At 38.7% G+C, this 144,179-nt stretch overlaps 2 protein-coding genes across 3 annotated transcripts; one reads left to right on the forward strand and one right to left on the reverse strand.

Annotated features, from left to right (window-relative positions):
• Positions 1 to 11,631: 11,631 nt before the first annotated feature.
• On the forward strand, positions 11,632 to 33,331 carry ORC4 (origin recognition complex subunit 4). The gene is made up of 14 exons (XM_059820369.1): positions 11,632 to 11,649; positions 13,195 to 13,266; positions 15,609 to 15,685; positions 18,511 to 18,601; positions 20,944 to 21,019; positions 21,419 to 21,504; positions 23,474 to 23,522; positions 24,050 to 24,201; positions 26,049 to 26,222; positions 26,553 to 26,639; positions 30,310 to 30,418; positions 31,756 to 31,851; positions 31,933 to 32,000; positions 33,082 to 33,331. The coding sequence occupies exons 2-14, from the start codon at positions 13,195 to 13,197 to the stop codon at positions 33,268 to 33,270; spliced, it is 1,326 nt and encodes a 441-aa protein (XP_059676352.1). The 5' UTR covers positions 11,632 to 11,649; the 3' UTR covers positions 33,271 to 33,331.
• A 5,265-nt stretch (positions 33,332 to 38,596) lies between these two features.
• Positions 38,597 to 105,436, reverse strand: ACVR2A (activin A receptor type 2A). 2 transcript variants are annotated; one of them, XM_059820064.1, is made up of 12 exons: positions 105,148 to 105,436; positions 67,297 to 67,504; positions 64,884 to 64,993; positions 63,365 to 63,501; positions 57,274 to 57,300; positions 48,251 to 48,394; positions 46,804 to 46,947; positions 44,953 to 45,098; positions 43,817 to 43,931; positions 42,432 to 42,570; positions 39,875 to 40,005; positions 38,597 to 39,131 (listed from the first exon to the last, which is right to left on the reverse strand). In XM_059820064.1, the coding sequence occupies exons 1-12, from the start codon at positions 105,200 to 105,202 to the stop codon at positions 38,937 to 38,939; spliced, it is 1,551 nt and encodes a 516-aa protein (XP_059676047.1). In that variant the 5' UTR covers positions 105,203 to 105,436; the 3' UTR covers positions 38,597 to 38,936. The 2 variants fall into 2 exon arrangements, with proteins under 2 accessions (XP_059676047.1, XP_059676046.1); XM_059820063.1 differs by lacking the exon at positions 57,274 to 57,300 and having other exon boundaries at positions 63,347 to 63,501.
• Between the last annotated feature and the right edge of the window lie 38,743 nt (positions 105,437 to 144,179).

The following is a 144,179-nucleotide window of genomic DNA, read 5'->3' on the forward strand; positions in this document are numbered from 1 at the left end:
GGGCTCCAGTTATGATTGACAAATACACAGAAAAACGCTGTCCAGAAGAGGCACATAAAATAATTTAGTCAGTCATTGAATTCAAAGGGACCAGTGAATAATTCTTGTAATGCAGACTGTTTAATGCCTACAAAATCAACACATCTGGTTCCTACCTCTGCTCAGGTTCCTCAAAAAATTTTGTTCCCATTTCTGTTGAAATACTTAAGCACTCAAAATACACAGAAACTGATGTTATTCCAGAGATACTCCTTTCCTCACTAAGGTATACTGAATTTATTTCCTATGGCACAAGCCATACTTCAGACCACTATCTCGAACTAGAAAATGCTAAATCATATTAAAGCTCCTGTTCAAAAAAAACTTTTCTGGCTGTATTCAACCGAAGAATGTTTGTCCCTGTATATGTAAGTCTAGAAATATTAATCCAAAAAGGAAGATGCAAGCAATAATTAAAAATAATTTTCATATTTTTATTAATTGTAAAAACACAGGCTATGAATTTATTCCACAAAAACAGAAGCCTTAAAACTCTAAAGATAAGAGTGGAAAAAAAAAAAAAAGTTAAATTCTCTACCAGAATGCATTTGCTCATGTGTAAAACTAACAAATGCTAAAATTTTTGGCAACACTTCTGCATTTCTGAATCATTAGGTAGTCAAACTATTTTTTGATTTTGCTTGCATGATGTTGGATTAGAATAATCCATATAAATCAGTGGTTTCCCCTCACTAGGAATACTGTGTTTACTTCTGGTCATCCGCTGTCAAAAGGATGCATAAAAAAATAGGAAGGTTCAGAAATAAATAACAAAAATGACTTGCATGTACAGCAGTGGATTAGAATTGTTTACTCAAGAGATGAGTAAGAAAGAATATAGTCAAAGTAAACAAAATAATAGCGAGCCAGAGAAGGCATGCTGAGCATTTCAGTCACCCTTTTCAGAATACAATGATGGGATGCTTTTCCTAATGAAAACTTAAACATGTAGGTCTTTGACAAAGAGAGCTGTTTATGCTACGGGAATGGCAGAATTCTCTGATGCTTTACTCCAACCAAGACATGGAGTTCACAGCCACAAGACAGAACTGAAGTAGGACGAAAAAGAAAACACTGAACTCAAGTCATGTATTTAGTTGCTCAGAGACTTAACTCATGGAAACCTAAACATCTAGGCCAAAGTCCTCAAAGATATTTAAGCACTTCTTTTCTACTTATACCAATTAGAATTTGAAAACAATGGGGCTTGGTGTCCAAATATGCCTGATGTTCTAGACTGTAACAACTTTAAGGTCTTCCAAGTTTAGGCAGCAACAGTGGCAACATTATGAAATTATGAGTATGCCTGATAGTAGTCAGATGCCTATTTATTCCCCTTTTCAAACCATCCTGAGACTCTGTTGTGTGTAAAGACTGTGATGAAGCAGCACTTTCTAGTTGATACCGTGTGTGAAAATATAAGCCGTGGGGCTTCATACTTATGTCTTCGGTAAGGCCACTAGGTTTTTTTCCATCTCCCGCTCCCATCACTGCCTGTTACCGGATCTCCTTCCCTCTGCCGAGGCAAATACTTTTACGCACAGCCACATGGCCCCTGTTCCCCAAACGCCTCCCAATTTTTGTTACAGCCCTGACTACCTCCGCAGCAACCCCCCCAGCCTTCAACTCTTCTCCAAATGCTTGCTTTGCCTCCATCCGCTTCCCTCCCCGCCGCATCCCCCTTCTCTCCCCATTGCCGTTCACACCCCCGCCACGCTGCTTCGCTCCCGACCACCAACCCCTCTCCCCAAAGTCTGCTACTTCCTAACGTCTCACTATTCACTTCCTTCCTATGCCCACACCACAAGGCCTCTCCAGAAGCTTTCAGTTACAATCCTCCGTTTTCTTACGGAGAGCAGAACACCATCTTCCCTTAAAATAAGTGTACCTAATGTCAAATACCACAGTGAATAGCAGGAAGACTTATCCACAGGCAGCACCTTGCAGCTTCAGGGAGCTCACCTCTCCAGTGAAGCGGGCTTCACCATCCTTTGTTTGCACAAAAATACAAATATTTCTACCTAGTGATGTGTTCTCTGAAGTTTCTAGTTTATTTATGCATTCCAAACTCACTGCACTACTGAGACACAGAAGAATGCCAAACGTTACTTCTTAGACCAACTAACAGTTAGTAAGTTCTTAGGTATTTCTATTAGGGCAAAATAAAGTGCGTGAGTAAAGCAAAAGTAAACACGAGAGTCTATGCAAACTGAGGACAGAACAATTACGGATTACACTGGACAGGATTAATGCAGAGATTAAAGAAGTAATTAATTGCAAGTTTTTGATGAACATTTGAGGAACCAAATCCAAAAATATCACTTGTCTGTGGAGACCTCTAGTACACTTGCTAGCTGACTTTTTTCAGACCCTACATTAGGACATTAAATAGAAGTCTCTACAAAGAGCTTTCTTTCAAGGCAACAGGAACTGGAGATGCTTTAAGACATCTTCAATTTAAGGGTCACCAGTCATCAGCGATGAATTAGTTTACATTCACCACCATTATAATGAACATTTTCATATATTACATATGAATTTTCACTACTATCTACCAAAACAGAAGCTAAAAAGTATTTAATTTTTTTCTATAACAGAAGCTCAGAAACATTCTAGACATACAAAAACTATAAATAAACACACAAAGTATTATAATTATTTGCAATGATTAGCAAAAGCTGAATATTAACACTTTTTTTACTGTTTTGTTAAATGCAATAATATTAAAAATCGGATTAATATACTCCCAAAAGTTCCACTATGGGATAAGTATGTCTCAGGTGGTTGAATCAAACCCACAACTTCAAAAAAAAAAAAACCCAAATAAAGTTAAACTTATTTGTATTCAACACAGATCAATATTTGGAGAAAGTCAATTAACTGTTTTCAAATAAAAGAAAAAAATTGTAAACCACAGGTTCTACAAAGCTTATATATTCATTCTCTGACAAAACAAGTTATTGCTCTGATAGTTATTGCTTAAAAAAAACAATGTAGTTGCTACACACAGGAATACCTTTACTGGCATAAAGTATTTATAAGTTCCTTTTACAGAAAAAAAGACTTAAAAACTGTTATCTTTTAATTTGCTGTTTCATTTTTAGTTCCAGGGATATGCTCATTAAGTTCTACCTCACCATGTGTCTGCAGATTCTTAGCAGAACTCTTACATCAGATAATGACTTGAGTTACAAAAAATGATTAAGACTGATTCATAACTGTGAAGTTTTTCAGAAAAGGAGCATGGGAAAGAGACCAGCAAAAACCACAAGCACAGGAAGAAAGCTAAATATGTAAGGTGATCCACTCGGAATCCACATACCAGCTGATTAAGAAGCTGCCTAACGACCAGCTTTTGGGATCAGTACATGGTTAGAACTGCTCATTCCCCAATACCTTTGTGAAGTTAGAACTCATGAAGCATTCAGGTTTCGGGCTTGATCCAGCACCCAAGGAAGTTAGTAAATATTTTAGCACTGACATCAGTGAAAACAGAATAGACCCTTTATTTTTTTCCCTAGTGTAAAGATTTCTTATATAGATTTTTAATAACAAAACATCAAGAGTACAGATATTTTATCAATATTTAAAAAAATTAAAACCACCTTACACAGCAATATGATAATAAAACAAAATTACATGCCTAATACCAACCTATTTATCAAAGAATAACAACTTGGCCAAAGTGCGATACAACAAAGATGTTACAAGAGTAATGCAACTTTCAGAAAAAACATCAACACTACCAGAGCGAGCACTGCAACTTTATAGCTAGTACGCTCTGCACAGATGGACAAGTAATTTTTAGAAATGAATCACGCTGCAAATGATTTTACTAATTTTAAAACAGAGGTGAGGAACCAATAGCCTACAGGCCAGATATGGTTTACTTCTTCAGTTCAGATGGCCTACAGACACATACGTGTTTTATTACTTAATAACACCAAGGCAGACTTCAAGAAAAACCACGCGTGTTTTAAAAGGCTCCAACAATTCACATATTTTAAAATACAGAATCCTTAAACCCAAACGTCAGCCTAAAGTATTAAATGAAATCTATGTTATTAGTTTGTATTTTTTTTTTTAAAACACAAAAATTGTAGAGTTATTGTCCATTAAATATAGCACATTCTTGCTACCCTGAGAGATGCGACTTGACTGCCCTCAACGTTTAAATTATCTTAGTAGAGAAAAGTCAATGGTACTTTGAGTTTGGACAACAGCCTATGCAACGGCTGTGGTAGAAGAATTTTGATACCTGCTCCAATACAGAAACATACTCTACAGCCCTTATTTAGGGCAAAACTTCCACAGGAATCAATGAATGTTTTGCCTTGAAAAGATACAGTCCCAAATATAGATCTCTATCTTTCATAGACAGCTTCTTTCAAAGTGCAAAGCATTTCTGAATCTGAAAGCATATGCAGGATTCTAAATATGAAAAGAACAAGTGAAAAAGAATTTATTGAGAAAGAGAGAAATCACAGGCCACCACTCTGCTTTCATCCTTTCTGCAATTATTTGCAGCTGCCATGAACATATTGATATTTAGTAAACTGAAGGCTGCAGCTTTAATTGAAGTTTGACTGCTATAAACAGTTAGCTGCCTGGCTCTGGCCCGCACTCTAATACCATCAGCAGAACAGAGATGGGAAGCATAAACAAACCTTTTAACTAGATTACAGTTTCCAAAACGGCCAAGAATCCCTTCGGCAAGAACTCCTGTGTAACAGAATGTTAAAGGAGGAAAAGCATTTTGAAAAAGTATCTTAAAAAAGCCTAACCTTTCCTAAGACGGTATGAATGGGAGTCTTCTGAGGCAAATGACTAAGTTTTCAAAGGGGGCCATCCTTGAGAAACATGGTCTGATCCTTCAAGAGAAAAAAAAAAAGCCAGAAAACTTTAAAACAAATGGTTGCAAAACAGAACGGTATTTTCCAAAGGCTTTTTTTCTCTTAAGACTTCAAAATGCATCAAGAAAAGTTACTGAACTCTGAAATACCAGCAGATCTCATAGTATCATTTCCCATTTCAGGTAGCCATGCTCAAGACCAACATAACAAAACGATGTTGCATCACCTATTTATACCAACATGTCTACTTCTTAAATCTGATCCATCTCATAATTTGCTTTAGCCGAGCTTCTTCCCCACAAAGATTATGAGGGGATAACGTATCCCGCCTTCTGCCCCCAAGCCCATAAAAGACAAAAGGAAGTTCTGTTCTAAAAAAAAAAAAAAAAAAAATCAGCTCGCTACAGATTTCTGACTACTTTGGTTTTTTTAATCAATGATGTCATTTGTCCACTTTTGCAGTGTTTCCTTACAAAAATAGCAGATACTAAAAAATTCTTCCTCTCCTCTATGGGTTGGATGAGAGGATCCAGCAAGAACATTTTTTTGTGCTTGTCTTCTACATACATACAAAATAAATAAAATTTACCTCAAGTCGACAGTATGCTTATATAAAAAAATTACCCAGATGCGTAAATCTTCATTGCATCAGTCTTAAAAGTAATAAATTTATTTAAAATATATATTAGGTGCAAACACAGTCAAAATATAAAGCCAGTGCCAGCTGTTTGTTATTGTCAATGCTACAGCTTGAGTCCTACCAAAACACATGAAATTTGTACTCATTCTAGTGGGGCTAATCATATATATGCACGTGCAGGTGTGTATAAATATGCGTGCATGTGTATACATATGGGTATAAAAATATACTTGAGATCTACAGGTAAAAGCTCAAAGGAATGAGACAAACCCAAATGTTTTATACATTTTTATAAGGATTTTAGTTTGTCACAACAGATAATGCTAAATAATGTGCTGGCAATGACCTACTAGAGCTTAAAAATAAAGTCTAAAATAGGCAAATTGAAAGATAATTTACATATTTTTGAAACATCAGGCAGTATGAATGGAAAAATTAGACTATCTATATTCATGATATGTAGGCCTACCTCCTATTTAGCCGACTTTTACTTTTCTCCTAACTTAGACTGCATTTGTTTCCTTTGGCAGCGGGGTACAAGGCAACATTATTGCAAGCCTCTCTTTATCTAAATGTTGAGAATATCACCATTTGATCCAACAGGATTTGTTGTGCAAACAATTGACAACTGTTCTGGTTCCCTCACTTGGGGATTTTTCTTAGCGAGGCCACGCTACTGATGCTGCAAACCAAGGGCCCTAATATTTAAGATGCTATTTACATTTCAGATTACTACTCCTTCAGTAAGTCACAAAAAAATTTTGGATGTAATGTCACTGAAAATGTAGACTAACCAAAAATTATGAGAATACATATATTTTTTTAATCCTGGGCTTCAGTTTTACCTCATGTAGGCATAATGTAATCAACATATTGCTTCTATAGGTCTTAGCTACCAGATATTGTGACAAGAATTTTTAAAATGCTGTTTGCTTACTTTATTTTAAAATATTTCCTGGAGACGAAATTAAAAAAAAAAAAAAAAAAAAAGAAGAAAACAGCACATTGAAGAATTTAACCAGAGTAATAAATTCTTTCTTTGATAAAGTTATTAGAAACCTCAAAAAGAATTTCCAGACATTCTACCATTTCATTTTTTAAGTAAATTTAAAGCTCCTGAAACAGAAGATTTAAACAAAACCAAAAAAGCCCCAACAAACAATAAAGTGACAAATGTATCTTGTGCATCCCCATCTCTTTGTATTGCCCTCTACAATGTTCCTCGTCTCCAACCCCATGAACCAACACTCAGAACCACTCTCCAGGGTTTGTTCCTTAGTCATTCCCATGGGAAGGACAGGAGGCAATGGAGATTTTTCTGATGGGAACACCTGTCAAGCTGCAGATCAACTGAGATGATCAACTCATTTCACAAAGGCCTATGAATAGCCATCTCACGGTAACGACTGATTCCTGCTGCCATGTGCCAGATCGAGACAACAACTTAGAGGCAAAAGGCTCGAAATACCGATCTTTGGAGCCACACAGTCGCTTTAATTACCATTTTAAAGTGTCTATTTTTTACACCTCTTTTATATACTCCTGTTTGTATATACACACACGTGCATTTGTGTACGTAGCTAAACTCATATGCATATGAGCTCATACACTTTATAACTTTGTAGTCTAAGTGGTTTTGACCACTTAGATTTAAAAATAGTGCAAAGTCTGAACTCCTTTCTAGACGATTAATCAAAAAAAAAAAGGTATTGCTATAATAAAGAACTTGGAATTTGAAAAGAGGAAAGGAGTCAGCACTTCTTAATTTCTTAACTGCTGCTTTTTATTAGCATCCCACTTGGTTCAACTCTAGCTACACAGCTTTCAGGATGCTTTAGTTTTTATCTGTCTCCAATGCTCTTCCAAAATTTTATTCCTAATACAGGCCTTGGTTCCTGTGCAGGCCTATTTGAAACAGATTCAACAGTATTATTCCATCTAATAGCTCCAAAAATAATTACAAAGAAAAGCCAGTGAAAGCCTGTGGTTTCAAACATTCAAATAACTCTTTAAAAAGAATAAGCAGGTCCTTAATGACATAAGAGCATTCAAAAATGTGTCCTGTATCTTTTTATTGTTGAAATCAATGGTAACTTTGATGCTCACTTCTACTGGGTTAAAACAGAAACCAATACAGGGTCCTTAAAAAACAAGCAAACAAAACCAAGCCCACAAACAACCGAACAAGCCTAAAAGAAAAGACAGGATTCCCCACTTCTCAGAAGTTTTAGCAGTATTTTTGAAAAGGAAGCTCAGTCACTTTCAAAATTTGTGTCCCAAGCCATTAATAAATGAGATTCTTCTCTTGCAAGCTGCTTTGTGCATGTGGTCTCTTAAACCCACTGAAAGACACGCTGACATCAGTGGGGCTCCAGATGGGCACGAGGGGCCACCCACCTGGTCTACTGCTTTCCAGAAGGAACATCCACGATAAGCACTCGCTGCTGATTCAGAAACTAATTTTGTAGTTATGGACCGCATTCAAGTTACTGATCTTCCAGATGCAAGGAATTGCCACAAATAACAGTAGGGAAAAAAGATAACCTATGGATAAACTGAATTAAATAACCCAGCTGAAACCCAAGGCATTCCATTTTTGAGTAGACTGTTACTTATGCCAAGATCCTCAGTGCTTTTTAACAAGGAGAAAGACTGATCCCTCCACAGTCAAAGGACTGCAAGTGAAGAAAAGTTAAATTATTGAAAGTATTGCATCATAAAGATTCTCTTCAAACAGTCGCTTACCTAGTCTAAATAGAAACTAACACATTCATCTACAAAGAAAGGTAAGACAGCAAGCTCCAAGGGAAGACTGCTAAAGGCAAACATAAGCCTGGCCTGAACAGCATCTTTACGTCTAGCACAGCCTACATTTTGCCATGGTAAGTTCCTTGCTCATTCAAAACAATCTCTCTGACCTAGAGTCTGGGAAGCCAGTAACTTGGAATACATGAAAATAATTATTAATTTTAGCTCAAAAGATAAGTAACTGAAAAATATGCACAAAGTTTTCTTAAAAGCAATTAGCAATTGTAAATACCGATTCATAATAGCAGCATAAAGAGCTTGAAAAAACCCAAACAAAACAAAACTGTATTGCCCTTTCGTTATAGCTGTTGATACCGCACAGTCTTCCTTAACACAGGTTGAGAGATTCAGTTCTTTCAGTTCTTAGAAGGTTGTTGTGACAGCAGCCAGAAGCCCCAAATTAGCCTTAGACCCCTTCGTGCTAGGCGCTGCAGAAATGCAGGAATTGCCTTCGACACAACTCAGAATCCCAGCCCTGCCAGTGGCTCCTTTGGATAGACCTTCCCTACCCAATCCCCCCAAATCAGCCTACGGAAATGAAGGTTTTGTTATAGTAATTTTATCTCTAGGATTTAAAGTAAGAGAAGCCCCTGAATTATTTTGCCCAGCTTTAGAATTCTGTTAGGGTACTTTACTGAGCAATCATATTAAATCAATTCATACCTATTTGTAACACTAAAACACAAAGAAATTAAAGTGTTAAATCCCCGTAATAAATAATACATCCCATCAGCTGTAGGCCATGAAAGTTGCAGGCAGATCTGCAGCTCTACATACATTGGGAGCATAATCCTGAAGCCGCTATAGGTTTCTACGTACAGATGAAAGTAGATCAATGGTATCTCAGGTTGAGAAAGGAAGCATTGTCATGAAAAAAAAAAAAAAAAACGGTGTTCTTTATTCCCGGTCAGCCTTTTGCTATCCAACTCTTGCCTGTAGTAAACTAAAAGGAGAGTCACACATTTAAAGAATGGAGTTTTACACGCCTATCTGCTGATTTTGACGATGATTATAGCTATTGAATTTTTCCACGTATTTAAAAGCAAAGTCATCTTGCTTTCACAAGCTAACAGAAAACTAATGGCAAACTATTAGAAAGAACTACAGTTATGACTGCTACCTTCAATTCTTCTTCATCGTACTGTTAAGTATAGGTCCAAGTATATTTTTCTCATTCTTTCCACCCCATCAAATTACGGCTCTCTCAAACTCCAGTTTGATCACAAAATTGCTGCTTCGCATGAGACGTGTATGTAAAAATCAGAAATGAGAGATACCAAGGCATTTCAGGAGACCTCTTTCTTGTGGGTATCCTTCCCGCGTGAGGCAGAAATGACACACGCTCTCTGCTGACCACCATTTAACCGTGATGCCCCATTGAAACACGTACTCATGGCCTACTTCATGGTTCAGCATGCTCCACAGCACTTAATAAACTGAGCACTCAAACCGTCTTTTTAAAATTACAGAGGACATAATTAAGCTCCAGAAATGAGCAGACAACAGCATTTTCAATATAAACATCCTACTTATGTAGAGGACTCTTATTTCAACTTGGCATTACTGCCCAAACTCTTACTTCTGGATCCTTGCGAATCTCTAGAAGGCTTCTTCCAATATTTCCTTGAGTTAGGCATTTAGTTTGCCCCCTTACATTTTACTCCGTTTCAGACATTTTGACACGTAACTTTCCTTTTAATCAGTAGAAACAATGGTCCGATCAGCCTGCTGACGGTACCTGACCTAACAAACCAGCAACATCGTAAGCATGGATGGAGACAGTTGGCCTTCCCAGCAGAAGGCCATGGAAAAACAGATCACGACGTACATACATCCGAGCAACCCATCGACCAAATATAGCCAGCCACCAAGGATAACCACGTACCGCTATCAAACGCGCAACGCCGATCCCGGTCTTGCAAACATTGACGTTCGTCGGGAGTCCAGTTCTTGGACTACCCCTGGAAGTTAAGCTCGCCAGCGGCTCTTTGTATGACCGACCGGGGCCTTAGCGACCGCAGGGGTTTAATAAGTCAAATAACGGCCTGAAACCGCCGCAGAGCGCCCGACCGGGGGAGCAAATCCCGAGGGCTCCCCAGCACCCCGGCGTTATTTCAGCCACCGAATTCCCTGCCGCGGCGAGGAAAACAACACTTTCGGGACGAGCCGGGGCTCAGCACCCGCCGGAGCCTCCCCGAACTTTCCTCACAACACCGCGCCTTCAGCTGAGGGCCGCCCCCGCCGACGTTACCCCCACAGCCCCGGCCCGGGGCGGGGTGGGGGGGTGGGGGCTGAAGGAGCAGCCCCCGGGGCGGCGGGGAGAGGAGCGCGGCCGGGGCCGGAGCATCACCCGCGCCCCGGCGACAACAAAGCTCCGGCAGGACCGTGCGGGGGGAGCCCCCGGCGCTGAGAGGGGGCAGAAAGTGACAGGCGGGCGCCCGGCGCCCCCTCCCCGCCGCCCGCGGCCCAGCGCGGCCGAGCGCCGGGCCCCCCCCTCCCGCTCCCTCCCTGAGGTAAACAAGCGGGCGGCCCCGCCGCCGCTCCCCCCGCCCCGCCGCCGCCCCGCACTCACCTCAGCGGCCCCCCGGCGCCCGGCCGGCCCCGGAGCGGCGCAGGCGGAGACGCACACAAAGGGTAATAAAGGGGGAGGAGGGGAGCGCGGGGGGTGGGGGCTGCCCAACTGCCTGCCGCTCCCCCGCCGAGGTGCCTCCCGCCGGGGCCGCCTCTCGGGCTCGCTCTCCCTCCGCCGACGGCCGCGCAGGGAGGGGGGGAGGAAGAAACTCCCCGGGCTCCTCCGGCGGGGCTGGGGGGTGGGGGGGAGAAACTCGGGGCGCCTGGCACCGGCCCCCCGCCCCCGCGCCGATGCCGAGCGGAATTAGCGCCCTGTCCCTTTAACGGTATAAATAACGGGCCCCCCCGCCCCCCCCGCGCTCCTCATCATCAGCTGCTGCTGCTGCTCCGGCTGCTGGGGCTCCGGCGCTGCCGGGGAGGAAGAGGGGAGGCAGCCACTGCGCATGCGCCCCGGGGGAGCTCGGGAGGCCGCGGGGGGGGGGGGGAGAGGGAGGGACGTGCCTTCCCACAGGGCCGCGCGCGCCGCGCGCACCCGGAAGGAGATCCGGCTGCGGGGCGGAAGGAAGTGGCGGGGAGGGACGGGGCGGAAGTGAGGGGGCGGCTGGGGGAGGGGGGGGGGGGAGCCCGCGGTCACGTGAGGGGCCGGGCGGCGCGGGGGCTGCCGGGAGCGCGGCAGCTTGGGCGGTGGCGGGGCGGGCGCGCGCGCGCGCGGCGCGAGGGCGGCGGTTGCCGCCTCAGGTGAGGGAGCGGCGGGCGCCGTGCGGGCCGGGGGGCGGCGGGCCGCTCGCCGCCTCAGCCGGGCGTCCCCGGTGCGGAGGGTGCGGGGAAGGGGAGGACGCGCCCCCCGCCCTTCCCCTGAGCTCTGGCAGCGCCGCGCGTCCCGGGGGCTTGCCTTGCGAGGGGGGTAACGGCTGCTGCGGGCCTTCTGCGGTAGGCCGGCGTCTGCGAGCCGCCCCGCCAAGGCGGGTCCGGAGGCCGCAGAGCCGCTGCCGCGGGTCCGTCCGGCGCGGGCGGGCGAGGCGGGAGCGGCGGCGCCTCCCCCTGGGAGCGCACAAGGTGCTCGGCGCGGCCGGGGGGGTTGTTCGGTTGGAAGTGGCGGCTGTGGGCGGCACTTGGCTGCGGTGCTTCGGTAGAACTTTCTGAGCCCCGGATAAAAAACGGGAACGGGCATGGTCCTCGCCCGGTGGTCTTGTTGCTATTGCACCCCGGTTTAAATAATCTAGCGGCTTCGGTTCGGCTTCTCCAGCTTGGTGTTTTCGTGCCTTGCGCTCCTTTGTATCTGCTCCCGCAGTGACTACTTTACCTGTTTTTCTAGCAGCCGGTCTCGTCCTTTGCAGACATAGTTATTGTGCCGGGGGACTGAACGATGCTGGCCTTACAATAGAAGGAGCAAAATGGGGAGAAGGGGTAAACGGCCGTGCTAAAATAAGGGTAAATTGTTGCGGAGCAAGTCTTGGAAGCTTTCTGTTAGCACAAAGAAGGAGGGTTGGTTTTTACACATGCTGCTTATCTAGAGAGGCATTCTGGTTATTGTTATAAGCTGCACCGGTATAAACATGGATAGCCAATTGTTCCTATAAAAACTTAACTGTCGTGACTTAACATGTTACCATGTGCCTGTAGCTTGTTCCAGCTGCAGAAATATAAATGTATTGTTTCAAACTATCTTAAATGCAATTAAAATGAACAAATTACACTTGGTGGTTGGTCAGAGGAGACTGTGTGCAGATGTCACTTGTTAGTACGACTTACTTGAAGGGGTTGATTTGGTTGTTCACAGTAATGTATTAGAAGTCTAAATGCATGAGCTGTGCCACTCCTGCTTCTGTGCGAGATCGCCTTGTGTGTAGCTGTGCTGTCTTAGTGGAACTCAGTGTGTCGTTCACAGACTTGTGAATGTCATCATTGCTGTGAAGAGCTTGCTAGGTAAACTTAAACCTTGAAGAAAAACTTTCATATCAGTTGCATTAGGTACTGTTTCCGTTGCACTGAAGCATCCTAAAACAAATGCTGTTCAGAAGTTGTATGTCAACGTGGATCTCATCTAATCAGAAATTAATTAAAAATGCTTAGGTTGTTTTTTTTTTTTTTACTAGTAAGGTGAACTACTACATCTTTATCAGTTAAGAAATGATGTTCATTATAACTTAAGTTCTTACGAATGAGCAACTCTTGTGTTTGCTGTACTAAATTTAGTTTGCTAACATCTAAGTACAGTTTGTGACATTATTTGGAAAAGGGAGTAATTTAATATAACTTTTATATTCTCTTTCTTATTTAAAGATGAAAACTTCTGCAATGAATAAACGTAAGCCAAAGGACAGCAGTGCAACAAATGGAGAATGCATTTCACAGGTCAGTAACATCTGTATTAGCTGACTTTGTTTTTAAGTTATGAAATTTTTCTGTCCTCTGCTATCCATGTCATTCTATAGGTTTTTTTACTAGACTGCTTAGAAAGGCACATACAGATACTTGATGTAATTTGTAGGGCTGTAAATGGTTTTTGTATTTATGTTCTGTGTTTCAGCTTCTCACCTGATGTTTGCTTGCTTTGAGTGTTATAGTAATTACCTACTTTTTGGAGTTCTAATAAAAATGGTAAAGGATGGTTTTGCACTTGTACAGCTGTTTTTGGCAACAGATTTTCAAAAATCTATTTTTATCTAATCAGATTCTTTATCTTCCAGTTTGTAGGGTGAATCAGAATCTAGGGGACTTTTTTTTTTAACAGCCCAGGTTAGACAGGACAGCAGCTGCTGAATCAGTTTTTGGGGTCGTTTTTTTTTTTTTAAGCTTTATTCTTTTGTTTTCTCAAAGTGGCTGCTTAAAAAGTGTGATGCATCTTGTAGTGAATTACCTTTGGTTCAGCGATTTCTTATATTTAATATCTTTCCTTCATTTACCCATAAAATTCCTTTATAGGAGGAAAACCTTTTCACTTGTGAATGGACAGTGCTGACTGTTCAGATAGATTGTTCATTAAAACAGAAAAAATCTGGGGATTAAATCACTAAGACTTTAATAGAAGAAAGAGTGACTGAAAAAACAGGTAGACAAGTACATACAGCTCATATTGAAAAAGAATTCCTTTCATGAAGTGGAATTATTCGCAAAATAGGTGTCTTTTGTTCTTCTATCCATTATTTAGACTTGCTAAGGAGTACTTTACAAAGATGCATCCACATGTATTTATTTTTAAGCCAAAAACACCGAGAGATGATGGTGATAAATTCATCATAAATTATAAATTAGCTAAGTGTTAGAAGAAGACATATTTTCAAGATACTAAAAGCCTGGTGGTAATGTACCCCGGGACTGGTCAGCTAAAACGGGCATAAATGAGTAACTACTACCTAAGGTGAGAGAAATACAAAACATTTGCAATACGGTATTGCCTCAGTATATGTTTACCTGGGATAGAACACTGCACCTTTTTATGGTTTCTTAGGATTCAGCAGAAATGAAAAAGGATTCAGTTAAGAGGTGCAGCTGAAGAATGTAGAGAGAAACCACATGGGGAGAAGATGAGCCAACTCTGATTAAGAGAATGGAAAAGCAATGACAGACGTGCATGATCACGATCTAGTTAGTTTTTAGGTCAAATGGACATTCACTTAGACTGACAGACAAGGTGCTTAAATATGATTTTAAAGGAAAATCACTTTGTTAACAGTTTGCAGTTTAATCTCTGAAATTCCTTGACAATAAGCACTTAAATTGGACACCAAGCGTTATAAAGGGATGGAGTGTGCAGGTATTTTAGGATAGCTTGAATGAAGGATGGGAAGAAGTAGTAGTATAGAGTCCTGTAAATTCTTAAAAATTGGGATTGTCCAATTTGCGTGCCGCTAGTCAAGCGGTAGGAAGAAATCTGCTGTGGTGCTGAAGGTTGGCTGTTTAGGAGTTGAAGATACAATTTTAAGTAACAGTTCTTAACGTGGAAAACAGAAGTCAGTGCAAACATATATCTAAAGATATCCCAAGCAATACATCCAAATTAATAGTTAAAATAACTGTATTCACTGTACAATTTGAAGGACTTCAGAACTTGATCTAAAAATCAAGCTGGATAGACTTCATTCCATCCTTTGTAAGCAATATATTAGCTTCAGTTTCATACTGCTTCCTGCCCCCCTTCCAAACTTTTAGGAACAAGGTATCTGAACTGAATCCTCAAAGAAACTGTAAATTTGATACTTTCTAATGTTTGAATGTGGTAGGCTGCAGCGTTGTTGGGAGTGGTGCAGAAAGTGTAGGATTTGGGGGAATAACTAAGTGGGTTATGTTTTATTTAAGTCAGCTGGTAAATGTTTTCTTGCCTGTATTACACAAGTTGGAACTATGAATTAGATGAACTACTGACATAATTTTGGTGACAAGTATAACATCCCTTTGGTGGTGAAGGAAAGAAACTGTAGCAGAACGGACCAAAGACACGTATTGCTATCATTTAATTGAATTTTCTCTTCTCTGTTACAAAAAAGTCTATTAAGTATTCTGCCTCCTGCAACTTTATTCTTACTTTCAAGACCCCTGTATCATTGATGACAATTAAAATTTACATTTTACAGAGTATTTGTAACACCAGAGAAACATGCATGTTTTACTATTATTTTATTGCATTAATTACGTTATTGGTACATTCTGGTGTTTGAAGCACCAAGCATTCTTTCTGTATTGTGTTGTATCCGTAGGTGCAAAAAATTTTACGTGAAAGATTCTGTCACCATAATGCTACTGGAAAGCTGTTTGGGATTGAGCATCAGTACAGGTGAGTGAGCAGACTCAAATAATAAGTAATTTCTGCTTTAACCACAGTAGAAAAATAATCAGGTGAAGTCAGAATTTTCTGCTACCTCTGTTTTTCTAAATCATACAGGCTTAAATGACTTGCAGCTCAATGCTTCTAAAAATTGTTTGCCTCAGATTTTAGGAGTTTTTATATAACTGTTGCATGCTGTTTTGTCAGGCTCTGAGTTTTGGATTTCTTGTCCTTGTTTCAAATCTGTAATTCCTGAAAAACTTTTTTGAGCCTGAAAGATACTTTTAGTGCGTATTCAAAGGCTATGTTTAATGACCTGACCAAGCAAAAAATTAAATTCTCTTGTTGTGAATCTTTATTTTTACTTCAGATTTTTTCCTGTTTATTGGTAAGCTGTGTTAAAAGTAAATCTTAAACCTTGGATGCCAACATCGTGTTTCTTGAAGTAGAGACCCGTATTTAAAACAAACCAACTTGGGGTTAAAGTTAGGAAGAAGGGAACTATTCTGACAATAACACTTTCCTAATACTAATCCTTTTACAGATGCAGGTCAAATTCTGAAAATAACAAACATGTATCTCAAGAACTTCTTTTAAACAATCAGTTTTTCCAAGAGTAACTTTATGCAAGTTGAATCTCCTGTTGTGAGCATTAGTTTCCTTTCCCTTACAGGAAGGAAAATAACATTTCTGTTATTAAAAAAGTGTGATGTAATTTACATGCAGAGCTCAGGTAGACGTGTTTATTGTTGCTGTGAGAAAATGTGTTTCTATGGTGTTAGTATTCTACAAAACAAGCCTTCCCTCCTTTATATTGGAATTCTGAAAAATAGTTTACAGACTATCTTTTACTTAATGTGCCACTGTTGATGAATTATACTGGAGAGAAAACACAGTGAACTTCCCAGCTCTTACTTCTTCTTTTCCAAGATGTATCAGCGCTCTTGGCTATAGTTAGGTCTCAAATAGTGAAGAAAACCACATGTGTTTGCTACAGCTGTTACATGACACTGTCTCCCACAGCATTCTCCTGGAGAAACTGGCAAATTGTGGCTTAGACAGGTGTACTCTTTGCTAGGTAAAAATCTGGCTGGATGGCCAAGCCCAGAGACTTGTGGTGAATGGAGTTAAATCCATTTGGTGACTGGTCACAAGCAATGTCCCCCAGGGCTCAGTTTTGGGGCCGGTCTTGTTTAATATCTTTATCGACGGTCTGGATGTTTGCAGTAAGTTTGCAGATGACACCAAGTTGGGCGGGAGCATTGATCTGCTGGAGGGCAGGAAGGCTCTGCAGAGGGATCTGGACAGGCTGGATCGATGGGCCGAGGCCAATTGTATGAGGTTCAACAAGGCCAAGTGCTGGGTCCTGCACTTGGGTCACAACAACCCCATGCAACGCTACAGGCTTGGGGACGTGTGGCTGGAAAGCTGCCCGGCGGAAAAGGACCTGGGGGTGTTGATTGACAGCCGGCTGAAGATGAGCCTGCAGTGTACCCAGGTGGCCAAGAAGGCCAACGGCATCCTGGCCTGTATCAGAAACAGTGTGGCCAGCGGGAGTAGGGAGGGGATCGTGCCCCTGTACTCGGCGCTGGTGAGGCCGCACCTCAAATCCTGTGTTCAGTTTTGGGCCCCTCACTCCAAGAAGGACATTGAGGTGCTGGAGCGTGTCCAGAGAAGGGCGACGGAGCTGGTGAGGGGTCTGGAGCACAAGTCTGATGAGGAGCGGCTGAGGGAGCTGGGGTTGTTCAGTCTGGAGAAGAGGAGGCTGAGGGGAGACCTCATCGCTCTCTACAACTGCCTGAAAGGGGGTTGTGGGGAGGTGAGTGTTGGTCTCTTCTCCCAAGTGACTAGCGACAGGACAAGGGGAAACGGCCTCAAGTTGCGCCAGGGGAGGTTTAGGCTGGATATTAGGAAAAATGTCTTTCCTGAGAGAGTGGTGAAGCACTGGAAGAGGCTGCCCAGGGAGGTGGTGGAGTCCCCATCCCTGGAGGTGTTCAAGGAACGTGTGGACGTGGCACTGTGGGACACGGTTTAATGGGCATGGTGGGGTTGGGTTGATGGTTGGACTTGATGATCTTACAGGTCTTTTCCAACCTTAGTGATTCTGTGATTCTATGATGACCCTAGCACTCCTTTAGAAGCGATTGCATGATGTCAATATTCTAAGTAAAAAAAAAAAGCAAATTAAACATATGCACTTGTAGACATTTGGGAACTGGAAGTGTCAGTGGTTTTCATAGGTACTTTAAATGTGGTACTAGGTGATAGGTCTTTCTGAAGATAATTTAGAGTTGTTCTTTGTTCCTTCTTTTGGGTGGGAATAGAATATGAACTAGAAGTTCAGTATTGCTGTTACTGTTCACAAGCTTTGAATGCCTACATTTAGCGTATAATCAGTTTTATGAAGATTGTCAAAATGAATATATTCCACTAGATTATTAGTTTTTACTGGTGTCAAGGTTTTCCTTCAATATGTTTGCCAGTCTTCCTTTTTCGTGAACTCTAGTGGTATCACAGAAAGCCATCTTTTTATTTAGAAAGAAATAATTATTGAAGTCTGTCCTTTTGTGGTGGAGAATTGTAGAACTTTATGAATTAGTGATACTCCTGACTTCTGCATGTTTTAATATTTTAAAATATTTTAAAGAGTTCTGATGATTCAGCCTTTTTTTATCTTATTGCGTTACCTTTCACGTGCCCTGAGTGTTGGCTCTGAGAGCAAGTTGAAATGTATCAAGTTTTCTCTTACGTTCTAAAGATTCTTTGAATTTTCCATAGTGTCAGTGAATGCTGCATGGTTTGAAGTTTTTAACCTATTGCTGTTGTCAACACAGACATCTGCTGGAACTGCTGAAACGAACTACAGTTCACGGAGAAAGTAATTCTGCCCTCATTATTGGACCCCGAGGATCAGGAAAGACTATGGTATAAACATACATTAAAAGTTTATACAAGGTCAAGTTTAAGTATGAGGTAGATAACCTCACTGAAGTCCTGGGAGCTTTTGGAGCTGAATTTTCATCTCTGCCTGTTTTTAAAGAGAGAATTGCTAATTGTTTACATAGAATTTCAAAACATCCTAGGACTTCTTGTGAGCTGATTATGTTGAATAACAATATGGAGAAATTAGTTTCCTGACAATCCTCTGAAATTTTTCAAATGCTGAGTTCCTAGTGATTTTGTAAAATAGAATAGTTTCATGTGCAGCTGGCAAAAACATGTACCTGTCCATCCTCACAATGACTTGCAGAAGTATGCATGGTTTTGGAATTCTTTGCTTGTCTTCACTGGGTTTCTTGATACGCTACAGGTACCTAAAATGTGTAAAATGGAAATAATTTTATCAGAACAAGATGCATTTGTTGTTCAGTGATATGACTACGTCATAGATTCTGCCTTCTTTCAGCGTTTCTCCTATTACAATTCGGTAATGGTTCTTGCCACAGAGGGGTTCATCTTTGCGACTAAAGCCACATTTTTCTTACTCTTTAGAAGTTAACCTGCTCTTGCTATTGGGCCTCCGCTGTAAAAATGACTGAAAAGGTATCCAAAAACTGTCAAAGGAGTAGACTAAGGGGTGTATTTCTACATAGCTGTTTATATGTAGAGAATGGTAAGGTATCTTAATCCTGTTTTAAACGTGTCGGAGAATATTGTTACCTAAATTGCTAGGAGGTAGAATATTGTGTGGTAGTTCTAGTTTACAAGTGTAGGTTTTGTATTTTAAAGGAACTCTTTTTAGTTGAGGCATGTGAAGGGATGACATCTAACTTAAGTGTTATATACTTGAATAGCTTGCAAGCACTTAAGTCTTTTATGTTTACATGAGTATATAATGTGATAAATAGGTTGGCTGTTACACAAAAAGTATTAAGAGATTGAAAAATTACAAAAATTACTTCAGAAGTCTTCCCAAGTGCTAAAGTAAGCGGCCTTCAAGCTTTTAAAACCAGTTGAATAGAAATAAATTAATAGATGGTAAGCATACCATGATAGGGCTGACACCAATCATTCTGCCAATTTGTTGATAGCTTTCTTGTTTTGCATTTCAAAAACAGTCAGTATTGTTACCACCTTCTGTTACCCATGATGCTTCTGAAGGATAATTGCCAAAATGCTATGGGGTGGTGGTGGGGAAAGAGTTGATAAACCAGTGGCAAATAAGGATTCCTCCACCTGCATACTTCCTGCTACTCTTGAACTGGAGTTTATTTTTCCTTTCTTAGATGTACAGATTTGTAAGTAAGCAACAAGCACTCTCATAGTGCAGAAAATAGTTTTTAGATTTTCTTGTGTTTGCAATGTGGGCTTTCAAGGTACAATTGAGATTGTTGGATAAGGGGCTAGCCAGAATGGATGGCATCTGCTTATTGGGCATAAACTTGAGAAACTAAAGAAATAAGCTTTTTTTGTTCCAAGTATCCATATAGTAAATGTTGGCACGTGTAGTAGGAGTCTAACTGTATCTGCTTCTAAATACAGTATCAATAGAAAAGTATGGATGAGCTCTATACTGCAAGCAAATTGGAGTAAATGTGAAAGTTTTTAGAAAACCCACAACAGAACGATGTCTCAAACACCACATGCCCCCCCAATCACCAAAATGCAAAATTTTTAATTAAAGTTTAAATTTCCTTCCAAAGCTTTTACATAAGGATAGTGAAGATGAAAATCTGATCTTTTCTGACAGAATATAAGTAAGCAAATCACATATGTGAAATGAGTGATTTTCTTATTCTATATCAAGTGAAAGATGTTCTCAAAAAAGACTGCTGGAGACAAGAAAATTGTATGTGTGTATATGTGTATGTATACATACACATAGATGGGAGCTGCAAATTCCTAGCTTCAAGAGGAAAAGAATAAGCATAGTGACTTTAAAGATTCTACAGCACCTAATGAAGCAATGAAGCCGAATACTATACGAACTCAAGAGAGAAATTCTCTCATATCTCATACTCGTAAAACTTTTTTTGATTAAGGCAAAAGCCCTAGATATTACCCCCCAAAATGAGTGACTAAAATGCTGGAGTTATTTTTATATTTCTTTCCCTACTAATCCAGCAGAACAAACAAATGGGATTGCTACAGTCATGATAGTGAATGCGAAGTTGTTGTTTTAGTATTTGAGTCTTGAAAATACTCAGATGTTGTTACCTAATGAAACTGCATATACTGTTTCCTATCTGATGATATCCATTTGTACACTTTTCTTACTGTTAATACATTAATCTTCTTGTAAAGAAATAATGTATTTTTTTTCCTAGTTATTAAATCATGTCTTAAAAGAGCTCTCGGAAATGAAACAAGTTACAGAGAACCTCTTGGAAGTTCATCTGAATGGCAAGTAATACAGCATTATTCAAATATTATGTTCGGTTGCTATATATTGGTACTGAACAAAAATTTTGGTTTCAGCCATTGTGATCTAGCCTCAATTATGGACACATTTGTCTGTGAGCTCCAAAATGCCTTTCTTTGTATCTCTCTGTATAAAGAGAGCTTTTGTGCTTTTAATGACTTTTCAAAATGTTAAAAATCAGTTCAGTTGTGACCGAATTGTTTTAAGTAACTTCTTATTAGGTATGGAAAATTACTGTCTAGTCTTAATTTATAAAAGGCATAGTTTTGTAAGGCTGGCAATGGAGAGAAGCTTCTGGATAAGTTTCTAGTGGCTGTAGACATGGCCTCTTGGAGTGAAGGAGAACTGCCATTTCTTCATGAAAAATCATTTTCTTTCAGGGCTTCTGCAGACTAATGATAAAGTGGCCCTGAAGGAGATCACCAGACAGTTGCACCTGGAAAATGTGGTTGGGGATAAAGTTTTTGTAAGTATCAACTTTATTATACTCTTCACTCATCTCCCTCAAAAACCCTTACTTGGAAAACTAGCTTCGTAGAATGCAGCTTGTTGAAACTGAATGGGCTTTGAGAGTTCATTAGCAAAATTGCGATTGGCTGGCTCAGTCTTCTCTTTCTCTTTTAAAATACTTAATAATTGATGGCAGTAGGGAACTGTGGCAGCCTTTACCTGTGAAGACCCTGGTTTACAAACACTTCAAGCATGCCAACAAATACTTGTGTTCTACACAGGTCACATTTTGCTAGTTGAGCAATATTAATGCATCCTGCTACTTATTCAAAAGACATCAACTTTAACTTAGAGAAGGAAGAAGAAGGGAAAGTTCTAGTTCATAGGGAAAACTGTCTAGGCTTCCTAGAGCTTTCATTTTGCATAGAATTTCTGTTAAAATATTTGTTGGTATTGACCTTTTCTCAAAGGTAAAAAACTCATTTACGTTAGTACTAAAGTCAGCAATAGAGATTAACTGAAGTGCTTCAGTTTAAATTTCACACACTTGAGTGTGAAATAACTTGGGCTAGTGATCTGAGCTACCCCGGTTGTTGCCTGTTATTCAGTGACTGTTCTTGAGAGGCCATCTTCTGGTATGACAGAAGGTCCTTCTGACCATCATTTCCTCGTTTGCTCCCAGGTAGGGCCTTTGAGATTGGCAGAGTTTATATAGTTGTGGGTCATGTGTAATACCAATCCAAGGGGCTAAAGCAGAATTATGAGAGGGGAGAAAGGTGAAATCTCAATAGATGAGGTTTATTTTCATCAGTTGCATTTGGAAAGCTTCTAAAGAGGTAAGATGTTACTATTTCAGTTAAGAAAAACCAGAGAGCTAGGTTAGAGGCAGCATGGAATACAAGATGAAGTGTAGATTGTAGTTACTTAGGCTTTATTATCTTTTGGAAATGCTTGCTTCTTGGGCTGTGCTTTGGTTTCTTACTTATCCCAAATGATTTTAGGCACAGAGAATGAAAAACCCTTTCTGGTGGTGAGCTAAAATTTTCCCAAATAATAGCTGCAGTAATAAAAGGAAATAGCAAGTATTTAATTTCAGCATAGCTGTTTGAATGAGTTTTCTTTCCAACAGAGAACTAGAACAACCTTTCAAGGTCCACAGTTCCACTACCAAAAATGCTGGCAGCAAAACTGGACTTAAATATGCTTAATTCCCCTATGATTTTCCCCATTAAGTTATTGTGGAGTATTACTTTAAACTCTTAGCTATCTAATCCCTTTGGTTGCACACAGGCATGGAAACATACTGATTTGCAGGAATGTCCTTCCTTCTGTCCATAGAAACTTTTCCTTTCTTAGCTTCTGCAACTCACATTCAGAGTAAATTGGCTTTTCTGTCTGCTTTGATAGGGATTGTGGTCTTCAGTTGTAGTTATTTCCCATCTCACAACTTGTGTGCTTCAGAGTGTGTAAATATGTGTGTAACTGAAGCAGGGTGGTCATAGCAATTCATTGTTTTCTGTTATGAATGTTTGATGCTTTTGTCTGTCTAGTAAGATTGCAAATTAAAACACTGCATGCTGATCATTCTCAGTGGAACACGTTAGGTGGCGGTTTTTGTATGTGTGTAGATGGAAAATGAGTATGCAATAGCTATTTAAGGAAAGATAAAGCTACTTGTAAATTTTGCTTATTGTAGACATTCTTCTGATCACTAATTTTTGCCCGTCTGAGGCAACTAGTTTGGGGTTTTCAGACTGGAAAAAAGTGGATGAATGTAGAGTTAACTATCAGTTCTCTTGTCCTGAAGAGGTTATGATTATACGACATGAAGTAACATTGTAAATTTTCGAATACGCACTGGTTTTGAAAGCAGAGTTTTAGAAGGAAATAGGCTTCATTACAAGCCTGAACTTGATGTAGTTACACAATTCTGAGAATGACAATGAAAAATCTATTGTGAAACTTTTTTTTTCTTTTCTGTGTAGGGCAGTTTTGCTGAAAATCTTGCATTCCTTCTTGAAGCTTTAAGGAAAGGTAAACACTAGTAGCCCCTGTTCTGAAACAGTGTGTGTGTGTGTCTTTGTCACTTGACTGAAAAGATAGCATATACATGTTTCTTCATCTACTTGTACGAGTGGTATGAAGAAATCTAGCCCCAGAATGTGTCATGGTTACAAAATAACGTAAAAAATACATAGTACTAACCAAACATATACCTAACATAATTGATGCCATAAAGGCTTGCATGTGATGGTCAGCTATGAAGGGCAGGTTCTTTTATCCAGACTATAGCTATGAACAATAGTGTTTTTTTTAAAAATTTGCCACAGAAGTCTGTTTTCCCTTGCAGCCAGAAATTATGCTTGGCAGAATACTACAAAACCTTACCAATTTTTCAGTGTATTTTTCTTTTTACTCTTGTAGCAGTACACATGTGAAAGGAAGGCTTAGTGAAGCTAAAAGAAAATACGTAAATTGTTAAAACTGGAAAATGCAAAAGCTGTAGAGATGGAAGTCTGATGATGGAGTTACAGTACTAACTTCTAAAATTGCTGTCTCAGGAGATCGAACTAGCAGTTGTCCAGTCTTGTTTATACTGGATGAATTTGACTTGTTTGTTCATCACAAGAATCAGACGCTGCTGTATAACCTCTTTGATATATCCCAGTCAGCACAGACTCCAGTAACAGTTATTGGACTTACATGTAGACAGGTAAGAAATTGTGCTTTCTCGTTCAAATTTTTTAGCTGTTTTAAAGGGACTTTTGTCTTAGTTGGAGTGTTTTCTCTTCTCCTCTCCTGGAACCTTACTTAATTTGCTAAAAGACTTTTCTCAATTACCTGTTTTTTGACTTTTGAATTGGGAAGGGAGGTGGGAAGGGATAAAAAAAAAAAAAAAAAAATTTGTGCTGAGAGCAAACTTAGATGACCAAAAAACTGTGAAGCCTTCAGTTTCACTGCTAAAGGAGCAGGTTTACATTTCTAAGGAGACACAAGGCTGTTGTCCTATATTACCGCAGAAGAGCCATATTTATCCATGTGGCTGTTTTATATTATACTGTCGTTCGCTCTTTGGAGAGGTTCCTGGGTATTTCACTTTCTTGGTCAGCAGTTGGTAAGAACAGACTTGTATTAACCTACAGTGTTTAAATCATTTTTCTGAGGACAAGGAATTTTTTTAAGCAAACACTTCAGTAGGGCGCTTTTGCTGTAATATTAGCATGTCTGAAATGGGTTTAGGATCCATGTTAAACTTGCTGTGATTTTTACAATGACATTGTAGGGAACTGTGGACAGATTATGTGTATACTGTGAAATAATTATTTTGTAACACTATGGAAGCTGATGCTTCATAAAAAATTATACTGTTTTTCTCAATAAACTGGATTGGTGGTGAAGGTAGCTGGGTTATGACAAGGGTAATAATAATTAAATCTTTCATCAAGCCTGAATCTGGGGTTGTTTGGGTTTAGGTGATATTTAACTGGGCAAATTTCTGGAAGTTGATAGAATAGTTAATAGTTGATTTAGTAAATTACAGTCTTTCCTTCATTACTGTCGTGACTCTGGTATCCTCATAACCCGTTATTTAGAAGCCCGTGTTGCTCTGCTTTTGAATGTAATTAAGGTAGAGTCTTCAGAGGCTGTATCATGGTTGTGGTGATAGCAGTTGCTTCTTAGGTTTTTTTTTTTAAATCACTGGTCCCTGTTGTATGTGACTTCTAAATCGAAAGGGGCCTTTGTATTTTGCACTGTTGGCTCCCTATTTACTCTTACCGCTCTCTTGTTGGTAAGGAATTTCAGTATTCTTAAAGACTTTTTTTAGTGCAAGTAAAAACACCAAAACCGACACACAACAAACCCTTAAAAACCAAAAAGACACACCCCCCCCCCCAAATTCCTAGAAACTAGAAGCTGTAATCATTCTGTCCCAGTATAAGGTAGGGGAATAGTACTGTGTTTCTCTAAATGGCTGAATCCCACAGCCTGTTCTGATGCCAGTCTATTGCTATGTGTTCTGAGAAAAGTAAGCTTTTCTCTATCATCTTCAAGCAACAACTTGATGGCAGACTTCCTTAGTTCTGTGTGACAATCTTAGAAGATAAATATTGGCTCTTAAGTTTTGGGTTTTTTTTTAAAAGCTGTATTCTTTCAGTATGGCAAAAGGCATATGAACCGGCAGCTGCCAACCTGCATATCTACTAAACAGACAACTTGTCTAGAGCCGTGATAGGCTGAAACATCTTGAATGCAGACTTAAGTAACTGAAATATTTACATAATCTATGGAGAAATTTTGCTGGGTATCCTAGCAACTAATTATCCTGTATGATGTAGGGCATCACATGATTTGGGTAAATGGCTAGTTGTTAGGCATTTCAAGGCATATCAGTTATAATAATTAGCAAAGGTCTTGTTAGAACATTTTAAGCCTGAGAATTTAATACTTTTTTTTTAACACGATTTTCTTTGGTGTTTTCTCTTGTAGTTTTTACTGTAGCAAAGAATGAGCTAAATGCATCTGCTTTTTTTAATTATTATATTTACTTTTTTTAACAAGGATATCCTGGAGCTCTTGGAGAAGAGAGTAAAATCAAGGTTCTCTCACCGACAGATATATTTGATGAATTCCTTTGATTTTAAACAATACATTAGGATATTCAAGGAACAGCTTTCTCTTCCTGCTGAGTTTTCTGATGAGTCTTTTGCACAAAAATGGAATAATAATGTTCAGGTATTTAAAGCTCTGTATACTTGGTTTTAGTAAAACTTCTAAAGTAAGACCACTTTATAAGTGTAAAGCCTTTACCTAAGATTCGCGTTTCCTGTCGCTATTTGAGTTTGATATGGAATAAATCAGATTGTGATAGAGAATCTTTGCTTGTTGAAGTCTGGAGATAAAATGAGAAGTGTCGCAAAAAAGATCAGAAGGTTAAGGTTAGATGTGAAGAAATTATTCTCAAGAGTAAGCTGAGCTCTTTCTGGAAGTTAGCTAACTTATTTTTTCGGGTGAGTATGAAATGATTTGCTGAGATGATTAAAGTATCACTTAAATTTTTTTTAGCATCTCTCAGAGGATAAAACTGTGCAAGACATGCTGCAGAACCTTTTTCACTACACTAAAGATCTGCGTTCACTTCATTTGCTGCTGGTATGTATTTGGATACGTATATAATAATCTGTAAACAACACTTGTATTTTTCAAGCCAGTTATTTGAGCTTTTCTTGAAACATCTTTTTCTTGACCGGGCTTTTGACCCTACTGGTTTCTTGCATGCTTTATCAGTCCATGCTTTATTAATGAATTTGAGTAGTTCCAATTTCTGTAGCAGTTACGTTGTGGGGGTGTAGTGGTTAATTAAAATGGTGGTGGGTTTTTGGTATTTAAAATAACTTTTGCCAAGTCTTTCCATTTATAAAGTAAAACTGTAGGTGAAATACTTCCAAAATATTTTTTTCTTTCTGAGAATCGTGTTGGTTGCTGGTGAATCCTGAAAACTGCTTGTACTAAAACCTGCTTTTTCTACCTTTAAGTCTGTTGTTGCAGACAAATACTCCTCCATTCCTCTTCTTTCACTAAATCTGTTACTGTACTAAACCTACTTCTCCTCATCAGTGTCTGTCTTCAAAGAGCAATAAGTTCTGATGCCATTTTTTTCTGTGGTCTCTTACTGTATTCTTGCCCTGTCTTGCGCTCTCCGCTTTGTCATCCTCCTGACACCGTTAGGGTTTGTCTGTGTTCCTGGCCAATCCTCACCTGTTTCTTGAGCTACTCTTGAATAACTCTCTGTGTCAGTAGATGCACTTTTGGCATAAAGGCGCACGGTGCTGCATTTGGAATAACTGTCACTTAGAGCTAAAATATTTGTTGTTATCACCCCTCTTTCTGCTCCTCCTTCTTCCTAAACTGTGGCTCTTGCTATGATGCTCCTGAGCACAGATTACTTGTGTTTATGGACTAGTCGCTCCTGGATACCTCTTCAGTAAGAGAGTTCCTGTATATCTACAGTCTTGTTATTCATGCAGAGGAAATGCTTTTGTTTTCTTTTATCACTTCCAATTTCTTCTTATGCAGAGTATCAGATAAAATCACTTTATGAACTGTATGATTAGGCACTGCTTTGTTTTCCAGAGCTGGTTTCATATGTGGAGCAATTCAGGTAGCCCAGATACTGTCCTGAATTCTTCTGTTACTGTGACGCTAGTCCAGGAAATGTGATCTTAATCTTTTAAATCTTGAGGTGCTAGAAGCTTGAGGCTTCTAATCCCTAGAAATACTGAGACGGAACTTATTTCTGATCTTCTGAATGACCACATTGTCTGGCATCAAGAGCTTGAGGAAGCTTTCAGAATTTTACTTGGTAGCTTCAACCTTTTCCAGTTATCTAAGGGGAGAGAAGGAAGGCCTCCTCCTCACTGTGTGGAGAAAAATTAGACTGCTGCCTCCCTGTTCATTCTGAGAGAAGGCTTCTGTGTTCAGTAAGTAGGAGGTAATGCTGACAGTGAACTTCCTCCTATCATGACAAATGAGCTGAAGCTTAACGCGTGGTCAGGCTCTCTCGGAGGGTCTTTTTTTTTTTTTAATCTGCCTCCCTCCCTCCTGTTTTTTAACACAGTTAATATGAATGCAATAACATTCATTACAGAAGATAAGTAACACTGATTTAACCACCTTAAAATATCTGTGTGCTTCTGTCAGTGTGAAAAGCCCACTAAATGTACCTGCTTATCGTGTGTTGAGCAAATACTCAGATTTTAACCTTCAGCTCTGCAGTGGGCTGTTCTTGGTCTCTTTAGTGCTGACAGCTTTTCCCAAGTCTGAGTTTATAGCACTCTGAAAACTAGATCATAGACTTCCTGCTCTAGTTCTGAAACACACGAGCATGATCAGAGTCCTCTTTTGGGTAGTTCTCTGTTGACTTGAGTTTGTTACAAGATTGTAGATTATTTCTAGTTTAGGGGCACCCAATTCTGTCTCTGTGGCTTGAATGAATGCCGGAAAAAGAGCTTGTGGCTATCTGAATAGCCTCACTTTGAGCTCCAAGGTGTGTCAGAGCTGAGGCTGATGTTCCTAATTGTTTTCTTCAGCATGTTCTGAATTTTTCCTTTAGAAAGGGGCTTTTTCACTCTGGGAAGTCATCTTGCTCATAAAAGTACATAATACAGATTGTAGTGCTTCTGTAATTCTTTTGTGTTAGCTGAAGCATGGATTAATTGCCCTGCAGGATGAATTTTTCCTTAATTTCAAAAATCTGTAGGAGTCTGCCGTTTGAGCTGGTGAGAGAAGCTTTGTGACGGGCGGTGTCGTGGTGGCGAGATTGGAGCTACTCTTGCTAATTACCTACTTTTCGCTAGCAGGGACTTGTTTTCAATGGCCAGCTATTTTTCAATTACATCTAGTGCTCCCCATCACTTTGTGGGGTCAGATGAACACATGCGTTTCCATTGAAAACTTAGTATCTGTTTCATGTTGCGGTACCCTGAATGGTATTGTGCAAAACCTTGAAAAGCTTGGAAGAATTGAACAAGTTTAAGTTTTTTAGCAAAGTAAAATAAGTAGTTTTTTACATAAGTAGAACTAGATAGCTCATAACTGAGCTGGTAAAATCTAGTTTTGCTTTTGGTAAATGCTGTTTCCCCGTGGTTTCTCTCGTGTGGGTGACTTCATGCAATCAGCTGCTTCTCTGCCTCTGAACCTGGTGAACCAGAGGATGCCCCAGTGTGCCAAGCTCTGTTCGGTGTAGCTACTTTTTACAAATCTCATAGCCCTGAAGCAGAGGGGGCAGTGACTTAGAAGAGATACTGCTGTGTTTCCTCTACTTCTTTCCCTTTTGCATGTCTGTTAATGACGTGGGGCTGTCATTTCTTCACCCCTCCCCTTCTTCTCTATCCGAATTCCCTTCAGCCACTATAGTATAAAAACTCCTTCCATAACTTTGGAAGTCTGAATGGTCATGCAGCTTTTCGAGGCTGTTCAGTTGACATCTATAAGAAGTGAAAGAGGACTGGAAGAGACTGGTGGGAGATAGCATTGGATATTCCCAGTGAAAGGCCTCAATTAAATGGATGAAATGAACAGTTCATCACACAGGCCTGCGGAAGTCAGAGGTAGTCACTGAAAGCCATTTTTTCTGTTGATGAATATTAAACTACAAAGTATCTACAAGGCAGATACTTAAAGGCCTAAAGAGCAAGTGAAGGTCGCTGCAGTGTGCCTACTGCTGTATAAAGGCTTGTGGATAATCAATAGCTTTGAAAGAGTGGTGTCAGAAGAGGTCAGTTAACTGTGTATTTATTAACTTACACTTGTTCAAAACTCACTTTCTGTGACAGGTAGTTGAAGATTGTTAAAGATTCAAATTGCAGCTACGTGAGACTGTTTAGCAAATGTTCTGAAGGGGTAACTCGTATTCGGTAAACTGAGAGGCGCCTTCAGACACTTTCTTAGCACTTTCAGTGACGTGAGTGCTCCGTAGCTTTGCGTACAAAGGTGCGTTTAAAATAGTACATCATTCTCGCAGCAATCACTGAAGTATGCTAATCCATTGAAGTTAATATAAACAAGTTAATGAGTGTTTATCTCCTCTAGTGAGGAGGCTTTAAAGTTTTAAGCCTGGAAAACCTTCCTGGCAAAACAGTAGTTGTAGCTACCAGCTATTTACAAGGTTTTCAGTATAAGCCTACTGTGTGTAGGTTTTATTCATTGATGTTTCCAGTAGGTGACTCCAGGGGAAATGTGTTCTTCTGCATTCCATCTCCAAGTAGAAAGTATGTCTGGTAATTAGTAATGAAATGAAAAATGTCTTCTGCTTTATTTTTAGATGCTTGCTGTAAGTAACGTTACTGTGCATCACCCACTTATCACTGCATCAGACCTTCATGAAGCAAGCAAGCAGTATAGAACGGACTCAAAAGCAAATATTGTACATGGTAAAGCTCAGCTGTTTTCCCCCCAGATGTTTCTTAGGAGTATGGAATGTGTCAAGTCCCTCCCTAAAATCCTTCTGATGTAAGGGACACTGTATAGTGCCATGTCCCTTGGTGGTATGAGCTGCACAGGGAATACCTCCGCCCGTGGAGTCTGCTCTCCGCTAATTTGTGTTCATACATGTGCGTGGATGTAACAATGCCAAATAAACCAGAAACCGAGTCGCAGAATAGTTGATAGAAATCCTACTATGTGGGGAGCTCGGGCAGCGCCCTGCTATGGTGCAGGCTTGCAGCTATCAGTACCGGGCAGCTTGCGTGGTGCTGCAGGACTAGCCAGGGAAGGCACGGGCAGCCTGGGCAAAGGAACCAGTCTGGGCAGCATTTGTCCTGTGTCAGAGGAAGGGAAGGTGCTGACCTCTTCCTGCCGACACTGGCAGCCGGAGGATGCTGAGGACACTTTGGCTGGGAGCTGTTGTAGTAAACCCTCTGAGAATTGCAATAGTCTGTGCTTGGATACGTACAAAATTTGAGTGCATACTTGAATTCTGTACTCGTGGAACTATGGCAGCACGCGCTTAACTGCGTTTACTTGAGCTTCTGTTAGTGCTGTACGGACTCCTCTAGCGTGTTCCGGCGTGCTACCGCTGCCTTTGCGCAGTCCAGGGGTTCTCCCTTTCTAAACCTCAGTGGATGGGATGCACTGAGCACTGTGCTTAAGTTTCCTCCGATAAGCATTTCGGAACCTGTGCAAACCCTGAGAAGAAAGAAACTTCTCCTGGTGTTGACACTAAGCCCAAATATAGTTACAGGAGGAATTGCTTCCTTGATCGGGAAAAGTTAACTTATCCTATTGCTTCTTTATGGCTTCCAGATTTTTACAGGCTTTGGTTTGGCTTGGCCCTGTGATTCTCCAAGTCTCCTTTGTACCGTGGAGCTAATGTGCTGTATCACTTCTTTAGCTTCAGATAGCGAATAACCTTTTCAAACTCTCCTTTCACAACATGCTCTACAGTAGCACGGAGATTGTGTTGGTGCTGCTAAAAGTCCTTTGTCTTGTACGATCCGCAGTGATGATTTTTCTTTATACTTAAATGTCTTGTTTTTTGATGGAAGCAGCCCATTTCTTCCATTCTTGCTTCAAATATCTGGAAAACAAATGTTCTCTTATCTAGTCTATTCAATTCTGGAACATTTACATTTACATTACATGAAGATACAGAACACAAATATGTAAGGCCTACAGCATATAAAAATAGAGGAATAAAAATAGTATGTGAACTGCTTGCGTTTCTGATATGCTTAAGAGAAATATTTAGAGCTCTTGTCTTTCCCTCTAGGTTTGTCTGTCCTGGAAATCTGCCTAATTATAGCTATGAAACACTTAAATGATGTTTATGAAGGAGAACCATTTAACTTCCAGATGGTTTACAATGGTGAGAGAAATGCATGAACTTTACATTCACTAAACCACTTACTTTCCCCTAAGTAACTTCTTTTTCTTATTACTGACACAGAATTCCAGAAGTTCATACAAAGGAAGGCGCATTGTATGTACAACTTTGAAAAGCCAGTTGTCATGAAGGTAAGCCTGAAATGTAATCTTTTTTTATTGTAAAGTATTTAGATGTTTGGTTTTTTTTCTAGTGCGCAGATTTGAGTAGTCACGTGCAGCCCTAGGCCTGAGATGGGGTGCTTCAGGGAGGTGAGAACCCCCTGCTCTTGGAGCTCGCCTCCCGCACCCCACCACCTCTCCTGGGGTGGGGGGCTGAAGGCTGTGCCGAGCTGCTGAATAGTTACACTTGGAAGAGTATAGTCCCAGGGTGAGGACTCTCTTCCAGGGGAGCTCAACTGATTTGGGACTGGGGTTCAGCAAGAATGACTGCGTCAGAAACGGCTTCCAAAGGAGAGATGTGTGTACGTGCGTAGGCATCTTCAGCTTGCTCGTTCACTTCTCTTGTTTAGAAGTGGTGTCTCCAAAATTTGAATTCCTTTTACCACATCAAAAACCTGTTTTCTTTAATCCAAGTCCCAATAGGTCTGACTGGTATATGGAACCAGTTTGTAGCCTAATACGGCTGGGTTTGCCTCAACCATCTCCAGCAAACTGAAAACGGGTATTTTGGTTACAAACCCAATGCTCATTGGCCTTCTGGGCTATTGGGCTGTCACTCAATTAAGGAAATTTTGCCAGGCTGTGTTCAGGGATCTGGTCGTGGGGCACAGTCCTCAAACAGGGCTTATGCAGGTGCTAGGTTTTCAGTTCATGAACTTCACCCAAGGACCAGCAGGTCAGCAGGCAAGGCTGTCTTCCAGTGTGGCAACTTTTGGGCTGAGCAGCCTTGGTTTCTGATTCAGCATTCTTCAGTTGCACTGAAACTGGGAATTACATAATGCTGTCTGTGCGCTTGCGATACAGACTCTTCCAGTTTGTATCCCAGAATAACGAAGTCATTCCCAGTCAGCTACACGTACACCAGGTTTCAAATACTATTTCTTTAAGAAGAAAAGCAAAGGTAAAGCAGAGCTGGCATTTAATGTCTGTCTGCTGCGATCGCACATCACAGGTTTCTGTCAAAACAGCACCTCGTAGGTCATTCAAAATGAGCAGTACAGCCCGGAATGATGTTATCTTCCATTTGCTCTTTTTTCTTCTTTTTTTTTAGGCATTTGAACACTTACTACAACTGGAATTAGTAAAACCAATAGAAAGGCCATCTGGACGTGCGCAGAGAGAGTACCTCTTAATGAAACTGCTTTTGGACAATAATCAAATCATGGACGCGTTGCAGGCGTATCCAAACTGCCCAACGGATGTGAAACAGTGGGCAGCATCATCGCTCAGTTGGCTGTGAACTTTCTGGAACTTGCAACATCACTTTCTACATCAAAACTGTTGGAGTTGACTGTAAACTCCAAAAGATGTTATGTTTACCCACAGTAGGGTGTTCACATTAATAAATTTTTGGAAGAAGCTTGCTTTGCTGATGGATTGGATTTTGTTTTTTTTTTTAAGGAGAACTATACTGCTGTTACCTTGTAAGGGCCGTAAATTTGCTTAAGTGAAACGCTCAGGCAGTTTAGCTCAGCTCAGTGCTAACGTTTCTGCTTTGTAGAAACCGAAGCGCTTTGGAGTTTCTCAGTCTCAGAGGAGGACTGCTTCAGACGCTAGCTCAGAGGCATGCTGCTACAAACGGCTGCGGATCTCATGCTGTAAGGTCTGAAGCACAGCTCCATCTCTAATGCAGTCTAAAGCTCACACTTAGTGTACTTTTTCTTCTCAAATTTGACGTGATAGAAAATTTTAGTCAATTAAACCTTTAATCATAGCTAGCTTCAGCTGGTAAGTGGTATTTTTGTGCAAAATAGCCTCACTTACTTACCCACCCTGCCCTCTGTCCAGTTCACTCGGCCGTTTTCTCCCTAGGAAGGAGCAGTGTGGCTGCACCGGCCCGGCAGACTGCAGGGCATGTGGCTCCCTGCATCGGGGTGGCCCCGGAACGCTGAGCCAGCTGCCTCGGAGCTGCAGCGTTAACTCTGCGTGGCAAGAAAGTGGGTTTACAGCTGTTGCAGTGAAAGATGTGTATGAAAGGTATGTAACATATATGTAGGTGCAAGATAGAGTATCGGAAGTAGGTTCTTTTCCAGGTAAGCAAGGAAGTGTTACCTTTGGGTGAGTACCGGATGGTTAAGGAAATGCTGGGCAAAGGTGCTGCTTTCCTGGGTAGTTTGACCCTGCGTATGACAGTCAGGTGGTGAGGGACATGCTGAACTTCAACCCTTTTTGGTCAAAGGGTCATTTTATTTGTTTTGCTCTCCTTGCTGCTTCATGAAGATCCCGTGTATACAATTGCATGTCTTCAAGAGAAGAGCAGTGCTTTGAAAAGCAGCAAAATAAGGAACAGAATTGCGAGAGCTTTACTATCTAGGGCCTGTAAGCGATGGCTTAGACAGCCTACGTGACCCTATTGGATGGGAATGCTATTGCGAACTAGAAATAAATTTTTTTGCAAGATTTTCTGCAGAAGAACGTATCCAGAAAGAAAAGCGTTTATTCAGCCAACACAAATCTTCTTGTTTCAGTGCAGCTCACATAATTCGAGGGGGTCTTTTAAAATAAATGGGAGGGAGGGGGTTACCCACCGCCAGCTGCGTGGAGGGCAGAGGTGGGAAAGAGTGATCAATAGCTGATGTCTGTGTTTCATTTGATAATTAGGTACTGGAATATTGCCCAGTTTAATGAGTCGTGTTGTGTAGAAGACAATTACAGAACCTTTCAGGACACAGCCACAGCCTGGTTTGAAGTTCAACTTCCACATTCAGAATCCCTTGCCATAAGGAGCACTCTTCAAACCATCTAGTATCTACTGTATGCTGGAAATAAGGTAAATCTCTGGGTTTACGGAAGACTTACAGCTCTGGCTTCAGTACTGTATTGCTTCTGCAAAAACAAACCGCAGCAGCAATAACGCAGGCTGGGAAAAAAACAACACACTTCTAAGGAGTGGTGGTTCCATCATACCCCCGGGTTTGTAAAGGTCTGGTTGCTGAAATTTAACAGTTTTTTAGAAGGGAGAGAGGTGACTGACTTTCAGTTCACGGCAAAGGATGGAAGCTGGGTCATTTCCAGGGCGCCTGCCTTGGCACTCACCAGCTGGTCACAGACTAGGGAGCTGCGCCGGGTCCCTCCAGGGACAGGAGGTGTCCCTTTGCGGCAGGTGAGGGTGGGGAGAGGAGAGGTTTCCAGCAGAAATGCGGGAGGTGATGCGGGTTCTGCTTTTGCTTCCCTGGCAGATTTGCATGGCAGGGTCTTCCTAGCCTCTTTTTTTTTTTTTGCCACAAAACTTGCCCTGCAGCTGGAGGAACAGCCAGGTGTCTCTTCTCCCACCACCTTACGGTTTGAAAAAAGGCATATGCAAGTCAGAGTAGTCACATTTTTTATTTTAACTTTTGGGGGGGATAGGGGAAAAAGAGTATACATTTTTATTTGTACAATATTTAACAATCACTTTATGGAGGGCGAGGGGGGGTTGGTTTGTTTTTAGTACTTGCAGAAAAACAGCAAGTACCTTTTGACAGTAGTACAACAACCTGTGCCCAAAACACTGACAAATACAAAGAGTAAAGTTAAAATAATTGCTTACCAAAATCTTGAGAGGTAACAAATAGTATATGGACTGAAACGGCATTAAAAAAATAAAAGAAAAAAAAAAAAAGTACTGCTGGTTGAGTATCTGAGGTAAATGATGTTCCATCAAGGATGCTACTTGAATCATTTTGCCCATGAAGGTCTATTGCAGCTTTCTGCGTTTTGTACCAAGTGTTCCTAATAAATGTGTTAAAAAAGGTTAAAAAAGAGAAGCTGGAAAAAGAGCAAACTGGTAACCCTATTTATTCTGTCGAATGCTAACAGGAACAGGAAGTGTCTCATGGCTCTCCGGTTACATGTTCCTTAGCACACCGGAAGTTGGTATTTGAAAACTACACCGACTTTTTAGGATCTCCAACAGAAGGTTGGAAGTGGTGGGTTTCAGCCCCCGCGGCACAGTGTCAGAATACCACTGCCAGGAACAGCGCTACTTCAACAACTCCAACGAGGATGAGGGGTGTGCTCTGCTCTGAAATGCTCACGTACGTGTTGTCATGAGTACAAAGTCAGGCGGGATGTGATACAGAAACTTCTTACCCTCCAACACAACAGAAAAAGGGGCTTAAACTTCTGGCGAGGCCAAGAACAGGCTTGTTCAGCTGTCCTGTGGCAGTTCATACCTGTGTGGCTATGGGACATAAAGGGACAACAGTCCCTGCCTGCTAGGAAATCATGCTAGAGTCTTTCCACTAGCGTCAGGCTTACTGAATCCTGCCCTCATTTACACTTGCAAAGTGCTGCTGGCTCAGGCTGCTTCCCAGCTTGCACAGTTAATGCTCTAGAAGTAAAACAAAAATATGCATCAAAATGCCCTGTGGGAACAGTTGTACCGGAACAGCTCTGGGGATGTTATTTTTACCCATTAAAAAGCATTTATACTATGAACATCCTTTTCACAGTGACACTAAATTACACTGTTAAAAATTCAGGAAAAACTCAGAGTGGTATGGTATTTAAACAAGGGGGGGATATCCAAAGGCAGCTTTAAAATACAAAGGTAAGCTATCTCAGTTTTCCTGATGCCGGGCTTAGCGAGTGCTCCGCTGTGTGAAGTGCGTGAGCCACCCCTGAGCTGCCACCGCTTTGCTGCGAGAACCTGCAGCAGCTGAACTTTAAAGGGTAATGCACAGACCATGCATGTTTTGTACAGGACCAAGTTTTGCATTGGATCTTGAGTAACAGGTTACGAAATCATCTGTATTTACTCCCATTTTTGCTAGTAAAGGGGTTAAAACTCATTGGGAGCACAGAGGTCTTCAGTGAAGTACACATGGATTCTTACTTGTTCAGAACTCAGCAGCTACGTTCATGTCCTGCTGCACATGTAAAGTCACAGCCCTGGATTAAAAATGGAAGCCAAATGAAAGTGTCAGTAGAAGAAGCGTCTACAAACTAGATTTCTTTCTTTTTACAGCCAAGCTAAAGAGCACAGAGCTGCACCCTCCAGCACCGAGGACCCTTTGGAGCAGGAGCTGCTACCTGGAACCTTTGGCACACACATGACGAATAGCACAACAGGCAGCGCTGTGTGGTACGTTAGACACGAGTGGCACTGCTACGCTTTTCTTCCCCTCCCTGCCAAGAGCATGCTGACCTTAGTCTTGTTTACCTGTAGCATTTCTTACTGTTCCCAGAGATTAAGTTCATGTAGCTTACAGCTGCACCGATCTGTTTTCAAGGTAACATTCACAGGGAGCTCCTAGTGGCAACATGAAAATCTTCATTCAAAAGACAGTGCATGCATGGTGTAAAAATGACAGAATACACAGCACAGGACTAGCTCTTGTCCCTTCTGTACGCTAGAGGTTTATAAGTTTTATTTTACTCTGAAGTTTGTGTGAAGGATCAAATCAAGGGAGAGAAACAGTACTTCTGAGAAGCACTTTGGCACCTACCTACCAGTCACTTTGTAAGTTGAATGTAAGGCCTGGCTTCCTAAACTCAAAAAGAACGTTGGAGTTGTGAAAGCAATCTCAATGTTTTTCCTCATTTTTTGTGAGTCTGTGCTACAGCTGTTGGTATTCGTTACCTCTGAATAGTCATTGCATATTTTAAGTTGTAAGTGTAACTAAATTATCCCTGAAATTTGTGAGCAGTTACAATCTGAAATCTGTGGCTAGAATTTTTCGTGTGATTCTAGGATAAAGCTACGTGTCGCAGACATTAAGTAGCACTCTGATGAGATGGCACCGAGCTTGAAGTAGCATGAAGTTGCAAATCTCAAAGCAGAGAGTAAGGAATCGGGGGTAACTGAGCTTCCTGAGGTGATCCTGAAACAGCGATACAGAACCCACTGCACACTGTTTAGTGAAACAGAAAACACGCTAGGCAGACCTTTTCACAAACATAAATAGGAAAAAGACTTCTTTAAAAAAAAGAGTAAGAATTCAGAGCTTTCCAGTGTCATAGCTCACAGAAAATTAAAAAAAAGAGTCATGCTTAAGTTTTCAAATATTCCTCAGACACAGCAAACCTAAATAGTATTCCGTTAAGTAAATGTATGAGATTCTAGGAAATGGAGGTAAGGGGGGGAAAAAACTTGAAACTAAAAGAGGAAGGAAAAATTTTGTTTCAATAAACAGCACTTTTTTTTTTTATACACAACAAGCTAGTACAAGAAAAGGCTAAAAACACTGCTTTAGGAATGGCCATTTACTGTTGGCATGAAGCATAGCTTACCCTTCTTAAATAACACAGTGAATTTGAAATACATCATTTACAAAACATGGATCGATTTATTATGCAAATTTTGTTAGTGTTGTCAATCTCATCATTTAGCAGAGGTGGAACTGAGGTATACCTTGTTGAGGGAGGTTAAGTAATACTTGGAAGCCTCTTTGCTATATCCCACTTGATTACTTTTGTTTATGTACACTGAACAGCAGCACACTAAACATTCACAAGCTGTGTCATATTGGCATTACAATAGTCATTTTTATAAACAACAGCAAATGCAATAAAAACAAGTTACCCTTTTTTTTAAATCTGAAATGAAATGTTTGATTTAAAAAAAAAATAACAGTAGTTCATTTAAGGAATTAGTCTCTCCGACAGGTATTAAGAAATCTGATGTCAGTTTTTAAAACGCTTGATTAGCCAGTTCAGGTCCGTATTCTTCATGTAAGTTCCTTAGCCGCATGTTACCGTTCCTCAGTCACATGTCCTTCAGGTGTAAGCAGGGAATGCAAAAAGTCTCATGGATCCATGTTGGGGAGGAGGAAGGGGAAATAAAGGGAAAACACCTCTTGGTGATGTTCCAGAGAGACTTACCATTCTTTTCACACAGAAAACAGTAATGACGTAAGCAGTCCCGTTAGCGTTAGCAGCTCCAGTGAAGAGTCCTGGCGGTCAGTTACATGACCAGTGCAACTATCATAGACTGGATTCTTTGGGAGGAAAGTCAACGTTTGTCACCATTGTGACCACAGTCACAATGTCCTCTGTTGTGATAATGTTAGTTAATTTTTGCATCTGAATAATCCGTTCTTCTACGCAACCCGCTGACAACCTGGCTTCCGCATCGTGATCCCAGCACTCCTCTATCGTTTCGCAAAGCATCGCCATTCCCTGTGAGGAAACGAAGCAAAGTAAAAACCAACAGCATGCAGAGGACCCAGCAAGGTGGGGTCACCTCACGGTTCTAACAGCAAAATTGCATTTTAAGGAACACCTGCCAAACGTCAACCCTTCTGCCAGCCAGGAAGCTACGCCATACTTGTTTTGAAACCCAGCGTGTCATACCAGGCCTGACATCTTACTGATTTTGCACTATTTAAAAAAGATACGCAACAGCGAGCAAATCCTTTTCAGCATACAATGTTGCTGTCTGCTGGTAAAGTCAGGGTGGTATTTTAAAAGATCTCCCACTAGAAGAGGTTGGTTACCTTCCTCAGGGATCAAATGAAACCTCAGTAAAAAAAAAAATTAAAAAAAATTAAACAGTACAAAAGGGATCTGATCCCTTTTGTTGGGATTTTTCTCATACAACACTGTTTACCCTGTGTTATTACGTTCAGTTTGTGGTGTTCCTGTAGTAAATAAAGGCTATTCTTTCTTAAATACATATTTTTAACGTGCATTCGAAGTAACTCAAGAATCTTTTCTTTCAGCAAAAAGTGAAAAAAATCACTCACTTTCAAACCACTCAAGACAAGAGATATTTTAAGATTAAGAACACATTAGTTTACAGTACATTTAAATCTTCCTAGAGTTACTAAATTCTTCCTAAAAGACAGTATTATGAACACAACACAGGATTAACAAAACCTGAAATTCAAATCGTGACAGAACTTGGTTGTGTAACTACTTACAGCATGTTTTTGCCAACACTCTCTTAACACAGGTCTCTTCTTTTTATGAACTACAACTTCCTGCATGTCTTCAAGGGAGGGATGCTGGCCAATTTCTTCTTCAAATGGCAACATGTACTCATCTACTGGGCCTACAGATAAAAAAAAGGAGGTTAAACCACCAATTTCGCTTTAAAAAAGGGGAACTACATCTTAGAGTAGTAGTCCATAATCAGAATTTTACAGAGCAGTTTACTCTCTGTTGCTGTTAGAAGCTTGTCCTCTGACAGGTTAGCAGCAAGCTGCAACTAAGATTTGAATTAAGCAGCAGTGGCATTTTCCAGAGCTACAAGCCTTTGCTCTGCCATGCACAGCAGCTTCCAGCCCAGCTCCCTCGCAACCGAAAGCGTCGGAACACATGGGCAGAGGGAGGCTTGTGGATCCACAGCTTCCCCCCCGCCTCCCCTGAGAAATCATAGCTTCGGTATCATCAAATCATCGCCCTTCTTCTGAGTCCGTGGGCTCTCTCCATGTCCGATTACCAGGCAGGTGCCCGACAGCCACCTGTGAGTGGTGCCACATACACAGCAAAAGACAAACTCGCAATAGCATCTGCTGCATCCCTCTCTGAATGTAATGCGTTTCCTCCTCCAGTCCATGTAACCCAGGACAAAAGTAACTACGTTGAAACCTAAGCATAATAGTCATCCTTAACTGAATCAGAGGGACAAGCTTTATATGCTGGACTGTATGTTATGTAGCTATAGATTACATAATTATATGTTGTAATAGATGTTTTGTGCTCTCAGATCAAAAGTCTGAAAAAAGGAGGAAGGGGAAGATAGAAGAACTGAATGGTGTGGTACAGTTGAGGCCAATGAGACTTAGTGAAATGGACCAGGTACTTTCTGGGGAAAAAAAAAGCCACCCAAAGATACTTGCAGGGAGAAAAGCCAGCAGCCATGACTGCAGAGCTCCCCACAGCTGTGGCTCAGGAAGGCTGCTTTCCTGCACTGGCATCTCCCTTACCTTCTGGAATAACACCTGCCAGAGAGACCTACGACACACTTCAATTAAGATTTAGGTACGTATGTTTTACAGTACACTGAGGCATAGAAAAATCAATACAGAACGTGGGACAGCCTCAGAGACTTGCACAAGATTATGTTGACCCTGTTAGTAAACAGCTTAACATTTTTAAAAGGGTAAAATCTCCCCAGTGGCTCCTACTCTGTGAGGAATGCCTGAAACAGGAAGCACTGCTTGGAGCAGGAGAGCACTGTGTGGCCACATGCTGACCTGCCGAGATCTCCAGTTCACCTTGGCTGTTCTGTGGATATCTGTCAGCTGCACTGGGCTCTCGTAGGAGAGCTTTATGACAAATGACACCAGTAGCCAAGTGAAACCGTCCTGTTCACTTAGCTGAATTTAGCTGCTTTAAAGACTGTACTGAAAACACAACTTTCTCCCAAACATTTTTGAGCCTTGCCTTTTGTCTTGTTCTGGATTAATCCTGACTTATTCTGGGCACCCAAAAAAGATCTCATTTACAAAACTTAAGAACAGTATTCATACTTGAAACAGGGTATCTGTTATCTTTTCTTGATAACTTGAAAATTGGATCCAACGGTTTGCTTTATGAGGAAAGCCAACTGTGACGCACCCATAGCTAAAGAAGTATCAGCTGCAAATTTCTCAGACATTACTGTGTTTTCAATCTCTAAGCTACCAAGAATTAATTCGAAATTCCTCAGAAGTTCGACATCTGTATGAGCTGAACTAATGTTACATTAGCGACAACGAAGAGAAAGAGAGGGTAGGGAGGCACTGAGCATACGTGGCGCCGTCTCACTCCTGCACCTGTGGCTAAACCAGAAACAGACTGTTCTGTGTCTCATTGCAGCCAGCTGACTTCCTGAGGCCCTGAAGAGCAGTTCCCCACGGCTCAGGCTGGGCCAAGGTGGTATCCTGCATACGCTTATGAGCAGCCCGAAAATTATTAACTGCATCAGTTTGTAGTAAAATATATGTTGACCTATGAAAATTCTTCATGTCTTTTAGCCTTGTATTCCCTTACTATATTGGGAAGGGATCTCTGACATTAATAAACGCCTACGCAAATCTTCCACAGGCAAGTCGTTGTCCCAACACTAAGGTGTACAGCAGGAGACATCGATTCCTCAGCAGGTGCTCTTTGTTACCAAGGTTAATCTAAACTGCACTTCTGTTCATGAAAAGAAGCAATACCTTTACAATAAACTGATTGGCACTGAAACTGTCAGGCTGAACCCAGAAGAAATCAAACACGGTAGGTTAGGAATTCCACAGTAATTCTCGCTCTTCCTTGCCCTGGCCAGAAGAGATGCAACAGGTATCCATGTGTCATGGCCGGGATGCCAAATACTAAAGAGACTGAATTATGAAGTGACTATGTGATGCGGGTGTTTCATTCATTTCCCCACAAGACTACCACCCTTAAAGTGTATTACGTACATATAATCTACCTTCAATTTATTGCTTTAAATACACCTCTCACAAATTACATGAAAAATTTCCAGAGATGAAGTGTGTTGCTTACCATCTGAGGCAGTACAGCGGGATGCCAGTTCCCAGAGGACTAATCCCATGGCATACATATCTATTCTCAAAAACGCATCCCTTTGGAAGTTTATAGCACCTTCTAGTACCTCAGGAGCCATATACCTTCGTGTACCAACCTGGAAAGAGAGGAAAGCATAAAGATTTGTAAGCTAAGAATCAACATGACCACAATTGCGACTCCAGCTGGTGCCGATTATAATAATCCTGTAAAACAGTACTATTTTTTGTCAAAAAGATTAAAAATAGCCATGGTTATCCTTGCTTAGGACTAAGTCTTGGAAGTTTCTTGTATTCTTATACCCAGTAGTAGGTTGAGAGGAATTAGAAACAATCGTATAGACTGGGCCCTCTAAAGGATACTTAGGAAGCAGGAAAATCTGAATATATTTTAAAATAGCACATTTGCATAACAATTCCACATATTTGTCACTGCCATTCCTTACTTTCTTCCAGATTACAGGAAGGCCATTATTCTTATTTTTTCCGTGTCAAAAGAATTATTACAGTTTCACATAAGGATGCGAAACATGCTTATGTTTGTCCCCATGACAGGAGCTGTAATAAAAATACCAAAGGAAAACCAACTACTAAAGTGCAATTTATACTGAGAAAGTTCTGTGAGATCACTTACACAAAACTGGCCAATAAGTGAAAACTTGGGGGATATCCATTCTTTTTGACCACAGTCAGTGATGAAATCATGTCATCTGAATAAATCAGAACTTGCATGATGTCTGAACAAGATCTATTCCACTTTTGAAACCTTCATGGCAATAGCTCTGTTTCTCTTTAGGCAGTGTTACTGAGGTTTTATAATCTTATTGTATGGATTTTATTTTTGTCGTTCAACCATAAACTGTGAAGTTCTGCCTAAAATTAAATATATTTAGTTTTCCATAAAGAGTAATGCTCTAAGCTTAAGCTTGTTCTTTGAAAAGTACATGGTACTAAAGCAGTCCCCTGTTGCATGACAAGCACTTGATCAGTACTGGTGTCACTTCAGGAAAGTGACTGTTGCTAGGTCAGAAAGTTAGAAACTGGCTCCTCAATTTCTGAACAGTATCTCAGAACAATTAATAAAATACAGCAAGACCACTCCTTGTCCAAATCCTCCAGTAAGAATGAAAACAAGGGGGGGAGAGAGGCCATGTAATGAGATGGGGGGAAGGCTGTGATCTGTAATTATCTGAAGAATGGTTTAATTTTTAGCCTGCGAGAAGAAAGCACAAATTGCCACCTTCCCTAAAGGTCACCAAAATAGCGTTGATATAGTATCCTGTGCATGGCAAATGCCTAAACTATCGATTTCCATTCACGTGCAGTTAACAGCTGTATCATTTATGTAAATAAATTGGTATTTACCTGTCCGTGTGTATCCCCTGCAGACTTTCCAGCCTCGAACTTTAGAGCTAGACCGAAATCAGCAATACAAGCGGTAAGGTTATTTTTCAGCAGCACATTCTTGCTTTTGATGTCCCTTTAAAGTTAAGGAAAAGAATTAGAAATCTCGAACATGAAATACCATATAAAGTTCTAAGGAAAAAGTAATATAATAGAACAAAGAACGTTATAGTATGAAAGGCAAGAAAATTATAAAGCAGCAGTCCATTTAAACAACAAAAGAATAATAATAAAACCTAGGAGTCCACTTGCACACCTTTATTCTTACGGAAATATATGAGACCACAATTGGAACTATCATTTTATGCTTAGTTTTAAAATACATACAGATTTATAAGCGTGTATGATACACAAATAGCATAGAAGTGTAGTTACTGCATACTTTAACTACAGCTACATTTTGTTTGTTTAAATAATAGGAAACAAAACACTTTGAAAAATGAATCTTGGTTGTTTCTAACGAGGAGATACATGATTTCCTGCAGAAACAAGAGATAATGGACTTGATCCAGGGATTCCCGTCTGTCCTGTGTGTACCTCTTCCCCGCCCGCATTTTACCATCAGCCAAGCAGTTTTGCTCATGAAATTCCAAACTCTACAGAATCTGTATTTCTCTTACTCTATATGCCTATCTTATTTTGGTTACCACTATCATTTCAGCCCCCTGCTTCTACTAATAGCTTTCGATACCTACCTCATTTAAAAAAAACCCAGCAATTACACTGACCAATAGGCATACCACCACTTACAGTAAATGTTTCTGTCTGAAGGCATTCAATTCAGTACAAAGTTATGTACACAAATGTTTAGGTTGTTTCAAACAGCGATAATGCTGGTTATATCATATACTGCATAGGGTACTTAAAAAGGGATTTATTTACACAGTTAATTACACATTAACCATGATCACCTCACCGACTTCTATAAACCATCAGCTAGATTTTTGCTTAGGCTGAGCTGATTTTTCTTATGAGGCTCCTGATAATTCTGGAAGGAAGATATCACAGAGTATGTACGTGAATACTTCCTATCTACCCATGTTTAGCTCAAAGTCAAACATTAACAATCACCTGAAAGTATTTTACATCTACTATACCTATGTGAGATGGCAGGTTTATGCCCGTCTTTTAGCCCTGGTATATCCTCGTGAAGGTAAGCCAAGCCTCTAGCCATAGTTTGAGCAATGTGACATAGCTCATTCCAAGAAACCACATTAGCCTTGAGAAAGTCTGTTAATGAACCCTGCAGAGCAAAAAAGAAAAACAGTTACGAGATCAGTTTCACTCTCATCTACTCAAAGAAAACTCCTAGATGGCCTCCATCATTAAAGAACGTGATTTTCCCGTCTGCCTTTCTGTTTTCTATAGGCCATGTAATTATACGTGTACATACACAATCAGCTGCTAGTTTAAACAACAAAAAATTCACTTTTGCATCATCTCTAGTCCGTGAATAGAATCAAGGTGCATTACACATCACCTCAACAACGAACTCGAGTTAAGTGGCACCCTTGCCAATGAACTACGCTTAACTGTCAGTGTCAGAAACGGGAGCTAGATTGAAGATACTTAAGTTTTTGTAAAAAGACAACTCTGCTTTTACGAGGGTGATTTATCATCTTCCAGGCACAGGAAATTACAGGTTAGATTTGCCGTCAAGAATTCTGCTGAACTGCGTACGCGCATTCTCCAAGACCTTTAATGGATAGTCTAAGTCTTTCTTGTCTTAGAGATCAGCAACAGTAAACTCCAGTTTCACAGTATCATTTCAGAGTAAAATACACACTCTGAATAAATATAAAGAGATAATGTAAAGATCTAGTCAACATAAAGCACTTCTCTTCAAACTCACTTCTACAGCCCGCTCTATACACACACTTTCATGGATTTGCATATTATCCAGCCTGCGAGATGTCAGTGTGTCACATCTTACTGTGTGAAAAGCCAACACAAACGGGACAAACGAACAAAGTGCTGTCGTCAAAGTGTAGAAGCTACACTTTAAAAACAAAATAAAAAATTTGCATTTTCCATCCGAGTCATCTCAGATGCCATCTTCCCAACAGTAACAAGTTTCTTAAAACTTAGACAAAAACCCAAAAACAAACAGCAATAACCTTTCAGAAAGGCAAATGAGTTTGATATTATCTACTTTATCGTGAAGATCTGTCAAAAATTCTAAACAGTTGGACAGTTTTAGTCTTCTAAATGACTAAAGCAGAGGCATAAGTGGGACAAAAATGCCAGAATGAAGAATGTAACATTCAATACTAGAAATATAATCTATGACCTAGCCTTAATTCCATATTATACAGATATATATTTTCTCAAATCTGCTACAGGTAACATCTTCCTAACGCCTCTCTGCCTGTGCCAGTGTTAAATTTAAGTTTGGGGCTTTTTTTGCTCTTTGTAATTACATCTGTGACACTTATATGCATTAAAGAAAAATTTAAAAAAATCCAAGTGGACAAAATAGAAAGTGAACATTTTCTTAATTACATATATTTATGTTTCTTATGGTGGTTATCTCAATACAGTTGATAAGTTGATACATATTACTCCATTCTTATAGAAACAAATCAGCTAACACAAGTAAAACGAAAATAAACCACAATCTTTGCAAGATGGAGTTTATTTAATTTAGCCAGATTTAGATGGGGGATATTCAAAACCACACATTCTAAAAAGCAAAAAGGTAGAATAAATTGTTTGTCTTCTAAAACAACTCCTCTATTAAGTGAAGACTGATGACAACTTTCTCAGCTGGCTAAAAAGAAATTTAAATAAATTCATATCCAGTGAAAAGAGACAAGCTAAAAGCAAGCAACAACTATTTTAGATTTTATTTAACTGTCTAAAGTTCACATTTGTGACAAAATTTCTAAAGCTGTTCTTCCTCTACCATAATCATAAAAAAAAGGAACAACGTTGAGAACTAAACATACCTTTTCATGAAATGCTGTAATTAACCAGAGATCGACATCAATGCTAGTGCCTCGTTTCTCTGCACCGATGAACTGCAAAATATTCTCATGCTTCATTCCAGGTAAACTGTAAATTTCATATTCGTTCTGCCATGACTGTTTGTCCTTTAAACAAAAGAACACAGCAAACCAAGTTAATACCATAATAATGAGAATAAGAGGTACTTTTCCTGACAGAAGTTTCTTCCCATGATTTACTGTGCATTTGTAAATGATCTGTCAAAATGACAAACCGTTTTGTTTTGCAAGACATGATTTACTACCTAAAGGAAAGACAGCATAGTGTACGTTATTAGCATTATGAGGCCGATTATTTAAAAATTACAGATCTTTAGACTAAGGACAATATTTGTGCTACAAACTGTTGACCTAATATACACAAAAATATGAAAAACTGCCTTTCTTCACACATATTACATATTCACATATAGTGGAGAATGGTCTGAAAAACTTAAGTTTGTTGTAAACAGCCATCAACCGTTGAAAACAACATCAACTATCACAGATGCGAACCATGGAAACAAGCTGTAGATTAGGATTGGAGTCTACATACTGCAAATCATTGCAATTACTTTAGTCTTAAGAGCATGGTTCAATTTTTATATTTTATTAATCCCCAAGAACCCCATAAATAATTAGAGAAAGGTTTTCCTTCATTAAAAATAATAAACAAAACCTCAGATTTAATTTATGTTGTGCTGATGGCTGGAACCAGCACAAATACAAGCCATTTCTCCTAGAAGAATAAGAACCTGCAGATGTATTTATTCAGCAAGTCAACACTTGGTTAATCATCAGGAAACACTAGTACATTTCACCTTAAGTAGCAGCGGGTGTTTTTCATTAATGTAAAATCTACCCTAATATCATTGTGTATGATCACTTTGTATTCTTCAACTAGACTGGATCTTAAAATTATGAGTACAATCTATTCTAAAACATGGCTTTCAGAGGGTACTTGCTGGGAAGTATTATTTCACTTAATTGAGGCATATTTAATTGGAACAATCACCTTATGGGTTTGCATTTCAGGACACTCCTTCCAAGTACAATTTAATTTGAAAAATGTTAACAAATTCTTCCCAACTGATCGAGAGATGTGTGACAGCCGCTTAAAACTATTCATGCCAAATATGTATTTTTATTACTAGAAACATATATACCAATTTCACAGAGATCATGTTTCAATAATATGGTGTTTGCTGCATTGAAATATTTGATTCATTAAAACTCTACCTGCACTTTTTTCAGCTCACGACACTTCCTGCATTTGAAGAATTTCTGCAAACTATCTAGATTTACAGGATATATTGAAAACTCTCTAAAATAAAAGCCTCTGATTGTGACTAGAAAACCTGGTTTAACATTATATTACAAGCAACACAGGACACTAAGAACAACTGCTTACCTGAATAGGGAATATTTTGACCGCAACGTACTCATTTAGTAGTTGAGCTTTCCATACGCATCCAAATCTTCCCCTAGCTTTGATCTCTAGTAACTGCAATGGCTTCAAACCCATCAACGGTGAAGGTGGTGGTGGTCCAGGATCCTGAAATCAGGTTAAAACCATTAATTAATTTTGCTATTGTACATACTATCTATGATGACAGCACTAGAAACAAAGGCTTGTAAACTGAAAGATACTTGGTGTCATACACCCAACCGCCTTGCAACAAATTCCCCCAAACAAACCAGAAACAAAACTGCAACCCTTCTCCACAAGGAAGAAAACTGAGATTGTAAAACATGCTCAGAATTCATGTGCAAGCGACAGCATAACAACAGTTACAGCATAAATCTGTCTAACCAGGTGTAAAAGCACAGCAGAAATTAAGGAATAAAGACAATCAAGCTTTACTTGTTACTTTAAGTGACAGAATTAAAATGAGCACCTTCGATATATTGAAGGAGGTTTTTTTGTTTGTTTGACAAGCGTGACCTGTTTCATGATTGAGATGATACCAGCACAGCTCTACTTCAAAAACTCCACTGCTTACTGGGGACATGAGGTTGCAAACCAGTATGTAGGCAGGCCATGCCACTACACGGTCTTCCAACTGGTATTTTTTCATTCAGACACCACTGAACCACACGCATAGTGCTGACATTTGGCACAGGAAACCAAACGTCGTCATCTCCACAGTTAGCCCTCCCAGGCACACGAACAGTGGTGTGAGGAACCACAGCACCAATGCTGATCCACTTCTACCGCTCCCAACTTTTGCTAACGGAGATAGCCAGTACGTGACTGAAATGTGAGTACTTGGCTGTACCCCAGACACAGAACTGGAATTAAATTTAAGAGATTATCTTGTCATATCTTACAGTATTTGTTCCATACTGAGGGGCTAGCCCAAAAATTCCTTTTCAAATATGACAGCACAAGCTGGGACATAAAATTGCAATTGAGATAGAGCTTCCATACAGCTATCCATATAACCACCAATCTTACTACAGATTTGAATGATTTCCCCTTCTAGGAAAGAAAATGTGACAGCTTATTGAGTATCTTATATTTTATACATTTCTTACATATTCTGTATCATATACATCACCTGAATAGAGCAAGTAGATTTTCAACTTTATTGTCAAAGCTGTGTTTCTTTCTGGGCTGTCCTGTTCTCTCCAATCTACCACGTCAGATTAGCTTGTACCTATGTAAGCGTCTTCCCTACCACGAACAAATGCATCAGACCCCATTTACATATGCCTCAGCATCAAAGAATATCACCCTATGCACAGAACCAGAGTGACATGATCTCTTCTGTCTGATCCCTGTTTTCTGCAGGAAAACAAGTCAAGTTCTGGTGTGTAATGGTCACTAAGCAGAATTACCAATATCGTCGCCAGGAGATACAGCTCTACCTTCCTTCCAAACCCCCCCCCCCAATTAGTTTAAACCACAATTTGTTCCTCAGTCCAAATTACTACAGAGAACTGCAAATGCCAGTGCCAGCGGTGATAGCGTGGGGGCAGACTGCTAGACCACAGATGGGAAGAAGGTGAACGGCTGCTTATAGTGGCACTGTAGGTCTACATAGACCACAAAATTGTTCCACAAGTTTCAATATTACATATGAAAGAAACAAACATACAAATGAAAGTCAGATATAGCTTTTAAATTATATCCACACTGCAGAATACAACAAGAAAGCCCCTAAGGTCTACTGTTCAAAAACCCCCTCCAAAACATACATTTGGCTTCTCTGTTTTTCTCCCAGTCACAGCTGTAATGCTGTTTCAAACAGAAAGAATGAACAACACTGGAGTAGTTGCTTCTAGAAAACAGATGAGAGTACTCAATAGTTAAGTATTTGAGCACTTCAGTTAGCAACATAAAAGTCTTGCGCAGGTTACAGACATTTTCTGAACAACTGTGGGTGAGAATGGAGACAAGTGCTTCTGTATCTAACACAAGTTTTGAGCAGTTTAGCACAGGAATTAATAACCATTCTCTTGTTTCTTATTAAGCAACAAATACATCCTTCAAAAAGAACAAGCTGCATAGAGAGACAGATTTATAGCAATTTAAAGAAACTGTAACCTAATTCCACAAATTAATAACCATAAAAGAAAATATAGTGTTTGAAATTCAAATTAGAGACACATCACAATAGTATCCTCAAAAAAGTATGAAATCCTGTCGCAAATATGACAGCGACAGATGCTTAAAGTTGTTATATCAAAATTGCTCGGTTTAAACTGGACAAACAACAATACAGAAAATGAAGTTTAAGAGTTAAGTTTTCCCTCCTGAGCTGCCTTTCATTCAACTCCAAAGCGCTTTATGAATATTTCAGGCATCAGGGAAATCACTGCCCTCAATCTGTAATAGTTACAGTTACAAGCAAAACTAGAAACGATGCCCAAATTTACTCACAAAAGCCTACTTCAACTTGTAAAAAAATGCTGTTAGTTTTAAGAATCCTGAGCACTGTGCAGCACCTGGGGGTTTAACATCAGGCAATCAGACAACAGTTTAAAGTTCTGAACCTAGTGACTTGCCTAAATCAAGAGAACAATTTGTGGGAAGTAAACCCACATCTCACTTTGCTTTAGTGGCTAGAACAACTCCCCTTCCTTTCCATGCCCTCCACCCAAAATATCTGTTGGTATCCTGAAGCACAGTATGTGAATTTTTTCTTGACCATTAAGCAACTGACCACTTAATACTTCTCAAAGGTTTGACGAAAAAAATTACAGCAGCTATCACATGAGAGAAGACAGTAACTCCTCAGTAAAAAGTGGCCAGCAAAAACTGGTGCTTTTTACTTTCACATTAGACCACAGTACTTTTCATATACCTGAATGTCATATTTCCTATCAAATCCTGGCATTTCAAAATATCTTCCCACTACCTTATATAGCAACCTCCTGTGGTTCCCTGCACATTTCCCTTTTGTGTTGAAACATTTCTACAAAGCCAAAACTTCCGGCATTCTTATGAAGAAGAAACACACACCCCCACGCACAAATCAAAACAAATCTGATTTAAAATGGAAAGTATAATTGCCTTCTGTTAACGTAACCATAAAGAATAGTTTTCCGGGTTTTTTTCTCTGATTTTTTTCTGAACAACTTTCTTAAAGATCAACAGGCATTTACCCTAAAACTACAGGTACTATTTTTATACAGAAACATCCCTTGACAATATTTTCAAACTTGCTCGACTTCTAAGCAAAAATGTTTAATGTGCCACAGGCATAATTGGTTTTGTATGGCTTTTTAAAGTCATCTCTGTGTCACCAAGGATGATGATATAATGTGAGTAAAGATATACTGTGGATATATTAGTCCAACAGCTTGCCACAGCTGTCAAAAAACAAGGGCCCAATTTCCCGTTCCCGAGCTTTCCCTGTCCCTTCCCTTGGGCTGATTCTGGTACTTGTTGACCACACAGCAAATCAAGGCAACACGCTATATTGCCAGAAAGCTTTATTTATTTATTTTTAAAATCAGGTTTGTTTTCTGATAGTTTAGCAAATTGAATTCAACCTGCAACAAGGTCCAGGCTAACACAAAAAGCACGGCAAGGCAGAGAGAAACACGGCTCTCTTGGGAGCGGCGAGCCACCGGCCCATGTAACTTCATCCCAAGTACTCCCAACTTCTCAAAGATATGCTCTGCCCTAAGCCTGGGGCAGTCAGCAGAGGCAGCAGGAACACTCCTGCTGCACAATTATCTACTGCCAGATAAAAGCAGAAGCAGCTATGTCAGCAAAAAGCCCTTGAATTGACTGGGTCACACGATGCATAATTCTCAGACAACTAAGCTTTACTCTTCCTATAGCTCAAGGCCATTGATCATTAAAACCGTAAGTTCGGGTTGTATGGTGATCTCAGAATCACGGACATCTAGTTACATTGTACACTGTAAGGTTCTCACATCTCAAGCACGTCTTTTTGGTTCTGATTTTTATAGCTGGGAGTTGCAGTCAGCTGTCAGGTAGTGCATACTAGTCATACCAGAAAAAGAACAGAGGGAAAAATATTCATTAAAGAATGGTAACTTCCAGAAATAGGTTTCATGAAGTGTCTTCAAGAATGGTTCTCAAGATCAGAGAGAAGCTTAACAACCATGACACTACAAATCCATTAAAAAGATGACCAGCTGAACAGATTGTTTAAGGACCTGCCCCAGCACAGCCCGTCAGCACTTGAGTTTATCTCCAGTCACATCTCTCATGGCAACTGAATCAGGAGATTCATCACATACAACAAAGGGATAAAAAGACCAATTATCCAAACGGGGTTGTACATAAACGCATTTCTCTTTCCTGACTCCAAAATATAAACAAGTTCTCAAACTTCCAAAGCACATGCAAGTTTTCCTTGTTAAATGGTGCAATATTTCCTCTTGGTTGTATTTATCTACAGCTTATATTGTGAATATGGCTGACAAGTTCTCATTCAAAGAGTCTGATGACTATCTTGGTTGTTTCCTCCCTTCCTAGTTTGGGACTGGTTCATTTTCAAACAGATGATCTGTAAAGTTAAGATCCAAATACAGTAAAAGCAGTCAGACTTCTAAAATTTTGTCATTATTCTAAAATTGACTATGATTTGTATCAAATGACATTTCTTTAAAATGGCAACAATTTTTCTCTTTTCACACCACAAAATCCTCTATTTTATTGTACATTGCAAATGTATTCCCCAAAGTAATATAAATAAAATAGTTACTTGTAGGCAGGCTACTTCAGCTTCTTCTCTAACTGAAATGTCATTTGAAGCAAAACAGTAATACAAATGGAAGGAACTCTGATAACTCTTTACAGATGCAAGACACTCAGGAAAATATTTAAATGGCACCATATTAAATTTTCTAAGTTACATTTACACAGCATTTCAGCTATTAATTAGAGACCTATAGAGACAACAGAAATTCAGCATTCATATTACAACTCAAATCTTGACTTTTCCAATACTCAATTTAAAAGCCTAGCAATAATGACAAAGTTTCTGAATAAACAGAATTCAGTTACTTATTCAGTAGTTTCACATGAAGTATGAGTAGTTTAATACAAGTAAAAATAACTTCTGTCCAGTGGGGAAAAAAAAACAATTGAAGTAGAGACTTAATAGTGAAAGAATATTTTTCTTCAGGTAATCTATTTCTCCGAGCTCCCGAATCACACAAAAACCCATCACATCACCCAGAATCACAACATGAAGCCCACACACCCTAAACAGTTACAGGCAGATGGAAGATGACAACAGATACCCAAAGACAGGACAGAAGCGGGCAGGACGTGCCGTTTACTTCCAGGGCAACCCGCAGTCCCTGCCACTGGACTGCTCCCCCAGCCAGCGACGGAGGGCCGTAGCAGCAGAGCCCTTCCCACCCCTCATACCATGCGGCACTAGGGTGGAAGTGACACAAATGAGCTAGTCTGTAGTTGAAGAACCACAAACCGACTGTGCCTGGTGTATTCCGTTATCAATCCCTGCAGATGTTTAACTCGATAGCTTGAGAAACTATAGTAAATTTTAAGCAAGCTATGACCAGCAGACTAAATCTGCATTTTTAAACCACGCATGCTTACAAATTTCTTGTCCAAAATACTGAAAAAATGTAATTCATTCCAAAACAACTTCTTACATGTCCACAGAAAGTTCCATAACCATGAACAAACATCAATGCATCTTACCTCAATCATTATATGAAAGGCGTGCTTGCAGAGAGGGGAAAAAACACAGGCAAAAGAAATTACTATTTATACCAAGAATGGGATGAAAAAACAGCTTATAAGAGACAAAATCAGTTGTTTGTGAATTAACAACAGAAATATTAATGGGGATAGCAATACTTTCTTGTACTAATAACAGACCATTTAAAATAAAGAAGTCCATCACTACTAACTTCAGCAAAGTGGGAAAAATAAAGATTATTATACAGACCTTCAGCTGAATTGTCCATTATAGGTGTATACACAGTCACGTTACTACAGAACAGCATATAAACACATGCAGAAAATTAAACCCACTACGACAAGTAATGCGAAGCTGTTTCTGGTTACGCTGACAGCTGCACAGCAGAGGGCAGCGTTGTATTCCTTAACATTCACTGTCGGTAGTAGCTGTGGCAAAGGCAAACTTCCTAACGCCTAAGTTAGAACTAAACCTCATAACCAAACAAGTCATCATATATTAGGTCTATATCACTAAATTTAATCAATAAATCTGGCATGCTAGAGGTGTAACTACAACAAGCGAACTTGAAAACACTATATCCAGCATATATATAAAAAGGGAGATGACAATATTAAAGATTCTTTTGAATAAGTCACATAAATTCACAGACTGTGGAATGAAATGCACTCTAAAAACCTAAGTCCCAGAGCACTGTTACTGAAACTTAAAGCACATTTTAATGACGCACACTTCTTTGTGCTACTTTCATCTCTTCTTTATCGAAGAATCTCATTGCCACTCAAGCAGAGAAGTGCTGAGACACCTTCATTCCTCCTCCTGTACTTTTGCCTCAGCCGTTTTCTTTGTCCTTTATAATTTGATCAGATAGATGTTGCAAGAGCATGAAATTCAAACACTTGAAGTATTCAGCTGCCACGTAACAGCAACCATCCTTTTCTTCACCCTTTGTCTTCACATTCTTAGGATGCTACAGAGTGCAGGGCCAACAAGCTTTGCTCTGGGCTCAAAAACTGTCTCACACACACTTAGCATTATCTAAATAATTAATAATAGAAGGGCTGAAGTATTTCTTGAAGGCTAGGTTAGTTGGGAGTCAGATTTATAAATGCCATAGTAGAACTTGCTGCCACTGACAGAGCACTAAAGAACACCGGAGCCTAGCAGGATCACTCCTCCTCCTCTCGCCATCGGTCAGCAGAACACCGGAGATGAGGATAACACCCACCCCAAGAGCCCGAAGCAGATTCCTGCAGGACCTGTACAGCCTGCAAATCTTTTTGGGCACTTCATAAGGGGGGGGGAAGGCCCCCACAAGAAACCCCACCACCTTAAAGGGGTTGTCAGCGTAACTGACCATCTTCACCTTCAAATCGCCGCGAGCTGGCGGTTCCAGTAGAATGACAGCTATTCCACGTGTACTTAGAAAAACTGCAAGTAAGGTTCTGCAGCACAGACTCCACAAACCACAAGGACGGTTACCAAAAGGAGTTCCTGCTCCAAGCCCCCCATATTCCTTTGCCAGAAACAGCAGCCAAGCAAAATAAAAGTATTACTCAATCTGCGAATCTGATAGAGAACAGCTTCTGAACAGAGTAATAGAAATATCTGTGTCCTCATATTTCTACTAACTCGAGTAGTCAAAGAGCAGACAATAACTGTGAAAAAAATAAATCAAGCAGCATTGCTTGTATGAAATAGTTATTCAACAAATGTCTTTCCTGTGGCTGTAAAAAACGTATTAGTAATTTTTTCAGGCCTATTTGCTATTAAAGTTCTCCAGCTCCTACGAATTATGTAAATTCCTCAGAAATAAGGAAAAAGATACACAAATCCAACCTTTTTGCTCTTACCATAATGAGAAACTGCAAACACGAAACTCTGAGAAGTAAGAGTCCTCTCTCATGCCTCTCACTACTCAGGGGGATCAGCTTCCCCCAAACACTAATAAATTAGACATGCATGAAAATTTTCAAAGAGGGATTTATGCACATCACAGACCTTCTGATTTTAGAAATATCGCCCTTCCCCTTCAGACTACAGACCACTACCTCAGTCAGAATTTTCATTTGAAATGCAAGTATCACCAGTCTAAGCAGCATCAGGCCATTACAGAAATGCAAATATGTGCTTTCTTATTTCAGATATTAATACAACTCAAATAAAAATTGGAAGCAATTAACACCCTCCCCCCAATAGCTATCGTCTACACAAATGTATATAAAACACACTAACTTTCTATTTATGCCACCTGAAAACTACTTCTGAAGGTTTTAACAGGGATTAGGGAAATGATTGTGATTTTTGTAACCAATGAAGCCAAAAACCAAGCAGTGGGGTCTTTTCCGAAATTTGGGCTATCCACAACCGTATTCTGAACTTCAAACATGTCACAAAAACTTTATAAACATGGTGTTCAAAATAATGCAAATTATTGTATTACAAATTTATTGTGCTGATTCCTTCATTTGTTCCTAAACTAGTACCCTAAATATGACGCTTGTGTATTCACCCACAGTCCCTCAATCTCTTTGGAAAATGTAAGGTAAAATGACTTACTTTTGTATACCTTGCAAAATGTGTAATTCTTATTCATTTAGTGATGTAAAAGATTACCTGAAATACATCAATCTAAAACATTCAGGAGAACACATCTGAGGATATGCAAACTGCATTTTATTATGGAAAATTGTTAAAAAGCTCCTGAAGGTAGAGTACTTGACTGCAGACTTCACCGAGATCAGTATTTCAGCCTCTATGGCTGTTCCAAAGCACTGTCTAAGACTCTAATCTAAATGTGGTCTTGATAATGTAGATTATTTTGACTATTACTGTTTACAATGAATGAACAACACCGAGAAATTCAAGGTAAATTAAATACAGTGCTGTAAAAGCCTTCAGTGTCTTGTCAGTTGTTAGATGTGTGTATGCCAAGTCAACATTTATGAGAACAAGACACAAAGTGCTGCCTACATCCCGCCTTATCAGACAGATACACGTCTTGCCCCCACCTCTCAGACCCACTCTGTACAGGTCTACTCTCCTAAAACTAAATCAACTTTTTAAGAAGCCAGGAATAAGGTACAGTATTGGAAGCATTTATGGAAGCATTTATAAGACAATGCTCTACTTGAATCAAAGCAAAAGCACAAAGTAACTTGAAGTTCACTATAGAAATACATTTGAAACTTTTTAAGTTGTACTTTAATTATAAAAAGTTCCCTTCAGGTTGCCATTCAGGATAACATACCGTAAGTCTGGATTTGTATTTTCTTACCTCTTGAAGATTTAAAAAAAAATATGGCTGCATTTATGGTTTATTTAAATGGAGATAGCTCATTCTGAAAGTAAATTGAGAAATCAAGAAAGTACTCTAAAAGAAATTTTTTTTTAAAAGCTATCAAGATTTAGAACCAAAGTTTTGGTCTGGTTGTATACTGAGCGTTGAAAAAGTATGCATCACTATGTACTTGGTTTTCAATTATCTGTCATACAAATTCTTCCCTCTGTTAAAGATTTTAAGGAACTACCTGTATTGTAATAGCCCATGAATTCTAAAAAAAAAAAAAAGAAAACAGACACAGTTAAAAGCTATTTACCTACTACACATTAAGGACTCCTTATCTATAGTAACTTTCCTCCTACATTCTCACAGTATCCCTATATTTGTGTGGTTTTGGTTTTTTTTTTCCTTCCTTTAAACAACTGTATCATGGTTGTGCCTCACAGTACCACAAAGGATAGCACCAGATCTTTCTCCTGTGTCATTTCAGCTATTGAATGGAATCAATTATAGAAGAAATTATTATTAGTCCTGAAGACATGAAATGCAGTATTAGAGAATGTGAAATCATGACACATCTAGCAGTCCAAATCTTCAGATCATTCAGCTATTCCTTCTTAATACCAACATTGCCACTCATATGTTATTCATTCATTAATCAGTGATATGTAGCCAACCTTAACTCCTTCCTAGCTAGCCACAAGCTCTAACTCAGTCTTCATTATTTTATTTTTTTTTAATTCTTCCTCTTTCTGAGCTCCAGCTTTTCTTTGTTGATCAACCTCTCTTCCCATTTCGTATAAGCACCTGGCTTCTCCTCCACTTATTTTTCAAGTAGCTATTAATCTTTGCAATAAGTCCTTGTAAAAACACCTCTCCCTTTCTTATTCTTAATTTTTCAGGTGTTATAATATTTCTATTGAAATGTCTATAACAACAAGAAGAAAAAACGATGCTGGTGGAATACAAAACCAGAAAAAACCCGAACACCTGATTCAATTTCTTCATTCTTCTTCAGCAGCCAACTGTAATTTTCCTAGTGTGGCAAAGAGATAAAGATTATCCCAGAAATTCTAAGTGCACCAGGTAGACTATTTCATGTGCTAAAAGTTAATTTAGAGAATAAAAATAACAAATGAAAACCTTTTCCACTGCCAACCATAAAAGTTTTCCCATTACTAACTACTTTTTGAAAACAAACCATCCAAGTTACACACACACACTGACCGAACTCCTTGGCATAGGTCTGGTGGCCTAGACCAGATGTCTGAGGTCAAAAACTGCAAAGAGCAGTGCTTGTTTTGTTATGTGTTCTTTTCCTATTAGTTTCCAACACAGAATTTGTTTTTCCACTGCTACACATTCAGTCAGTAGTTCAGAATGTGTCTTGCATCTGTCACTGCTAGAGATTTTTCTCCATCATTACTCACCTCACATTACTTGATGCCATTTTCAATTCTAATTTCTTACAAAGGAAACTGAAATATCAAAACCATGACATAGCTATTCATCTACTCATACTTGGGTGACTTCAAGATACACTGAAGACAGACTATCATGCTATGGTAGTGAAGGTAGCCATAGCAAAATTGCCATCAACCAAAATCAGAGAGTGTTTTTTGAGGCTCAAAAAACTTTTGAGACCAGAGAGATGATCAGATCAATCTCTCTTTATATTTGATGTATGTGCCTTGATTATTCTAAACTCTTGGTTCACATAGCACATGGCTTTGAAGACATGGGACGCTCTCCATATATATATATGGGATCAGTGAGGATCATCCATATGGGGTAAAATCAACCCCAACAATGGCACGCACAAAAAAATATTGTGCTCAATAAAGGGAATACTGGGTGAAAACCTTAAATGAGATGATATATAGGACGTTAAAAGCAGAAGATGTAGTCGTATTTTTCAACTATATAATCCTCCTCTCTGAGGAGAGAAAGAAATGGTAATTCCTAGCAACTAAGCTTGCTTCTACGGCCACTCTAATAGACAGGATCTGTTCATTCCAAGTTTTTAAATTTCTGGTAACACCAAACAGGCCTAGGTCAGGGCTTTCTTGTGCTTAGTGATTAAAAATATGAAGCATCTTTGACCCAAGTAAATTTCAGACATTTCAGAAGAAAGCATGAAAATAGGTTATGAAGAAAAACGACATTATGTGAATCTGTAAAGCTTTTCAACCCTCTCAACATATGACTCTTATTTTAAAAACAACACAAAACAAGAAAAGCAACTCTGTGATCCAATAAGATATTCATAACTTGGGCACTCAACAAAAAGTACAAGAGGTTAATCTCTCTTTGCACAGTATGGATGCAAAACGTTAGGAGCCACAGCTCTGTGAACTTATAAAAAACAAAAGTGTTACTTGTGTCAGTTATGCTATAAAATAGGTTATGGTCCTATCTGTGACAGAGTGGTAACACCACGGTTGTAATTAGCATTGACTGACAACTCTGGCCCAAGCTCAAGAGATGTAAAAAAATAAATGAGCATAACATTATCAACTGCTTGCCATCCGCATTCCTATTTCTACCAGGAATATTAGCAGGATGCTATGGGGAAATCTAAACGACACCTAATTTAGGAGTGAAAACCTTGGTCCGCAAAGACAGAAGTGTTTCGTTTTCAGTGTACCTGGTGCTCATGACTGAAAATTAACCGGGTGAGAGCAACTTTTGCTGTATAAAAAGACACAGCTTCAAGTATTTAAAACACTAATCCATTTTTTGGTAAATTTGATCAGACATATGAATGTATGTTTGCTGCATGATTAAATCAAATATAAATAAGAAAATAGAATTATAGAATAGAAAATAATCAGAAAATAATTAGAAAATAAATAAGAAAATGAAATATTTCTTTCAAAGCTTTTTACATATATGTGTACGTATTTAGCAAACTTTCATTTGTTAATAACTCATTTAAGTATTTAAGAGTGACAGATTTTATAAAATTGGGCAGCTTTAACTAGATAGCACCCCACACAATAAAGTGAGGCATTCAGCTAACTCACAAGAGTAAGCACAACCAAGAGACAAAGAAGTATGTAAGGCAAGACTAATGGGAGCAGCAGGAGCAACGCCAGGTCCCTGCACTGGCAGTAGCACCTCCGCGCACACAGCTCTGCCGTGGCTGTCCCGGGGACACGCCTTGGGACCCGCTGAGCACTCCCGACTCAGATCCCGGCAAGGAGCGTCTCAGCAGTTACCTACTCTAGTAACCCCCTTGACCTCTCTATCCAAATACCTGAAAGAAAGCAAGAATGGAACATGTAAGGAGCAAACAAAAATGTCTACTGCTTTCCAATCTTAAACCAAACATATAAACTAATTCTACTACAAGAAATTTAGAAATCATTAACTTTATATCCCCTTTGAATGTCCAGATAAATTAATCCACAGAGTTGTGAACTGAGCTCAGTTTGTGTAGGAACTGCCTGCCTGATATGTGCACGTACTGTGAAACAATTTTACTTTCAAAAGAAAATGAAGTTGTTTGCATTTTCTCAGATGTTTGTCCTTCATATTTCACTACAGGTTCCAAAATTTCTTCTAGCCTATTCCTTCCTTTTTTTGAAATATTCCAAACAATTTATTTTCCCTTTGTCCTCTGATTTTTTAAATTTACTTATCCCTTCTCCTAATTCTTCCAAAATTTCTCATTCTTCAGTGGTTCCTCATTTCTATCTTTCACTTATTGCTCACCTATCCTTTAATTTCTACTGAAAGAAAGATTAGTACCAGGGCGTACTGAACCTAAGTACTCCCATCACCTTCCGGGAATAAACCGAGTAAAGTGAGATAACCTTCCTCTGTATCTCACACAGAAATCCCTGTTTTCTAGTGACTACCTTCTATACATGTGATCCATCCGTTCTACCATTTGCTAGAGAAAGATTTAAAAAAGAATCCATTTGCCTACAAACGCTGCTCATGCCCTAATTATTAAATATTAATATTTAATATATTAATTGCATAAATATTTAAATGTTTGTTTCATGGTTCTAAAATTACTAATACTTTGCCCTCTCTTCCTGCTTCCTCTGCCTCCTGTTCAAATCAGCTCTAATCAAATTTGAAGTGGGAAATACTGCTCTGCTGCATATGGGAGAATATTTACACATTCTATTTCCATAATAATTTCATTTCGTTTTTCAGGCAGAAGTAGCTTTTCCTGACTTTCCACATCAAACCTTAATGCCTATTCACCACAAGATAAGAAAATGTTATTACACCATAACTAGCTCAAGCACCAACATATACTTATCCCAACAGATACAATCTGAGCATTAACAAAACAGGTTATTACCCTATTTATTAAAAATTTATGACATGTCCACTCCTGTACCAAACACAAACCATGCAAGAAAAGAACTGCAATAAAAAGGGGGAAGACTATCAAAATTCAAGTTCTTGGTATCTCGCACATATTTAACATGTGCTTGTTTTTCTATCACTTTATCGATTACTTATTTTATTTCTTTAAGTCTAGAAGGGAAATTACATGCTGAAATTATTCACACAACTAGCAGTTATGAATTTGATCTTGCAGGGGAGGCTACTAGGTTGATGTAAAGTCCCAGATACAGAAGAATTGAGATGGATGAAATAATTATGCTAACAGATTGCATGAAGTTTGAGGATCTGCAATACTTTCTGCAAGGACAGGAAACATACTTTTTTCCTCTAAATTATGTTCTTTTCATTTGGCAAGAACATATGCCCACTGCCTCTCCCCAAATTTTTCTGATCTATTACTACAAAACTGAAACTAAAACAATTTTATTTATCAACCACAGGCAACACTGCTTCCTGGAACACCCTGAAGTCAGGCAGTAACACTGGAAATACCACAGAAGCTGGCAGTACAGAGCAAATACTTCTAAAATGCAATCCTACCAAAAATAACAAGTGTTTTCATTTTACTTAATCATAAATAGCATCATCGTATCATCATTGTATGAGAGGCAACATATTCTGAGAGGTCACTGCACCGAGTTAGGAAGCTGAAGTTCAATTCCTACTGCAAAAACCCAAGTGCTGTGGGACCCTGGGAAGTCGTTTCTCGTTCCATTTCCACTACCGCATCTTGTTCATCTTTCCTACTTTGGTCTGAAGAGTTTGCTGTCTTAACTCTTTTCATAAAGGCCTTCTATTCTCAGTTGCATTTCTAGACATAACTGAAGGAAGAGGCATTCTAGTATTAATCCTAATTACACCTACAGAATCAGCTGGAGCCTTACAACTGCAGGAACTATGCACATGCAGCCAAAAAAGGTTTGCTTTGATGCAACACAGCCTGCTTTACATTTCAAATTTGGCAACCACAATCTTGTAATATTTTCTAAGCAAAACACAATCACTGCTAAAACTGAAACATTTTAAAGACAAAACACAAAACACATGAACAAATAATAAGAAAAAGATGACAGGAATCACAGTAAGGCCCCAGGCTGAGCTAAGCTCTGGAACTATGCTTCAACTGAAGATTTTCTTTATATTCCCTTTAACCAACACCTGTATCCCAATCCCAGTTCCATGCTTTTTTAAAAATAGCTAAGCTTCTACTAGTTACTATTTTCTATCCATTGCAAATTGCCATTATGAATTAGCACCTGTCCTTCATTTTTGTTTTAAGCTAAGCTCATCATTACATAAAGCTCAACCATAAGTACCTGAGCGCAGCTGCACACAGCTTTCAGACAAGTAGTCCTTTTAACTACATGGGAGTGCAAACTTCCCACAGCTGTCCAGCAATACGATGTCTTTGCCATCTCAAGTTCTGTGTTTAGTTTTTCTCCTCCCAAACATACACGTGTAAAAACATTAAGCAGTTGCTCATACATTCATCAAATACCAATTAATAAAAGGGAATAAGACTACTAAAGTAAAGCTTAATTTTCTGTTTTTGCAGCTAGCAAGCATTAGCATCTCTAAACCAGGAAAGCAAGAGAAGGCTTCAGCCATGTCACAGGTGCACACCCCTTTCTTTCCTCTCCTCTTCAGAAAATGGTTTTACCATTCAAAAAACCAAAATCATAATGCAGCAACTTACTTGGGTTGGAACGAGTACTGGAGGATACGCTAGCTTGTGATGTCTGTACATCCAAAACGAAAAGAGCACAATCACTGCAATTCCCATTATAGGCACCAATGAATAAAGCAAGGTATTGAACAGAGGTGGCTTAGGTGTAACAGGATTGGAAGTTGCTGTAAAAAAACAAAAGGACAGAGCTTTTAAGAAACAAAAATCACCAAGTGCTTGATTTTCTAAAAATTCTTGCAATCAGCACAACAGACTAACAACAATTGATTAAATAGCATACTCGAATATAAACAGACACATATTTAAAAGGCAGCATTTTGGAAAGCGCAGAAATAACTTAGATCCCCAGATTTACACATCAGCACATCTAACTTTTTTGTGCTTCTAAGCTCCGCCTATCTACAGCATGTAAGAGGTGTTTGTATTTTTAAAAGACTGCAAGAACACCATCACCTAATGAATGAAAAAAGAATCAATACAGACATTTAGTCTTTGGAATGTATACAATAAGATGTCATTAATAAGTAGAACAGGCTAGAAATAACCTGCCAACATTTTGCTGAACTGTTGACTTGCTGAAAAGTAAAAGCTCTCTAGCTGCAGACACTTCCTCGGGACCTCCAGAAAGGCTCCAGAGAAGCCCTGCTTCTGAGGCAGCTGGTGCAGGGGCAGCCACAGACCCCGGGGGCAAAGGAAGCGTCACAAGAGTGAAGAAGAATGTCAATTATTGCTTTAGCAGTATCACTGACAAAAATGACAAGGACATCTCTAGGGTCAAAGGCTATTTTAATCTCATAGAAAATGTTATTTAATTTCATAAACAACTTCCTCTGGCTATTTGGTACACAAGACATTTGCTGTTCTCAGTGCAGTTATTAACATTATTCAGTTTTCCAACAAAGATTAGATCCTCGACTGGAAGAACATATGCAAAAATAATCAAATAATATTTTAGTTATTGTTTTTTAAAACAATTATTTGTTAAGTCTGGCTATCTGATTTTCTTTGTAACCTGGGAGGAAATTCTTTCTCCCTTTTTAAAGGTTACTGTGTCAATTTACAGAGAAACTCAAAGGTCCAATTAGTTTAAAGAAATAGCGAGAGCATTGTTTCAAGAAGAGGTGCATTCATAGGCTGGTACATGCATGTAAGGATGATATATATGGCTTTTAGCCCAATGATTTATAGACACAGAAGCTTAAGTATACAATTAAGGTGAGATTTGACAGTAACTTCTGTATCTTAAAACAGCCAATTATTTCAGATTATCCTTCCTTCTTACCCTTTGAAAAGAGCTGAAGCACCTTTTATCAATTTAAATTAGTCCCAGTACAGAGACCTTTCAAAATTGAAGAAATGAACTGGCAGTTTTCTAGGCTCTTGATGTGAACGCACACAGCGCGTTACCATCCGGGAATCAGAAACCTTTCGGCAGGAAAAACTGACCACAACGTTTTTAAGAGTCTTATCTTCTAAATGTGCACAATATTAAATATTTCTGAACTCTGCTAAGCAGTTCCTTCATAAATGTGTTAGACTAACTTACGTTGCGTGACCTCCATTTCTGGAAAATAGAAAAAGCGTTCATTACACATATTGCCTTCACAACAACAGAAAAACACTTCAGGGCTGTCTTTCTTCTCTATGCAATCATTCCTATAAAAGATAATTATAAAAAACTTATCAATCTTAAGTTGGGGTTTTTTTGTTCAAGAGAAAAACGTATGCTCATATTTAAAGTGAACTTCATTAAATCATCCAGGATAACATACTACCCAAATAAGAGTTAAATCTGAAGAAACAAATTAAAATTTTGTTCATTATTTTATATTGCAATGAAATATCATTAATATTAAAACTGAAACAGCATATTTTTGCTATTTTTAAGACAAAGTTAAAGAAAACCACCAACAGGATGCATTTCAAAAGCTGACAAAAATACTGCAGAATAGTTCACGTTCTAGATTTAAACAGGACAAACAAATAATCAAACAGCTAGTGTTTAACCATAAACTCACAGTACAGGGTTGCATGGGTTGGAGATAAGTGGGAAGGAGAATTTTAGATTTTATTTTTAGAAAAAAGATAAAATTCCTACATTTTCCCTGCCTACATTATGCTCAGGGACAGGGCTTTCAGCCAATGAACTGCAGGAAAGGAGTTCTCTTAACAAATAAGCTGAAACTATTCAAGTCAAGAAAAAAAAACAGGAGTCATGCAGGAGACAACTTGACAGAAGAAAGAGAAGAATTTGAAAATCCTGCAGAAATAGCTGAGGATTTTAAATACAGCTGAAGATTGTCAAAAAAGTTTTGGGTTCATCTTCAAAAATTAGGTTTTTTTATAGAACCAGCTATTACAATTACACTATATTGTAACTTCCATAAAACATTTATTCTTTGATGTTCTTAATCTGCTGTTGTTTGGAGTTCATCATACTGTAACTCCCTGTTTAGTAAACCACTCTTCACTCCAGAGATAAGCTTTTGTTTAATGGATATTTTAGACAAACACGGCAGCATGCATTCTTATGACAAGTAACAATTAATGAGGTCTTAGAGCCAGACAAGCTTTTACTCAGTTTTCAACTATTTCCTTACCGTCCTTTCTGCATTTTATTTCTTCTTCCAATTTCTCTTCTTTGCTCAAGGGAGAATTTAATATAAATTTTTTTGGACTGTTCAAAGATACATGTGGAACTAGTGGGATAACAATGCTACAGGACCCAATTCTATTTCCAAATTGAAAAATTCTATTTCCATCCAAAAAGTTCTAACATTTGGCAGAAATAAACTTGGTTCAGAAATTGTAAATACCCCCACTTCTTCTGCGAAGCTACACCTAAGAACAGATTAACAAAAAAACCCAAAGTTTCCCATCCTGAGTGACTTACAGTTACTAGATACTAGTAGCAACAAATAAGATTTCTTTAAAATCATCCTTTGCCTTCCAGCATAGCCAAATTTCAATCATGCTGTGCAAGCAAACTTGCAGATGCTTTGCTACTTCTCTGAGAAACAGATAAATCAGAACTACTGTTCAACTTAGCTTTAAACTGTCATTAAAGGAGAAAACATCTAGTGTGTGGGGAAGCTTATTTGGTAGAAATTACTATAATGATGTCTTCTACTCATTCAACATTTAAGAAACACAAAAGGAAAATTTTCTAAAATATTGCTAAAAATAATTTCTAAATTCATTTTAATGAAGATCTATTATGCATTTATTTATCCTAATTCTCTCCCTTTCCAAACAATAACTGTTTCGGTCAAATAGAACTTAGTACAGTACTTCAATGAACTATAATACCATTTCTTAAGAGAGTCATGACCTTTATTCAGCCAATATCTAACAAACCCCAAGTCCTGCTGTTACTGCTCATGGGGTCTTGCTAGACCATCTGCTATAAAAAAATGACTGGAATTTTAGAATATTCGATGTCTCTGAGAGCTGCCACTGAGGTGAGTTTTTTAATAAATCAGCAAAATACTTCCACGTTTAAGTAAAGAGCAGACACAACATGCTGACTTCCCTATTCCAAAGACTTCGGAGAAGTGAACTATAGAATTTTGCATTCTGGTTTCAGTAACTATATTTGCATTGTTTGGCAATAATAAGTCATTAGAAAATCTATTATTGATAATCTAAAAAAGAAAATATTAAACACCTGTTTTTTAATATGTAGTAAGTAAATAAGAGAAGGTAAAACATGCTATTCTGCAAACAAGACAAAGTACTTAGATGAAGTTGGGTCCCTAAATACAGGAAAGTGAGCAAAAAAAAAAAATACAGCAAATGTTTTTAATGTGCACACACATACACAAGATAAATATTCATAGACTACTATTTTATCATTTCTCTCAAGTACTGTTTGCAAAGGGGAGGTTGTATAAATTATGGACAGGCAAGAGAGTGTAAAATTACAAGTAAATTTAAAATTTATAGGAAAACTCACTTACCTGTCATAACAATTGATGTCATCTAGCCAGCAACCTTGCTTCACAATTTCAATTGATCCAGAAATATTCTTCCATGTAGCAAAACAGTGTCGTCTTTTATCTTTATCACCATAACAAGGTTCAATACCACTGCGATTTGTTTTATCTTTTTCCCAATTAGCGTTGTAGTAGATACACTCTTGTGTTTCTGATCTGCCAAGTATGGCACCTTTTAGGAATGAAAAGTAAATCACGATTAAACAGCATTCTGAAAGATGAGACATATGAACAGTCAAAAGCAGGATGTACTAAAATATCATACACGACTTGCATCAATATACCCTCTCCCCTTCTTTTTTTAATAAAGAAAAACATTTAAAGTTCATAAGCATTCCAAGTAAGTGTTGAAACATAAAACAAAGATCTGTTAAGTCAAACAGTGACTTGGATAACTTATCAAGATTTGAAGAAATAAAGAACAAGTTTGTGCAATACTTCTCCCTGAACAATAGCAGAGAAAATTTGAAATACTGAACAGTAAAGATTTAGTTCTAATATTAGCCAAACAAGAAGTTTTAGCTAGTAGAATGTACGAAAAAGCTTTTTTGTCTCTTACATTGTTACATGTGCCAAAAAAACACCAGTTTGTACACGTTAGATACCTATACCCAACTAATAACTTCAGTTTTAAACCATCAACATCTTCTCCCTTCGCTTTCATCTGCGATGTAGCTTCTCAACACAAAGCACTGAAGTATACAAGACACTATGCTAAAATAGTATCTTTCATGTCATTCTGATTTGCCAAGTGAGCAACTAGAATTGAGACCCATAGGTGTGAGGCAACAGTCCCTAATCTCCAAGCACAGCACTAGTTTTTTTGCTGTGTGGTCCCACCCAGTCAATCAGCTGCAACATAAAAGACATTAGGTCTTTGTCATAACTCAACAGCCAAGTGCTTCTGCCCTCAGAAGGCCCAGGGCCACTTCTCCCCTCCCCGCAGTGCGTGCCTGACATACGCGGTGGGATCAACCACAACGGCTGACACGCAGGCTTCACGCAATAAAAGCCAAATGGCGTTTCGAGGCCAAAGTGCTGATGCAGCCTGTATTAAACGTGCTGGTGGACCAGAACGGACTATCAGACTGGCTAATCTATCCTCACACCATGCAATTTTTTTTTTTATTTATTTATTTTGAAGAATACTGGGATGACAAAAATTCTCAACTTCTGATTTTGTCTTAAATTACAAATGTAATTGATTCATTGATACCTGCTACCAACCTACAGCAAAACCCAGCAAATATTAACGGCCTGAGGCACCTCAAAGTGGAGCTAACTTCATAGTTTTAACGTGATATGAACCACCAATTTGGTTTCTGCAAAGGTAGGATGTTGTTAGGATGCAAAACTGTTAACAAAAAATTCAAAGATAGTAGTAACTGGCTTTTATTTCTGTTTCTGTCTTGTCAAATACTGCCAAGAGCGTGTCATTAATCTTCATGCAAGCTTCATCATTTCACATGTATTAAAAACATGGAAAACCAGAAGGAGATTGAAGAGCTAGAGAGTCAGAGGACTCACTTCAAAATTGAGGAAGGGTCAGGAGGATGACAAAGCACATTTATTTCACCTGTGCACCCATCTGCTATTTTCAAGAAAGACAGTTACATTACACATCATGCTGAAGATCAGATTTAAACAGAAAAGGTCTTCCAGAGCAGTTTCATACATATTTATTTGTATCACACATTACCTCCTTTATTCACATATATTCACAATAATTTTGATACAGCAGCTAATTGCCTTGTCACCACACCCATACTTCTCATTCTCCTACACGAGGGTATGACAAGCAGAGTAGCTGTAACCCTGACTTCTTTTGTGGGATGAAATCTTTGTCACTCAGGCACTTTACCCAACAGCAGTAGGAGGTAGGGATCGGGGCGCCTGGTACACTGGTAGAGGCTTCCATCACATAACACCTCCTCTAACACACACAACTGACAGTAAGGTAATTTTTTCCTCAGTAAACAGACCCGACTGTACAGGGACCAAAAAAGCTGCACCTCTCAGGGTGATGATTCTTTCAAACTGAAAATTGCTGCAGCCCTCTTGAAGTGCAGCACAGGACGGGAGAGTCAAGTGCAGCACTGACCATACTGGGCATCCCACACTACCACCTTCAGAAACTTTTGACTTTGACGCATTCCCAAAATAGGCAGAGGATGCTGCTTACGCTTTTTGGGAAAGAGCCTGGATGTTCAATGGGAGAAATGCACTAGCCAGCTGGTAACACTGCGAGATGCAGCATGTTAACTATTATATTCTTTGTGCTGCGATGGCCTGACCTTTACAACTCCCAGCTATGGCAAGAAACAGATGAGGCAACAGATTGAACAATTTGGTTCTGTCAGTGCAATAAAGCAGAAGTCCTGGATTTCTCTCATACGTGCCATTCTTTTTCTTCTGCTGCCAAGCCTTGCTTTGAAGGACCTAGACAAGCTGAATTTGATAATATTCAGAAACTACAGCAAGATTAACTTTGCACAAATATTTCCCTTACACATTTTCCCTATAGTCAGGGCTTCTTACCAATTAATGCTCTGAATCAGTTCAACCTATCCAACTGGCCAGCAATCGCACCGTTGGTTTAGTGACTTTGGAGCTGACTGGAGCATCTAACCATAATTCTTTCTATAGGGGCTGAGCAGACATTTGCAATAGGTCTGGCCAGACTAAACTGATGTGTGGACTTACCAGGACAATCTTCGCTTAACCTTTTGAAGTCAAAAAGCAAGAACATGGTGGAAGCAAGGGAAGAAGAGAAGGGGAACCACACAAAGAAGGCAGCCCTGAGCCCACTGCACAAAGGAAGCATCTGCCTATAACCAGCTCTGCCACCCCCTCCACAGGAATCAAACTCTTAGAGGAGAAGGGCAGCTGGCATTTACAACAAAAGCAAATTTATCTGGGTCCCAGTTTAGGCATAGTATGTCTATAATGTAACTCCCATACCCATTTTGACTGCTGAGAAATTGTTTTCGTATGAAGTTGTCAGGTCTTTGGGAAATCTCATACCGAATTTCAAAAGGCAAAATGCTGCTGTTGAAAGGAGCCATGAGGAAAGCACCAGCAGTATCCTATGGGGCTGAACTTAAAGCCTGAAAGCTTCCAAGAGGAAAACACATTGAAAAGGCAAAGAATATTCACGTATATGAGAGAGCTGAGTTTTGGCATGTTAAGACAGATCACATTTAATATATGCTGTTATCATATTGCAGTTAGTGTGCTGCTGTATCTCTATACATTTGTGTTCATCCACAACAGCTGCAGTAAGAAAAGAAAACCAACATTTGCTAGTGAACTTCTGAACTGCTGTTAATACAGGATACACTGTAATTGTTAGCAGTACAGAAAGCAATTTTATTAGAGTGCACATGTGCAGTCTGGAAAACCTCACCTTAGTAGGAATCTGAAGGACTGGCTACCATTTTTTCAAGCAGAAAGACTACATGAATGCCTGAAAAACATTCTAGCCAGTTTTTTAAATTAAAAAAGGGGCAAACAATGACATCTATGCATAGCTAGTATGGAACTATACTAACATAGCCCTAATTTAGAAAGGGATTACTGGAAAAAGATACTGGATGAAATATGAATTCGCTGTTACAGCTACCACTACATTACAGCCAGAGGGAAAAAAGAGAGATACCACCTTCTGGGAGTTTATCATCTAGCTTGCTTTAGTAAACCTGAAACCAAGCAACACAACCATATTGGTCTGTAATGCAGGAATGGTTTCATGACATTTTTAATAAAAAGTCTGAAACGTGACCATGATCTTCTTCCTCACTTCCTGAGAAGACTTCAAAACAGACACCCCACCGCCCCGTGTCCTACTCCTATCCCCAAATACTGCTTTTGCAGCATGCTTGGTTGGTGACACCATGTAAAGACAGAAAGGCTTCCAGTCAAAGGGAAGACAATTCTGCGATTCCTTGGTTTATGAAATCTAGCAAAATTTTTAAGCTGAAGTCACTAAAACTCATGAAAAGGCTACTAAGATTAGTTTGATGGTGCTGAGATCTAAAACATCAGCGTGGAAAAAAAACCCCAAGTCTTCTGAAAGCCAGCCTATGTATGTAGATTGCTCTGATGGGCGCTCCCAATGCGTACTAACACATCCTTAACTAGAAGAGAACTAAAAATAACATTTCAAGCTTATTTCTGCATGTCTTCCAGCACTAGACAGAACTATAGACTTCTTTTCCATCTAATATGTTTCTGAGATGTACCTACTTGAGCCTGAGATGCAAAGGGCAACGCTGAGGTCTGGAAAGAGGAATCACACCTGTATTTCCCTGCTGCACAACCTACCCAGACAACTCCATTATGCTGTACTAGAACTTGATTCTATTATAAGCACTAATGACAGTATTGGTAAGGATTTATACGCAGGAATACTCGTGTGATAGAAAAGGACTTTTTTTTTGCTGTTTCCTAGAAAACCTAGTATATAAAGGAATGAAATATAAAGCAATGAAAGGGTGAGGTTCATTCTGGCAGCTACCTATACTTATTGTAGAAAGGTTACTTAAATTGTATTACGTTTGAGATTAATCTGAACTCATTCTGAGCACCAAGATCCACAAACATACTAGGAATGGAGTAGTTTATTAGAATAAACTAGTTGAGCAGAATGGCCTGAAGCACCACAGGGACTGGACATCGTGTGTTGCTTAGCAGACAGAATGGACCGTTCACCGGAAGATCTGAATTGTAACACACTGTTCTAGAGGAACAAAAAAGGACAGAAAATGTAGCATAGATAAGAAATAGCATCTTGAAGAAACTTCAGTTACTGTACAGGTATCTTTTTCAAGTACTTGTCTACATATATTATTCTATTTGTTTCCACAATGATCTCATACACACTTTCTAGACCCACAAATATATCTAAGAACAGACTACAAATACATACTAAAAAGGCCCAGCTTTGATGTTTCTGCAAGCAGGAAGCAGGTTTTTATCACTCTGTGTTTTTTCTGCTTAACACCCACGGGAATGTTTCTCAAAGGAAAAATAAAGAGGTTCTTTTCAACCTAATAAAGCAAACAGAGTTACAACAAAAAGGACCTACTCGGTCCTTCTTACACGTACCAGTATGTCCCCAAACATATTTTGTTGATCTTTAGACAAGTATCAGTCCTATTATCATTGTTCTCAATGCTCACGGGTCAAAGAAGGACTGTACTTCATATAAACTGAGCCAATATACATTCATTAAATGCAAACACTGCAATTAACTTAAGCAGTGCAAGAACCAGGAAAAAGATAAACAAGACAGTGAAGTAACAAATCACCTGAACTGTTGTCACACTGCCTTATACAGAAGATGCATATCTTTGCAGACTAGAATTTGTCATTATCATTCTCCTTTTCAGCATATTCCACCAAGCCTGCACTGTAGTTAATCAAAAAGTCATTGGGGAAGAATGGAAAAATGCCACCAAAATGCTGCACCTCTGCGCAGAAGTCTGCGAGACTTAAGATCTTTTAAGAGGTTAAAAGGTTAATCTTAAAAATTTTAAAATTGACCCGATGTTCCAGAAGACTTGTTTCTTTCCCTAAAATAAAATTTAAAAATAAAAAGAGTTTGCAACTTAACACGGGTCCTACAGTAAACTTGGAAGTTTTAGTGTAGCTTTTTGTATAACAGCTATGTTAAACTTCAATTCCCCAGGATTACAGTATGATTGCCAGGGGTGGGGGGAATATCAGGAAACCTGTATTTGCTTAGATATCTCATCATATACATCAAAAATATTTCAATTTTTCTGCAGTTCACACCTTCCCAAAATGGAAAACTTGAACGGATATGAGCCTTCCCTGGAAGTTTTGCCCTGGAAGCTGGAATTCTCTAGCTGAGGTGAGTAATTCTGAAAAAGAGCTTTCCAGAGGAAGAATACAGTGCTGAAAAACTGAAGCATGATCTACCTAATGGCACTACACTAAGTCTTAAGAGCACAGGTTCCTAAATATAGTGGAAACTATGGAGGATGATGTCATCCATAAATACAACTGAGAAAGGAGGGGAAAAAAAGACAGAATAGTATCACTCCACTACTAAGTATAGTAAAAATTCCATGCAGCCCCTTGTTTGCTAGATGGACAGCACCAGGAAAACACACACTTTTCTACTAGAAAAGTGTCTTCTGGTTTTACAGATATCAGTACAGAAGATAATTTTTAAAAATTAAGTCAGTTGCTATAACTACTTGATGTTGTTATCTCTCTCTATATATATCTTGGTTTTATTTAAAAAAATTATAGTGAGTGTGAATACAGATTCTACTCCACATAGACAATATATTGAACCATTCATCTGCTTCTTAAATTAGGCAACTCAAAAACTGTTAGGTATCACTCCTAGATCCAAGAGAGCTTCTAAAACAGCATCAGGTAATACATATATTTTACTTTGGAAACAAATGATCAGACAGGATGCATGGTATTTGATCTCTCTTTGTCACAGATCCAAAGGCTGGTTCATTAGCTTTTTTCTGACATTAAACAGCCAGTGCACAATGCATCAGTCTTTCTGAGGTGAGCTACAGAATTAATACATACTTGAAGAACTCCGTACACTGCTTGAGTAGATTACAATTTCTCTTCAGGGTGCAAGCAATGGGCCAAAACACTGACATTTTTAATCTCATCAAAACTTCATTTTTACAGTTACATTCCACTTAATATTTAAAGGCACTGCAGTGCTGTAGTTCTAATAAGAGACAGTTGGCAGACTGAGGTATCATGCAACTTATGCAATTTTTTTTTTAACAGAAATACCACTTCAGACTAAAAATACTATCCATACATGACCTATAACACAAAATTAGATACAATCAAATGAAAGAAGTAGGATTTTGGAATCTGTAGAAGAGATGCCCTTAAACATCCAAGAGAGAAGAAACTCTCTACCTGTGAATCCCTATGCAAAAGTGGCCACTTCTCCTGTCAAAGTTCAGGCTTCAGTAATTAGCCACGTTGAAGAAACCTGTGCATCAATAACAATTGTGAACTCATTCTGATGACTTCTCCAGAACAGTATTTAAGAGAGGCTATTAAGCTTTATTAATTTAAAGAAAGAGCTACAGTTTTCAGAGACCTGAGATTTTAGCAATGCTGGTGGCAGAACTGATGGAAAGCATCTTTGAAGGGTGAGGCCACAATTCAAGGAAAAGGATGCAAATAAAGACGAGGAACCTTTTAGTTCAATTGTTAATTTGAGAGACTCCATGGTACTCCAAAGTAAAGTCTCCATCTGAGTGATTAAAGAAGATGGGATTAAGGGGACAATCATGATACATGGAGTACTCGGAGAGAGGCCGCTGCAGGAGGCATAACAGTGGCATCTAAATCCTGCTGAACTCTTGCTCAAGGAAAAAAAGAAGCCAAAATTACTTTTGCAATATGTGTTCCTCCTTGCAGTCTTCTCCAAGCACTCTGTCGTATTGTTAGAAGAAATTAATAATGTCATAATAGGATTTTGTAGAGAACTTCCATTTTCTGCCTTCCGAGTATCTTATTTAAGACTGGATTTAAGGAAGTGGAAAAAAACCCCAAACCTCTGGTGTCCAAGTTTTCCAAAATCATTTCAGAGCAAAGCACGTGGCAGAAAATGGAGAAAAAGGGTCAGGCGACATCTATGTTCTTTAGGTAGAAATTAAGATGCCAGTAATGGCACAACTGGTATCTATAGCATCAGCTGGCTACCTCTGAAATAGAAGATTGTTATCCTCTGGGAATCTCTAGACATTTCAAGTTAAAATAAGTGCTATTTTTCACACTTCTTGACTTCAAGGGAACACACTAAAACACAGGCTGATGTTTTCAAGTTCAAACATGCCATTCCTGTCACTGCAAGGTGTGAGCAGCCCAGAAAAAACTTTGTAATCTACTGTCTAATGATTTTGTAGGGGAAAAAAGCTTGCAAGATTCTGTAAATTGTTTGGTTTTTTGAAGTATAGCCTTGGGACTACACTCGCCTCATACGTGCTGGTAACTTTTATAGACATTACTGGTCAAACGTCCCCTCCCCAACACAACAGAGGAGGTATTGCAAGATGATAAAAGTCTACCACAACAAGTAACACAGGGCTCAATACTCACCAGAAAAGTTTAAATTCTACAAGATTCAGAGGTTGAAAAAAAAAAAATAGACCAGGGCCAAACAGGCACTAATGCTAGAATTACACACAGTTTCCAATTAGGATTACCCTCCTCTCCCCTGCAAAAAACCCCAAACACAAACAAACAAAAAAATCAATCACTATAAAAAATAATCACAGTAGCTGACCTCAAAGGAAAAGCTGTTTCAAGTCAGCCAAGATTTAAAAGGAAGTGAGAAAAAGGGACATGGCACAGATGAAAGGGACAATGCCTGCCACTTCCCACCACTCCCCCCAAGAATACTGGCTCTCAATACTGTATGCAGGTTTGAATGTACAAACAAAACTCAAATAAAAACTCAATTCAGTTTTTGAGATTAAAAACTTGAAAACTGGGGTTCTGATGTACCCTGACTGTCTAGGTGGTATCATTTACAGCCCTCTTTGGATGAAGCTCAGGTAAGGCAGCTGCTCATGAAGTAGCTAGGGATGCTTTCCCATTGCATGCATGTGAGTAACACCATTTCCACACAAGGTCTTAGAATGCTGTTACTAAACTAAAAAAGTAAGGCACTTCACTGGTAGGCATACTCCCAGACTAAAGCCTAAATAAACCACCTAAGGATATCAAAACTAGATTAGGAAGATATGAATCGTTTTGAAGGATGACTCTCATGCTGGTGGTGGCAACTAGCAGAATTTCTATTTTGAGGCCTGACAGCGAGTTTCCCAGCAATGATCTCAGATACCTGTCATAGCTGTTCATCTGATTTGAGAGTTCCAAAGCAAGTGGAATCCTGCAGTGCTTCGCTGCCAGTGCACGTGCTGCAGCACACCAGGTACGAGAAGTCTCACTGTAGGCTCCTTTCATTGTAAGGGCGTGCACATCCATTCAAGGCCTCTACGCAAGCATTCATCTGATGCAGAGGGTGGCTCAAGAGATAACATTTGGCTTTTCTTCATTCCCTTCTCTATCATGCTACATTTTCCAAAGATAAAATAGGGGCCACAAAGAATTACAACTACGAAAAAAAGATTTACCTTCAAATAAATGCTATCTTGACAGCTTAGAGATATAAGCAAACTTCCTCCCTCGCTACAGACTGCATTGAACAGTCTAAATTCTCCATACAGCAAGAGGGAATCTGTCTGCAGGTAGTTGTAAAAAAGTAGGGACTCCTCACGGATGGCGTCCTGCCTCTACTGCCAATGCCCAATGGTTTTAGTCTGCTTCCCACCTTGGTTGGAGCAATACCTCAATAACACCTGGCTGAGAATCTTTATGGTATTTCTGATCAAAATGATCTTTTCTCAGGGTTGGTATTTGTAGAAGTTCTTCTCTGAGCTATGAAACTTTGTAAGAACTTCCCAACCCTGAACTATAGAAAGTTCTTAAAAATGTTTCAAAATGAAAGTCTGAAATTCCTGCAACCTTACAGAGGTGGGAAATTCTAACATATTAATCACTTAATGAAAAAGCATAAAAAAGCTTCACGGGAATTCTATTTGTCTTGAAATTTCCTTATCTGATTAGACTATAAGACAGACAAGATCAGTAAATGAAATATTCTCCAACTCTTTCCCTATACTGTTTATTTTATGCATCTTCCAGAGTCCTGTTGAGTATCATCAGCATCAACATTTCACCAGTATATATAATGAGCAATAAGGAGTGTCTCCTCTTCCCTGCAAGGAAAATCCCTTCTGACCTCTCAACAAATGTGCACAGAAGAGCTATGTCAGGCTAATTACAAAAAATTATTATACCTTTTGCCTTCCAAATCAGTCAAGTTCAATGCAAATTTAACAGTTTGAGTGCAAAGAAAACAGAACCGCACACCAAGTCAAATAAAAACCCAGTCAAGACATCTATGAGGCAAGCATCCAACTTCACATTTGATGTTTCCTCCATGTGACGCATCCTACCCCCACTTCTTTTTATGTCTTTCAGGACCTTATATAACTATTTAAAAGACAACAGGACCAGTGTGATTCTGTCTTAAACTCAGATCTCAAACAAGTCTCTCTGTGGGTGTTGTGTCCCACTCTGTGCTATTGCAAGCAAAAACACTACACAGTTATCCTTCATATGCTGATCAAGCTTCTTACTTAAATTAAAATTCTTTCGCCATCTCTATACTTCACTTTTTTCCTGTGGTTACAACCAAGATCCCAGCCTGAACATACTTATAACCAGTTTTCACTGATTTTCCCTGAACATACTTACAACCAGTTTTCACCTATTTTCTTATAAAGCATCAGCTGTATTCTTTTGCTTAAAACTGGCCCAGAAAACTTATAAACTGCTATTTGTCTGGCCTGGCTCAGCCAGCAGCTGCCCGGCAGTAGCTAGCTGGCTGGCTGATGAGTATACACACACTGACCAGCAGATCCAGACAAGCTACAGCTGCCCTTGTCCAGATGGCAGCTACACAGTATGAAAGACAGGTTCCAGATTTGTGTAAACAGAGAGAGGGATTACCTTGGACATGCAGACAAACAGAATAACATGGTGGGGAAAAGGCAGGATCCAGTATGGAAAAAATTCAAGCCTTTAAAGGTTCACCCATTCAACTGAGCTGGAAACCCTTTTTTACCCTTTCCTGATTTTAAGTCTCCGACATAGTTATAGAGAATCGCCAAGTTTAGCTTCAGTCTTGATTCCACATAGTCAAAGATCCAGAGGTGTTTTTGTATTTCCATTCTCCTTTTCATTTCACTACCTCATCACAACAGTAGGCCTTTCCAAGTTCATCTTTCTTACACAGGTTGGCCAGAACTACATTCAGTACTTAAGACTTTTCCAAAGACTTGTCTGGTATCAATATTGCTTTTGTTCGCTAGGAAATACTCCTTCATAAGCATTTTAGGATCGCATGCATCACAGTCAAATCACATTAGTAGCTCATGGTGTCTGTTTAATCCAAGACCACAGTTTGAAATACATTTTTAAGTTGTAGTGCAATCAAAAAAGCAGACTCTGCTCTACAGCCTTCCAAACAGCTGAACTGGCACAAATAACTGTAAGTAATTCCTTCCTTCAGTCGCTAAACTTAAATAAATGTCAGACTGCAGCATTACACATCTGAGTAAATACCTATCAACATAAAAATGCTAATGTGTTTTTGACTGCTGAACCCTTTTCCTAAAGCAAAAAAAAATTCTGCATAAGCTCAAACTTTGCTGTATCTGTGTAGTTCCATTTCTACTGTCCAGTGCTATTTATATAAAATTGCAAGCCTTTTCTACATTGAAAGATTTTTAATATTTGTGCCTTTATGTTCTGAAATGGGTATTGATTATATTAAAAATCCAGCAAAACTGCCTCTCTACCTTTAGCTAAACCAGCTGTCACTTGAAATGGATTTTCTATTTGTCCCCTCTCAGGCTGCCTTATTTTGCTCACTGTATCAGACTGTAAATCTGAAGATGATGTAAAAATTCCCAGTTCACATAGCTTGAAACAAGCCATATTTTTACGGACAAGAACACTGTTGATATGGCAAGCATATACTCTTGTTGCTTTCAAGCTCCTAAGTCAACTCCGTCTCAAGCTCCAAACACCACCACAGGCAGTTCCAGCTATGCAAAACCTCACCTGCAGCTCAACTCTTTTTCAACTGCAATTCTCATCTTCAACAAAGATGATCTGGGTACTGACTGAGGGATGGAAGAGAAGAGTACCAAGATTTTTGTTTGAAGTACCTAGTTCTGGTTTTATTTTCTAGAGAAGATCAGGGAAATCCAGACTCCAACTATCTTATGGAGTTTTCATTAAGTAAACATTTTCACCATATGGAATGCTTAGCCTTATTACTTTTAATCCCCATCATCACCTTCCCATGCTCTAAAGACACTACACATCAAAGTGAGCTTTCCCTCAGGAAGTGAGAACTGACGGAATTTCACCAGAAATCATTATTATGCCAGTTTTTATGCAGAATAAATTCTGACATACGTGACTGGTAAACTGTCAAAAACTCCAAGTATTTAAGATTCACAATAAGATGAAAAAAAACAATGGAACAACAAAGCAATTTCCTACTGTACTGCAATATTGGTCTAGCCTTCTGCTCTGTTTTTTTTTTTTTAAATCTTTATGGATTCTCATGAAGCTAATTTTGCTATCCACTGGTCATTTTTTCATATTATTACTAATTGTATCCAGAAAAGCAAGATATACAACTAGAAGAACAAATCCAAAAAGGAACAATTTCAAAACCAAAAGGAGGTTATTAAAGCCAGCATACTACATAGTAGAACTTAACTTGTTATTTTGTATTTGTCATCAAAGCTTTAAGAATAACTGACTGGAAAAGGGAACAATTTAAAAGTACTTTCATAAAATTCTAACAGTGTTATTGAGCGTAACTCTGTAGTAGTGACTTTAAGAACATGCTACACATTGGACAACCAGCACATTTATTGTCATTAGAACAGTTAAATGATGCAATAGCTGTCTTAAATACACCAGCACTGATTTACCATAAGAATTAAATCAATACAAAAGTAACCCAAGGTAGTGGCTTTTCTTTCTCTTAATCTGCCTACAAGCACTTAACAAATAGTCAACATTTTCATGTTCAGTGTTTTTCTTAAGAAAAAAAAGCATCTTTTCTAAGGCTGTTTGATGTTCAGTATGAAGGAAGGCAAACAGACATTTGAAAATATCAGAGCTCAGAGATACATGACCTAAACCCATGTAAATACTACAACAGTTTCTTGTGTACAAAAAGGTAACTATGCATATGCTTCTAAAGTTTGGCCCTCAAAAATACTAATTTCTCCAGAAAGTCTTCTCAAAAGAAATTCCAAAGTGGATGAAAATTGCTCTTATTCTTCCACCAGAAAAATGCATCTGAATTATTGTAATTTAACCTATACAGTGGAAAATTTAGAACAACAGTATGGAATCACCCCTCTCTTCCCTTATGACAGTGAATACCAGTTAAATTCTAATAATCTGCAAATCATCTCCCTATTCCCTAAAATGCACAAATGAAAATATCTGTAAGATTATATATATAAAAAAATATACTAACATCAAGAAATTTCGGAAAAAATCCAACTAAGGAAAAAAGACAAAGATATTCTTATTTGTGGTTATATATGAACAACAAAAATTTGATGTCAATCTACAATGTCTCACTTAAAACATGCCTTCAGTATCTTTATACTTAGAGATAATTCCAGCAATAATATTTAGTTTCTAAAATGTATTTTGTACTTTTTTTAAAGGCTTTAAACATCTAAACATTTAATAAGAAATGAGAATTTAATTTGATATATGAAAGAACCACGCACATATGCTTAATAAAACTGAAGTCAACAGGACTGTGCTTCACTGTATGTTATGAAAAGTATACAAAACCACACTAAAAACTTACTGCTACAGGAATTGTTGCTTTTAGCAAATCACATGTTCAATAACACATGATCAAGCTGAATTTTGGTACTACATACCCTGATTGTATAGCCCATATCTGACATAGTACAATAATCCTAAACTATCTCAAGAAGTTCATAGTATGCAAATCAATGAAAAAATTGCCATAAAGTGTTCAATTAAGCCAGTTTTGCTTCATTTAACTTTGCAAGAAAGCCTTAAAAATCCATTTGTTACAAAATGTTGTATAAAATTTTTAGTGTTAACTTTTCAATATGCTAATTCAAAGTATTAAGATAATTTACCAGAATTTTATTAAGAAATTACTCTCAGGAAGCCCAGGTCTATGTAAGAGAGCCCTACAGAGTTCTCAACTACTTAAGTATCTACATTCAGAACAGCAACTCCAGTTCAGCCAGTACATCAATTATGTACTGGGTAATGCTTTTAAAACAGGGGGAATCCAGATTTGCTGTGTGAGACTTGTATTCAAATATTTTATTTTAATTAATTTCCCCCAATAGCTATGTCAACATTCAGGCAAGATTACAGATCTCTATAATGATAACAATGCCCTAACATAAAAATCTTAAATTTTGTTACAGAATTAAAATAAAGTAATAATAAAATAATAATAATAATAAAAAAAATAATTTAAAAAAATCACACATCAGTGCCAAGACACAACAAAACCAAAACGGTTTTAGCATTGTATAGTTAAGGATTGGAAAAAATTAGGTAATGGCAAAGTACAGAGCAATGCACAACTCACTGCATCCTATAATGGATTTACAAGCATTTTATGAGAGCTAAGTCTTATTTCACTTATTATCTAGTTACGTCTCCATCCGTTTTGTATACTTGATGAGTACACGGACTCATGCTCCCAAACTCGGGTTTAAGACACCACTGTGGTCTAGAAGCTACAAAGATTTCATGAACAGCTCTAACCAACAGACTTAAAGCACTCAGTGGCAGCAACAACAAAAGTTATAAGAGAAAATAAACCCCATCTACTTTAATATTTAATGGAACTACCCAAAATGTTTTACTGACTGACCATCAAATAGTCTCTTAGTAATAAAAGGATTCCCTTCACTTAAAACTTCCCCATAAAATATATCAAGTTCTGAAATCAGTCCTATACAATCTTCAATTGATAAATAAGCAAATGAACAGAAAATCTGATTATTCCAAATCTTGAAAAATCATTCCAGTTGTACTTGGTGCGCACAAGTGAGGAACTGATCATCTCCCAAAGCAGTGGAAAATTTAATACCAAGACAAAGATTTGAGAAACTCACTGCGTTCAAATATTTAGCTCTGCCATAAAGCGGGCACATACCAGTGCCTGAAAAATTTTATTCTCTTCAGGTACTATACGCATCACTGTTGTGTTTGACCCCTTTGCACAGCTTGAAGCAGTCCCGTTCCATCACCCCGAGTTGCGAGAGTGGTGGTCAGAAGAAAAATCTTGGTTTAGGAGAACGAAACAGATATTAACAGATCACTACTATCAGACCTGACAGAAACACAGACGACTGCGGCAAAAAGATCAAAGAAGCCACCACCTATCTTTACATGTATATCCAACAGGAGGGAAAAAATACTTAAAAATGCTAACCTGATTCACTCCCTATGAATTTAACTAACGTTTTGAATAACATCAGCTGTATCTGAAATAAGCCAAATGATAGTTTTAAGGCTTTCAAGATACAAAATACTGATTTTTTGCTACTTGCTGAACATATCCAAATGTGTGATTCTTACAAGACAACACCTAGTATCTTTCTACATAAACATATATGCATACAAAAACCCCAGTTAAAGATACTTTCTGGCATTCAAGAAAGGAAGATGATAAATGTAATACTATGAGTTTTAATCAAGATCAAAGCTGTAGGAGAATGCAGACAGACAGTCTAGACTGCTTTACTTCTGAAAGTCTAAACATATAAAGCAACATCTGCAAAGAACATTAATCACATTTAGTCTACAATCTTATCACCTCCTAAGCAAGCAGAAACAACTTAAAAATCGTATGCTTATATATGACAAGTATTTTTAATTATCTTTAAACTAGATATTTATCACTGATTACAAAGCTATTATATTGACTTTGAAATATGCTAAGGTAATTTTAAATATACTTGCACAGTTCCCTGGCTAAAGGACTTGGGGACATACAGGACAGAAGAAAGCATTGGTAAGGAAACCTACTGAACAGCATCAGAATTATTTTTGCACTGCTGGTATAAAATGGGAATTCTCTACATACTGAATTCAGTTCCGATTTGTTCTTCTTCATTTAAGACTAACTCAGCAGGCAGCAATAAAGTGTTAGATACTTTCTATGCACAGTTTGCTTAAACTAGCTTTGGGAAATGACTTGAGAATATAAATAATCAGCTTCCTTTTGATTTTTTTTTTCCATAAGAAAATTTATCTTGCTCCTACATTTTTAAGAGGAATGAAAAATTGGAGAAGTGGTACATACAGAATATTTATATTATTTAATACATTTGTTTACTCTGCTTACATTCTGGTCTATTCTCACTTATGATTTTGTATACTCAGTAGCAATAATCTAATTTCTTTTAGCAGAAGTATCTTGCATTAAAGTTTCCCCTTCTGCCAAAATTTTCATATGATCTACCCTTCAACAAGAGCCTGGGAGAGACATACCCACAAAAAAAAAAAAATCCATCATCTTATAAGCCTGAGGCAACAGCTGTGAAAATTTACAACATTTTAAACCCGTAGCAGCAAAGAAGTGCAATTGGTAACTTCTGCATCAAGCTCACAACTTTTTGAACAACCCCACATCCCCCATGAAATTTTATGAAATTTTATGAAATGCAGCAGCCAACTCAAAACTTATGTTTCTTATTCAGTATCAAATTTCTCAGTTAAAAATGGACACTGTACATAATCTCACCTTCACCAGGATTCACTGAAAATACTGATTTTTAATATTTATAGTGGTTATATATAAGGTTACAAGGTCAGAAATCCCTTCTCATTGTAGATAATTGCCAGTCATCATGCTGTTTCTTAAACTAAATTGATTGAGATTTCTTAGCCCCTCAAAAATACAAGATTTGTAGACAAGATTGTTCTTTTTTCTGAATCCTTCCAATTTGTCGACTTCACTTTTAAAGTCAAAGCTTCAAACCAGACATTTTCCAGAAATAATCTCACCAATGCCACAGTAATATTATCTCACACTAAAGTAGTCAACATTTCATTGACGCAAATATGGCAAGCACCTGTGTTCTGTTCTTCTCACACACGCAGGAGCAGTAGCATCCTAAAGCTCTGCAGTATTTCTGTAGTGCTGTAGTTCATTTGCCTGTGATCTATTTAAAGAATTACCTATCTTTAGTCCTACTGGCAACATTTTTTTTTTAATGCTAACTTTAACTTTCTAAAAAACGCAGTTTAACAACGGGATATTCTGCACATCTTTTGAGACTCCTGCACCTGTGGAAAAGAGAATGCTCTGCAAAATATCCTAATATACTATGGTTTACGTTCATCACTTCCTCAGGAAGAGAAGACAGAATTAGCAGGAGAGTTCTGCAAAGCTGCCAGGGCAGCAGGCTGGTGGCAAAAAGCATCAAACAAAAGTAGATTAGACCAGCATATGCAATGAGTGTACAAGAATATAAAGCATGCTGTTATTTTGTTATTTAACTGGGCCACCTCGTAGTGCCACACCAAGGCAATCTATTTTCTGGCCAGTTGTTCCATTTCCTTATCTGACGTATTCCACCACAATATTGTAAGTTAAAAAAAAAGAAGTATTTAAGTAGAGTAGGAAATTTTAAAGTACTGAAAGATCATGCAGAGACTTTCCCAGAGCTTGGCTATTTATCTTCAAAAACATGGGATTGGTTTTGACTGCAAAGGTTTTTACTGTGTTTAACTTTAATTAGGTAAATTTGATAGAATAAGTAAAACTAGACAGACTACTTTTGGTTTGTACCTAGCAAACAAGATTTAGTTTCTATCATACTGCAGCTGTATAAACTTCAATTTTTATTATCTGGTCTTTTTCTTTTTTTCCCATGTCAGAATGAATATATGGCTATGCCACTAATATGTATCCCCAGCAATCTCAAGAACATTTTCACCTTTGAAAGTTTCTGAAAAGAAGGAAGAACTCACTCTTCTAGAGTGCAGCTGCATAGTGATCTATTTATGCAAAGTATTTAACAACTCAAGCATATTTGGTAGTACTCCTACCCAACAGCCCATCACCACTACCAACAAGCCAGCCTATGCCACTTACAGGTATCTGCTCCCTCGGCCATAGCACATTCAAGGCTGTCATTCTGTCTTTTTCCCCCAGACCTACGTGACCTCTTTGCTGCTGGAACTGCTGTTCCCTTCAGATGACAAGCTTTGCCGTTTGGAAACTCTAACAGTCTACAGACATCTAACGTGGAGTACATGCCCCTTCCGTCTAAAGCGGCTTGACATGAAAGAACTACAGTTCACTAAAAGAATCTCACGGATGCACATTTTGTATTACAAATTCACCTAGCAAAGCTAGCCTCACTCACAGGTAAGAATTACTATTCTGCCTTTTTTGTGGAATAAGGAATTAACCATGTAGCCTAGAAGAAGTAACACTGTGGCTATCTAAAGACAGACCTTCATTAAGGAGGGGAAGAAAGCTTCTAACCAACTGTATTGAGCTGTTGAAGAACGTTTTACATTGAAATTCAGATTTAGAGATAGTTACAATGCATCTGCTTTGCATATCTTTGCCCTTTAAAACGGTATTTGTGATATAATGAAGCACACAGCTTGCAGAGTAGCTGGTAAGTGTCCTATCCATGGGGTTTTTTTGCATGTATGTACAAAGTCAGATTTATTTCCTTCCCTCCCTTAGGCAAGACAGTTTCTGTACCCTCAAAAAACTATCTTTACGGGAAATCACTAGTGTGGTGGTAGTGATGTTGCTTATAACAGAACTGAAGGAAAATTTATCTTATTTTCTATTGTCAGGTTTTGACACTTCTCATCAGGCTGTGAGTAGAAAAAAGAAATCCAGACGTCCACAGATGAATCAAGAACACATGTGATAGAAGAAAACAACAACAAAAACAAAAGCTTTCAGGTGAAAGTACTGTACTTGCTACTGGAAGTTAATTTGTCTTCTAAATTTAGATAACAATTAAGAAAATGACATCTATTGACCTGAAATCCTGAAGGCACTTTAGGGTATGATTTTGACCTTCTTCTTATTCAAGAACACAGTCAAAGCCAGAACATGAATGTTGCTACTACATTTAAAAGCCTCTCCATGCTTTGGCAAAGTAACAGCCTTAAATTTCATTATTAAAACTTCAAGTTCCCCACTAACAGAAGTCTCAAGCTGGGTTCCTTAAACATGTTTTCCATACATGCTCCCCCCACCCAGAGGCAATGGTACCAATCTCTCCTGCCTGTCAAAGATAAGAGGACAAAGACCACTGCAGGTATGCTCCACTAGTTTATTTCTGAGAGCACCTGCCAGATGGGTTGTCTGCTTAGATGTCTTCAACAACCCCCCAAGAAATTAGCAGAGTATCAGACACTTTCAGTAGGAGAGGAAAAAGACGTTTTTCAGTTAGGCTGCACAGAAGATTAAAAAAAAAAGTTTAAGTTATAATTCTGCCTATTAATGCCATTCTTTAGTAAGCACAGATCCACCAGAACTTCCCAATCTATACTTTAAGCCATGGTAGAAGTTACATGGTTACTTACAATAATGCCAGTTTCTCACAGGATTCTTTAGAAATAGCCTTCCACCCACTGCACGTGGAGACAGGTAAGTAAGAGGCAAAGAAATATCTCTTCATGGACTGTACCATGGGCTAATGCTAAGTAATTATCCTGAGTTTCTGGTTTCACAGCATTTTGTAAAAAAAAAAAAAAAAAGACTAGCCTAGACTATTCTGCGTCAACTAAGCTGGCAACAGAACTCTTCGAATATCCAGCTCAATAGCTGCACACAGTACAAAGGATGAAGAATCTTTTCAGGCTGTTGATGATCTAGGTGAGCTAACTAGAAAAACAGAATTTTTAACCAAAAATTCTAAAATGCATGATTCTTAGGACCAGAAAAGAAGAGATCCACACTTGAATCAGGAGTACAAGTCACAGACTGTATCATTACACACAAACTAGTTTTGATCTATTTCATTCAAGCAACATTGATGATAAAGATGCAACACATCAAAGCCACTATAAAAGGAACCCAGGATACTTACCTTGGATTAGTCTATATCATTTGCAATGTCTTCATTGCCACTATGACTAAAGTCCTCCAGAACAAGCAAGTTTAAAGCAAGCAGCATGTTATATCGAATATGCTGCCACTGTATGCTTCAAACATGCGGAGTCTGAAGAGAATTCAGACATTAACTCTTCCTAGGATCAACAGCACAAGCTCAGAGCCAGATTAACCACCCAGAACTTCCTATGAACCTACTACCACAGACTTAACTGTTCAGAACCTGCCTTACTTGCATCCTCCAATCCTCTTCATGCCCTAAACAACCCTCTTTCAGGACAATGCAAAAGAAACAACTGCAGAATCACAACTACGTGAGCTACAATTTAACTTTTCAAAAACATACGGTAAATGGAAGCAAAGTGAACTTTGCACAAGATTGTAACTGCTGATTCAACACCCTCCCTTCTGCCACACAATTACTGGGTCCAGCACAAGGCAGGCTGCGGAAACCTGTCCCAGGGAGGGGAAGGACCACTCCCTTTTCAGCAGGACTCAGTAGTTACACCAGACCAGATGTGAAGTGAAAGGGAATCTCGAGCGCCAGGAATATTTCTTTAATGTTGCCCTCTCAAAGACACACACATACAAAAATTCCTAAGGGCAAACACTGAGGCTAGAACTTTTCTGCTGTTTGGAAGAGATGAGAAAGCTGTGTTCAAACAGTACTTATGTTTCATGAACTGTTGCAAAGCATTTTGGTATTAAGGTGCCAGCTCAGTATAAGAATACCTGCAGGAAAAAACAGCAGGTTGGCCTAATTTTCATCAGAAGTATCCTCTGGAGGAGGATGTTTCAAAAGCATCCAACAACATTAACTGTAGGTTTAACTAAAGGCTTTTGGAAGAAGTATTCAGCGATCAGGAATTATTTGATCTGGAGGTTCCATCCAGACCAAGTTTAAGCACCTCTGAACAAACTATCCTCCCTGAATTTGTCCATCTATGAGACAGAATCACAGGGGCTGGAAGGGACCTCTGGAGATCACCTAGTCCAAACCCCCCCCCACCAGAGGAGGGTCACCCAGAGCAGGTTGCACAGGAATGCGTCCAGGCGAGTTCTGAACATCTCCAGAGAAGGAGACTCCACAGCCTCTCTGGGCAGCCTGTTCCAGTGCTCTGCCACCCTCAAAGGAAACAAGTTCCTCCTCATGTTTAGATGGAACTTCCTATGACCAAGTTTGTGCCCGTTACCTCTCATCCTGTCACTGGGCACCACTGAAAAAAAGACTGGCCCCATCCTCCTGGCACCCACCCCTTATTAAGTATTTATAAGCATTAAGATCCCCCCTCAGTCTTCTCTTCCCCAGACTAAAAAGACCCGAGTCCCTCAGCCTTTCCTCATAAGAAAGATGTTCCAGTCCCCTAACCATCTTTGTAGCCCTAGACCATTTTTTATTTCCACATATTCTGAAACAGTGAGTTCTACAGTTTAACTACCCATCATTAGTAAATGTACTTTTTCTGTTTAAAGTACCTTCATCAACCACTTCACTGGGTTTGATGTGAAGCAGCTGGCCAGCAGGCTGACTAGGAACAAAAAGACAAGTTATCACAGTACTCAGCCCCAAAAGCATCCCTAAGTGCATTTCCGTAGTTATCAGACAGAGGTAATACGTTGGCGTGGATTGGTACTTGTATCTAGGGTATTAACTTCAAATTCCCAACCTGATTTAAAAGAGAATGATGCTTAAAAGCTGAATCCTCCAGTCTGATGCTTGGAATTCTTATGACATGTCTAGCAGAGCAGAAAACAACTAAGCAGATTTCAAGTTGTTTACATTTAGTGTCGATTAAGTTATGTATGTGCTCATATTTAGCTTTTATTCCTAGTTATTGAAAAAAATTCAACATCCAAAAGAATGTAGTTCTAATAGTAAAATAAAGCCTCTTCAGGTATTAAGGTAATGGACAGAATGATGATACATTTCTAGTGCTGTATTTTCTTTAATACAGCCAGCAATCACCATTACACCGATGCTTACTTTCTCAAGAGAAGTTCCAAAGTTGTATTTAGAGTATCTTCCACAGAAAGGGAAGTCATAAACAGAAGTTTAAGGGCTTATACTACCAGATGTTGTCTTTGATGGAGGAGTGCTTCTGCTCAGGCAGAAACAGGTGCTTCTCTTGTCAGAAGTGAGGAAATCTTTCAGCAATAAACTCTCCTAGCAGTCCAGAAGAACACCAAAGCTTCACAATTGCAAAACCAAAACAAAACAGTTATGGGTGAATTCTCATGTCTTGCCTGTTCAAGGTGTTTCTTCTGCAGTAGTCAATGAGTAGAGTATGTAAAAAGCTGTATCACTAAGATCGACAGTAGAATAGCCTTTTCAAATGGGAAGAAAACTAGTTTGCTTTTTATTTTTCCTTTTTTTTTTTCAGGACAACGATTACCTACAGGTAGGCAACACAATCAACAGATATTTGGTAAATCAGTGGCCAAACAGTAACAGTGACTCAGCCCATCTTTGTAGCACTCTTAGGAGTGGTTTATTCTGTCCTATAAGGAGTGGCAAGACTCATGTTTTAGAGACAATACAAGGAATTCTAAGCTTTTCTGTGCTACCTTCCTTATAACAAAGGAAAATTTGAAAAACCAAATTGAACAACAAGAGACTGACACCTACCTTCATCTTGAATATACTTAACAGCAATGCTCTACAGTTAAGGTGGATATAACATTCAAACTGCCTTTGTGTCTTCTCTTACATTGTTTATTTGACTACAGCATTATCTATGCAGAGATATCAAGATTGCTAACGCCATGAACTTAGGTACCTAAGTTCCCTGTACAGTCAGTGGGGAAATATGGGACTCCTAACCATAGAGCAGAGAGTTGCCCTAAGCAAATCAGTAGGGAAGCCACAGCACAAACAGGAGTTCCTGCCCACAGAAGTTAAATTCCTAGACTAGATGCCTCCATCCAGTCCATCCTTCCCCGGCTTGAGGCCATCCACTCGGGTGACAAATTTATTTATTTATTAAGGAATGCACATACCAGAGAAGAGCTCACTCTCCAGTAGAAGGCAGCTACTGGAAATTCCATGTAAAAGCTCAGCAGTTTGGAAGAGGGGGCCCACACTTCAGTTACCTTGTCAGCCTCAGAGCAGTTATTCCACAATGGGCTGAGATCGCCTGACCAGGGAATTTTAGTCATTCACTTCCATTTCCCTCAGCCTCTTCATGGCTGCAATTCTACATCAATCCCACCGGGGCTCTGCCTCCATTCTTGTACAAATAAGCTGTTCCAACGTGCCAAGCGGGCTGAAGACAAGCCTAACAAAAAGAGGTAATGCGCCTTCTGCATGTAATGTTCCGAATCTGCTTGGAAAAGGATATGAAGAGTGTGAGGGCCAGAGGTCTCACTAGTGCCTTATCTGTCGCTCTGCTTCCACTGCCATTACCTTGTCCTTCCTCCAGAAACTACCTGACTTCTCCATAAGACATTCTAGTTCCTAAAATTCCAGAAAACTCCTCCAGCAACAAATAAACAAACACTTTTTGGGGACTGGGGGGTGGGGTGGAGATTTTGTTGAGCTGAATAGGAAGGCATGCTGGCAAAGCTAAATAAGGAAGAAACATTATGTTCTCAGGAGAAGAATGAACAGCCTCACTAAAGGGAAAGTGGACAGAAAAGAAAGCCAATGTAGATTTAGGCTGTTACTTTCTGGTGGCAGTAAGTCATTGTGTCAACCTAGATGCCGTCAGCAGAAGCCATCACTTCAGGGAAGCAAGGGTTTAAAAATTCTGCTTTCTTTAAGCAGAAAGCAACTTAAACGTCACAGCTAATTGGAAGCAGCCAAAGGAACAGGATGCATGAAATAGCAGCCTGGGCCTTGGAACATTAGCTTCTTTCTTCCCTAAAAGAGAAGCAGGTTTTGGGCTGAGCTGGAGAAGACCACGGCTGAGAAGAAACAGAAAGATGACAGGTTTCACGTAACACCTAAAGTGAGATTCCTCCATCCTTCTGAAGCTGATCTGGACTTCTAGTCGTGTTTTATTCAGAATTTCAGAACAATGCTACTGGAGACTAATATATATCTCTCACTTCTGCTGCCCACGCTTGGATTTTAATACAGAAGTCCTCATGGAGAGTTTCAGGGAAGGTTAAAAGCAACTTGATGTCTGAACAAAGCCTAAGGCTTACTTCACACTAGAGTGTAACAAAAAGCTGATGAGTTTAGGTAGGTGCCCCAAAGACTTGGTCAGCAGCTGAACTGTAAGTACCACAATCTCATCCTGACTTGTCAGAGAGCCACACCTTTTCTTTCAGGAAGCGTGCCCTGCTGTCTGGAAGATTTCCCTGGTTTATGGCTTCTGTCAGTTCAATGAGACTTTATAACCGCTCTGCACTCCTGACCGCCCTGCTTCCACCAGCTTGCTCATCTGGCTTAGAGACATTCATATTCTTAATGGTAACAACAAGGCAAGCTCCTGACAAGTAGCCTGGTTCTTACATGCTCCCCTGGAAACTGGAGGATGCTCACGAGATGGAGTCCTCTCAGACTGGGGAGATGGGGATCTTGGACATAATTGCTATGTGACTGTTTAGCTGATATGTAAAAAATCACCAGATCATCCATTTTCTGTAAACATGATTATCGATGCTGTGTTTAGTGTTTTGGATTCATTTGATAATGCCCAAATGTACTGAGGTTTGGTATTTTAAAGACATCTCCTACATTCTTCCTCCATCACTTGTAGATCCATGAATGCTGTCTGTTTTCTTCTTGGACCTGAATTTTTTCAGAGTTTTTGCATAAAGTTTTATGCCTACCAGCTCAAAATTAGTTTTTAGGGCAACCTGCGGTTAAAATTTGAGTACCACAAATCAGACACTACTAAGATTATGTTTCAAATAGTCTTTCCAAATTGTTTTCTTAAACTTGGGATGTAATTGGATTTTACAGCCCACTGTTATCAGTCTGAGCCTCCTACTTAGTTCCCACCTCACCGTTACCAGCAAACCTGGGAGATAAAAGTGAATTTTATCCCCTACTCCTTTGGATCAGGTTCCATAGATGCAGGTTCCAGCTCTAACAGCTTGTGACATGCTCTCTGGAAGTATGGGAACTTAGCCTTCCGCTACCTGTGAAACATCTACAAGTGCAATGGAAGAGGGTGCAGTTTAAGTGAATGATGACAATGACAACTTTTCACCGCCAGATTCCTGCTCTCTCATACGCAAGCCTCATACGTCCATACAAAAAAAGCAGTAGTCCTGTACCAGTGAAATGGAGGATGAGAAAAGGTGCTGTCTAGAGCAATGTTGCAACAGACAGTGGCCTGCTGTTCTGCCTGGAAATGTTTAATGTAGGGCCCCTAGAGAATACTATGACATGAAGATATTTAAAAACCAAGGGAAGAGAAAAAAAATCCTAAGACAACAGGCATGCATTGAGATCCTCAGAAACACTCTAAGAGAAGTTCTTTCTAAAGATGGAAGTTATTAACAATGATAATTAATTTTGTCATTTTTCCTTTCTTAGCCAATATGTGTACAGTACAGCTTTATTCACCAACTCTGACATGTCATCTTCCCTTGATAACTCGTTTCCTAGGTCAGCTGACACAGAATCACTGCCAGCCCTTATACCACGCATCTCTTTCCTTGCTCCGATCATCTTTCAACCCAACTCTTGTCCTCATTTGATACTACTTGCAGAAAGCTACTTGCTGTTTTTTCAAGTCACTTTTGCTGGTTTAGCAAATTGAATCAGCCCAGCATAATGTCAGACAGCCATGAAGGCTGGTGTATCAGAGGGCTGAACCAATGGCAAAGTATAACTTTGCCATGAAGTGGGTATTTGGATGAGGAAGAGGATACAGAGAAGAGGAACTGTCAGCCTCCCAGCTCTCCAATCAGTTTTTCTTAAATACCCTACATAAATCAAAGCTGACAGTACTACAAGACACAAACACTGAAAGGACTCTACGATGCAATATTATGTTTAATTGGTAAAGTCTTCTTCACTCTATGTCAAATAGAGAAGCTAGCTTAAAGCTAGAAATGTAATCTAAAAGTGCCACACAACAGAAATTTTAAGCAATGTCACTTCAAAGATGCCCGGGGAAAGGAAAGACTTAATTTCTTACCATACATTGCTTTCTACCACAGAGAACCAGGGACTTCTCAACAGAAGGAAACCCCCCTGGTTTTGATTAGAGAAGGACAAGCTGCCAAGAGCGGCTACATTAAGAGATACCGGCTGTCACCTTTAACAATAGATGCAACTAAAATAACCCTTTTGGACAAGTAGGCACTAACTGGTTGTTTTATGAAGCTGGCTGAACTACTGGAGGAACAATTAAAATGCATGCACTTTGTTGGCTTACTTCTAAAACTTTATTTCATTACTGAACCTCTGTTTCTAAATTACTTTTTCTGCCTAAATATCGTGCCCAATGATACCATCGACCAAGCAAGATCTGGCACATGCTGGACACTCAATGTGTGTGTTATCTGCAACAAGGATTTTGCAGTTTATTAGTAATGTTCCAAGAGTTCCTATCAAAGTCTATGACCTACTGCATGGTGAATGTGTCAGTCCATGCTTGAATTACGGATCTCTCGAACAAGCACTGAGGCTGCAACCAAGCTTCTGTCTTAGAAAAATGTTAGATTGACTTTGGCTAGAAGGAAGACAGTCGGGAGAAGAGTTCAGATGGTCAGCTGAAGCTCCCCCAGAACATACTTTGTCAGCATGTAAATACCCCGAGAGTCCGTCAAAACCAAATTCAAACACACATTTTTACTCTTACATATGAAGAAATAGGAACATGTCATTTACCTCTTCTCTCACATACTGAAGCCTGCTAGCACTCAGCTGGTAAGATTTTAACTGCCTGAGTTGACGTGCTATACAGTGCCTGTTGAAAGAAGCTTCGTACTTTGACCAAGGTGATTATGCTGAAGTAAAAAAATGCCAACAGGCTTTCTACACAGACACCATTCCTCATCTTCACTCTGAATGAAAGAGCTTCTAACACCAAAATATTTATAATAACGGTGAGAGAAAAACTTCTGGGGTTACTAGATTTCAGAAGCAGCATTCTGGCAAAGCAAGGTTCTAGAAAATCTTCATCAACTGTCAACTAAAAAGCTCACCCCACTCTATCAGGTGCCATTCTCTTTCCAAAATTGTAGGATAAGATGTTTCACCAAACTCTAAAATTTACACATCATGGTTACAAAAAATCCAAGGATCATTCCATTTCTGTTCTCACACATCGTTAGAGTAATATCAATACCATCACTTTTGGTACATACTCTCATCCCTCTTTAGACTCAAGATTTAAGAAAACAAACAACCAACACTCAAACAACAAAAACTGAATTTGTTTTATGTGTGAATCCTCATGACAGGTCATTAGAAGATGGTTCTTCTGCCATAGATGCTTCTCCTGCCAATCATACTTCTTCCTAATTTGAAGAGCTGGATTACTGATTTTTTTTTTTTTTGCAAATTATCTACTGTACAGCCTCTCTGTAGGCGTTTTCAAAAGCACATAGTATATTAAGGGTTGCTAGAAAAGAACAAAAGTTTCTGCCCTCAGACAGTCTGGTGGGACACAACAGGGTAAGGGATAGGAGAAAATTTCTCCCTTCCTCAAACAAAACCTCCAGAGCACCTGTTGCCATAGGTCCAAACAGCATTCAAATGTATTTTCTGAATTATTCCAACTAGCTTATTAAAAAAATTGTAGAATTTGTTTTTAAAAGTAATACTTTACACAAATAATTACACATTGTTTGGGGGAGACAAAAGGGGGATTTAAGTTCAACTAGTCAAAAGTACAGTTCCCTCATTTACAGGGGACAAAAGTCAATTGAAATGAATTTTGCTTTATTTGCCATCCATCAGAATGTTTTTAAGCTACTGGAAAAGTACAGCTGCACACTGAAGCATCAAGATTTTTCATGAGGGATCCACTCCACTTCCAATGGAATAAAACGTGGAACCTAAGCACTCTTGGCTTCTTTGAAAGCCTCTGACCTAATAGTATGTGATTCAGTGTGTTTTCAAGTGAACAGAAACAGAAGACTTTCACCAAACTGTCAAGTATTTTTTTTCCATAGGGGGTTTTCCAGAGTGCTGGGAAGTCACTCCTCACTACTGAGTTTGGTCTTGTTGTTTTATTTGGGGAGAGGGGGAATTTATCTGGGGGCAGGAATGGGAGCAAAACCATCACAAATTATTCATGGTTCCAAACCTTGGTTGTAGTACATATATGGCATGTACAAACTAATTAAGATCTCATTACTGATTTGTATTAATCTAATTAGGCAAGGTTAGATGAGGCTTTATTTGTTGGGGTCTGTCCCCCGCCACCCCCCCCCCAATATGTGCCACAACCTGAAGTTAAACAAAGTATAATCAAACCATAACAGTTTTAAGAGTCAATTAAGACAACCTTTTTGACAGGCTTTGTGTTAAATTTAATGAAATACAATTATGCCTAGGGATAACTTGCAAAACAGACCCTTATCCAAAATTTAAGATCAGAGAGTTAAAATGAAGATATTCAACCACTGGTCTTCTCTATGTTACTTTTAAAGCTACTTTATAAATGATGAAAAATAGACAATCTAATTTTTTATAAAAACTACAGTAATTCAAACAATTGTGTGCAATTTAAAATTTTTTGCAACTTTCACAGCCTACATGTTTTTGAACCGTGAAACACGGAAATATTTAAAGAAAACTCTTCCATCATGTAATTGCTATGAGCTAAAGAGAACTATCTGTACCCTCTACTGACAAAAATTACCAAAAATTTCTAAAATTAACAGTTACTTACTGCAAAGTTTAATTTTGTCTCGTACACTTAACACTATAACTGAACAACAAAATTAAACCACTTCCCTGTTTATGTGGATCTTCCCCAAAATTCCTAGAAGGAAACAGTTTTTCATGTTAGAAGGCTTGATAAAATGATTGGTTATATTTAAAAATAGCTTTTAAAAATAGACTAAATTTCAACTTACATGTTGATATTGAAATCCAAGTATTCAAAATACAGCTGACAGAATAAAGATCACTATGATCGTTTAGGCAGTATTTTAAGACTAGAGATTAGCGTTATCTAGATGAGATAAGAACTCTGAACCTGAAAAAAATAAGGTCATGCTATTACAGCTTCAGTTACAAGAAAACTCCAAATCACAAGTTTGTAAACCACCAAAAGGAAGGAAGCTGCTGAAAAGAAGTTAAAATCAGCTATGCGAGCTAGCAAATAAAGCTCGAGATACAGCCGGCACATGGTTGGAATAGAACCAGTCATGTAAGGACCATGTCCGTAGCGGGATGTGAAGTACCACAAGCAGAGTCCCCCACGGGCCCACCCTAGGACCCATCCTGTTTCACACCTTTATCAATACATGGAGGAGGTGGCGTAAGGCGGCTTAAGGCAGTGAGTTTGCAGACAACGCCAGAGGGTAGGGTGCTCAATGGGAGGGATGTCACTCAGGAGAACCTAGACATACTAGAGGGGTGGGCCAACAGGAACCTCACAAAATACAAGGCCAAACGTGAAGTCCTGCGCCTACGGACAGACCACCCTCTGCATCAGTACAACCAGCCACTCACTGTCAGACGAGGTAACAGCTCTGCCGAAAGGAACCTGGAGGTTTGGTGGACAACACACTGCTTTGAACATTACGCTGGAGAAGAGCGCCTGATGACCCCAATGAATCTATGCTCCTGTGTTTTTAAGAAGTAGTTTCAGATAGGAAACTACCATTTCTATTCAGAGCCGTTATGAAGTGACATTAAGAAACAGGTAGACTGCAAGATTACGGTAACCACCAACTGCACTGTTCCTGCATCAAAACTTTCAATACTCGTCTAAAATAAAATAATCTTTAAACATGAAGCAGTCATTTTTTTCTTCAAACATGTACCTATACTGCAGATCACAACAGGTCCATGGACTGTCCACTGGCCCTTAGGCAACCTATCATAGACTGAGCATGTCCATTCCGCAGTGCTTGAACATGGACCTCCTCCTCATGGCTCCACATGATGTTCTTCTGGCCCCAAAGCAGGTTATGGGTTGGTTTGTTGTTTTGATTTGGTTGGTTTTTGTTGTTTGGTTTGTCTCTCTATTTTTTTTTTTTAAGTGAGGCAGTTTTCTAGTTTGGATGTCCAAAATAATGCAAAAGCTAAGCTGTAACCCAGTGTAAATCATCACACTGTTTTCACAGCGTACTGATGGTATATACTCCATGCTCTCCGATACAAGATGAAGGCATATTGAAGTGCTGAAGCTGCAGGAATTCTGGTACAGTCTTGACTGTGCCGCCTGCACTGCCCCCCTGCCTGCACTATCCCTCAAACTGTGCTTGCGTGTCGTCTCATTAGACACCAGTTGGCACAAGCTAAAACAATATCAGGGCTGCACTAGTAGTTAAATGGTATTTGTGTTCACTCTGCAGCCTCATTTCACTAAGTAGTTTAGAAACAGTCAAGAGAGACAAGCCACAGATCATCTCTAAAACATTCTTCAGATCTACAGTCAATCATATTAAAAAAGTAAAAAAAAAAAAGAGTCGCCTTACCCCTTTCCATTTTTTCCAGATTAAAAACTGCATGTCGACTTACCCTCATAAAAAAAGTTTGGTATCTTTCAGAAAATACAGAAAGAATATCCTAAACAGTTTTGACCACTTTCTCTCTTCTCCATTTCTAAAAAGGATGGATGTACCATCCAACTTAAGTTGATCTGCCACAAGAAACTTTGCAACTTCAGTTATAAAAACTAACTCTTTTCTGGTGAAATGACAATCCGTTGAACGCATCCCATTTAGGGACAGAAGAGACAGAGTTAAAGCTATAGAGAAGCAACAAAATTCTGAGCAATACAGATTCTTATTCCCAGTTTTAAAAATAATTATACAGCCACTTTCTGAAAACAAAACCTTTAGATGAAATTGGATGTCTTAAGTAACCTTTCAGGTATTAGCTTTCAACTGTGTCAATGTTAACAATTAAAACAGTAAAACTTAACTCATTTGCTATCATCATGAGAGAGACAGTGTTCTCACAACTGTGAGAACAGCCTCATTTAGGTGCACAACAAAACTAGATTAGAAAGCAATACCTACCATTTGTAAATGCAAAATACAATGTTAATTTTCTTAATTTCAGCTTAGTTGATAACTACCTCAAAGTTCAGAAAACAAAGGAATTTGAGAATTATTCTTGGTTTTCATTTTAGCTAAGATCTAACATTTATAAAATATCGACTCTTCCCAAGTATCTTGCCTTTCCATCAGTTCAATTCACTAACTATAGGCAATGCTTCCCTCATGTAATAAAAGAGTTATAAAAGCAAAAAAAGGTATCTTGGCATTTCTTAAATGCCCATAGTTAAGAGTATACAGGGGTTTGCTTTTAATTACATTCTGGTTTTAGCATTTTGAATTGAATTACCACCTAGTTACAGCTTCATATAAATCCTTGAAAATAGAAATTATACCTTAACAAAATAAGGAGTCTCAAAAGGTGGTATCTAGCCACGTAAATTATTTCATCACACAGCCTTCTTGCCAACTAAAGGTACTCAACATCATGTGAAGGTCAAGTCAATGTAGTTTAACAGTTACTAACAAGCCCTCTCAGTGAATAACTCAGAATAACACTGAAATTAATTACAATTTTGGACTGACTCTGCATCCCAATTGAAAGAGATTATCTTGCACCAATTTAACCAGAAATACCAGTAGAATACCAGAATACCAGCACTTTTACACGGAAAGTTTTTAGAATTCAGCAATACTTAATTTACCCTCAAAAAAAAAATCAACAAAACATTGCATTGGCAATGTACGCAAGTGTTCCTGTTCTTCCACTGCTACACTGTAAAGTCACCAAGATTTTAGGTTACACAGCCATCACTCAGACCTTTGCTGGCATCAATACAATTGTAAGTATGTCCCTTGCTCATTTACTCCATAACAAAGTTTCTGCCTGAAAGCAAGAGCAGCACAGTTCATTAGGAGGACCATCACAAAGAAGGTTCCAAAGACTGAGAGGTAAAGGCTACCATCCTGCTCATCCTTCTTTGACTGCGAGGCTGAAAATGGGATGAATTTGGGAGAACCGTGGAACAGAAGAAAGAGAAGATAAAAAGAGAAGGCACATTCTTTTGCTGAACTATCTAAAGTAATTCAGTTTTTTGTGACAGTACCTAACTAGAGGTGGGTACAAAGAAGTACTTCACACCACCAATACCCAGCCTCAGTAGATCCCATCCTAACAACAATACCGGTGCTACCTCCAGCTGCTTCTGGCTGCAGGAACGGGTAGTCTTCCCACAAACGCTTCCCTCATTTCCAAGTGTTTTTCAAATACTTTAACCACATAACCAAAGATTTACGCCTCCAGTTAGTAAGTGAATTGTCTTTTTTTTTGTAGCCAAACTACTTGCTTCCAGTTACTGCTTTAACTAGGAAATTCAGAAGAAATCCATGAATGCTGACCTTTCTATTCAAGGGTTACTTTACTGTGGAACTGTAAAGGATTGGTGCCTTAGCAATAATTACTGCAGCGGATAAACCTTTCTCTGCTCTCTTTCCACCAACAATTGAAGTATTTGATGCATTCGGGATTCTTAGCCACAAAGATATGCAATGTAAACAATATGGCAGTAAATATTCATTTTCTGTGGGATTAAGCCTAAATATGCTCTGCTGTTTGGCACCATAATCACAAACTATTTCTAAGAAAAAAAACCTCCACCACCACACAGACAATGTAGGGGAGAGAAGACAAGAGATGCCACATAAAGTCACTGGCATCCAGTAACACTTCAATTTCCATATGGAAATAACAGGAAATAAGATGTGCTGAATTTTAAGCACCAAGGCAACAAAAACACATTAAGATTTCATCACACAAGAACTTGGCTGTAAAATTTGTAATTTTCTTGATCTTTTTAAAGAGTTCTCATTTTCAGGAACATCAGATAGCTAACAGACCATGTATTCTACCAACCAGCTAAAGCAGACATTTGCATTAATCTGCTTTCTGTTAATTAAGTGGTGGAAATGCATCTCCCCTTCACCAAGAAGTCTCTTCGACAATCAGACTCCTTGTCAACCTCTATCTTTTTAGAGCCCATGTTATAACGGTTAGTCTCCAGATGATTTCCCAAGGATAAGTACCCAGGACTTGCTATGTCTTAGCTCAAAATCATATAGGTCTCCAAAAGACTACTTTTGCGTATTGTGTCCACCTCATTTGTCTGTAAATAAAGAAGCTGTTACTACATCTTTTAAGAGATCCAGACACTATACATCTAAATTTCAAATTATCATTTGAAATAGAACTGCATTCCAATTTCAAAGAGAAATAAGCTACAGGAGTTCTAAGAGAAGGTAGAATCAGTAAGAATGGAAAACACTGGAGTTACTAGTTTTAGGTAGGGGAAAAAAGTAACTGATATGACAAAAATGAACCTCTATAGTTAAACAGAGGGGAAGAAAAAGAAGTACTTGTCTATCCTCATTTGCAAATCGTCCAAACCCATCACCTAAGGACTTTTGCCCCCAAATTCCAGAAAGGTGGGGAAAACCAGAAATGGCATTCAACTACTCTCCATTAAAACCAGCCAAAAGCTATTACTCATGATAGCAGTAATTACCTTCTTGCACCCCCATATAGCAGAAAATAGCTTTCCTCACACAGAACACCTCCCCCCGCCAACTTACATAGCATCCAGCATTTGAAGACAAACTTATTTAAGCTTCTGCTATGAGAAAAGACTTCTGTTGGAAGGGTAGATAGGAAAATAAACCCATGACAGCAGTGTCTCTCTGGAAACATTTGTCAAGCACAGTTCTACTAGAACTATGCTTACACGTTCTAATACTGCATTAGCACAAGCACAGCTACTTTTCATAACCCAGAAGATTTAGGGTTTGTAACTGTTGTTAAGTATTAACAGATTACATAGAATTAGTAACAGAATTTTGATCTGTAATCAAAGTTATAACATCAACCTGAAGCCATGAAACATTGTAAACATTTACATCTACATAAACATATCTATGCTTGAAAACAGTATTAAGTAGGTTTACAAGTCTTGCTCTCAACAGCAACATCAAGAGTGCTGGGGTACTGCCCAATGATAACACACTTAGCACAAAAAAATGTACACTCTTATAAAAAAAGGAATCTTGAACAGGATTTTACTTTAAAAGCAGTACCATGTCTGAAGTGTTTTATTGCTCTGCCTGTGCAATAAAGCGACTAGGGTTCAACCACAATCAGGGACAGCTTGCAGAGAACATACCAGCAGAGACAATTCCACAAACAATACTCCTAAACCTTTGACAGGATTTTCAAGTGCTACCAAATTAATAATGAAAGGACAGTAAAAAAATGTTACACTGCTAAAATTAAAGAAAAAAGTCTCACCTCCCACCCCTCAATTCCTTCAGAACACCTAACCATTCAGCTTCTGAAGCCATAGCAGTATCTTGGGCTTTACAGTTCTATCTACATTTTTTTTTTCCCCTGATAATAATCGGTGTGAGACAGGAGAAGAACAAATTAAAAAAAATAAATCAAAGAATAAAATATTCCTCATGCAGTGAAAATGCTACGTAAACTACAAAGGTATTTTGACATGCCATTTCCTTTAGCAAAATTACTCAGGACCTTCTAACTGGCTTGAGAATGATCTAGCGTGAGGAAAAAAGAGAGGACCAAGACTTTTCTGATGTGCTTCCTTTTGCTTCGGTGATTTTTAGCATGAATTGAGCTTAAGTGAGTTTTAACAAATATGGGTCTTGTCCCCTGTAAGAGACTTAAAGCTGCAGAACTACTTTGATGATGGACCACCTGGGTACCAAAGACAGAGCAGGTAGCTCAGAAGAGAAGAAATGATGGTTTGGGAGACATGGAGTGTAAAAGTAACAAAATGAACCATGAGATGTTAGAAACTACAGCACCCACAACAGAAGATTTTGGTTAAAGACAATCCACTATTACAACATCTCCCACATTTTCAGCTGCATAGGGTATATATTCTGAAACACAACTGAAAATTATGAAAGTATACATTCTCTGTTCCTGAAAGCTCATAAAGTATAACTCAGCAATCATGAAAACTAGAGAACACAGAAGCATACTTCCTTGGGGGAAGGGAGAACCCAGATAATATCTAAAGAGAAGTGTTCTTTGATGAACAAGCTATTTTATTTACTATTTTTCTTTAAGCTCACCTACAATCTTGCCTCACCTACAGGAGCGGCACAGGAAGCATACTCAGTTGTTCCTAAGTATTTTATTATTACTTCAGGATCTTCTGTGCTTTAAGTCAAAAATACACACAGGTTTATATAAAAGCATATTAGAGGGCACATGGAGAGCCTTGACCCAGGCACTCTGTTTTCATGTTTAGTTAATATGCATTCATCTCATTCTCTTGCATTAGTACAAATGGGTGCAAACCTACACCCACTTTTAGCCAAGCATCTACAAGTATTTTAAAGCCTAATAACCTAACACAGATGCTCTTTTTCAAATATCTTGGAAAGGGGAAATATTTTCACTCCCTTAGCAAAGATTATTACATTTAATTCACTGGAAATTCCTATCCATTTGAAGTACATTTACAGGATTTCACACAGCGGTTTATAGATAGTAAAATAAAGAGCCTTCAACCTAAAGACCACTTCCACACCCACCACATAACAAAAAAAATCCCACAACATTTTCACCTATTTAAAGAACACTAACATTAATTGGCTATGTAAACAACTGCAGAAAATAGCTGCATGTAAAAATAAATTAACAAATACAGAAAACCAACACCCCCACTCCCCAACACACACAGTCAGAGTAGCTGGAGACTGCATACTGGAGGAAGACAAACCAGACCTCTTCACACCTGGACTCTAGGATTTCTTCAACTATTGCCAATATTCTTAAATATATGGCCTGGGTAGACTTTTTTCAGGCTGAAGAATGGAAAAGAAACTACTACTTCCGACGATGACGTTAGAATCAATTGATCAGGTACGATTTTAAACCGAAACACATCACAGTGAAGAGAAGAAACACTACTTATCAAGATGCCTATGTTTCGTGCTAAAAGGTTACATAATCTTGCAGTTTTAATAGTAAAAACACAAGCTTGCTGTTGAATTTATTTCTTTTTAGACCTACACCAGGGCTGCAGATACTCTAAAATCCTAGGCGAGGAGAAAATAGTTTAATAATTGTTAAGTACCGGAAAACTTAATGTGCAATACTGGAATAACCACCAAAACAACGTCATTAACATGAGAAGCAGTCCGAATTGCAGCCAGTTTCCTGCTCATTTAGCAAAGATTAATTCCATCTTCACAGGCAAGAGAAACATTCATTTTGCCTTACCAAGAACAACCTGAACAAGAAATGCTAAAGAAAAGATGGCTTTTGTTGCTTAACCGTTCTTTTTAATAAGTAGCATAGGTAATGTCAACAAGATCACTATTCTGTGCTCTAGGCAAAAGGATCTTAACAGAAGGACGTGGAAGGGAGAGCCAGACCCGAAGAGCAGATGGCACCAAGTCTTTCAGAAACTGTCAGTGAGAGGGGGGAGAAAAAAGTTTCCCTACAGAAAATACTCCTGAATTAAGAGGAATGTTGCTCGAGTAACTGAAAAACAAGGTATTAGGAAAAGATGAAAGACACATCTTCTACTGCAAGACAAAACTGTCAGAAGAAATCATGTTTTGTTTCAAGAGAGGAATAAATGGTATACCCTAATAAAAAAACGCCAAAAAACAAAAGACTCCAGCCTTCTGCCTGTCCTTAACCTGCTCTGTTATTTCTCTGGTTAAAACAGAAAGGATTTTTTTGGTTTATTTCTGGCAGCGCTCGCCATTTCACAGCACATTTAGCGCACACGGAATTGATCAATACCACTACAGACATAAGACTAGACTATCCATTTACTAACCACAAGAAAATGTCCTGTTCAGCAAAATCCTGTACATTATAACACTGAAATTTTAAAAGGCATTGTTATACGGATCTCATTACTCCCTTACACCAGTTACACTGAAAAGCTGAGCACTTGTCTTCTAGCTTGCAGGCTGATTAACAAGTATACCTTTGCACACCGTGCAAGAACGCTAAAAAGCCTATCTAAACCTACACAGAGGACTACATACACTTTCAAAGCCTAAGCACAAAGTGCCAGGCTTGCCATGTAAACAAATATTAGATCTGTTACGCAGATCATAGTAGTTGTTTTTGTGAAACTGATGGAGCTTCAAGCAGAAAGGTACCAACAGTTCCCCCAACCACTGGTTGCTACCATAACCATTCTCCTCCTCCAGAAGTGCGGGGAAGTCCTCACACCCCACTGGCTTCTCAGGACTGAAGAGCTGGCGTTTGAAACCCAACTTCTGCTGTTGTGAAGAGAAAAGTAGTAGCTTTTTTTGCACTACGAGGCAGTGACATATTGAGTAGCAAAACACAAAGCCTTACAAATTATCGTTTAGAAACTGAAAGTCTGCCTTTTCAGCCTAATTCTGTGCATACCTCTGTACATGCACACACCCCTCGCTATCATTAAAGGACGAGCTAATGCCTTCAGAGCAGCACCTATTCTAAACTAATGAAGCATTAATGAAGGTTGCCATTCACCAGTGAATTGTCCGGCATGAGAGATCTAACTGAAGTTAAGAGTATTTCAGCTGGGTTATTCTTATTCAAAAAACCACCATGAAACACTAATAATTGCACTGCCAGATTAGTGGCTGTGACACTAGCTGGTTATGCCTCCACATTTGTTCCACACGATTTATCCGAAATCCAAGCGCTGCACGCGTTTGAAGTCCTCATGTTATAGGTTTTTAAGATGAAAACAGCTTCTGCCTTTACAGTCACTGCCCTCCCCATTTATCACCTGAAAAAAAGAAAGCTTTCTCCCCATTCATATCAGTGGACAAAGTTACCTCACGCTTTCGAGCGCTGACCCCAAAGCCTTACATTTCAAGCGACAAAACCAAGAACATTCACTTACCTGAAGAACAAGAGATAAGAAAAACAGCGAACGCCAACTTAGTAGCAGCTCCCATTTTCCAACGCTGTTAAAACATTTAAGTGACTTTAAGTATCCAGTTTCCTGGGTCCTGCAAGCTGGAAAACCTCCCTTCTTGCTGAACCGTTATAAAGCAATCTACAGCAACATTTCTGCAGCAGACAGTGTTCATAAAACAGTAAATTCAGATTTCTTTAGACACTGACGACCTCCCTCCGGCTCTTTCTAGCGAGAAGCCGGGTTGAGGGGTGGATATATTTGGAACCGTGTTTCAAAACACACGTGTCATTTGGCTTCTGTACAAACGGTGGCAAAATTTAATTCCTAAAAGTATGCTACGAATCCACTTAAAAAAAAGTCAACAACTAAGCCGCTGGACACGAAGAAGTCTCTGAGCACACTCCAACTCTTTTCCACACCAAGCTCCGCGAAGCATCCCTCGTGGGTGCCGAGTGTCGGATGGAAATCAGAAAACACGATGTTTTTGTCCTTATACAACATGTAGTGTTTGGGAGAAAAGTAGCTCCATCTCAGTTTCAAACCTCAAAAGCCTCCGGGTGAAGGGAGGAAGTTTTGTCAGTTTCTTGATGAAAACTACCTTAAAAAAAGCAAGCCACCAGCTACACGTGGGCAAGGCTTCGGGTTTCTTTAATAATGCTGGGGGATTTAGCGTAGCCCAGAAGAGGAGAAGGGGGGAAACAACAGTTTGGTAGCAAACCAACCTTCGGGCTTCCCGAAAAGTGGCAAATCTCCAGTCCTGCCGCCAGTCAGCGAGAGCCGCACATCTCCCCTCCGCGGTCCTTCTCCCGGGCCGTGCAACACCAGCACTCCCCGACCGGAGCAAGATTTCAAATTCTTCTAGATTTCCATCCCCTCCCCCCCGAGAGGCTATATTTGGTATTTAAACACAGAAGAGGGACTCAGGAGGAAAAAAAAAAAAAAAAAAGAAATGAAAAACGCAGTATCCAGCCGCTGGGGAGGAGGGTGATATATTCTTTGTGGCAAATCCTTCCTCCCCGGACTGCCGCGCTTCTAGAATTCAGCTTCTCCGGAGGCGAGCGAGGCTGCGGGCACAGGGGAGGATGCGGCGGGTCTCCTCCTCCGGCGAAGCAGGCTTGGGGCTCTGCCGCTTCGATGCACGCTCCTCTCCAACTCCTCACGGACACCTTTCTTTCTCGCCGCACCTCCGCCCGCCTCACTGCTCTTCAAACGGAGACCCGAGACGGTGTCGATCCCCCCCCCACCCCCCGCCCCAATCCAGTTCTCGCCTTTTTTTTTTTTCCTTCTAGGAGAAAGGAAGAAGAAATAGCAGGGGTGGAAAGGAAAAGCCCGCTGGACCTCTGCTGTCTTCTCCTCCTGCCTCCCACACAGCGCACCAGGCGAGCCCCGGCCGGAGGGTGGAGGGGGGAGGAATCCCCTCGTCACCCTCGCCCCTAACTCTGACCCCGGCTCACTCCCGGCTCCGAGGAAGCCGCCGCTGAACGCAACTCTCTCGTCTCCGGGGCGGCGGAGGCAGCGCGGCTGAGACCAACTTTGTCCCTCCAGGAGTGCAGTTTAGGGGTTGGCGAGGAGAAAAGGCCGAGCCCGGGGATTTTCTCAGGGCGGCGGCGGCGGCAGGAGCCGTCTCTAGAGTCTCCCGAGTCCAGCTGGCGGCTGGGAACAGCCCTCCGTACCCTGCTGCTGCTGCTGCTCCCCTGTGGTAATTTCATATCTACCCATTCACTTGTGTGGCGTGGAGAACGGACCCAAGATGGCGGCGCCCGGACGATTGTTTTTGTTTCCTCTCCTCCTCCCCCTCCCCCACCCTCCCCTCCTTTCCCACAATCACGGCAGCCCGTCGCGCGACGCCGGGCGGCCGCGCGCCGCCCCGGATTGACAGCCGCCCTGCCCACTCACGACCCAGCGGCCGCCGCCTGGCCCCGCCTACTCGCCCCACCCCTCCCGGCGGGGGCGGAGCGCGGCCGCCGCTGCGAGGGGCGGGCGGCGCGCGCTCCCTCCGCCCCTACCTGCCCGCGCGCGCGCTCTCGCCCGCCCGCCCGCCCCTGGGCGCGGCCCTCGCGCCGCGGCCGTTGGGCGCCTTCGCTGGGCGCCGCCCGCCCGCCCCGGTGCTCCGCGCTCGGCCGCTGCCCCCGCCCCGCCCCGGAGGTGTCCTGCCCGCTCGGCAGAGCGAAGGTCGGTGGGGGCCGATTTCTGTCACCTCTCGCCTCGGTAACGCAGCGGGGGGCTGCTGGCGCCCGCCCCGCGGAGGCCGCCGTGCCGGCCGGCAGGTGTGAGGGACGGGCCCGGCCCGGCTGCGCCGCCCGCCGGCACCTGCTCGCTGCGCCCGGCTCTGCCGGCGCCGGAGGAGGAGGGCTGGCGCCTGCCGGTCCCACCCTCCGTTATTATTAATTCACCTTTGCGGGGCTTGTTCTCGGTGTTCGGGAGCCGTCCTCCCTGACCGCGGCCCTTTTCAGGTGACGGAGCGCTGTAAGAAAACAAAAAACGACGGTGAAAAACCGCTGTGAGACCTGGTGTACCGCTGTGAGTTGCTACCAGTGGTGTCAAACGCCGCGTTCCCGGCCCTCTGCCTCGCTCCCCCGGCCTGAAACGCCGCTGCTGCTCCCTGACGGGGACCCTGGTAGGGGACGGGGCGTGCGGTGGTCCCCGTGGCGGGCGCATTCCTCAGGGTAATCGCTGCTGCCACAGCATCCGGAGAGTGTTTTATAGCCTCGCTTTCGGACGCTGTCACGCCAAGATAGTACGTTAATAGGTGGTTGTACCTACAGAGCGTATCACGTGCAATTAATTATGTTTGCGCTGGTCGCCCTGAAGAACAGGGTGCTCTGCTCATATGGTGGCTGCGCTTCCTGCCTCTGGCAGCTTGCTTAGCCTCCCTCCGAATCACAACAAACTTCTGTTTCCTATCATTGTTTGTCCTTTGGCTGCCGCAGTCTAGCGGCTTGCAGTATTTATTTGTAGTGAGATAGCCTTTAGAAGTTCCTGAGACGGGCACAACACCACATTGTTTTACATGCTGTGCAAGAGCAGAACAAACGGTCTGTGCTCCAGAATGTGGGCATAAAGCAGCACATGTGCTTGGTTTGGAACAGAGGAGGGAGAGAGCAGCAAGGATGAATACTTTCCAGTGTTCTCACCTTTTGGGGAAGATGCGTGTATTGGTCGTACTTTGTGTCCCTTTAGATAAAACACTTTTGCATGAAATTTTCCCCCGTAAAGTCAGCAGTTCTGCTCCTTCATGCCTTTGGTGAGACTCCCTACCCTTTTGTTTTTTAAAGGATGCCGTAAAACAGGTTACCTGTCTGTGAATGGAAAGACATGTTTCTCAGATCTGGTGATCAATGCAGGAAAGCATAAGGTCCTTAATGCTGGCCTTTAATTTCTGTATTTTTATGAAGGCCTGTGTTTGCATAAGCAAGAAGTACCAGGTTCTCTGAAAACTGGTATTGTGTTCACTAACCATAGACATGTCTTGAGTGATTTCAGATACCTTCCTTTCCATGCTGCTTGATGGCATGGTCTAAGATTGTTGGTGATGTAAATACTAGGTGGTACTAGATTGGAAGGAATATTATGTATTAAGATATTTCGCAGATGTGGATATACAGCCAAGTCAAGGCTGAGTAACATTGCCAAACTCTCTGCGTTGTGCTAATTTGCTGATCAACGGAGGCGTTCAGTAACTAGACCTGGTGAGCCACCACTAGAGCTTGGATTCAGGCATGAAGAAATGTAGGTATTTCAGGCTATTTATATTGAGGTGTCTGCTGGAGTTCTTAATCAGGATTCATAGAATCATAGAATGGTTTGGGTCAGAAGGGATCTTAAAGGTCATCAGATTCCAACCCCCCTGCCATGGGCAGGGACACCTTCCACTAGACCAGGTTGCTCAAAGCCCTGTCCAGCCTGGCCTTGATTGCTGCCAGGGTTGGGGCATCCACATTCAGGCATCCTTGGTGTTTCTCTGCCGTGTTCAAACACTTACCAACACTAAATTAATCCACTGACCATATTTTTGATGATTTGAAACATCCGAAAAGCAAACCAAGATGTATGGGATTGTGCACATCTAGAAGCATCAAGACATGTGGCAACACTTTTTATGCCATCTTTTATCCAAGTATTTCAGAATGATTTACAAGCATTAATTAATGTAGGTATTACAACACTCCTACTTAATCTGTAGTTTTTAATATTCTTCAATAGCAGAATATTTAAACATGACCTGTTCTGCAGGTTGTATTTTCACTTGGCTCAGCTTCTTCAAAACGCTCGTCATGTTGCCACATGAGTAGGAAATTACAGCTAAAAATATTGCTATTGTATGTGTGTGTGTGTGAATATATGTATACATTTCCCATTGTAGGTATTTGGCCCTTTTTTTTTTACTGACAGAATGTAAATTATGGTCCATATTTGTATTTTACCTATTATTTTTAATAAAACTAGAATAAATATGTCATCTATATAACACTATTTGCATGAATGTCATAGTAAGGAGGTGTCTCTTACTCAAGTAGCTTACTATTCTTAAGCATGGGTGCTTTTTTGCTTGCAGGATCCCTTAAGCAGAGTAAAGCCTTCTGGCTATCCAGTAAATATTACAAAAAACAGTAATAGTATAGGATTGGTCTGGTCAATCACGTGTTTATCAGGACCACAGGAATCACGAATGAAGCATATCTTTCTCTCTTTTTCTTCCCAGTTTTGAGGCCTAAGGGGACCATGGCAAATGGTATATGAACTAGGGTGACTTTTGGTAACTAGGATCAGGGAGCCCGCCCAGACTTTTACACCACTCCAGAAGCATCAGTCTGTTTTCAACCCCACTGGTGCTGCACATAAGCCTTGCATCCTTTGCAGACCTACCTAACGTAGTATAGGAAAAGAAACAAATAAGGAGAGGTACAAATATGCTCATTTTTTGGTATGCAAACAATAAAAAACAGTTCTCTTGCATGGATGCAGCACCGTAGTATTGTTTCAGTTACGTCATTATAGGCACAATATCAATTGAGCTATCTATATCTGCATTAGGGATTTGCTCCCGTCTAACTACACTTAAAAAAAACAAGGTAGTGTGGTGCAGATAATGTATAGACCTTAGCAGAAATTGCCTACTGTTTTTGTGAGGTACTTGATGCAAAATGCTTTAAGGGCTTTGGGCTTTCTCTAGGCTGTTGTTTTTATTGCTAGTAAAAGGATGAGTTTTCTTCCAAGTAGACATATTAAATGTCAACACAGTTTCTATCTCCTCTTTCTTTTTAAATGTCTTTTTGCATGCCTTTCTCATGCGAATTGTGGGGGTGTTTCCCTTTTCTACCTTTTGGCTTTTCATTTCTATTTTCCTTTCGCCTTAAACTCCACATCTTTTTTCCCCTCTTCTAAGATCAATCTGTCTATGCATTTTTAATGAATCATTTACTGTGACATATGAGCACTGAAGATGATACAGTGTCAGGGACTTAAGCATCTGCAGAGAGCTCCTGTGCAGGAGTAGCAGCAGTAAGATGAAGAAATGGATGTGATCTTAGTTTCATTCTTTTGTTCATGTGGGATGGTACTTTGCCTAGAGGCAGCACAAATATAACTTTCCTTCTAGGGAATAATGAGAAGAATTTAAAACCAGCAATGTCTCATTTTTCTCTTCACGGCAGTGCTAGGATTAGAGGATTTCAGCTGTGCCTTTGCTATTTCCACACTTACCACTGAATCAATACTGTTTACGCAGAAACAGCATCATAGGTAAGAAGCTATTGTGCGAGACTCATTCATAGTATCTATACAAGCATTTTAAAATGTAGAGTGGGAAACATGGGGTTTATAATATCACGAGTAACATCAACAGATATAACCCTTGTCATTATCTCATTAATCTTCCCTCATGGTCTAAGTAATTCTCCCTTTGAAACTCTGAAGGAAGAGAGGACCACGTTCAAACATTGTCCTTATATAACCAAAACAACAATGACCAAAACAGCAAGAAATTAATTTCTCTCAGGCATCTCCTCCTTACAGCCAGCTTAACTTTCCATGCTGTGGGAAAAAGTGCAGACATCGGAGGACAGCCTAATTTTTTTTTAAAAATGGGTAAATAACCGCCTTACAGTTTTTTTTAATTTCATATGAGTATGCGTAACTTCTGTGAAATTCATAGTATTTTAAAAGAGTTTTAATACAAATTTTCAGTTTTAGTGCATTGGACAGATAATAAAATTACTACAAGTTACTCATTATTTTGCATTTTTTACTCTGTTCCAAAACTATTGAGATACTTTACAGTTATATGGAAACCACAGCTTTAAAGCATGAGAAAATGTAGGATTAATCAACCTTTTAAATGTTGATGAACTGAAATGAAATCAAAAGCTTGCCTCTGGTATGCTTTTGGATTGGGTCAGTATATGCGTCCATCAAAATTTTCTCCTTTTACGCTTGTAATCAAGCTTACACATTTTACATGCAGTTGTTGAATCCAGCTGATATCCACAAAGACAAAGTAAAATACATGCTGAAATCATAGCCCTATTTTGAATTCAGGTATTTTGGTGTTTGGCTAAAGTGTGCTCATTTTATTCATGTCAGCAGTACTAATAATCATAGAATCATAGAATCATAGAATTGTTTAGGTTGGAAAAGACCTTTAAGTTCATCAAGTCCAACCGTTAACCTAACACTGCGAAGTCCACCACTAAACCATGTCCCTAAGCGCCTCATCCACACAACTTTTAAATACCTCCAGGGATGGTGACTCCACCACCTCCCTGGGCGGCCTGTTCCAATGCCTGACAACCCTTTCAGTGAAGAAGTTTTTCCTAATATCCAATCTAAACCTCCCCTGGCACAACTTGAGGCCATTTCCTCTTGTTCTATCACTTGTCACTTAGAAGAGACCAGCACCCAGCACCAGCACCCTTTCTTCACGGTGAGTCTGATTGCTGGTTATATTAACATTTCTGTTATATGTACATTGTGACACCAAAGTACTGAGTACTTTCACCTGCTCTTCTGAAATGGCTTTGACACTATTTTTGTTCCCCTTTTAATGTTTAATAACTACAGATGAATGGGCTTTGGCCTGTATCGTGTTATGTAAAGCTATTTCTATAGCGAGATTGTCTGTGTGACAGATTTCTTTTTAATGTAATCAGATGTAGCCTGTAGACCCACACTAAGATGAATGTTTCCCTGCTTCAAGTTTAAAAACACATAGATACACAATTTTACAGAAATTAAGACTTAAATACAATCTCCATCAAGTCACTTTCATTAAAGGCTAGTTTTATACCAATGGTTATTTTTCTTTTTTGATCTGCTGTCCAGACTTTTGTTTCCTTAAAATACTTGTGCAGAGATTCAAAAACATCTAACCTATTTTCTTGAAGGACAGAGTGATGTTTCTTTCTAGGGTTTGCACTCTCTTGTCAGAAAAGATCATCCGACTAGAGCTTCCTGTTGCTTTCAGACCCTACATTGTCTCTTAGAGGCAGTTTGTTGTGTCACAGTTTTTTATTACTGTGGCATTTATCATGTATGATTTCATACATATTTCATAGTAAGATTAAATTTTCTAAATATTGTACTGTAGTCCTCATTTACACTATACAATCCTTTTTTTGAAGTGCCATGAAGAGTCCAAGATGAATTCTTAAACCCCTAATCTGTATTATGAAAACAAGGTTCTTCAGGTCTGTGTAGAGATTTTCCTTCTCAGAATACAGTATGGTAATTTTTATAACCCTTTATAATCAAACTCTGTGTTTGTCACAGAAAGCAAAAACATTGTAATGTTTTCACCGTTATTTTTGATGAATTCTTAAAATGTGTGACAAGTGTTTTCTTTTGCTACAGTGTCCTGACAATGATACTAGTTTTTAAAGAATATATCTTTCGCACTTACTTAGAAAGTCTTTATATGTATATATATTTGTTGATAAAGAATTACATATTCTAGACTGACAATTTGTAATTAAACAGTCATAAGAAATAGGAGGGCAAAGTGGCTGAGTGGGGAGAGATTGTCAGATATTTAGAGTATTAAATTGTGTTTTCTTTAGAATTATTTTGTTAATATGACTTTTGGTTCTTTTGAAATGAGGAATATACTTGAACAGATATACTCATGATGTCATTCAAAATATACTAGAAGCTTTCTGTAATGACTGAAGAGTGGGATCAGCAGAGTTGGCTAATTTTCCAAGGTGTGATGTGTGGTATAACTTCAGAGTTTAACCAAAAATTGTATATATATGTTATTTTTGTTAAACAGTATTAGAGGAGCACAAGAAAGTCACATACACTGTCACAGGTAATGCATGTATGTTTTTCATAAGCCAAAGACATTTTATCAAAAGTGTACCTGAAGTCTTCATCTCTTTATTAGTAGCAGAATTTATGGGAGCTTGATGAAAAGCGTAGTACTAGTGTCAGGTATACGGCCTAGGTTCTAGGGAAAATTAGATCTGTTTTGCTCAATGAAACACATAGAAAAGTGCCCCGGGGTGGAGATCTTTAGGAGAGTGGGCTAGTTATCAGAGCTGTGATGTGCAGTTTGGATTCAAGGTTTAGCAACAAATTGCATACATGCATAGTATTTTTTAAAAGAACTGACAACAGAGCTTGTCCTTTGAGTTTTCATTTCAGCCCTGAATCTTAAAATGGGAGTTCTTTTGTAGCACTGAAGTTTATAGGATGTTAATAGTCAACCAACTTAGATTAAAAAGAAGAAAAAAGTTAACAAAGATTGAGCTGCAAACCTTAAAAATATGGCTTCTGGAAGGCTCTCTTGGAACAACAAATGAGAAGGTCTCGATAGGTTGGTAAATTACATTGCGATTATTGCAGTTAGGAGTGATCAGATGAGCCGGCCAGCTTATAAGTAGCCGAAATGTCACAGGTCAGGTTTTCAGGAAACAGAGGAAACTAGACATATGTATTTGTGAATTTTAGAGTTTTCTAGCAGAGACGAGTAGTGATAGTTAGCTGAAGAAACGCTCTGAGAAGTGAATCAAAGGTTTGCGGGTCCTAATGGAAGTTGGCTGCCTGGAGGAAGAGGAGGAGTAAGAGGTGTTGGGTGAGACTACATGTTTCTGAGTCTGCCCATCAGAGAGGTCCTGTGGTCCCACTTTAGTAATTTAAAACCTCAGTAAGTATAACATTCCTGGGAATATTATTTGATTCAGTTCCATGTCATAGACAAGATGAATGCTGGTTCAACAGATAACTTAATAATAAAGTTCCCAACAGTGTTGTTAAAGAACAATAATGGGAGGTAGACTTTTTGAAGATACAGATGGATTGGAGGATACTGGGACTCAAACATTAGTTACTGTTTTTGCTAAAATGCTAAGAAATTGAGGCTCCAAAGTGTAACTAAATGGTTTCAGAAAGAGATGGCAACTGGGAGTCAAGTATCTATCAAAAAATCTGTGGATATTGCATTTGAAAATTGGTCATTTGGAATTTTAGAAAAGAAATGTGAAGATCCATGGTAATGAACAAGCTATTAAAAATTTTGTGTTTTATTGTGGCTAATAACTGAAGGATGCAGAACTAACCCTTACAAATATATTAAGTGGCAGAAGAAGTTATCCATCTTAGAGGCAGCAGTTATAGGCTAATAAAGCCTTCCTGCAAAGGACAATGGTTGGAATATGTTTTGAGACCCACTTCCTTGAAAGAATCTTAGCTACTGATGCTCCTGCTGTTATCTGAGTACTTGACTCCAAGTAGCGAATAGTGACTGTTAGAATTCCCGTTGTGAAAGAGAAACAGCTACATCTAATAAATTCTGATACAGCGTAAAATTACAAAGGGAAAGGGAGCTTCCAGAGCTTCTGTTGTATTTGTGGTGGGTTCTATTTTTTGTAGCACAGTGAAATATTTCTAAATGATGGGTAGCGGAAAAATCTATTACATCAGTGGCTGAGCAATGAGACCTGAGGACGTTAAAGGTGAGAGCTGCTGTTGCCTCTCAGTGCTTCATCTTAAACTGCATCTTCCTCAGGCCCATGATAGTGTCTCACTTCTCTGATCTACCAAGTGAACAGCACTGCTTTTTATTAAAGGGAGTTGTGTAGAAATGTGGCAGGAATCCTGAGGAAGTCAGAAGTGTGACTCTGGGACAGTGTTGCCCAATAGATATGAATTGTTCTAAGTTAATGTGTTTTGGTTTCAGCCCATAATCAGTGATTTAGGGATTTCATAATTGCTGCACAGAATTTAAGTAGCATTAAAATAATCCTGCCAACAGCAGCTCAGCCTGCAGACACCCCTTGGTTCCTGTTCACTGTTACAAAAAGCGTATCTCTCCCGAAGTGCTGTAATTCCTGAAAAATCTAGCACGGTACAGGTTTCCTTGTAAAGAGTATGGAAGATTCCCAAATTTGACCTATTTCAGATCTAAAGAAGGACAGAGCAAGTTTATAGTCTTAGAAGTCTCTCAAGGAACACCTACTAGCTGTCCACTTCTTTTTTATAAAGAGAATCCAACTGTATCATTTCTTTCTGATGATTGTGCCTTTGGCAGGAAGGATGGGGTGAGCCAATCCAAGGCGATTTAAAGTTCTGTAAGTTAAAACCTATGATCTTGCTTCTGCAACCAGCAGAAGACCCCGGCCTACTGCTGTTACATATGCTTAGTTGTTGTCCAGCTCACCGGCTAGCTAAACCCTTCTCCAGCTTCTACTGCTGAATAGTTTTGGGGTAGATTCATCTACAAATTATTTTGTAATAATTACAATTCAGACATTGAACAAATAATACTTGCATGTCTGAGATGACAAAATTCCATTTACTCCCTATAGTGAGAAGTTCTTTCAGTTCAGGCTATTTTAAAATGAATAAAAGCTAACCTTCTTTCCATTTACCTAGAAAATTTTGTACATAGCAGTCAACCTTTCTAATATAATGGCTCCTTTTTTGGCTTCAAATTCTTTAGGCAATGAAAGCATACTTCTAAGGTTGTTTTTTAGCTATACATAGTGCATGCACCTTGTTTTAGGAACATCAAGTAATTAACTTTCATGAAACTGTAAAGAAGAAAGTATTTTTGTTTTATACAGAGAGGTAGGGAAGCTGAAGTACACACACATGGATACTGGATTTTTTTTATATACTTGCCCCAAAACATTTGAATGATTCTGTTGGAACACCACTATTTTGAAGCTATTAGCCGCTTCTGATAATGAGTGTATTGGTGGTTTAGTAGTTATTATACATGTGTTGGCAGGACAATGAAGTTTCTAAAGGTGTGCAATGGAAGTGGGGCCTTTTTGGCCTAGGATTCATACACAAACAGGGATTGCCTTAGCCAGAAGACCATCATTCCTCTTTTTACTGTGAATACTGTTGAACTAATTAATGGCATAGCCAGTAGAGCTGGCAGTGTTGTTTAGAGGTCCCTCTTTCTGTGCCATTTCCCAAATAACATTTTTCTTTTCCAGAGAGGTTTATTCAGTTGTTTCACCATTATCATAGCCTGTTTTTTCTCCAAGTTCATGAGAGGTTTTCACTTCCAGTAAGGTGTTTCTTGAAGGCCACAAGCACAGTTGTGGAAGACTTCAGTTAGCCTGTGTCCTAAAGCCTGTCAGGATCTACGCTGAGAGAAAAGAAACTCTCAGACACTTGACCAGCTATTTGGAAGTCGGAAGGTGGGTGCCAGTGTGTCTAGCTTTTCAATATCAAGGTGGATTAAGAGCATTAAGGAAGCTTAAACAGCTCTCAGGAGAGAGATTCCCATGGTTTTGAAGGCTTATTCCACTGGAACAGTCTCTTGGCTGCAATTTGGGTTGAAAGATCAGGGTTTTTCTCCTGGAATTGAGCATGGCACTGCCTAATTTTACTTTTTTTATTAAGCATACTCAAAGTTTCAATGTTCAGGTCATGCTGAATGCTTCACATTTGAGAAAGCTCAGCCAACACTTCTTGCCAAGTTTAATGGATATTGCCATGGAAGTTTTCAGGCACTGCCTAAGGCAAGTGAAAGGAAAGAGGCAGGATTTTTTCTTGTTTTCTTCATGTTTTTCTTTTCATGATCTGTTACAACTAATAGTCCCAATCTATATTGGTTTACAAGTTTTATCATCATTAAAATACCAGGCAATTCACTGAGTCATGTAAATAGCTGTGCTATTGGAGGGAAGGACTAAGATGTGGTTGGATGTTTCATCTGTGTTAGCTAGCATGGAAGAATTTTATAGAACCATGTTGCCTCTTGTAGCAGTGATGGGAGAAACCAAATTAGAATGTAAGAACAGACTCTCTCCCTCTCATTTTCCAACGATATAATACAGAAGCATTCAGTTAATCATAGTTTCCGAAGCAAGTTTAATGGAGGTAATACAACTGAACTGCAGTAACTTTGTGCAATTGTGGAGCATTTTTCAACTCGGTGTATAGTGTATAGTATGTAGTATGCTCTCAGTTGATCATTTGTTGTGCTTTTTCATAATTTTGTAATGGAAATTATCCAGGTATATTTAGGAATTGTATAAATAACAACTGCTTTACTTGTGGATCTTCTTAGGATCATCAGCATTACACTACATGTTGTAGCAGCCTAATATCAGTTATATATGATAGTTGAAGAAAAACTGTTCTCATGCACAAGATTTGCTTTCTAGAGTACTGACTGTAGTGAAGACTTATTGTCAAATATTTAGCAAACAAGCTTCAAAATATTGAAAGAACCTTTTTTTTAAGTATTATTTTTAAATAATAGCATGCTGTTATGTTTAAGCCCTATTAGCTGATTAGTGGGATATGCACAGTGGGATATAAGGTATGTCCGAGTACATATGTTAGCAGGTGATTATTCTTCTACATTATTGCTTTGCTTAAATTCTACTTAAGATTTGTACCAGATAAAGACGTGCTTTTTGGTGAAGATTTCTTTTTTATTTAACTAGAATGTTATTACAACTTTTTTATCCAAAGTTTCTTAAAAATAGGTGGATAAAATGAAAATATTATGTAAATCAGGTGCCAAATTAGTCAGCATGAAATAATTCTTTTATGCGAGTTCTAACAGATAGCTCCTAATACTTGGAATAGCTAATACTTTTGGCAGAATTGCTGTGTCAATATAGCAATGAAGATAAACTGTTCAAACAGACTAGACACTGTAGAATATACTGATGCAGTAAGCTTGTGGTTCCAAGTAAAGACAACACTTATGGATGTGCACATGTCAAGTCCAGCTTTCTGTGAAATCATACAATAAGACCATTCAGATTGTCTGTGGCTAGCATTTATATTACAATGAAGTAGTAATGGGAAAATTGGAGTGTCATTTCCACCTTGATTCTTCTGGTACTTCTGCTGTTACTTCAGTTTGATTCTCTGTTACCTTTGGACCATTACTGGAAATTTTCAGCAGAGACTGAAAGGCTTGAAAGTGGCCTTATTATAGAGAAGGAAAGTTGCAGACAACAGACAGGTTTGAAGAGGATCAAATGATGGCAGGACAGGTTAGGGTTAGAGACGTGGAAAGAATGCACTCTGTGTCATCAGCTTTCTCACAGAAGCTGCATTGTGAGAGGTCTGGTAAGTATATTTATCATGTTATCATCAATCATACTGTGATGCAAGTGAGTTGGGAATCAGATTTTTGTCCTTGCTGTTGGAACATACAGTTACCTCAAAACTTAGTGTATTTTTCAAGCTGCTACAGCAAAGCTCTCCTCTATTAGGCCCCTGTGCAAGGCACACAGCAAGGCCATTTATATGCTTTAACTATTCTTGTGTTCTGGAATGGCATTTGTGGATTATTAGCAGTGTTAGACTATAGCAGATCTTTAGTTACACTCATGCTGTACTTCCACAAACACTTTAAGCCAGCATAAGCCAAGAGATGCTGCCCTGCCCCGCACAAATGTTCTTGCAGCTGCACACTTAATTGATTGGGGAACTGATTTGGGTTAAAACTAGCCCAGCGAACAAAGCAAAACAAAACATTAGCTGTAAACTAGTTTCCGAACTCACTTCATTCCTAGCCTTACAAATATTTATGCTGTCTTGAATGTCTTCACCTTCCTGGTGTTAAGACCACAAAAAGTGTGTGAAGAAAACCAGGAGCCACTTTTTTGATGCAAGGGCTGGTTTAAAGGGCTTGTGGAACTGCAGTTTAAATTGTGGCTCCTTGCTAAACAGCCAGACATTCTAAAGGAGGCTTAATGGTCATCTTTTTACACCCTGACTTCCAAGACACGCCTTGGATAGAGCCCAGGGTGTGCCTCGGACTAATTTTGTCTGTATCACCTGCCTGCCTTTAACCATTTTTCTCTAAGGGACTTCAAGTTGTATCTTCTGTGACCCAAACTGTGTCGAACCAAAACACGTTTCCACACTCACTAAAATATTTTTCTACCCTCTAACAACCTCTCACAACAGATATTTTCTATATTAGGTAGTTACATTTAGTATTTATGCAACAAAACAATTGGAGAAAAATACGGGACTTTTAGATGAATTGTGCTTGTCAGTATTGTAGTCTGACAGTTTAAGTAGCTCATTCCTTTTCTCCAAAACTGTGCTAAGATAATTTATGCATTTCATAAGTGTTTTATCTTTGGATTACAAAGAATTACAGAGTTTCGCTCATCCCAAATTACATACTCGAAAACGCATTCACGTCTCATTTATTACATTGTTGGACATCAGAATAAAATTATGGATCATGGTTAGTTGCATCAACTCCTTTCGTTAGTCTTACAGGTCTTACATAGTACTTATGCATACTGCTGTATTGCTTGGAATTTCTGAGACAATTACAGCTAGTTCAATAAAAATTAAATGCCTTTTTTTGAGAGAAATTCTCCTTAATTTAAGTAATCTTTTAGTACAATGCAAATACTAGTTATGTTACTTTTTTCCTGTCTTTCCACTAGAAGCCTGCCAAATTTAATGCATTATGTGCAAGTTATTCATATAAGTCCCAATTTGTACTTGCCTGCTTGGCACTTTTGTCTAATACATTGCGAGCCTGCGCCACAGCTGCTGCCTCTCTCTGACCTCAGATGCTTGAAGCAAAGGATGGAAAGAGGCTGTGATGCTGCATTGTAAAAGTGTGGTTGTGGAAGGTGTCCCTTTACTCAGCAGAGCTCCACTGGAAGTTCTCTTCCCAGCGGCATTCTCTCTTTGGAGGTCCTCTCAGGTGACCTGACCAGCACAGACCTTTCTTTACAGGAAATAGGCAGTGCTCCTGTCATAGGCAGTGTGTGGGCATGGGCAGGGAAAAGTTACACTACACGGCTGATTGGTGGTTTTGTTTGTGGTTTTTTTAACAGTTAACCTAAACATCTGGTCAAAGATGGATACATTATTCTGAGTTGCGTCAGTAAAAGCACATTGACTCTGGAACTGCAAAGACACTACAAAATCATTAATTTCTTCAGCTAATATTGAAGAATTAACTCCTACACTCTGCAAAGCAAAATTCAGGAACGTAGCTTGCGACGTGAAATTTAGAAGATATGGAAAAGATAAAGGACTAATTATAGAGGTCGACTGCCAATTCTTTTTAAACTGTAAGTTTCCTCCTCTTCTTGAAAGTAACTAGGTCACTGCATTATAAAAATAGTCTCACAAAATTCCATGGTGGAATTGGTGTTAGTAAGCTCTTAACATGTGCCTTAGGTTATTGCTGTTTGTGTGTCAGTCACTGATTTACTTCTGATTTCACTTTATCTTTGAACAACCAAACTATTTTTGAAATTTTCTTAAATGTTCTTTCATTTTAAAGTAGTAGAAGATGAACAGTAGTGGAAAGATTCTAGTCTTGAAAATATTTGAAAGAAAGATTTCTCAAACTGTATGAATTTCCAATTCATTCTGATTATTCAAGGGTTTTGGCTTTTCTTTCACTAAGAGTTTGCAACCTAATAGTCGCTTTCAATTATAAAAGCCAAAAAAAATAATTCACCAATTTACAGGTGTAATTTCTTAAAAATTAAAAAAAAAAAAAAAGAAAAATTAAGAGTTTATCTAAAATTATCTGGAAGGCTGCTACTGAAAGAGCAGTTCAGCAGACTTTGAGGTAATACGGATTAATATTCCAACTTTTTATTTCATAGCCCTCTTCCCTGTAATTTTCTCTAGTCTCTCCTCCACCTTATAGCATCTATGTTATTTTATCTTAAAAGTATAACTGGGATCTTTAAATAAGAGGAGGGTAAAACTGTCAACCATTCCAGCTAAATACTGAAATCACAGTTTAAACTGAAGCTCCTTAATCTAAACAAATAAAAAAAAAATCCTCTTGAAATATAGAATAGAGTATTTCACGCTGAAATAGTTGAATTAACATACGTGAATTAACATGAAAGGTCAGCAATTTTCAGAAGGGAGGAGTGTGTGCCACTACTGATGATATGGGGGATGAAACCTGTTAGTCTGGACATGCCAGCCAAGATACTGTGAGCGTGGAAGCATAGCCTCCTCTATAATAGTACTCCTTCGACTAGGGGGGAAAAAAAGAAAAAGCCTTCTTATGTTGAGTTAGCTTATGATATTTTATTTGCAAGGTGTGAAAAACTAGAGGAGCAGATTAGTTTTCTAACAGGGTACTGGGCTGAGGAAAAATTGTTGGAAAGACTAAGGGTTTACTTCTCCTTGCAGCATCATATGTGAAAACTCAAGTTGCAAACATGCAATTCTGCACCGTAAACATTATATGCAATTCAAAGAGGGTATAGGAGGTAGAAGGAGCCAGAGATACAAAAACTGTTTCTTCAGAGAAGGTAGGAAAGTTGAAGTGAAAATTTTAAATCTGATTTATTGAAATTCAAATTTTTAATATTTCCATTTAAAGTAAATGTCTTAAAACCAAAATTTCAATCCAGACTGATTTCAGTTCTTTTCTAGTGTGAAAATGTTCAGTAGTATGGAAATTCAATAAGCTCCAGCTTACAATTCCTTTAAAGCATAAGGAATGATTATTATCTTAAACAACTTTAAAGTAAAGGTGGAGTTTTTTTATTTTAACTCATGTGAAGTAGTATGAAACAAAACCTGGATGCTTAAATTAGTTTATGATGTAGTTCTTAATTATCAGGAACTACACTTCTAATAAGAAGTTACTACAACCTATGTTGCATTGAATGTTTACAAATAGCAGGTTGGAAAAAATAATGCACCTCTTTCATACGTGCAGTGCTACAGACTTCTTAGTGGGTAGTTCCTAACTAGTATTCAAGTGGTGCTTGGAAGCAATACATGAAATTAAATGCTAATACTGGTTTTCAGTAACTTACAGATACTCCTGTGATGTAACAGATAGTCTATCACAGAAATTGCGCGCTCTCTCTCTCTCTCTCTCTCTCTCTCTCTCTCCTGTGTTGTGATCCATAGCTATAGGGTTCTGTACAGTTTTTTTGTGCTATGAATGCTTCTCTGTGTCTGTGATTCACCCGCCTACCTCTCTTAGTGGTGTGTCATGAGTTACTGTTGATCTGCTTTGCTTTACCAGGATCTTTTATTATGGTTTTCTCAGAGTTGGCATTTTATCTTTGTAGATGCTTAGGAATTAATGTCTCATAATGATCTGAAGTTTGCTACTTTGAAGTCAGATTTTTTTAAACAGGAGACTTGGCAATAGAGGTACTGTAGTTGCTCTTAACAGTTTAATTAATGCTGTGTTATGTATGCACTTTTTTTTAGCATATACTATTTGGAAACACTACTTGATATATTGAAAGTAGAAAGTGTGCACACTCCCTAAGTGATGCATGTTGTTGTGTCTGTGAACTCTGTACATTTGTAATGTTAAATTTGCCAAAGTTAATGTGTTGAAAAGTAACAAGTTACTTAAGTTAGTTAAATGTCTCTTTCTAGAGGAAAATTACCATAATGGTTACTTTTACTAAAATGCAATTACTGTCATTGTAACAATCAATCATATTTCCTTGTGGAAGGAACTTCACGTAGTTCTGAATGCATTAAAATGTAAGGTTGTTCTGCACGGTGTTAAAATGAGCTGCAGAGGCAATATCCTTTTGGGGAGAATCAAGTGGAAGCTCCAGTCATATGGTTGTCTTTAAGACTATCCGAAAATAGAAATTAGCTTCTTAAATGAAACTGAGCCCAGTGACTTGTAAAACACCAACAGAAGTATTATAAACTCTGAAAGGCTTTAAAAATAATTGAAAAAGTTCTTGTTACTGCTGAGCTTGATTAAGCCTTAAGCAACAAGTTCCCATATGCATTTACCACTTGGCTGACAGAATCTACAAAGTTCTCCAGAGCAATCTGTAGAACAGGGTTGGTTTGTCTGCTATGGCATCCTCCCACTTTTCTTCTTTGCAGCCTCTTCTCTCGGTCTTATTAAGCCTGCAACTTGCACTCTTTGTTTTCCTAACGTTTCTTTTCCCAGCCTTCTTTCCTTACCAATTCTGTCTTTCCAGTGTCTTTGTTCTCCTAACTCCTGTGAAAAATTCCTGAAGATATAAAATCTTCTGCAAAAAGTAGAAGCAAGATAAAGAAACTGTGGATTTTCTAATAGATTGATTCCCAGACTGGTCTCAGAGAGACTTAGGTATCTCAGAGGTAGTTGTTGCTTCTTGACCTCTCAAACGGTGTATAAATGTAAGAGACAGGCCTTTAGCAAGAACGAGCAAAATTGCGAAGAGGCCAGTTGGAAATACTGAAGTTGCTTTGATTTGCTCATATTACTGCAGGTGGCTGCTCCTTACTCTGTGACTTCTTTTTTTCTCACTGAAGTGTATGAGGACCACTCCTAAGAGAGAATGATTTCAATAGCTGTCTCTGCATATTTATTACCGTACCCCTTGTCTTGCGGTACTCATTTCCAAAGACTACAAAGTCACTTTTTAAAGTATAGGGCTATAATGTTGAATGTAAGATAATAGTACCCCTATCAGTCTTAAAGAGGTGATTCTGTAATGATATTTGGTAATCATGTCTTTCATGGTATTAGAATAAAGGAAGTGTATTACAGCCTTACCTTGCTAACTGTAAATTTTTATTTGTTTTTTTAAGTAAAAATGTGTCATTCCGTTGCTCTTACTCTGCTTCTGGATAGAGCTGATTTTCTATGTTTATTCTATGAAGTCATGTTACCTTGAAAATAAATGAGGAATATTTTCAATATCCTAGATCAAAACCATTAAATGTGTAATAGTTTTATTGGCAGATCAGGCAGTGAGATTTTGAAACCAATTTTTGTATTTTAGTTTTTCATTCTTATACTTTTGTATAAACAATTGCATAGCGCAATTATTATTGTTACAGAAATGAGTTTATGTCATAAATTGTATGGTAGAGAAATGAGTTTGTATAATACTCAAAGATATTTTCATGACTTTTTTTATAGGAAGTGTCTTCCCTTGCACAAAATACTTTTATCTGCTCTGTCTGCAAAGAAGCTATGTACTTAAATTCTCAGAGCTGAGAAGTAATTTTGGTGCTCAGCTTGAGATGTCCCATGAAGAACTCAGTTTTTTTCAGGCAGTATTGATCACTGTCACATGAAAATATGATTGAAACTGTATACCCATAACTTGAGGCACAATTAATAATCTCTTGAAAGTTTTGACCTGTCATGTTAGAAGTTTAGATGATTTGTTCTAAAATAGTGGACCTAAAAGGATTTTTATAATATCTTTTTTTGTTTGTCTTTATATAGATGCAAAACCAGCATCTTCATTGAAAAGCAACTGCTAAAACATGCACCGTAAGTGTTTTCTCACTTTGAGATTCATGTTAATATATGATACTACTGTGGTAAATGTATTATGATAAACACATGCATTCCATACATCCCCAGGTTGTGTTGGGTTTGTGTTAAGTTTATTTTGCACAGAGAGTGAGTATATATACCCATTGATAATACATATATTTAGTTAATTTTCCATTTAAAATATGAATGTTATTTTCATTTCACCGTTGTAGTTAGGTAAATTATTGCTGTAAGTGTATTTTTAATATTTATGACAATGCATGCTTTTCAAACTCTCTTCAATACAAGAAAGTGATAATAGTATCTGTGATTTAAGTCACAGTATTTTCTTGCTAGTTCATTAAGGTATTGCAATTTTTGCAATAAAATCTATGCTTTAGTTTTGGTTTTAAAATTTATTCCTTTACATGAAAAAGTGTTCTGGCTGGTATTCTAGGGGCCTTTGTTGAAGAGATATCTTTTGAAGAGAACACTCAGCAAATAATATCCTTCTATAAAATTTACCTTGTACTAAAAATGTTTTACTTAATGTCTCAGTGTTATGGATCACATGGTAATATGAAATACCTTAAAATTTGACCAAATGCCAAATTGGTCTGTTCCAAGCCAAATTAATCACAAACATATTGGGTAAGCAGTTTCAATACAGCTTAGAAGATTAACCCAAAAGGTACAATAGCGAAAACATAGAAGGAATTTGGAGTGGTACTTATACGGTATGAGGGAATCACAGAATTGTGCGTAATGGTTGAGGTTGGAAGGAGCCTCTGGAGATCCTCCCTGTGAAAGGGAGACAGAGGTTAGAGCAGAGCAGGCATCTGACACCTGGATTGATCATGAAATATTAGAAAAAGAATACTTCATGGAATGACATGCAAAGTGACAGGAGAGAGCAGCATTACCAGCATTTGGAATAGAGATTGCATACTTGATCTAACGAAAGGAAAGCATTTTTAAGCATTAAATGTGTTTAGTTGATGGCTAAATAGATTTTTGGGTTTTAGAGGATTTATATACGATATATATCTAACAAGCTGTCATTCAATTTCTAGACGGCATTTCCAATCTATGTATGTGTGGTTTTAATGAAAATTTTTAAAATTTTGTTTTGTTAATGAAAGATATTTAAACAAAAACAATAGGAGACAATACATATTTATTTTATGTACAGAACAGTCGTGATCATTTATTTTAGTAATACACGCATATAGTAAGCACATGTAAACTAGGGAATCTGATTTGTACTAACAGTTGAACAAAAAAAAGAGCAATGCTTGTCATTCTTAAGTCAGCAGCTGAAAACAAAATTTTTCTCAAGGCTGACTGAAAAAGCTATTCTCTCTTTAGAGTTACGATATAGATGGTAAAGCTAGTTGGAAAAGGTGAAAGCACAGTAATTCCTTGCCCAGCTAGAAAGATTTTTCAGTAGATTAGGACATAAATACTCTTGTATGTTCTCTTGTTTATCAAATTATTCTCGACTATGAATGCCTATCTCCTTATTGCATTTCTGTTAAACATTTTTAGATTAATATATAGTTTTCTGGAATAATTGCCTATTAATAACTTCCTACAACTTGTCCTATTAGTATTACATTTCATTGTTTCTATCTTGCAATATATTCCTGGAATAGATAATTACTTCACTGATATAATCATAGAAATAATAGTATTGTCCTTATGTTAGAAAAATGGAGGTTAATACAAATGATGTTCTAATTAGAATTCAGAAGACTGGTTGGCACACAGTTGATTTTGTTGGCTCTCAGCCTAATCTTGTTACGTTGTTTTTAACTATGAAGAGAGTGGGTTTAAAGATCTCCAGCAGTACAAATGAGATGAGGGAGTTATAAAGAGCTTAAAGAATCAGAAAGGTATAACTCCTTAAAACCAAATTATGTAATAAACACAATGCTTAAAAACTTTACGCACACATCCTTTAATGTAATATGGACACTTTGGAAAAACAATTCAAATTTCTGATGTTGTTAAATAGAAAGAGTCAAAAGTCTTCTACTACTGTACTATTTACAGTACTACTCTCTAATTGTATAACTTCTGTGTTTAAGTAGTATATAGGTGTTAAACATTAGTAGTATGTTACATTTTTTATTTTTAAAGGTCTAATAGTATTTTAAGTACTAAAGACTCACTTTATTTTTACAAATACATGTAACATTCATATTATGTGGACTCTATAGTATATTCTTCTTAGTAAGACTGTTTACAGCATTAGTTTCTGTGAGTTCCGAGACATTTATGTCAAACTTTATTGATGTGGTTGACTGCTGACCCAGGTGATTCAGACCTTTTAGGGTTTTTTTGGGGTTTTTTTCTGAGAAACAGCTAACATAAAATCTTTACCTTCTGTGGCCATTTGACTGTACCTAGATTATTCAGATTTAATTGCTTTATGAGGGTAAAGGCAATTGCTGAATACTTCAGATAAAACTAGCCACAAGCACGGGCCAAGATAGACGTGTGAAATTCCATCAGCTTTAGTGTAGGTACCTTGTCCTCCTGTGGTACTTGTAGGTACGGAATAGGACTTGACACCCAACTCATGTAGCTCCAAGAAATTCTGTGTATACAATAATGACAAATACTTTATATAAATAAGGTGCTTTTCAATATGTTCTTTCTATGAACTGACTCATAGAAAACCATTCTAACTATATCATTACTGGCACATCTGAGGACTTCTGACCGTTAGCCACATTCTTCACCCACCGGCTCTGTGGACATGAGGCTTTACTTCAAAGATCTTTGGCTTTGCTAAGAGTAATGTTTTCTGATCTTACAGTTATTACTTCTTTAAAGAAAATAATCTGTGACTGATTTGTGGATCTACTATTCCCTTAATTTCAAGTTTTGTTGAGCGTCTGTAGCTATGTTAAGAAGTAAGGAGGTTTTATAAAACAAGATTCCTCCATATGAATTCAGAAGCCAAACTGTGACCTACCCAGTGCACACATCCTTTATTCAGGTGTTTCCCAGAGGCCCTAGTAGACCTGCTTACCAAAGTAAGTAAGAGGGTTAATGTTTCTCTATGTATTTCTCCACCATTATACCTGTTAGATCATTAGATTTCAAGTCAGGTCAAATTAGCGTAGGAGAACCAAAAACTGTAAAATGCTTCATCATTGTTTTTGACCTTTTTTGTCTATTGTTGTATGTGAAACACAAGCACATGCACAGAAAATCAGAGCATATGTATTAAATATTTTCAGGAAGGTTTTCTTTATAGCTGTGATTGTGGTAAAGACTCAAGCACTTTACAATTAACTTGTTATGTGGTGAGTGGAGAATGGTGACTATGTTCACTCATTTTGTAGTATTTGATGTAGACAGGGAAAATCAATACACTTTCAATGAAAGTATCAACAAATGCTTTCTTTGGGGTTTATTCAAGGGTGTCTTACAATATTTCATATTAATGAGACGTTGCAATGGGACAAAGATGAATGGCTGTGAGGATATGGTACAATAAACATAAGCATGAGTTTGCAATGGTAGCAATCAAGATGATTTAAAAATTAATACTTTTGTGAATAGTTATATTAAGTTTGGGCCTAAGAAGCAGTGTCCTGTTCGGAAGTATCATGGATTTATTGGCCATTAAAAAAAAATACAAAAAAAAATCTAACTTTTAATGTTACTTCACCTTTCAACAATCATTCATTTGAATTTCCTTGGGTCTTCTGATACAATTTTCATATAAGCTGATTCTGTGGTTCCATACAATACTATTGCCAATTCACTGAACTGATTAAATTTGACTTACAACTAAACAAAATCATCTTACCATAATTTTGCAGATTTCCATATACTATTTCTTTATCTCTGTCTTTGTTGGAATGATCAACATTTCTTGGTACATTTACAGCAGTCTAAGTAAATCTGTGTCCTTGAGTGGGGATGTATCTTTGTGGGAATTCCCTGCAGAATTGTATCAAATGCATCAGAGTGAGATACCACGAAGCATGAGTATTTAGGAGGAAAACTAGGTCAATTGAAATGATCACTGACACTGTTCGAGAAGGCCTGTGAAGGAGAATTCTGGTTTCATACCTGATCACTTCAGACTAGATAACCTTGGAAAGTAAGCCAGGCAGGGTAAAAATACATTTACTTGTGTGTTGCAGTTCAGGAGACCATGCTAATATTCCCAGGAGCTAAGCAAAATGGACTGAGCTACAAAAATGTTGAACTTCCTTTGAAACAGTAGAATAAACCTATTTGCTTTTCATTGTTTGGTACAGATACTAGTACAGTTTAGTGCAGGTTATTTTCCAAGCGACTAACTTTGGCAATTTGGAACTATTTTCTGCTGAACATACTGCTTTTTTACATAAGCAGTGTCTCGCATTGCTGATACTCTTGTTACCTAAGGAGGAGACTGCCTACAATGAGAGATCTGTTTGTTCATGCTGTTACCAGTAGTATGTACAGGATGTACGTACCCTTTTCTTTATCAAAATACAGATCTTTTTCTCTGCCTGCCTTTTTACCTTTTCCTTCTGTCACTCCTACAGTTTATTTTAAACTTTAATTTATACTGAGCTTCTGCTTTCTCTATCAATATCACATCATTATTCTTATCTGATTCTCTTGATAATTTGTTTGCACTGGAATTCTTGGCAGTGAACTAAGAATTTCATTGTCTACCTACTCTCTTTTTTCTTGGAGAGTATAATAGAGTGGGAGGGAGAAGCCTCATGGTAATATTTTTATATTTGAAATGTAGCCACATGTTATATGCTCCTACACATTGTGCTACTTATAGATAATGAAACAAGTCTCATCTTGTGGTCTACTGCTTTTCTATTTTGGACTATTTTGTGCTAATTCTACTCATTTAATCTCAAACGTTCTTATTAATGCTTCTTCTCTTTTCTTCACCTGCCTCTGTGGTATTATTTAGGAAGGGACTATTATAGCTAACTGGGAAAGCATAGCAATAATCCTCACCCCAAGAAATGAGAAAGCAGCTAGTGAAATTAATAGGATGGTGCCACAAACGTAGTCATCTCAGTCTCCCATTGAATTAACAAGCACAGAGGAGAATTCATCCTTCAGAAACACAAAGTACTTCCTCTTCTGCACCCAGCTGGTTTTGGTACATGGTAACACAGAACTCCGCTTTTTCCTCCTCTCCATCATTTTGGAAGGCTCTTGGGACCTCAAAGTTCCCACAATCTTTCCTGTAATAAATCCAGTAGTATAACTGTATCTTGTTAAAAGTCAATGGTAATTTGAGAAAAGAAAATGCAGTGCATCTACTGATCAATTACTAATTTAATATTATAATGCTGTTTTTTTGTTATGAATCTTTATAAGCCACTTCAAGTAAATGATAGCATATACAGGAAGTAAATACAATTTAGTTTAAAAATAGGTTATCATTGGCAGAACAGATTCTTTTTAATCCCTTTTTCTTTTAAATAAGAAAAAAGATATTTTTACATGGTTTTAAAAGATAGTTTATTATAAAATAGAGCTTTTCTAATGGCAGATCACCCTTTTTCACATCCATCATCTCCTGCCTAAGAGACTGTTTGTTCTGCTATGAAGTTTCTGCTTTGAAATAAGTTTACTATACACTTGTCTTCTTACAGAAATTCTTTTAGCTTATTTTTAGGTTGCTTAGATTTCAAAGTAAACTGGAAATGCTTTGATAACATTTAAGGATTCAACCTCACCTGAATTCAAAAGACACAGCAACAAGAAACCCTGCTGTGTTGCTAATTTTTATCAGTCATTTTTGATAGTTAGCACCTGATATAAAAAATAATGTCATGTGATTCACATAAATATTGAAAAATCAACTTGAAATTCAGAAGTCTAATTACATGGCACTTTATTATGAACATTCAGTTCAGCATTCAAAAAAACTCATTACAGACCAAATAAAATATACATGGAGGACCATTTCTTATATTTGACTTACTTAGTTATTTTCAACTGTGTTTTCTCGTTAAAGTGGGTTAATAGAACAGTAGAGGAAAAATTCAGTTCTGAACTATGTAGTGCTGGTATACAGAAATACTCAGTTTGAAATTTTTTTTTGCCATATCTTAATACTTCCAGTCTTTTAGATGCATTAAAACATTTTTTTAATGGCTGGGCTAGAGAAGATTTTGAAATTTATTTAAGCTGATTTATTTGAATCCCTTTTCCCAATTATAACTGCAAATGAATAAACTTTTTTTAAACATGTTTAACTGACTCTACACAGTATCTTGGAGACTCTTAATCCTTAATATTGTTTTTGATAAATATGGGAATAAATAATTTTTTTGTCTCTAAATGTACTTACACTCATCAAATATCCTTCATAAGATCAGTTCCAATGTAATTGATTGAAACTTGATGGTCTCTATTAGGGAATGTTAAATAGATGAAATAATAGTGTATATTTTTTGCCTTAAATATTAGGATAATGCTTAATAAAGGAACAGTACGTCCCTTCTAGATGTGGGTTGACAAAATAGTGGCAGTTTATTCTTTTGGGTAAAACTAAGCACTTTTATTCTAAACCCACATTAACATTAATGCCATCCATGTTACTCTCTGTTCTTGTTCTTTCCTAGTTCCACAGCACACTTGCTCATGTTGCTGATAAAACCCTGTTCAACCACATCCCAAGCCTTATCAAGCATAGATGATCTGTTGAATATCAACTACTTTACTGTATAGCTATACCTCCTAACAAGAAACATCTTTAAAATAGAAAAGATATATAAAGTGGTGAGTGTGTTTCTGCCTTGAATTGTAGAGGTGAGACAATTGCAATATTCACCTCAGTTCAGTTTCTGCCTCCTTTTTGAGAATGGTCATAAGGCAGATGTGTTACCAGTTTTTCTTGGGACACCTGCCTTTTCTTTCACATAGGCCATAAGGCATTTAATTGGATGGTCATGGCTCTTGAAGACTGTAGGTCTGATTAGAGTTTTGACTTGTCATGGGCCAGTCGAAGGATTTGTGTAGCATTACTAATTCAGCTAATGAAAAAGAGAGCTTTTGATGGTGTTCAGCAGTATTTGGAATTTTCTGAGAATGATATCCAATACTAGTTAGATATTTTTCAGGGGAATATTTTTGGTGGATGGTTTCCCACTGCAGATGGTGGCAGAGAAGATAGCATTCCTTTCTGACTTGAGTTTCTTTGTTTGTTGTTAATAAACAATTCTGGGAACAAAATGCATGGGAGATGCAGTTTTCTTTTTATGTGCCACGGAATTCTCATATGTTAGTAAACTTAGTCCTTAGTATTAATTTTCTTTTTTTTTTTTTCCTTCTCTAGCTTTTTTTCAGAAGAAATGCTTGTCGTATCAATTTCATTATTATAAATAAATCTTAATTTCCTGTAATATATGTGCCAATCTGGAATAAATCCCTACATGCATTTTCAAAATTCAGTTCAGTTTATTAATTTGAACTGTTTGTTCAGGGTCTTTTGAGTCTTTTGTAACATGATTTAAAAATACCATTTTATATTTTTCCAACTGTAAGAAAGCTTTTCTTTCTCAGTAGTTTTTCAGGAAAAGTCTTCTTTGGAATGAAAAGAAGTTCTGACTTAGCAATAAATTGACAGTTTGGGTCTTGAGTTATATGTAGGGATACAGTAACTCAATGCCATTAACAACTGAAAATTGCACAGTTAATTACAGGTTTTTGAAATATACCATGTAGTATCTTGGCTATTTTTATAGTAAGCAGCTTTAGATCATTATGGGTTTTGATACTTGCCTCTTTTGTTCTCTTCTCCATTTTGGGGGGTTTTCATGTATGTTTTTAAAAGCTAAAATTAATCTGTTAATTTCCTCGTACAGAAATAAAATAGTATAAATATTCTCACCGCATACCAACAAGTCACAGTATTGTAATTATTCTGTAGGCCAGACCTTTGTCAAAAAGTCTGGAAGAATTAACTAAAACCTAATCAGCTGTCTTCACCAAATGTTCAGGGTAACAAGGTGATGCCTAGAATGAAATACCTATCCTACAGTGTACAGAAAAGTAGAATACAGTAATGAATTCAGGTGGATAAATTGTAAATCAAGCTCTGCTTAATTTTCTTTTACTTCTGTAAAAGCAGCAAAAATGTACTGCTGTGGCCAGATGTACAGTTTAAGATGCAACTGAGACTTATTAAAAGGTACTTCCACACTTCTTCATCCCTCCGTTTGTGCCAGAAGCTAGTGAAGCTGCTGACAAACCTGCACATATTGTAGTTTCTTAATCCAGTTCTGTCAAAATGGCTGAGGTTAAATTGAACTATTAACATACAGTGTACTTACTGTATGGTAGGTTGAATCTTTTTGGTACAGGTTGGATCGGGGAACATTTGCCTATGCAGTTATGTAAGTGATGGGACAGGATGGTAACCTCCTTTAGGGAGAATAACGATGGTAATGTAGGTGCCTCCAGCCAGAGGCAGTGATCTTTTAACCCAGTCAGCTGAATCCGAAGTGTATCTTATTATAGGCTAGGGTTTGTACAATTGGTCTGAATTAAGACCCCAGTGCTGCTTATTGCACAGTTCCGCACTGAATTTGCCGAGATTGTTATGGGATGTGCTCTGGCCATGTTCAGTTAATCGTTCTGGTGGAAAGTCATTCTGCCTCAGCACCTCTCGCCTTCAAATTCTGTGATAAAGGACTATCCTATCTATTTTATAGTGCAGAAATTACTAAGAACAGAGAATCTGTCATGGTACACTCATGCTGTGCAATGCAGTGCCAAGCTGAGCTACCCAGATCAATGTTAAAGTCCTCTCCAGAGCTGAAAGCAGTATAGCTGCATTAGGATTATCTTGTTTCTCATGAGCTAGCTTGAGTTACACTGAAGCAGCTGTACTACGTTAAAGACCTGCCCTGGTATCTGTGCATAGCAGTGCTCTTTGCCATGTGAAAATACAACCTCATTCATGTATCTCAGAGTTGCACTGCATTGTTTAGTGTAAACAGAATTACAGAAAGGCAGATACTTTTGTCTTTGCTGTAACTGGGCAGTACTGTGTAACATCAGCTTGTGTGAAACGTAGCACCCAATTTTCGATGTCTGATATCAAAGTTACCATGTTAACGCTAGTCATCTACATTTTCCTTTCCGAGCAAAACACAATGTTAAATACTGAAATGAAGGAGCATTTTGAAATTTATAACTTGTTTATCAAGTAAATTATCTTAGAGTTTTCAGTTTCCCTTATTTGCCCTGCTGTTCTCTACAGAGGTATTGGTATCACTGTAGTCAGGGGATGGTAAATCCATTCGTTCTGCTGTTTCCTGGGGCACAGCTGTTTCAGCTTGCTGTGGTTTTTTGCCTGTCTGAGATCTTCTTAGGCCCAATGGCTGATTTACTGTCCCATATGCTCTCTCTGGTATTTCTCCACAGTGTATATCTACCCAGAGTGACAACCTTATACTGCTGAGGGTTTACCTGCATATAGCTGCTGCTTTTCTCTAATTACAGATATGGTCAGCATCATTCTCAGGCAGCCTCTGTGTGACAGATAGAACCTGTCTTTTTCTAACTGTTAGAGTCTCTGCTCCTCTGTGGTGGTGGTAAGAGTTTTCATTCTGCTCCACTTGGGTACTCTGAGAAGACTAGAGAAGAGAATTATGAGGCAGCCAGAACAGTATTTTTACTTTCTCTCTGTCATGCAGTAGGAAATCTACTTGGTACAGTACAAAGAAATCATCAGCTTCCAGTCACAGTGCTCCAATGCTGACTTGGGGCTAATGGGGAAATTTTCATGGCAAGGTTGACTGCCTCAAATTTAAAGTTAAATTTGTGTATAGGTTAGGAAACATATTTTCTGCTCAACATTAATTATGATTTTTCATTTCAAGGCAGTGCCTCAAGGTCTAAAACTTTTATATGAGAGATCTTCGGACCAACATACCACATGTAAGTGATACAGTGCTGGTAGTCACTTGCAACTGCTCATTTCTCCCTGTGTTTATGAACGAGAGAACTTTTATCTGTGCTTTTGAACTGTGGTTATGATTTGGTTTTTAACTGTAACTGTGATTTTTAACTGTGACTAGCAAAACAACGGTTTATTTAAAACAGCACTGTGATCTTACAAAGATTAGACAGTAACTTGAGAAGGTATGGTGAGGAGATACAGTGATCAAAATTATGAAACAACTGCTCTGTGAAGAGAGATTGAATTGTTTAGGATCTTTCCACTTTGCAAAGAGAACACTAAATGGAGAGTTATGAAGGGGGCCTATGAATTCATTAATAGTGTGGGAAAGGTGCACAGAACATAATTTTTCGTCACTTTTCGTAATACAAGAAATAGGCAGTATACAAATGTGAAGTGTTCTTAAATAGCACAGAATTAAATTTTGGAATGCACTAGTACAGGAGATTGTGGAGGCCAAAAGCATGAATAAATTTTTAAATCATCATCAGTGGCTATTGAAGGGAAACAAAAAACCTAAGAACACACACAAAACAACTCTTCAGGGTACAAACTTCTATTCAGGAAGATTCTAAACAGCTGATTGCAGGAGGCAGAGGTTTTATGGGCCTTGGTGACACCCAGAGCCACGATAATGTGTTAGATGAACATTATTCAGACGCGAATGGTTGTGCGTCAGGGACATAATCATTTTATGGTTTATCTTTGCTTGCATCACTAGAACCATAAAAAAATTGAATTTTGTTGATTTCAGTCCGTATTGTAAAAATCTACCCAAAGTCCTTGGTCTTCAGCTCAGTGCTTTTTATTCTCTGCTTAAGCTGTTCTTTGCCTACTTGAACATAGCCAAAGGGAAATGACTCCAAAGCAGCAGCAGAACTGGGAGAGATCAGAGAATACAAATAGCATGGGTGCACTGCAGAATTCATCCCATTGTTTACTTCCTTTACAGTTGCACATCATCCTGGGAGAGAGTCATAACAGGGGCTCACACTTCCAATTTTCATGTTTTCGTCTGTATTGCACTTTGCTGTCTGTGACAGCAAGCATGGAGAACTCTGCTTGATTGAATTTGCCAACAGGTTGAATAGTATGCTGTAGCTGTAGTGAAATCTACACTTAAACTGGACTGCTCCACCACTGTTGCCAAAAATAACAAAGATAACAGGTGTAAGTAGATATAGGATGTATAGCCAAACACTTGACAGTCACGCTTTGTTTTTTTCAGTAAGTCGAGTGTTTTCATGCATGTAGCCAATTTCAGTACTGGAACACTAGTGATACTATGAATGACTTGTACAGTACTTTTCATCCCAAGAGTTTTTCCGATTGTGCAAACTATGACTCACTCTCTCGTTGCTGAAATGCAGCCACCTTTGGCATTGAGCGCAGCAGTTGTGTAATAGTCCATGACAGTTCAAACTCAGGTTTTGCTGTACTTGAAATTATTGGGGTACTTTCTCGATACGTGTATTAATGCTGAAGTCTGCTGTTGCTTACTTGGTGAGAATTTAGTAATTAATAAGCTCTCTAGAGCCCCTGATCACTATTCAAAGGGTATTATGCCTAAATGTTATATAAAGTTTGCCAGTGTTTGTTTTAAAAATTGTGGAAGATTTAGTATTTTTATGTTGGTTTTGATAGTGCCTCTGTTGTTAGGATTGACATCCTTCAGGCTAATGATGGATTGCTGGAAACATTTGCATAGTGTTTGTGTATGCACTGATTTCTTTCTTGTGTCTGAATGTTTGTGACAGCAAGCAGTCTTGTAGGTTAGAGGTGGTGGCTGAACTCGTGTTTGCTGTGTTGATGTACAGCCCACATAATCTATCACATGTATTTCACAAGACCTCTCAATTTTTTGTGATATTAAAGAAATGATCAAAGCTTTTTGCCTCAAGAAATCCTGTAAATCAGGATTAAAAAGTCTGCTTTTGAGCTGAGTTTTTGGTATATTTTTAGGCTTACGCTACAGCTTTTGCTGCCAATCCTAACTAATTGAATAGCCTGCTGGTTTTTTTAGACTAGAGTTGCATCAAATGATTAGCCAGACTGAAAATGTCCTTTCTTTGCTTCTACGCAAGAAATTAAGTTTCATTATTCTAAAACTACGAAGGAATTTCCTGATCCCATAGTTGGAATAGTGGTCCACTGTCTTTCTCATGAGGTCTTGAAATGGGAAGTTTTGTTGGTCTCTGGAGGAGAGATTCCAAGAGCTGGTCCAGGAACATTGCTATAAGCAGAACTGCAGTAGATTCTGCTGTTCCGCACTAAGTATTTTTTGGCTGCTGCATCTACCTAATTAATACAGTTCCATTGATATAGTTTTGAATTAAAAGGTGGGAGACCTGAATTTCACTTTTACTAGCTGTCCATGTTTTTCTTTGCTTGCACATGTCTTAGCACAGGAACTGCTACGTCTGCCTGTCGTGGTTCGCATACATGCAGTACTTTACTAGTCAGGGTGAGATACTAGTTTAGTCCTCCACTTTTATTATTTTACGACATATAGTGTCATGCCTGGTAAGTAATTTGTCAGAATTTGTCAACTTTCAAATTGTTGAACATAAAAATCTCATCTTAAATGCCATAAATCAGAAAAATACACTTTTAGCTATATAAAAAGTTGTATGGCAGTTTTTCTCCTGACCTAAGGAAGGACTTTGTGCCCCAAAATCTGTCTCTTTTGTCTGAATTACATCAGTTGATGTAACATACATTCTCTTCCTTGCAATTCTGTCTAACTTTTTTTAATGAGGAATTTAGTGTCACTAAAATCCATACTTACTAGATACAGGATGCAAATAGTTAAATAAGAAAATGTCTTTTGAATCATTGAGAATTAGCATCATTGTTATGAATTATTATTTAATAATATAATTATTTAGAATTATTAAATAAGGTTAAAGAATAGAATATGAAGTCAGAGCTGTCTTATAGGAAGAGAATTTAAGTCCATAGCATCATTTTTTTTTCCTTTCATTAGATTGAAATAAGAGTCCTGTACAACTCTACATCTGTCAGCAACGCTTAGAAAATGTCAGGTAAATTCTGCTATAACTACGCAACAAAGCTTTTCTCTTTATCATGGCTTTTTCTGTTTTGATAGAGTTAACCTTCCATAAGAACATTTTTCATGAGTCCATTATACACTGTTGTAGTTACTGTAGAAATTAATCAGTATTCCACCTTCGTTTGGAGAGAAAGGTCTGCAAAGGGAAAACTGAAGTACTTCTACAGAATCTACTGACTGTTGAGTACTTTACAAAAGTGTCATTTGATCTTGGGTTTCGTTTTGTGTTAGATATCACAGACATTTGAAAGACTATGTCTGTAGAAAGAGTTCACAGTTTAAACAAGGTAAAAAAAGAAAAAGGTTATGTCGGGGTCTCACAGCAGACCAGGCTGTCCTGTACCTTTTCCACTATGAGACATCGTCACTGTTGGCACAGGAAATGTCGGTGGAGAGGAGCAGCGCTCGTTATGTGTAGTGCGTGCCAATCTTTTGTGCGTTGAGTGTGGCTAAAGGAAATTGACTTTGTATTAATGACCAAGTATTATAATCTTTTTTTTTTTTCTTTTTTCCTGAGCTATTTACTTTGGAAAATATTGCTTTGGAAACACAAACTCTCTTTTCACCTCAAATTCTCTCATAATCCCATGACTGTAGGATTTGCACTTCGAAGGAAGATGTGCTTATTGTTATGACATTCCTTATAACGTGTTGCGTTAGTAGCAGTATGGCAGGTACTCACATTTAGATTTCCTAAATGTGTGGAGTTTGGAAATCCCGTTATAGTCAACAAAAACTCTAGTCATGGCCATGCAGCTATGAATATTTTCTGAGGTGTCAATTACAAAATAGGGCAAACTTTGCCATATGGACCCTGTTCTATAATTGATAGTATCTATAATCTGTTGGCAGTATGGTAAACAAACAAAAAAAAAGTGATGGGTTGCCAGAAGGAGGATGCTCAGAGAACCATTGGGATATTTCATTTTTCTACACTTGCTCATACAAAACTAGATCATGATACTGGCAGTTTTCCTTTGTGTAGTACAAAAACTCCATTAACTCCGTAAAGCCAAAAAGCCCCCATCCTCTGAGCTATCTAAGCATTATCAGCTGGCAGTTTCTTGTGGGCGTCATAGATAGAAGTGGGTTTTAAGGGGGAATTTGAAGAAAAAAAGGGCTTTCAGGTTACAAGTAAGGTATTTTATCTGTAGCAATGAGGTATGGAACAAAGTGAGAAGACATTTATATGAATAATTGAGAAGTGGAAACTGTTGCCCTATGGAAATCTAGCGTAGGAGGAGGAATATGAAACAATTAAAATGCAGGTGTTGTTCCCGTGCATTCTTGAGTATTGACATAAATGTGAGAAACCAACTGAACGACTTTGCTGCAATTCCCAAGTCTAGGCTTCTCATAAAAGATTTGATATTGTGGATGGTTTGTTTTATTTCATTTTAGAGTTGGCCAGTCCTTTCTGAGGTTACAGATAGAACTGGGGAACAGATAATATGGCAATAAAAATGATACTTTACTGATGCTGTGCTATTCGAGTTGTCTTTGAGGGATGATTTATTAAAGTGTGAAAGGAGTTCCTGAGTGAGGGACACAGACCGACCTTCTATACCTCCATCCATCCTGTACACAGAAGCAATGAAAGGAGGATAGAGGGTCCATATCCCATGGATCCCTCCACATAAGTGTACTAAATACTTTATGTAACTCGCGTACATTACAGGACACCTGAGTCAGGGTTACGCTGGGATTCACCCTGACCGGAGAGTAAGGGAGATACAGTTATCGAGGTCTACATTCCCTTTCCTAGCTGCATACCTCTAAGCTACAGCAAGCCCAGCTTAAGATACAGTTCACAGCATAGGTGCAAATAAAATATTTAACAGTTTCTGTGATAAAATGTAGCTAGGGAATGCACTGCTTTGATGAAAATTTTTAGCTAATGATACTTTTAAATGACAAATTGTGTGTGTGTATGGGGGAGACTGAGGAACTATGAACATAGCTGCTTTTTCACATTTTTTGAAATCTTTTTGTGTTTTCATTGCAGTGAGTTCCAGGTAAGATCGTCTGTAGATGATAGTGTCAACTGTCTGAAACTGGGGTCCTGAATGAGTGCTGTTATTTGCTTACCACGATACAGTTTCACTTCAAAAGCAGTGTGGCCATTTTTAAAGAACAGTATTTCCCTGTAGACAGCTAACCAATCATCCGTGCATAGCTGAAGCCAAAATAGTCCTAATATTCTCTTTACTGCTACTACAGTATCTCTTAAAATGAAGGATGAGATCATAGCAGCATTTCGGTTATTGGTTCAGTTTCCTATTTCTTTCTAGATCTTTTTTAAGCTCACGCTGTCCTTACAGACTGACCTCCTGGGTTGCTGTGTGTAGCCATGTGACCAGCTGTTTACTGTGCTTCGCTGTGGCCTAGTTTGAGTCATTTTGATAACCTAAGACAACATTTTTAGCTTTATTGTGTATCAGAGGGTTCAACAGTGATTTGCTCACATACTTGGGAAGAATCCAGTAGTGGGATAAGAATGAAGTGTGGCAGAAAGCACTCCAGTCAGGATTGATTGTCAAGTAATAAACTAATGCCAATACAGTTTGTTTTCCTTCTAGTGCTGTAAGTTTTCTATAAAGAAATACTGTGGGTGAGTTCTTTTATTTTACACCGGGTGAAGAGCTAAACAACATCCTTCAGTTAAGAGAGCTTGAAGTAGAAGTATACTGGCAGGCCCCAATAAAGAGCTAATGGAAGACGTTTCTTTACACTGATGGATGCCTCATGGTAGTAAACACTACACTTAACGGTATGTTAATTGCCTGATAGTATGTTTTTATTTTCTACTATAAATCAACTTGTTGCAGTATGTTTAATATTTATGATCCCAAATCATTATAATGTGCTTCTTTGCATATCAAGAGTTGTGAGAAATATAAAGTGCATTGTGGTATGTTCACTGATGTGAGAGTTCCAGCTGATTTTTCATGTTCTTGAGTTGCAAATGCCTGGGTGTCATGAGATCTTTTATTTAAAAAAATATAGCACACTGTTCCTATGCCAAATATTCTTTTGGAAAACTATTTTTGCTCCCACCCCCAATAGTAACAAGAAAATACTGCACTATGAGTTATTTTTAAGTGGATGGAAATAGCATCCATATTATTTCAAGCCACTGATGTATCAAATCTTTGTAAGAAAAGAACGACCACTTGTTTATTGCATGTTGTTTTCTCACATTTGTTAATTGTTAAATTTTAGAAAAGTGTCACATGAAAAGAAATTACCATTCAAGATAATTTGTAAGCATCGTGCATTCTTACATACCAAAAAATTATAGTTGTGTATGTAAATGAGAATGACTATTATTCTTGCCTTTTATATTGTGATTAAACAAAACAACAAAGCTCTGCATCCTTAATTCTCAGAAGTTGTGATCTGTCCGTTAGAACAGGGCAGTTCTCAAAAACTTGCAGAATCAATCTCACAGAATAATCTTTTCACTTTATTAACAGAAAGAAACGAGGATGGTAGAACTCAATGAAAGCAGTGAAAATGCATGCACATTATTTTGTGTTCATTCATTAAATTTTACAGGTGAATGAAATATTGCATCAAAAAAGTTTTTGTAGGTTATGGAAAGTCAGAATGTGTAAATTGTGTCACTGACAGCTCTTAATTAAATGGGGCTGAGTTTTCAACTACATTGTAACATAATTTTTCCTAATATACAGTTGTAATAGTTGTGTAGTGTGGTGCTTGTAGTAGATGAGAATTTTATTCCAGTGACACATTTATTTATTTATTTTCTGTTAAAACACCTTAACTAGATATAAATAATTAACAAAAGTCAGAAGTAACCAGTATTTTCTAGTATTTTATGTAGGTAGAGCTAAAATTTAACTAAGTCCTCTGTATGCTTCCACTGTTACAGTCAGCTTATGACTTCAAAGACAGCAGAATTTGTACCATATGTGTCAGTAGTAGCTTGGGAACTTGTAGGATAACATCTTAAATGCAGTCACACTGTGTATTTCACTTTTAAAAATTGTATTCTTCAAGAGAAATTTTTGCTAGATGCTGTTATGCTCTTCATTTCAAGAGTAGATGCTCCTAAAAGCATTAAAAATAAATGACCAACTGCCTTTAGTAATGTTTTCTTGTAAATTTTAATTCATTTTATAGATACTTTTTATCTGTAATTAGCTTCACTCCCTATTCCATAGACGAAACTAATTACTTCTATAACTAATGAAGTAGTTTTTGGAATTACCCTACATTTGAAATACAGGAAGGAAAATGTGTTAGGCTGTACATACAGAAGTTAGCTTCTAAAATAGCAGACTGTTTATTTGATGGATAACATTTTTTCTTACCAAACTGTATCTAATCAAATCCTTACAAAGCAATGCCATGCATTCAATGCATGTCCCATAATTCTCTTTGGAGACAGTGCACAGCTGCTGCAGTTAGTATTAGCTGCTTCTTATGGCTTGGTATTTTCTTTCAATAAAAATCACAGATGGCAGGGTGTCTTTCACACCATGATTGTAAATATGAGCCTGGTTCAGGTGAAGAGATGATGTAAGCACATGTAATTCTACTTTAAGTATAAAAATCCCTCACTGAGCTCAATTACTGTCTGTTTTTCTGTAGTCCTTCAAATGTCCAGACTTGATCCAGTGACAGTAGTGACATGAAACATAAATTGTGCATCTTAGAAAGGCCATTGGCATCCTTTACCTATAAAAATAATAACATAGCTCTGCAGGGTTTAACTTCCTGTGAGCTTAGCTCTGTGAATGTTTGTAAGTAAGTGTACTTGTTGCAGCTTTTGTTCTGTGTTCTGTTAAGTGCATTAGATTTCTTAAAACCTCCCACTTCCCTCACGTTTGCTTCTGCAGATAGTTTGTTTCCCTTCTACTCACACTGACACATCCTCTTTTGGGTGGGAGGGAGAGACTTGTAAATTATTTGCATAGAGCTTATGGACTGCTATTTTATGAGTTTTCTTGTTGCTAATTTTAGGGTGAAAGCGCAGTGATACCAAACATCATCACAGACGTCTCAGATTCTAATTTTGTTTCTCTGTTGAAAAAGAGTAATTAGAGCACATCTGGTCTGAAGAGTAGGGTACGATGAGGACTCCAGTCCCACTTGAGTTAGCTCCAGTGTTGAAAGCAAGGTAGCTATGCCTTCATGCCTTTGTAGCAAGAGCTTCTTGTCGAGCATGTTAGCTTGAACACAGCCCTCTGAGGATGCAGTTGTGTTGTTTTAGGGGCTCAAACTCAAGCTGTGACGGTAGTTTGGTCAGTATTAACTTGAAGGCTTTAAGTACCATGCTTTTTTGTGATGTGTAGACATGTCCTAATAAAAGACTGATATCTTATAGAAGTCTGTTGCATTTAAGAGTTTCCATCGGGTTGTACCATGTGTTGCTGTCTAATACCAGCTCAATCTACAACCGAGTTAAGCAGGAGGATATAGAAACAGAATCTGATGGTGACTCAGAGTCAGAGGAATATAGAAGAGGGACTGACAGAAGCACAGAACCTATTATGGGACTGTCATTATTATTAGAATTAGTTCTGGTGGATATGAATTTTCTTTGTCTCTGGACAGTCTTTCTATTGACTTTTTAAATTATTGCAGCAGTATTGGTGAATTTGCAAGCCACAGAAATTTGCTGAGGACATTTAATTCAGCTGACAGTATAGGACTATACCTGCTATGTTTTTTCCAGGCTGTTTTTCAGGCTATTTTAAGTACCACATGTGCTGAAGCTTCCATAATTTCTTTTACATAGCTTTCTCGGTTCAAAATACCCTATTTTCAACACATTTAACAAGTCTAACTTGAAGCTAGTTTCTGATTGTATCTTATATTTCTCCCTTCCTACTTCTAAGTCAACTCATTGCCCCCATAAAGACAATGGCAAAACTTCCATGGAGTTAAATACAGCAATTTCAGCATGAGTATTTATACCATTTAAAAACGTGTAGGCAGTACTCATTTCCCCCCAATTTATTCATAATTGTGTTAAACTATGGTGTCTATATCTGAGGTTTTTTCAAACTTCTAATGATTTCTCATTTGTCTCTGTTCACTTACAATTTTTATTATTCTTCCATGAATCTTCTGTCATTAATTCAAATCTTTCTGGTAATGAAAAACCTCAGCTGGAGTCTCAGTGTATGCAAGTGTGTATCACTTCAGGTTTTATTTTTACTGCCAAGCTCAATTGCTAACTCATAAAGCTGCTATTCACCGTTACTTTGCTAAATGGCTTTTATTTATTTTTTTTTCTACTGCAAAAGCATTTCAGATAATTTTCTCTGCTTTTGATTTTT

This window comes from Gavia stellata, chromosome 8 (genome assembly GCF_030936135.1).
Source record: "Gavia stellata isolate bGavSte3 chromosome 8, bGavSte3.hap2, whole genome shotgun sequence".
NCBI lineage: Eukaryota > Metazoa > Chordata > Aves > Gaviiformes > Gaviidae > Gavia > Gavia stellata.

Bases quoted from the DNA above. Each gene is read 5' to 3' on its own strand.
- ACVR2A (XM_059820064.1), bottom strand. From the start codon at position 105,202: ATGGGAGCTGCTACTAAGTTGGCGTTCGCTGTTTTTCTTATCTCTTGT. The intron at 57,301-63,364 runs GTACTCGTTCCA...CCATAAATGCAG, and splicing joins ACAAGCTAGCGTATCCTCCA to CCATATTTTTTTTTAAATCT. The intron at 39,132-39,874 runs GTAAGTAGTTAC...GTTTCCTCACAG, and splicing joins AGTGTTGGCAAAAACATGCT to GGAATGGCGATGCTTTGCGA.
- ORC4 (XM_059820369.1), top strand. From the start codon at position 13,195: ATGAAAACTTCTGCAATGAATAAACGTAAGCCAAAGGACAGCAGTGCA. The intron at 21,505-23,473 runs GTAAGTATCAAC...TTTTCTGTGTAG, and splicing joins TGGTTGGGGATAAAGTTTTT to GGCAGTTTTGCTGAAAATCT. The intron at 30,419-31,755 runs GTAAAGCTCAGC...CTTTCCCTCTAG, and splicing joins AAAAGCAAATATTGTACATG to GTTTGTCTGTCCTGGAAATC.